Raw genomic sequence first — 144,179 nt, 5'->3', positions numbered from 1 at the left:
AAAACACCTCTTTTTAAAAAGGTGAGAGCAGGCACCCAGAACTGCCTTCCACCACTGCAATACCGATACCCTACATTTGTAAGACACGGTTTTGTTTGCGAAGCTATTGCATTAAACCTCCTCAGTCGCCCTGGGGGAGAAAGCATAACACTGCATAGTTCAATACTGTAGTCAGCCACATAAAACTATTTTAATTAAAATTAATTACAATTAAGTATTATGTTTCTCAGTCACACCAGCCACATTTCAAGGGCTTAATAGGCACATGTGGCCAATGGCTTCCTCATTGGACAGTGCGGATATATATTTCCTTCATGAAGAAAGTTCTTTTGGACAGTGCTGCGTTTTAATAATTGCCTTGCAGAGAATGAAACTGAGGTTCATAGAGGGCACATGACTAGCTAATGCTCTGTCTCCCATAGCAATGAGCAAAAGAGGAAGGGGATTTTTTTGTTTGCTTGATTTAATGGGAAAATGCCCCCCCTCTGCTGCCCTTTTGAGATGTAATGAAAGAGAAAGGAGTTTCAAAAAGAAAAAAAAAATTCCCCATCCTACCTAAGTCCAAAATAATCATCGTTAACGTTTTGGTCTCATTCTTTCCAGATGGGTAGGTTTAAATATATAGCTATAGATACAGACATAGATAGATAGATAGATAGATAGATAGATAGATAGATAGATAGATAGATAGAGATAGAGCAATATACACACATATGCACGCACACACACACACACAATGCCAAAAACATGTATACACATTTTAAGAAAGGAAAAAACTGTTAAAATTGTAATACTCAATATGTAGTCACATTTGACTTCTGCAATTGCAAAAGGTGCTCAAAGTGGTTACCATCAGCGTCCAGACACTTCTGATTATGGTGAACCACTACATAGATAACAGCTCTTAAAATGTGTGTACATTTTTTTGGTACCCTCTATATGTATATCTACATATATGTTATAATTTATGTTTTATATGATTTATATATCTATATTAATACACTTGTTTCAATATACTGAAATTTGAACATACTATTCAAGTTTTATTTTCTGGCTTCCCCAACCCTCACTGCTGGTTTTTGGACTCTATAAATGAGAAGGCCTTGGCCAGGAGAAGGTGGTAGGGAATCCCACTTGGCAAGGGACAGTGGGGAATTATCTGGGTGTCAGAACTTGTGGGAAACTGTTCTCCTAAATGACCCCAGAGTTTTCTTTTTCAAACTGTACAGATTTGGTCAAGGAGCTGGGGCCAGGCTGGGTTTGGTCTCTGGCTGTTGGAGGAGAGACCTCTGGTGGTCAAAAGGGCGCCTCACTCCTACAGGAAGCACCCTTGGTGCTCAGCCAGTCCAATGCCTTCATTTCACTGATGCTGGGGACACTGAGGCCCAGAGCGGAAGGCACATGCCGAGGTCACCTGGTTGTTCCCCCAATTGCAGTGAAGTCTTCAGGGCTCTGGCTTCAGCCAGCCTGGATTCAAATTCTGGCTCTACCACTTTTTAGCAGTGGGACTGGAGGTAACATAACCTCTCTGAACCTCAATTTCTTCATCAATAAAATGGGTTACTAATAACACCCACCTGGTAGGGCTGTGGGAATAAAATTAAGTAATCTATATAAAGCGCTGAGCACAGAGTAAGTGCTTTCTAGCTAGTGTGAGGCTTCTCGATGATAATAAGCACTGCAGATTATAGAGGCCATGTCATGTGGCAGGTACAGGCTGCTGCTCTACTTGAGCTGCTTTAATAGAATCCTCCCGATGACCTTCGAAGAAGGTACTGCAATGGCCCATTTTGCAGTTAAAAACAACAAGGTTCAGAGAGGTGATGTGACTTGGCAAATGTGATAATTGGCATTCTCATGGCCTTGACCTTCACAAAGGGCCCTCCCCCTTATGGTCACAACAAACTAGTGATGAGGGAAGGGGGGCATTTGAAATTGCTGTTTGGTAGATGAGAAAATCAGTTTACTCACCCAAGATCTAAACCCAGTCCCAATATTGGCTGCAGCCTTCACCAACGCCTAGATCCCTGGCCTTAGGGACGGGCTCCCACCCACCACCACCGGGAGTGTCTGCATGGCAGGCCGACAGCCAGAGTCACAATACCAAGGTGTTGGTCTTGCCCCTCACATGTCCCTCATTTGGGCCAAGTTTTCCACTTCATCTGTGCCCTCTCCTGTGATGAGTCCATCCCTGCCTACCATATGAGTCAAGGGCCCAACTCCAAACAAGGCCCTGTCCCAGCGATTGGCAGACCGCTGCCTCTAACCAAAACCAACAGGAGAAGGAGTGGGCTGCCCTCAGCCTCCTGAGAGAAATGATTTAAAAGAAGGTGGGCGGCAGGCGTGAGACCTGAAGGAGCACTCCAAGCCCAGGTGCTCTGGGCGCGAGGGACCTGGGGCCACACTCTCAGCTTCTTCACCCTGCCCCCTCCCCAGAGCCTGGATCAGAGGAGGTAACTGGCTCTGAGGTTGCTTCCATCTGTGACACCCGCAGATCCTGCAGGATGGACCACTCACACGTGTGAAGCACGTACAACAGCCCTGTGCTGTGCGGGCTCTGGGAACACAGACCTGGAAGGTGTGGTTCCTGCCCTGGAGCTCACAGGGCAGTGGGGAGGCAGGAAATTAGTGCAGTAAGGTTCCCCTAAGGGTGAACCTGGAGAGCACTGGAGACAAATTAGGGGCCCCAGCCCAGTCAGGATTGGGAAGGCTTCCTGGAGGAGGTGACACCTGAGCTAAGACCTGTTAGTCTAAGAAGGGTGGATGAGCACAACAGGATCAATCTCAGTTTCCGGGGGTGGGGGTGGGGGGGCGTACTCTGCACCACCAAAGCCTGCCCTCCCTCCCCTGCCCCTGGAGTGAATCAGCCTCAGTGGAGGAACCTGGGGGCTGTGGCTAGGGCCTTGGGGCCCCAGGAACTAGCATGGGCCTTGACCAGTGCCTCCTGGACCCCGGCAGGTGCAGCTGGTCCAGGACCCAGCGACTGGAGGGACCTTCGTGGTGAAGGCAGGTGCTGCCCAGCCCCCTAACCTGTATTCCCCTGGGGAACCCCTTGCCCAGAACCTACATCTGAAGCCCATGCTCTCTCCAAATCCAAAAGCCCCTTGTCCTGCCCCTGAGCATGTTCCCTGCATCCCCCCACACATACATACTGCCTCCTCCTTGGCCTGGAGGGTGGAGGACCTGGATTCTATGGTAGAGATGGGGGGAGGGCCAGGTCAGAAACTGGGGAGAGGCAGCTGCTCCTTAGCGACTCCCACCCCTCATCCCATTGCCCCTGAATCTGGGCTGTGACGTCCCCTGGCAGAGCAGCTTCAGGCCTGTCTCCAGCTGACCTACCTGCCCTGCCCCCCTCCCCAGAGCCTGTCCAGGTGCCACGTGGCAAGCCGGGAGCGGCTGACCATCATCCCGCATGGCGTCCCCTATATGACCAAGCTGCTGCGGTACTTCATGAGCGAGGACTCCATCTTCCTGCACCTGGAGCACGTGCAAGGTGAGGGGAACTGCAGGGCACCTGTCAGCTTGTAGGGCCTTTGAGATTTTGTCCTCTTTCATCCCCTTAAAATGCCAAGCTCTGGGGAGCGGGGTGACTTGCACTATATGTGCAGCATAGACCAGGGGACCCTGGTCTGGAGGATGATGGCAGAATCTGGCTGTTGTGAGCCTCTGTGTGGTGCCAGGGGAGCTGGTGACATCCTGGGAGGACGGTCCCATCCTGGGCTGGTGAAAGGGCATTTATGCACATGTCTCCTTTATCACTATCTCCTGCTGTCTTGGCTCTTTTCATTTTTCTAGTCTGTGCCCACCCCTTAGAGTGGCCAGATGGGATGGTGGTACTGAAGCTGCAAAGACAGGACCTGGGTCATGTAACAGATATTTATTGATCACCTATTATAGTGATAAGTGTTTTTAATGAGGTACACATCTTTTGTCATGACATAGTTATCACAGGTCCATGTCTAGCCGCCTTTTATTTTACTTATTTAAATTTTATCATACTATTCTCCCTAAAAATATTTTTAAAATATATATGTATAAGGGGGGGGCAGTTAGCTCAGTTGGTTAGAGCGTGGTGCTAAATAACACCAAGGTTGCCGGTTCGATCCCCGCATGGGTCAGCGAGCTGCACCCTCCTTATAATAAATAAATACATTATATATATATATATATATGTAAAACACTGGTGAAACCACCACCCAAGCCAAGGACATTAACAATAATTTAATTTCCTTAGGGGTTAAGCATCTTTTTGGGCCAGTTTGGGAGGCTGGGTCCTCTTTAGGTGAGTGAGAGGAGAGGCTAAGGGAGAGAGGAACAGAGGTGAGAGTCTGGAAGGCATAGGGTCCATGCCCAAGGCAGAGGGGAGGCAGGAGGGAGACAGGGACATGTTGTTCACACTCTTCTCCCCTGCCCCAATGCTCGCTGCTCCCTCTGCGTGGCCCAGGAGGCACTCTCTGGTCCCACCTGCTCTCCCAGGCCCACCCCCAACAGTCTGGGCTCAGGTCTGGCTCCAGCCTGGAAAGGATCAAGGCTCAGCTCAACTCCCGCCTCAGCCTCCGGACCCCAACCCGGCGGCTCCCAGGCCACAACTACCTGCAGGACAGAGTCCCCCTGGAGCCTCTGCAGACTTGTCGGAGCCTCCTTCTAGCCAGGGAGGCCCCATCTGTCAGACCCCAGAGAGAGGCTGAAGGTGAACCCTCAACCAGGACCAGCACCTGCTCCTCGGACCTCCCAAAGGCCCCTGGCGGCCTCCTGCACCTCCAATCCAGGCGAAGACCTGGCCAGAACTTGGACACAGGGTCCCCTTCGGGGCTCCCTTGGGTTCGCGAGGGGGCCAGTCGGGTGCTGGGGGGCTGTGGCTGTGGTAGAGGACGGAGCCGCACCTCAGTGGATGAGGACAGCCTGGGGTCTTCCTGGAATGTGAGGGAAGAGCAGGTGAAGCAGTGGGCGGCTGAGACACTGGTGGCACTGGAGGCGCTGCACGAGCAGGGAGTGCTGTGTCGGGACCTCAATCCCCGGAACCTGCTCCTGGACCAGTCAGGTAGGTGCCTGGGCCGGGGGGTGGGAGCGGTGGGGGGGGAGTAGGCTGCCCTCCCCAACACACCCCTGAAGTAGGGACCCCCAAAGCCTCAAGACAGCCAAGTAGAGTTCCCTGAAGTCAAGGGGACGGCAGAGGTTATCTGCTTCCCCTGCCTCTCCCCAGCCTTTTCATGCAGGGCTCTGCTGAGTCACCAAAGTTGAGCCTGGGAAACAAACCCCTTTCCCGCCATGAGTCCAGGGCAGCAAGTCCTATGAATACCCGGTTGTCTCTGGGCCTCAGGGGGCCATGCCCTTAGGGAGGCCATGTCTAGTGAGGCCATGTCTAGTGAGGCCACTTGCTCCTGCTTTGTGATTGTTGGGGGAAGCCCTGGAGTCCCCTCCCCCATGCCAGCTGCTCCATAATGACTAACTGCAATTTTCGTCTCCCCCTTAACTACCCCCCTGCACACACTGGACGAGAAGGTCACATCCGGCTCACGTATTTTGGCCAGTGGTCAGAGGTGGAACCCCAGTGCTGCATGGAGGCTTTGGACAATCTCTACAGTGCCCCAGGCAAGAAGGGAGGGAGCGCTGGGGGCCTAGAGCTTGGATGGCTTTGTGTGGCTGGAGCTGGGAGCTGAGGATGACAGCGGGGATGGGCCATGTCTGGGTAAGATGAGTACAGGGGACGCCCGCCCTCTTGGGTAAGGTTGGGACATGTGTGTTCTTGCTCCCACAGAGGTGGGTGGGATTTCTGAGCTGACCGAAGCCTGTGACTGGTGGAGCTTTGGGTCTCTACTGTATGAATTGCTGACTGGAACGGTGAGTAGCTGGGCAGGGTGTGAGCCCTGGTAGGTGTCACTAGTGCAGGATGGGCTGGGTTTAGTCCAACCAGCCAATGTCGGGGTGGAGGCTTCCCAGTTCTCCAAACCCTGGACATTGGGCCTGGTGCCTTACCAGCACAGCTGCTCCCTCCCTAGCTGACCGCCACAGGCCATGAGACATAGGAAGCCACACCTACCCAGGACATGGACACACTTAGTATCCGCACTACAACTGTGGCTATAACTAGTGAGACTGTCAACATATATGCACGCGAGTGGAGTTGGGATGGTCAGGGAAGGTTTGTGGAAGAGCACGCCTGGGCTTAGGTCTGGAGTGGGATTTGACAGAGCCCGTCTTCCCTGAAAGGCACCTGGGTCATCCCCTGAGCCTCCTCTCCCCACTGCTCACTCCACCCCACCCCCACATGCTTTCCTGTAACCCCAGACTTTCCCAGGAGGTAGGTGAGAGGGTTCCCTTGACCCAGGCCAGCAGCTGTCCTGTCTGGCCTGGGTCAGCCAAGAGCTCAAAATCCCCACTGCAAACACCCTGACTCAGGACGGCAGCCTCTGCCGTCGTCCTCCCCTGATGAGCTCAGCATTGCATCTGGGGCTGGTTAGGTCAGATATCAAGGGAAAGAAAGGCCAAGCTCCATTTGACCAGGAAATGGCCAGAGTGGATGCAGTGTGACTTGAAGTCCACATCTGAGCAGTTCTCCCAGGCTTCCTCCTGCTTTTGTCCCACAGCCCAGGGCCTCTGAGCACCCTGGCCACAAATATCCTCAGAGCAGTTCTTTCCTCTCAGTCTCCCACCACCTCTCTAGCCCAGGGCTCCTGGTTTTCCTCCTGGTCACTTCTGGCAGCTCATACTGACCTCCAGACAGACCTTGCTGCTCTCCAAAACTGCCCCCTTCTGGAATGCCAAAAGGTCCTGCCTTTTCCCCTGCCACAGCCCTGCCTCGGGCCTGACAGTAGCATGCCATGGCCTATTGCCAACTGAGTGGACCATGGAGATACTTTTTCTGTAACGAGACAAGTTCCAATGTTGTTTCTGAAGTGCCTGCCCTGATTGCAATCCAAGATCAATGCTTCTAGCAAGCTTGGAGTCAGAGGGAACTGGGTTCAAACTCTGAACTCAGCCTAAGTCCCTTTACCTCTCTCAGCTTGCTTCTTGTCTTTAAAATGCAGAGACTAACTTTGAGGGTTGTTTGGAAAGTATGGATCATGGCTTTCAGATATCTAGCAGTCTGACATACAGTGGATCCAAAGCAGAAAGCAACGATTAACATTATCGTCATCCCGTGGGATGTGACACAGGGAAGAATAAAATCCTGGCTGCTGCTTGAGTGTGCAGGCTTTCCTGGGGTTGCCTCAAGGGCCTCTGCCTGTGTCTTCCCAGGCCCTGTCTCAGAGCCACCCCTCAGGAATCCAGCCCCACACCCAGCTCCAGCTGCCTGAGTGGCTCAGTCGCCCAGCAGCCTCCCTGCTGACTGAGGTGAGGTACAGCCGGCCTAGAGGAGGTGCTCCGTGGCCTGAGGGTGGGCGCTGGGAGGGCAGAACCCTGTGTGTGAACAAACGCTGCTACTAGATGTTTGATGTGGGTGCAGAAAGTTACAAATTCCTATATGTTGGTGGCCAAACAACTCCAGTGTCCCCCGGGGTAAAACTGGGGTTTCTGTGGGCTGGGCTGGCAGGAACTGAACCCCCCAGGGCCATAGTGACTACAGTCCCTGGAGGTCAGCCCATGCCTCAGCAGAGGGGCTGGGAAGGCCTGCCTGGTGCTGACTGGGCCTTTCTTCACAGCTGCTGCAGTTTGATCCTACCCGGCGCCTGGGCGCTGGAGGAGGTGGAGCCAATAGACTCAAGTCTCACCCCTTTTTCAGTACTATCCAGTGGAGCAAACTGGTGGGCTAAGAGGGGGTGGAGTGGGCCATGGAAGCAGCTGGACTGCTCTGGATCTCTTCTCTTCGCCTGTCACCCAGAGCTGGCCCCTCTAATCAGTGGCCCTCCGCAAAGAATGCAGGGCAGCTGCCTTTCCTGCTCAGCCCTCTCTCGGGCCTCAGAAGTCATCACCACCACTGCCCTGGGGGTGCCCAGACTCCCCCAGCCAGCTCTTAGTGAAACCCTTTCTGGTCACTGCTGAGGGGGCAGATCTCACCCTGCTAGGCACCTTGGACCCCTCCACCCATCAGTCAACAGATACCTGTTGAGTGCACACCCTATACCTTGAAAGCAGACCTACACGTTAAAGGGTGCCTTCTGTCACATTAGCTCTGAACTACTGACCACCTGCTGAGCTGACTACGAGGTTTTGTGACTCGATACCTGCCACGCTGTGCCCCACTTGTGACATCTCTGGAGACTTATCTCAGGATACTGGTCCACTGGCTCAGTGGACTAAAACCAAGGCTGCCCTGGCCGGTCATCTTAGCCACGCAGCTAGTGGGCTTCTTCCACAGGGGCTACTCCTGCAGGGGGTGGGGGAGGCTGGGGAAGCAGGGAAGTCTGCGGTGGGCGTGGAGTGAGGGGGGGTCAGGGTGATCCAAACCCCCCTCCTGACCATGCCTCCTATCTTGTGATTTCAGACTTTGGAGCGCAAAATGAAGGGAGAGCAGAAAGTAAGGATAAGGAGGAATGGGGAGAGGGAGGAATGCACACCTTTGCCACATAGAGCCATTTTGGAATAAAAAGGTCCATTCCCCATCTAGCCTACCGGTGTGGAGAGAATGGGGAGCCTGCCCCATGAATCTGAGAGGAGACCACAATTCAGCCTCCAGGCTGAAGCTGCTAAGACAAGTTGTACCCATTAGGATTCCCTTCTCAGGCATTCGTCCTATTTACCATTTTGCATTTTAGTCTTGAGGGCCCCCTCAATTCACTGCCCACTGTGACTTCATCCCCTTTTGAAATGAGAACTCAAAAGACACACGGAATGATTGCCCAAGCTTTTAGTCAGAAGCAAGACGTTTGTGGGGTAAGTAGTTACCCCAAGGACAATCCCCTCCCCAGGTTTGGGGGCCCTCTCATTTCTCTCAGGACTCACCCTGTCACTGGGGTGTGACACTTGATAGAAACTTCCACAAGATCTCTGCCCCGTGTTTCTGACACCACCAAGTGGCACTTCTGACACATCCCTCTGTGAAGGCCCAGGCCCAACTCCGGGGGTGGGGACATGTGCTGTGGAGGCCAGAATGACTGGGGCAGAGGGGACTTAGGGACACAGCTGAGTATAGTCCTGGTTCCCTGGGGCTTGCCTGTATCCCCCCAATAAAGATGTTGCCTATGGTGTCTTTGCCTCATTAATGCTGGGAGTGGGGGACCAGAAGTATCCCCCAGAGAAGCTCAGGGATAGTCAAGAGAGAGCTTGGAGTTTGCTAGGAAGTAGGAAGCAGGGCTGGTGGACCGGCATACCAGCCTGTGCCCTGCAGAGCAGCTCTGAGCCCCAGGGGAAGTGCAGGCATGCAGTGGGCACTGGGCTCTGTGGTAAATGTCTTGGAAGAGGGTCACTGTGCCTAGGGGGTTTACTAGTTTAGTCCTCACGGTGACCCCTTGAGACAATGCTGGCTCCTGTTCAGCAGTTAATGACAGGCCCTGGTCACAGCCGAGTGGAGTCTGTTCACAACTGTTCCTTTTGCTACACTTCCTAAGCCCGGCTGGACCACCTCCAACTGCTGCTGCATGGAGTTGCTTCTGGAACTTCTGGGCCTCATCCGTGCAATAAACACTGTACATCTGGCACTTTGCTAGGCCTGGAATTTTGAATACTCTGGTCCCAGCCCTCATGGGGCTGACAGTCCACCTCCTTTTGATAAAATGGGGCTAATACCCCCTCTGTAGGTTTACTAGAAAAATCAAAGCTTTTAGCACCACGCCCTGGACCTGGTAATTCTAAAATTCCTTTCATTGAGCCCAATTTTTTTTTCTGCCTGCTAACTTGAGTGCTACCCTCTGGGAGCCTTTGTTCCTGTGAGACCTTTATACAGAGATGGCGCCGTGGTGCCAAGCAAGATCAGCGGGCAGGGACCGTGGCAAGACCAAGCCGTGTTTAAGCCTGGACACCATCATGCCTGTCGCCCAGACTCAGTCTAGCTTAGCTCCTACCTGTCCCCTCACCCTCACAGACCACTGCTCCCAGGAGGTCATCTACCCTCTGTTCTTACTGACCTTAGGCATCTTGGTACACATGTGGCCATCACGTCCAAAACGTGACATTTTAAGAGTAACCTCTCCCCAATCCACCCCAGAAATAATGCAAGCCCCACAAAAATGCAAGTGTGCTAGTGTTCGAAGGGGCTTCACTAAGCTGGGAACCTGGACGGGCTCATTGGAAGCTGGAGCAGCTTCCTGGCTGGCAAGAAAGCCATGATTCCATCTCCTGTCAAATTAGTGTTAACTTACTTCAAAAGTCCAGGATGTCACAGGGTAGCTGATGGGACAGAATGTGGCTTTCAATGCTAACAAGCAGTGCAGGAGACCTGTACAACCTCAGAAGCCAACAGGAACACAGAAGCAGGAACCCTGTTTGAGAACATTTGCCCTTTAATTTGCATTTAAAATCAGTTTCTTTAAATATTTCAGTGACAAGCTCTGAATAGTGACGACAGTAGATGCTGCAGGCACTCAGTGTTGGCTCCCACCCATCCCTTCCCCCACCCCACCCCCAGGCCTTGCTTCTTCCCTCAAGATACAAATGGGCACTCTGCACTAAATAAACGGCTCCTGCGTCAAGTATCAGCAGCCTCAGGCCTGGATGCAGTTGGATTGAAAGCGATGAAGCCCGGCAGCTTTCATGACAAGACCCGTGCACTTAACCATGCTCCACGAATTCCAATGATTGTGCCCAGACCCAAGGGCCAGTAGCTCAGAGGTGCCATCGGTCATTTCCCCGTGTACGAGCACCTTGGGGCTGGTTTCCACCACAGCCCGTCCTCCCCCAGACCTGTCTTCTGCAGAGGAAGTGCAAAGGGCCCGCTCCCCAAGGGCCATGATGCAGGAAGGAACAGACTGTCTCTTCAGCCACTTGCTTTCACCAGTGGAATTGAAAAGCTCAAATCAATCTGAGCCGATCCACAGGAAACCTCCCTCTCCTCAATCTCTACCAGGCTGAGTCCTGGGTTGTGACCACCCCCACTGCCGTGAAATGATAGAATCTGCTCTAAATGAGAACAATGACTAGAATGGTTCCTAGCAACCTGGAAAGGGTGGCACAGCCACAGCTGTGTGTGACTACCCGAATGAGTCTTCCTGGCACGAGGCTATGACGAAGAGTGTGAGGGCAGGCCTGGGTTCTGCTCCCTCCTAGTTTACAACGCATGACCTCAGGGGGAATCTGCCCTCTCCCTGCTCAACACTGCCGACACCCCTCCCAGCCAGATCCCCTGGCTTGTGCTTCCTGGCAGAGGTAGAAGAGGCATCTTGAAGTCAATGATAGCTGAGAATGAAGGTGAGTTTAAGCAAAGCAGCACCTCTTGGCCTGTGGTCAAAACCTCCACGTAGGTGGAATCAAGTGAGAAGGTGCACAGCCAGGACAGAGGATGCCCTAGCTTGGGAGGCATGGCGCCCTCCCAGGCGTCTCTGGAGAATACACTTCAAAAGATTGAAACTTAATCACATGGTCCCCAGTGGTTTTCCTATAGTATTCTGTCTGGCACAGGGAAGAAGCAAAACCATCCTTGCAGAGAGCTTATGGAAAAAAGGCAGGGATATTAATGAGCATCCGTTGAGGCTCTCTCTCTCTCTCTTTCTCCCTCAAGCCTAAGGAAGTAAGATACTTGAGTGTAAGAGAAGCATGTAGAGAGAAAGAGCCTGCTAGGACCAAGAAGAGACCTGGGACTGCTGGTTACATAGTGCCCTGCCTTCCTTGCTGAGGCCAACAGCATGTGCCTGTCCGTCACCAGGCTAACCCAGGACCCACGTGGGGGCAGGGAGAAGACTGGTTTTCAGTTCCTGCATGGTCGATATGTAGGGCATTTGGCTTCCTCCTAAAGGTCCAGTAGGAGAACTCTGGGATCCTCTACCGCTGCCTTGATTTTGCGGAGAAAAGTCACGGCCTCTCTGCCGTCGATCAGCCGGTGGTCATAGGTCAGTGCCACGAACATCATGGGCCTCACCTCCACCTACGGAGGAGAGATGCACAGGTTTGTCTGCAGTCGCGCAGAGAAAGCCCCGCTGATGGGGGGAGGGAGAGGAGAAAGCACAGCCCACAGGACAGTTCCCAGTTCCAGAGCCTTTCCTAGTGATGTTGCTTCTGGATACTCAGAATATTTTCAAAGACCAAGCCTTACCCTTAGCGCAACGCTCCCCCACCTCCCACCCAGAAATGAAGCTTAACCAAGAAAACAGAAGTCTCACAACTTCCTTTTTAAACACGCTCTGCCCTACAGGAAAAGTTTTCTCTTCAGTTCTCGTTGCTGTAGTTTCTTGTTTAGGGTTATAATTGACAAAATTTTTTTTAACCTTGGGTCCACAAATTCTCTGAAATTGTGTGCAAAACTGGGTGTGCAAGCATATTCAGGGGAGAAGATCTGTGATTTTCAGATTCACAAAGGAATTAGTGACCCAAAAAGGTTCTAAACACAGGAGTCCCAGAAAATGTTTTCCTACTGACATGTCTTCCAGGGCCAGCTCCACACCCTCTGACTTCATTCCCTGAACTCCCAGAGAACCTCTAAGTCTTATCCCACACCTGGCAGCTCGCAGACTGCTCTGCATTGTTGTCCTATTTCCCACAGGCAAGGGCCTGGTCTCCAAATGTCTCCCCACTCCCTACACCACCTAGAGAATACAGCCTGTGACTGTCCCAGATGAAGGAACAAGCCTTCCTAGCTCAAGGGTCCTCAAACTTGAATGTGTATCAGAATCATCTGTAGTTTCTGCTTAAACTGGTCCAGGAAGGGGGTCCAAAACTGGCATTTCTAGTGAGTTCCCAGATAATGCTGATCCACACACCACAATTTGAGATTCAGTGCCCTAGCTATTAATTAGGAGCTAGGAGATGGAACTTATGCCTGAAATTATAGTGCATCTTTTCTGATTAGCACTTGGTCAGATTTCCCTCTCACTGCCTAGCCCCTAGGACGTTAGCAGTGACGGTTCTTACCTTGCCTCCAATAGCCACTGGCCTATCAAAGATGGCGTGCATGCCTAGGATGGCAGACTGAGGGGGGTTGATAATGGGTGTTCCAAAGAGGGAGCCGAAAACACCTCCGTTGCTAATGGTGAAAGTACCACCATCCATATCTTCAATGGCGAGTTCATTCTTTCGGGCCTAAAAACAGATTTCACAATTGAAACATAAAGTCAACTCAGCTTTCTTCACCTCAAGGAAGTCCAGAAGGCTCATATCTGAGATCAACAGTCCAAATTCTAGCTTCAGCATGAAAGCTGTTCAGCTGAGACGCCTGTGCAAGCGCTCCACCAGAGGACAGAGGAAAAGAAAGGTTCGGTCCTTTCCTTTTCCCAGCAGGTTTCACTTGAGATCGTCAGACATGAGCATGCTAAGCTCTGCCAGGTACCTGCACTTCGGCTCTTGTGGGTGACTGCCATTCTCAGGGGCTCGGCACTCCTTACAGAACAAGGGGAGGCTCCCGCTCCCTGAGCACTGCTCACAGGTGAGCTCAGCCTTCCTCGGGCGCTCTTCCCTGACCTGCCCAGCCATTGATGCACGTGCTGCTTTCTAGTTTACCTTCTCTCCCAGTTCACTGATGGTTTGCTCAATGTCTGCATAATTCATGGTCTCCACATTCCTGATGACGGGAACCACCAAACCCTGATGAAAGTGAAAAGCTGTTTACAGTTGCAAATTCCATGTAGTATCCTTCAGTTATAATTCCCTTGATTCAAGCCAGTGGTCTGTTCTTCCCAGAATATCTTAATTACTTAATGTGATTAATAGAATCTAAAGTATTTAGGCTTGACATTAAAAGAATACGGTATGGTCAAAAATAGGTTCCTCTTTTACTAATTCCCTTCTAAAAAGATAGAATTACAGAAATGATCTGGCTGAGAGGTCTGCTTCTTCACACGAGCAAGGTGAGAGTCTCAGACCAGAGTGCCCCACCTCCTGCCCCAACATACCCGTGGGGTGGCCACTGCAACACTGATGTCAATATAATCCCTATACACCACCTCTTTGGTTGCGTCGTCAATCACTATGAGAGAGAGAACACATGTTACATTGAACTCCCCAGCCTAGGCTGATGATGTAATATTTGATTAACACACAGTAAAAATCCAGTGTTTGGTACAGTGTGGGCTGACCAACCAGCATGAAAAGCACACCACTGCAAGTGGCAAACCCCTCCTACTCCCATGCCAACCAATCGCAGCAGCTCCCAGGTGCCCTGGCAAGCCTGAGCATAGGGGCAGCCATCGCCTTGCAGCCCTCAGACGGGCTCAGCACACTGGCTCTCATATGAATGGCACGCACTAAGTTCTTGTTAAGATGCCCTCCCTTAGCTGAGGACGGCTAGGTTTAAACAATTCTCCAAAAAAGGCAAATTAGCAAAGGAGGTGGGGGAGGCGCTGCCCCTTCTGCTGCCCACTTTCATCAAAGGGGACAAGGTGGGAAGGAAGGCTCTTTCTAGGACGCTCAGGAGGAAGCAGGGTGGGCTGGCTTTAATACTGTAGCCTGACAGAGCAAACAGCAGCTGAAAATTTAGGTCTAGTGCTCATGAGAAAATACAGGCTTGGGCATCTTTTCCACACAAAGTGTATGTTGTATTGTTAGGTGGGAGACCCAGGAAAAGCATGTAAAGTGAGAAAGGCCAAGAGAACTCAGAAATACGTAGCTGTACGGGCAGGCAGAAGGGATGGAGAAAGCCAATAATCAGGAAGCATGAGGAGAATGGAAGAAACGAAGAGGTACACATATGGGCAAAACAATGGCAGCCTTTCTGCCTACCTAGAGCATATCTAGGGCTTCTATTTCTAGATCTTTAGAGACCCTGGCACTGCTGAGGGTTGCAAAAGTGTCAATGTCCCCTCTCCAATCTTCCAGGGAACAGAGAATTGTCTCAATAGGAAAGAGAACTGCTTGTTAGGTCAACATTTCAATGATGTACGTAAGTAAAACGGAAGGAAAATGAGCACTAAGTCCATGAGAGGGGCCAAGCCCAAGGCCTCCTAGTGAGGCCCATCCACCAGAAATCAAAGGTCACCCTGGAGCCTGTGCCAGGGGTGGAAGTCAGGCCCCAAAATAACAGAGCCCTCTGGAAGGCGGATGCCAAACAGAACAGGAGCTTCCACCCTGACATGAGGAGACTGGGGAGCTGCGCTGGCTGAGAACTTTGAAGGTACGCACTGGGAAGAGAAACCATTCTGTCCATCTAGTGGGGACAAGGTAATTGTAATACCATTTCAGGAAGGTGCATCAAACAATCTCCGGGGAAGACAATCATGTTTTCACAGGTATGAAATAAAAAGTCTTGGTCTGTTGACCCCCATCTTTGTGCCTGTGTAATGTGGGAGCAGGTGTGTTCACACCACCCCCCCCCCACGACCTCTGCAATGCTGGCCACCACAAACTCACCTGCATTTACAATAGGCTGCTCCTGCAAGGCAAAGGCTGAGGCTTTCACAAACGCCGACATGAAGCCTAGTTTGAGGTTATGTTTCTTCAGGAAAGCATCTTTGTGCCGGGCCCTCATCTCCTGGATGTTACTGCAAAAACCGATTACAAAACAAACTGATCACAAATGAAGCCTTCATCTGACTTTCATACTAGTTTCTAACTCTGTGTACACAATTGGGTAAGCCTTTTTCCCTCACTCTGTATCGTAAGTTCAAGTTTTGAAATAGTCTGCTAGAGGTCAACACAATAACCTTGTTCCATTACAAAATCTGGATACAAAGGAATCATGTCCAATCTGTCTTTAAGGTAGGCTGAGCCCTTTATAGGGCTTTGTCACATTCTGGAAGTCACAGATTTCAGTGGCAGAGAATATGAAGGAGAGATCACACAACACATCAACATCCTTGCCCTGGATGAGAAAGTGATTTTTAGCTATACTAAATTCATGAGCTATCTACCCAGAAAAAGAATTTTTTTAAGCATAAACAAAGTCCACAAAATAAGTAATGTTCTTTCTTTTTATTAGAATTATTTCTAAAACAACCACCAAACCTGATGACTTCCTTGTGACATTCCTATCTCCTAATTAGTGAAGACAACCCCTCTCCCCGCAAACTCCACAGGTGTATGGGCTTCATATGAGCAAAAGCAGTTACAATAATACACGGAAGGGATAACCCAGTGTTCTTTTAGGTTCATGGGAAAGCCAGCCATTCATTCTTCATCTCTTCAGAGTTAGCAGTTCCTTCTGCGTGTTCCTTCAAACAGCTGCTAGCACCTACCACGTGAGGTCAATGCTGAGCACCAAGATACAAAGAGAATAAAGACACAGCTCATGCCCTTACATTAGTCTAATGGATGTGGTTTCCTTGGTATTTAGAAAAGGGACCATGTGTGGACCTAAGCTTTTAAAGCACGGGCGACAGGGCCTTCTGAGAATCCTCTGCAATGTGAAAAGACTTTGTTCCTTCAGGACTCGCTTTTTCTATATACACACCACATACGTACTGCAGTTAGTGGGAAGTGGCTTTCCTCTCATTTTGCTGCAGAAACCTCAGTATTTATCGGAATACAGTTCCGTGATGGAAATCGAATTTAACTTTATCTCAAGCCCAAAAGCTTAGTTGTCCCATTCTCCCTATAATGGCCTAATTCGACATTAACATGAAAGATAAGATGGTATAACTTGAACTCCCCCCTTCAGATCTTTTGTTTTTGAAAAAGGAAGTGTTCCTAGGGGGACTGATTGGGTTTAAATGTTTGTTTTCCTGAGTCTAACCTTATTTAGTGCTAGGATTACCACCCTAAAGACATTACTGGTTCCCAAGACACAAGAGCTGCAGAAGAGGGAAAGCGAAGTGATAAACATCTCTGCTCTCAAACCAGCCCAAATGCTATTGTCTGGTCATTAAGTAGTTTCCATTTCAGAGCTCTGCCCTTGGAGACAGAGGCTGGGACAAGAGGGGAGAGGAGAAGGGCTCAGAAAGGCTCCTTATGGATTCACTCATCAGCGCAAGACCCAAAGGGCACTCAATGGAAACCAGATTACTGACTGTAGCAAGACCCCAGGCCATGTTAAGTAACTCCTAAAGTGGCTGCTGAAAGGAGATCAAACTATTTCTCCTACCTTCCAATCAAAGCTGTTGGACCAACTGCATCTTTCAAGGCCACAAATATTTACATGCTGTGTCTTAAGAAATTGGGTAGAATTTCAAAGTCCAATCCAATTTGTGCACAATTTAGCCCTAATGCATTGAAACCTAAGCTGCAGTCTTTGTGATTCATTAGTCAAGCCCTTCCCTACATTCTATGGACAGGAGAAAAATCTTTGGCTTGAATGACATCCAGTCTTTGTAGGAAGTTTCACAACAGAATGGATGACATCTAGTAAAACAGGCTGCAGAGCCCTGCTCTGTGAACAATGCCATAGCACAATGTCAATAAACCATCCCCTTCTCTATACTTTTTAGATCCCTTCTGAAGAAAAACAAATTTTCCTAATCAAAAGCAGATTAACATACTAAACATGCAGGACAAGCAGCACAGAAATGACCTGAATACTTGATGCCTCACCCCCTGAATTAAATGATCAACTCTTATCCCCGTTACTTAAAACATCCTGAAAAATGGACCCACCCTCACAGCGGACCGTTCTCACACGTTTTGTACTTTCCTGTCTGTGTCAAGTCCACATTGTGAACATCGGCAGGAATGGCCTTTCTCCACAGTGTCACCCAGGTCAAAATCCTAGTTGTCCTAGAAGGTCTATTAAAAACCTTTCCTCCCGGAAACCTTTCCTGACCCTACCCTCCGTAGCTCTGCCCCCACCTCAAAAACAAATGATCTCATTCTCTTCTCCACTTCACACTCTTTGGACCCTTCTGATACTTATTTTTTAGATTTTACTTTGTGATTATCCATACCAGACAGTAAGCTCTAGCAGGGGAGGGGCTCTTTTCACTCATCTTTGTATTCCCCTCAAATAGAGTACGGTATCTTATACACAGTCAGCACGCAAGATGTTTGTTAAATTTAATTGCAGGGCAGCCGGATGGCTCAGCTGGTTAGAGTGTGAGCTCTCAACAAGGGTGCCGGATCAATTCCCACATGGGATGGTGGGCTGTGCCCCCTGCAACTAAAGACTGAAACCGGCAACTGGACTTGGAGCTGAGCTGCACCCTCACAACTAGACTGAAGGACAACGAGTTGGAGCTGATGGGCCCTGGAGAAACACACTGTTCCCCAATATTCCTCAATAAAAATTAAAAAAAAATTTCACTACTCTATTCTCTTCCCTATAGTGCTGATACTTGTAAACATCAAAATCTTGAAGAAGGGCCGGCCCAGTGGCTCAGTTAGTTGGAGCGCTGTGCTCCTAACACCGAGGTCGCCGGTTCAATTCCCACATGGGCCAGTGAGCTGCGCCCTCTATAGCTAAGGTCGTGTACAATGGCTCTCCCTGGAGCTGTGCTGCTGTGAGCTGTCGGTGTGGGCTGCTGTGGGTGACCGTGTGCTGCCATGAGTGGCGGGCAGTTGCCGTGAACCGCTGTGAGCGGCCGACAGATGACTGGTGACCTATAATACCAGAGTGGGCCAGGGAGCTGTGCCCTACACAGCTAGATGGAGAAACAACGGCTTGAACTGGAGTGAGGGGGGTGGGGTGCGGAGGCGGAGGGTGGCAAAAAAAAATCTTGAATAGGTGAGTCAACAATTAGTTCGCTACAGAAAATGGGTACACAGTTAAGTCCTCATTTAACATCATTTGATATGTTCTGTGACTTTAAGCAAAATGATATATAAAGAAAAATTTTACCACAGGCTAACAAGAGTTATAAACAAGACTTACGTTCCTATGGCATTTCATTAACGTTGTAACAAAATGATGTTGAATGTAACATTATTCGAGGACCCTCTGTACTGAACTAGCTCCTTGGCTGAAATTCTGAGGTTTTTCTTTAAAAACATAACTTATTTTCCATTTCATTATCAAAGGGGGGAAAGGTGAAAGATACGACAAGCCTATGCCTTTTCATGCACCCAATTCTGAGTTGCTTAAGGAGCATAAGGAGCCGTCCCTGTGTGGTGCCCTGGCTCTGGGCCTTTTATCAAGTGGTTCTTCATCCCAAGGGCTAGGCCTTGCGGCGTAAGTCTTATTGGCATGGCTGCCTTGTCTCTACTTGGCAATTCAACACTAGTCATCAGAGCTGAAGACTATTACCAGCCTCGTTTATTAGAAAACACAAGATTCAGGTATAAAATCAAAAAGGCTAAGCTTTTTAAGTCAGGAAGCAGGCACAGAATTAGCAGTCAACGAGAGAATGAAACCAGTGGGTCACTGCTGAAGTCAGCAAGCAATACAAAGCAGTACCTCTTCCCTGTTAAGTTAGTTTTGTTTTGGAATCAGCACTAGGTGGGGACTGGGGAGAGTTCAAGTACTGTACAAAAAAGGGCACGGAAATAAGAAGGACCGAGCTCTCACCTCATGTCAACCTCATTGAAAGTCGTCAGCATTGCACATGTGTTCTGGGCCTCCTTCAGACGCTGAGCAATGCGCTGTCGCATCCTGTTCATTTTCTCCTGAAAGAGAAAGTGGGACAGGTACTGACAATCGGGTCTCGGATCGAGCAGTCCCCATTTAGTCTGAGGGAGCACCCGCTCGTCAGGAGTGCCTGGTCAAGGACCACTGATACCTAAGGACAACGAGAGCCCCGGGCTTCCTCTTTCCCGTGGCCTTGCTCTTTTGAGCAAGCACAGGAAACATACTGTGTTTCCCCGAAAATAAGACCGGGTCTTATATTAATTTTTGCTCCAAAACCCTATTAGGGCTTATGTTCATGGGATGTCCTCCTGAAAAATCATGCTAGGGCTTCTTTTCCGGTTAGGTCTTATTTTCGGGGAAACACGGTAGACCAAAACTACGCCTAAAGTTTGACCAAGAATGAAGGCCCAGGAAATGGTTTGATTTAAAAAACAAAACCAACTTATAAAGAGTGTGGTGTAGGGTTAGCCAGCCCAGAAATCATTACTGAATGGGCAAATTCTGGTGATCAAGGCTTGCATGAGAATAGCTACTTGTGGAATGGAAACTCACAAGCAATAAACTTTTGAGGCTATAGTATTTTTAGGAGGTATTCTCAGACAGAGAAACCCACACTCTTGACCATACTTCCTTGAGGTTTTATGTCTGCCCCTGACAGCTACTGCTACTGTGAGCCCTCAGCTAAGCATTCCGGAAATATAGGCATAGAGCTCACTAACCCAACCTCTCTGAAGTGTTATCGTGGTAGGGAGGGGGTGTGTTACTAAGCTACCATCCCTGCAAATATTTTACTCACCCAAGACATTTCAGTGGTGGCATAACATAGTGGGAAAAACCACTGGACGAGTGTTCACTCAGGTTCTAGTCCTATCATTTGACAGTTTGTGACTATGAATACGTCATTTCCCAAACTCAGTTTTCCTGTCAAGGCCAAGAGAATGAGCAGCCAGCCATTCAAAGGTAGGGACCACCATACCCCCACTTCACTAATCTCAACACTGCCCCTCTGTCTCTTTCCTGGAAGTGGTCCTCAGACACTTACCCGATGTTCTGAACGTAGACCTTTGCCAACTCCTGGCTCAGCTGATGGACGAGCAGCAGTGGGTTTTACGGCAGACACTGAAAACGAAGAGAGGGGGGTACAGCTGCATCAGAAAATGAGAGAAACATTTACTGAGTATGTGCCAGCGCTTTCACACTGTACTGTCACTTAATCGTCAAGATACTGAGGTATATTAGTACAATTCCCACTTCACGAATGCACAATCTGCTCATAGGAATTAAGTAACTAGCCAAAAGTCACATAGCTATAAACAGAAAGCTGGGATGCAAACCCAGGCATTCTGATACAAAGTCTAGAGTCCTTTCCACAAAGCAGAGCACAGAGCGTGTTCAGAGCCATGATCAGTCTCAGACTTTGCCCTGTGAGGGAACATGACATTACATGAGATATTCTTCTCCCACATAAAGAAATCTGGGAGGTGGAGACTTACCTGGTTTGCTAACAGGAGGTTGTGAGGGCGAGGGCACTGGTGGCATCTGAGTGGGTATAGATGCTGCAGGGGGAGGAGGAACTGCTGTAGGTTCTGCTTTTGGGGCTGCGGCAGCAGGGGCTTCGGCTGGTTTGGCCTTTGCAGGAGCAGCTGGAAAACAAGAAAGATAGATGCCATTGGCACTGTCTGGAACGGAACGCAACCATATCACAGCTATTAAGCAGAATTCAGCAGCAAAAGCTCTGTCTCCAATCAATTAACAAGTGCTATAGATGCAAGGCACCATGAGACACACACAGTGATAAAGGCACTATTATTCTAGTTCCCAGGGCTCCCAGATGTTTTACATCAGATAACTTCCTGTTTCACAAATATCTACTGATCATCAAATTCAGCAAGTACTTTCAAAGTACCTACTAAGCTCATGGGAATATAAACTTCCAAGCAAAGAAACTCAGGCAATTTAAGATGTTCAAGTACATACGTAGAAATAACACGTTTCTAGTTATGTTAATACTGATAAGTCTCATCTTCTATTTTAACATCTTATGTGGAAGAGTAGTCTTAACTATTAAAAATAAATAAAAGTTTAAATAATCAAGGGCTCATTTAGACTTAAGAGTTCAAAACATTTCATCTAGGGTAACTCTCATAAACCAATGAGGTGGTCAAATAATAAACTCACAACTTTAAATCAGATGTTTGATTTTACCCATCTGGACATTATATCTGGTTTTATATTTAAATTTGAAGAACATTTTTTTAAGGAATAAATGATCAGAAGATGGACTTCTTCAACTGAAGAATCAATCTTATTCCCTAGCCTACTGCACATTCTTTCCATACTAGGCTTCCATGTTGCCTTGACCAATCACAATAATGCAATCTACCATTGCTCTAATATCTCGTTTTCCCAAAAATAAGACCTAGCTGGACCATCAGCTCTAATGCATCTTTTGGAGCAAAAATTAATATACGACCCACTATTATATTATACTATACAATATATTTATTGCATTGTAAGAGCTGGTCTTACGTTATATTAAAATAAGACCGGGTCTTACATTAATTTTTGCTCCAAAAGACGCATTAGAGCTGATGGTCCGGCTAGGTCTTATTTTCGGGGAAACACAGTACACATTTTAACAATGAGAAAGAAATCAACTTCAGACTGACTCTGGGTGGTGAACACACAACGTGATTTATAGATGTAACACAGAATTGTACACCTGAAATCTATGTAACTTTACTAACAATTGTCACCCCAATAAACTTTAATTAAAATAAATTAAATAAAATGAAAAATAAAGAAATCAACTTTAGTAGTTACAATAGCATTTAACTAAGAATCAAAAAAAGTTATTTTCTTTTCTAATCTCTAAAATTGACTGTAAGGCCCAGGACAAAGTCACTTCCTTATTTCTTCCCAAGAGAAATGCTACCCCCCCACCCCAAAATGTTATGAGAGAACAGATATGAAAAAACTACACCAAATTCTCCATAACAGACACCATGAAATATTGCTGCTTCTCACTTTAGAACAGTGGCTCTCAGCCCTGGCTGTGTATCAAAATCACTTGCAGAGCATTAAAAAGAAAGAAAGACTATGATAGATAACCTGTATCGAGTATCAGAATAACACTGTATCCAGTATAACCTATATCAGAAGCCCTGGGCCATGGAGTCTAAGCATTTGTAGTACTTTGAAAGCCCCCATGTGATTCTAATGCTACGGTTGGAGAGAAGAAGAAAAAAAATCACCCTTTAGAATCTTTTTCATTTCTGTATCTTTAAGAAAAGGTCCAGCATAAGAGCTTTATTTTAACACTTTTTTCTAGAGTTTGACATTTAAAGTTCACACTATTTAACTATCAACCCTCTTATTCTTTCAACTCAGGGCAGCTGGAATGCCAAACTGTCTTTGAGGTACCAAGGAATGAGTACATCAGCCCCAATCCCAAGGGGGAACACTGAAGACCTTGACAATCAGGAGAACTTCTTTACCGCCAGTTTTCCTGAGTGTGAAAAGAGGAGTGCCTCCTTCTACTTTTCCGCCATCGGGTACCAAAAGAGCTTCAATCACGCCATTTGCTGGTGATGGAACCTGCACAGATGTCTGGAAAAGGAAAACAGATGGAGAAAGAGTCCAAATTTTTACTCAGCATTATAAAATTAATCGTATAGAATCTCAAATATGAGTTACAAGAGCTGCAACATAGACATAAAAGACAGGGTAAGAGTAATGACAAGTCAGTGCTATTGTGAAGATTCACCATTTCTGTCCTTTCTCAGAAACATTCAAGTAATATTCAGTTAATGTGTTTCTAGGTGATTCATGAAAAACTAGAAACAGCTCATGCACGCGCGCGCACACACATAAACACACACACACAGCTACAAAACTACTACTAAAGACATAGTACATACACCTAGAACAATCTAAAATCAAACATTTAAAGCTTTTTTTCTTTTTAATGAGCTATTCCAACATTTTTATAACTGAAGTTAGAGACCCGTTAAAAATTATCTTTAAACAACAGTTAAGTCCCTGCTTCTTTCATTAGGTTAATAAACCAAGGGGACACCACGTAAAATTGGCCCTAATATAGGACAAGCCTACCTTATCGGTTTCAATCTCACAAACCACTTCATCTTCTGCAACTGTATCTCCAACAGCTGAAAAGACAGTCAAAGGCTACCTATTAGGGGGGCCTCCAGTAGCCACAAAATTCCTTTCGGCAGGTGTTATAAGACCCCTTTCCTACAGGGCCAGGAGAAAGTAACACTGCATGTAAAGAAAAGGGTGGAGCCACAGATTCCACCGATTATCATGGAAGTGGTAGCAGTAGATGGGACTTTTAGAAAGTATTTAAGTGAAAGGGCACTAAACCTTACCTTTCTCCCACCTGACATCCCCCTCTGTGACAGATTCTGCAAATGCTGGGGTTTTGACTGTAATCACATCATTCTCTAGGAAAAGAGCAAAAAAGAAAATCACACCTAGTCCATATTTTTCCTTTAATTAAACTCAGTCAATTGTTGATCTTCCCACTGAAACTCCACTCCCAAGAATGCCGGGAGCTGAAGGTAGGTACTTACTACACACAGCCGTAGTTCTGAAGAAGCGAACGTTGAAGACACTACTGTTGTTAATGCTACAAAAGAAACATAAAAGCAAACTCCATTAGCAGGTGAACCACTCACATTTTAGTCTAGATAAGGCACCATGGATAACCTTCCCTTTACATCAGTGATTCTTAACCAGGGGTGCCCACCAGTGTCACCTGGGGGGACTTTGCCAAAGCACACATATGCAGACCACACCCCCAGAGATTCTGAGTCAGCAGGTCTAAAGCAGAGCATGGATGACTTGGGTGCCCTAAGTAGTGAGCTCCTTGTAAGTCCAGGACCCAATTCTGCAGTGGCATGCCAGCTCTCACCAAACAGACTTCCCTTTGGTTCTTTAAAGAAAAAGATAAGCATCTTGGTTCTTTGCACACTTACCAAAATAACTCAGTTCCTGAATAGCTTTAACTAAATCCAAGTAAGATAAATGGCATACCCATAGGGTACATGCCATTGTGCCACACACAATGAAATTTCTGTCTGTAGGATTACAGATTTAGATCAGGTAAGGCAACAAGATTAAACAGTTAACTAGGAAGTTAAAAGGGTTATATGCCAAAAGAAAAAACCCATCAAAAAACTCATGGTGGGCAGGCCCAGTGGCTCAGGTGGTTGGAGAGGAGGGCTCCTAATGCTGAGGTCACCGGTTCAATTCCCACATGGGCCAGTGAGCTGCACGCTCTACAGTTAAGACTGTGAACAACGGCTCTCCCTGGAGCTGGGCTGCCATGAACAGCCGGAGCTCAGCCGGAGCTCGGTGTGAGCTGCTGTGGGTTGCCGCAGGCTGCTGTGCTACTGCAGGTTGCTGAGTGCTGCAGCGGGCTACCATGCACCGCCATGAGTGGCCCGCGGCCAGCGTGAGTGGCCTGCGGCCAGCGTGAGCAGCTGGCAGCCAGTTAGGGCTGCCGTGAGCTGCTATGACCGGCCGACCAGCAACTGATTGCCTCCCTTGGGGGGAGCGCAAGGCTCATAATACCAGCATGGGCCAGGGAGCTGTGTCCTACACAACTAGACTGAGAAACAATGGCTTGAACTGGACTGTAGGAGGGAGGAAGAAAGAAGGGGGAAAAAATTTAAAAAACACACACAAAAAAACTCATGGTATCTCCTAGTCTATTCTCTTGCGAGGAGGCAGCACATTAATCCATTACAGACTCATTCAAGAGGAACCTCAAAAGATGAAGGTATTTTCTGATATGGCACTAACTTTAATGTAACCTGGAATGTTATCACCTATGCAGGAAACCAACAACAGTGACCACCTCTGAAGAGTGGAGACGTAGATATATATGGTATCTATGGTTACCTGTTACATACAGACACATGTTGGGAGAGTGACTGGACTGAAGGGGACTTTCCCTTTCCACACTTCAGGACTGTATGAATATTCTACACCAAGCACCTTTATAATAGGAAAGTAAAACAGATTTAAATTGCCTTTTGATATTTTTACTTTAGACTATAGTTTAAAAATAACTATAAGGTCTATGTAAAATCAAGGAAAAAATGTATGTGATAAAAAAATACAGAACACGAAGTTTTCTGTGTAAGGTTCTAACTACGTACATAAGTACATGCTTAAGGGAAAGAACCAACAGGTAATGTGCACACGCAGAGACTGCTCTGCAAGGACAGCCAAGAACCTGGCGCCCTGGCTATCTCTGGGAAGAGGAACCTGGCACTGGAGGACAAGGATAAAATCTTCTGAACCATGTAAATGCATAACCTATTAAAGAAAAACATAACACCAAAAAGTTTTACAGTAAAAGATTTTTTAAAATAGAGTGGGTACATTATTCACAGAAAAAAAGACCACACACAATGCAAAAAGTTTATTAGATTAGGGTGCTAGCCTAACCTACTGTGTAATCTCACTCCTCAAAGTTTAGGGGTTTTAAAAAATAATTTACTTTCAAATAGTTATTTGTTTGCAAATAACTATTTATTGCAATCTCTATTTATTGCATAGAGATTTGTGGTTGCTCCAATTTTCATTGAAATTGTAGATAAATAGCATATTTTAAATCTCTAATTTTTTCAATTACAAAAGTACTAGATGTTCACTGTGGAATATTTGGAAATAGCAAAAAGAACATTTATAATGGGATTATACCAGACAGTAGAAAATGGAATCATTTTATAACCTGCTTTTTCTCACTTATAGTGTGAACATGTTAACATGGCATAGCTTAACCAATCCCTGTTGTCTGGCCATTTTGAGAGAAATTTGGGTTTACCAGGACTTCTGCAGTATGGATTCCTAGAAATGGAATTGCTAGATCAAAAGGTACACACAGTTCAAAGAGTTATGAATGCCAAATTGTCCTCCAAAAATAACATAAGAATTCATACTTCTGGAACTAAGTGCATCATTTTCTTAAAAAAAAAATAAAAAAAATAAAAAAATCCCATTGTGATGCACAGTAAAAAAAGAGCTAATCTGCTGACCTTTCATTTTGAAGATTTTCCCTGCAGAGAAAGAAGCTTGATAGATGTTTAATAGGTAACTAGTGAACATCCTCTTACCACCACCTTGAAAATACTTGGAAGGCAAAGTACCATTAAGCAACATTCATAAGCAAAAGTTAATCTGAAACACACATGGGTGGCCTTTCTCCAAACTGTGCATTATGCAATAATAGCATTCCCTCCAAACTAGTCAAAGTTCCAGGATTCAACTGACTAGTCTTTTGCTCTCACTGTTTCTAAAAAGAATAACTATGTTACACCAAGAGGATGCTCTCAATCTCCACCATAAATGTAACCTCCAGCCCTTCAGCTGCACTTGTATCCAACCAGAATATTTAGGAGTCCCCTGCTATATCTATTTCCACAAAAAGAGGGTTCCAACTTCACTTTCTGGATAATCTAAACACCTGAGGACAGGCACATTCCTGGTTAAGCTCTGGACCTGAAGCTCAAGGTACATCACATGTCATAAATTAACATCAAGGTTAGGTCTAGGGACCCAACATAACCACCTAGATTTCTAGACTTGGAAGCCAGTAAAGAAAATGTGCACATTTAGAACTGGTATCTTAAATAACCCACGGCCACGCAGCTGTACTCCCCAGTGATACTTACACAATCTTCCTGCTGTCAGGGTAACCTTGTCCCTGACATAAGGAGACCCCTGCAAGAAACAAAACAACTCTTAACCAACAACTCTTATATCTTATACAGGATACCTGCTGGGAATGGAAAAGATGTCTATTCACCTCCTAACTCTGAGACAGAGCAGGTCAACTATAAGCAACAATATAATCTTTATCACACACACAGTCCTGCTTCTCAAACTTTTCTACCAAAGTAACTGTAATGGCAGAGAGCAACAGCTATGTGGGGTTGAGAGTATGTGCTTGAGGAGGAAAGGGAAGAATTGTAAGGGCATAGCCCGAAGTAGTTTTATAATCTTATTCAGCTTGAAATTCATAAACTTTCATTATCCCTATATGTTTTCATAACAAAATGTCTCTACTCCCCAAGTCTTCAAATACAATTGAAGCTTGAGAAAGATAGGTGACTTATCCTGTAACTACACAGAGCATAATCTGAGAAGCAGTAGGAATGTTTGGTCTGGGTTTTTGTTTCCCTGGTTACTTAAAATGCATTAAGCTGGAAGTCTTATTGCCTGAACCCTAGTAGCAAAAACTGGGCTACTTAAGGCCCAGGGTCTCCAGCCTATCCTAGGACTGAGCAAATCATTATAACTCCTTTCAGTTTAATGAGGTCTTCTAAGCTGGTCACACTCAACAGGTGGGAGCCCCTTTCTGCTCCACCATCCTTATCACTGATAACTGCACTTCCCCAACTGACAACTAATTACTACAGCTGCCTCACTTGAATATATTCTTCCATATACCTTATATTTTTCATATCTATTAACAACTTTCTGAACCATGGGCTCAAGAGACACCACATGCGAGGCAGCCCTCTCTTATGCCCGCCTCCCCACAAACATCCCCAGGGTTTCAGAGTCAAGCAAGTCACCTCTATGTCCAGCAGCCAATGACTGCAGTACAAATCCCTAGTATAGCATGTCTTTGAGCTAAAACAACCAGCAGCCCATGCTGATTTTTAGAACTCTGAGTCCAATTCAGAGTTCATCCTACAGCAAGTTTCATTTGTACAGTCCTTTAGGATTTATAAAAAGCTTAATGACCTCATTTTGATTTTCACGTCTCACCACTGCCTGAAGAGGAACGACCATCTGCCATTATTCCCATTTCATGTATAAGTAGGGTTTCTGGGGGTTAAGTTACTAGCCCAAGGTGAAGCCCTGAGCCTCAATGCAAACCCCAAATACAAGGCTCTTTCCATTGTCCTGACAATCTATAAAATGGAGAAAATGTTTACTGACATTTTTTGGTTAAAAACTTATTTACGGGGCGGCCAGTTAGCTCAGTTGGTTACAGCGCGGTGCCCTTAACAACAAGGTTGCCGGTTCGATCCCCACATGGGCCACTGTGAGCTGCGCCCTCCACAACTAGATTGAAACAACTACTTGACTGGGAGCTGATAGGTCCTGGAAAAACACACTTAAAATAAATAAAAGTTTTAAAATAAAATGTATTTACTATTGAGTCCACTGTTAGCTACGGTACACCACCACCTATGTGCTAGGTGCCTATGTTCTCATGACTCTCAGGATAAAGTCCAAAAACTTGACACAGTCCTGTACTGTCCATGCTTCCCTATCTGTCCATCCAGACAGGCTTCCTTTCCATTTCTATGACCAGTGAAGTACCTTCCTGCCTGAAAACCTTTGCATCAGCAATTCATTTTGCCTGGAATATCCTTCTCTTGGCCAACTCCTCTGTATTCTTCAAGAGTTGGCTTAAATGTCAATTCTCTGGGGAAGCCTTTACTGACATTCCCACCTTACTCTTTCCCCTCCCAAGCTGGGCTACATCATCCCACCCTCTCTTTACAGTCTTTCATAGTAAGTACAATGTAATTATGTCTTTATATGTGCATAAGTGTATATTTGCTATCGCTCCAGCTAGCACATAAGATCCTGGAGGGTAGAGACCATCTGTATTTCTGTCGCCTAGCACAGTGCCTGGCATGTAGTAAGAACTCAAACGATCTGTTGAGTACACGAGTAAATGATAACATGGTGGGTTATGAGCTCAGACTGTGGAGTTAGGTAGTCCTGGCTTGACCAATAGTTGGCTGAGTGACCTTGGTCAAGGCACTCGTAGCTTTGGGTTCTGCATTTGTAAAATAGAGAGAATACTTCTTGTACTGTTTCTTGATGATTAACTGAAAAATGCACAGAAAGCACTCAGCACACTGCCTGGCACACAGAGAGCCCACAATAAGATGGACTCATTCAACAAATATTTATTCCAGGCATGGAAAAAAATTAAATTGGGATAAAATCTCAATTCCTTCCAGTAGTCTCTACACCACCTTCTGGTCTCATGACACTCTCAACCAAAATGCTTTGGCCAAATCCCCTTTTTTTTCCAGTTCCAAAACACTGCCAAGGTCTTTCCTTCCTTGGCAACTTTGTACATGCTATTCCCTTTCCTTCTCCTGCTCTTCAATGGGCTGGCTTCTGTCACATCTTCCGGGTCACTGCTTTAATGTCACCTACTAAAGAGAACTCTTCTGTCCACCTTCATCTGTTTCCTTCTCAGCATTTAACAAAAATTGGTGATGGTTCATGTGCTGAGCTGTTTACACTCTGTCTTTCCCACTAGTCTGTAAGGCCCAGGAAGGCAAGAATCGTATCCCCCCCGAGTGCCTAGCCCAGGGCTCTCACACACAGTAGAAACTTAGTAACTATGTGCTAAATGACTAAATGATAGCTGTTATTACTGAATAGCTCTTCTGTTTCACTACTATCTATCTGAACATTACAGGAAGAAACACAGGCACCCAAATTTCCTTACATATTGCTCTGCCCAGGAGGAGAGCATTTTAGGTAACAGCGAGGGCAGAACTTACCAGGCAGGGAACGTCTCCCTAGAGGGCAGTTCCCCTGTTGAGAAAGAAGACATTATCGACGTCACCCAAGATGAAAGGAGGGAAGAAACAGACTTTTCTCTTAAGTACAGACTCAAAGCTGTCCAGGTGCTAGGGACAGGTGAATCGCAAGACTCCGAAAGATAAATGAACCAGCCGGGGCTCTCGGTCTCAGTCAGCACACTGGGCCTGCCACACATCTCTACTTCCCAACGGGACTGATACCCACTGACTTGAACAGAAGGGAAGGGACAGGCCCTCGTATTCCGTCGGGGGACTCCGCGACGCCTCCTCCCAAACTCAGAGTCTCGCGTCGGGGCGGGCACGGCTGTGGGCGGCTCCTCAGACTCGGCGCGGAGGGTGGGGTACAGCAGTGGACGGGGCGCCGGCTGCCTCGGGAAGCCGAGGGGCCCCCGGGCTCCGCAAGACTAACCTCAGGGCAACAGCGGCCGTGGGCCACCCAGCCCGCGGCCTCCGCGTCCCGGTGCCCTTGGTGCCCGGCCTGGCGGGCGCGCCGCGCCCCTGCCCCCAGGCTCCCCGTCTGCCCCCCGGCGGGTTTCTCACCCGCCCCGACCAGGGCCCGGCCGAACCGTACCTTCTGAAAGGCGGAGAGCGAGCGGCTGAATGCCCGGGACACGCAACGCGACCGGGACAGCATCGCGGCAGCGGCGGCGACGGCGGAGCTGAGGGCGGGCGGACACCGGATATAGGGCCCGGCAACAACCGGAAGTGGGGCGGGCCGCGGCACCCGCCGCACGGGGAGGGGTGTTCGGAGCGAACCACTGGCAGGTGGGGGAAGACGACGGGCAGCGCGGAGCAGCCTCTGCCTCAGCCCAGCGTTCCGCGCGTGTGAACGCACAGCTGCTGGGTGATCTCAGAGCCCGCGGCCCTGCCTGCCGGCCTGGGTCGGTCCTCCCGCAGTTGCTTACGACTGTCGGGCGACTAGGTTTCCCCCCTCCTCCTCGGGTTCCCGCCCTCTCCGACTTTTCCGCGGAGCTGGCGCTGAGCTGGGTGCCCTTCTCTCCTGGGATCTCAGGGCACCGAGCCATTCCTCCTCTGCACTACAGGAAAAGAGCGGAAAGCGGGAACGGACTTCGAACTCGGACCTTGGCAGACAGGCCTGCCTGATCTTACACTTGTGTGGCCTTGGGCAGGTGACATTGCCTCCCTGAGACTCAGGTTCCTCAAATGTAAAAAAAGGCAGTAGTCACTTCCCTGCCTTCCTAACTCCGAACACAGGACAAAACCCTCAAGTAACCTCTAAAGGGCTCTCATTGCCCTTTACCCAGAAGATCTTCAAGTAGCCTTAATTCTGCAAGACACCTCCTAATTTCCCTAGTCCCTACTCAAACTCTCTCCCGCTAGGCTAATTGTTCTCTACACATCCTGTCCATTTGGGAAGCTATTCGTTTGTCCCTCTATCCCTAGAATATAAAGTCTATGAGATTAGGGACCTTGTCTGTTTTGTTGACTGATGCATCCCCAGCACTTAAAACAGAGACTGGCATAGGTTAGGTGGGCAAAGAATATTTGTGGACCGAATTTGGGTCTCTCAACTTTGGGCGGACCATTCTGCCGTTATCTTCAAAGTGAAATCACATAGCACCCCCTTCACCTCTTTAGTTTCCGGTCCCCTTAAGCCCCCAGGCCCCTGAGTATTCACCTTTATAGTTTACCTTCCTAAGGGAAAAGGTTTTCTATTAGCTTCTAGCTGCATTAAGAATGAATGCATGAATGAATGAACGGGCGAGATACTTGGTTCCTGCTGGTTTCTTGGTTTCCTTAGGTGAGTCATCCTGCCTGGTGCTCAGGACCTTTACTTACAGTGCCTTCCCTCAGCCAAACTCTGAAAGCACTTCCACTGGAATTCTGGAAGGATGGGCAGAAGCGCTAACTAGAAATAGAAGCTCCTTGCCCTGCTGCTGCCCCAATCAAGTCCTCAGCATCCTTTACCTGGATTATTTTAAATTTCCTAATCCACCCTGAGCCTCCACTCACTTTCTCTAACGGATTCTCCACACCTGTGTCAAAGATCCTTCTCAAATGCAAATCTAATCAGCCACTCCTCTGCTTCAAATCAACTGCCCCTCCCTTGTTGGTAGGATAAAGTCTAAACTCCTAAGTTTGACCTGGCACCTGATCCCCTGGCATCTGGCTACGTTGTGATCCTCCCCCTCTCCCCCATTCTCACGGGTGCTGACCTTTAGTCCTACCACACTACAGGCCATGGCCCCGATGTGCTTCTCACGTCTTCCGATCTTTGTGTGAGTTGGTCCCAACTCTTATTTACCTAAGGGCTCCTAAGCATCCTCCAAGACTCTTTTGAATCCCTTCTTAATCCCCTCGGGCAGAGTTAACAGAACTTTTGGGTGCTTCCAAAGCACTGTGTCTGTATCTCTACATTGTATTGTAATGTCCTGTTTATGTGTCTGTCTCTTCTACTGGGCAGAGCAGCAGGGAGAAAGATGACTCCCTATAGGCATATCTTGTTTTATTGCACTTCACTTTACTGCGGTTTACAGACGTTGCGTTTTTGACAAATTGAAGGCAAGAACCTCTACCAGCAAAAAGATTATAACTAGCTTAATTGCAATACTCGTTTTTTTTTTTTTGGTAGTGGTCTGGAACCAAACCCGCAATATCTCCAAGGTATTCCTATATTTTCCTGGATCCTCTGCACAGAACACATTGCCTGGTATTATGCAGATACTCAATAAATACAAGTGGAGTGACTAAATACTGCCATGTTTGTAATACTGCAGGACGCAGAGTTCAAGAACAGTAATCAGGAGTTAAGACAATCCCTTGCAGGGGCTGCTGTTAATGTCTCTTAGCTACTTAATTTTTTCAGTTTTATATAATTAATTTTTGAGATTCTTATCCAAGGTTTAGAAGCTGAAGCCTCTAAATGATGTGGCAAAGCATTTTTACTGGAGTTTCAGTGATCATCCAAGTTAATCTTACAGTCTTAGACACCCCCACCCCCGCTACCACCACCACCACCACCACTACCACACACACATGCGTGCACAGTGGCATGAAAAGTCCCTCTCAAAGGACACAGGTTGAATTGATTTCCTTGAGATTCGCATGTGAGCTTCCATGGAGTCCAAGGTACAACCCAATAAGCTTGCACCCTCTTCTGTATTTAGAGCCTCCCAGGACATAGCGTTATTTATTGGGACAGGAGTTTATGAATATACATTGTGGCAGGGTTCAAAGGAGAATGTAAAAATTTTATTGTAAAATATATATTCACAAGCATATACACATATGTGTAAAGAAAAAATAATAAAAGGCATACCCACCACTCAGCTTAAGGGATGGAAAAGCCCTCCGTGGCTTCCTTGCTGATCTTCCCAAAGTTAACCACTGCTCTGCTGAATTATATATTAATCATCCCCTCACTTTCATTGTAGCTTCAGTACACATGTGTCCTAAACTATACTCGGTTTGGCCTATTTTTTAAATTGAGGAAAAGACGTATTTATTTTCAAAGTATATAAGAAAAAGTTTTGTTTCTAGAAAGGATAAATGGCTCAGTTAGCGAAAAACACCAGAGTGGGCAGCTCACCTTAGATAAGACACACAGCATCTTTTCCCTCACCTGAAATTCCCCAATATTCGTATGTGTGGTCTAAACTAGAACCTCCTTGCCCTGCTGCTGCCCCTAATCAAGTCCTCTGCGTCCTTCACCTGGATTATTTTAAGTTTCCTAATCCACCCTGAGCCTCCTCTTTCTCTAACCAATCCTCCAAACCTGTGTCAAAAATCCCTCACATTCTTTCTTATCTATTTTTGTAGATTATTAACAGATGGTAGATAGGGCTGTAGCCTATTCTTCCATCCCTGGGCTCCTTAAAATAGAGACTATACCCTATATTCACTTTGTATTATTACTCATCATACATACTCATAGATTCCATGTATTAACATCTGTCTATCTCTCCATTCAGTTGTAATTAAAAATAATGGGTGGGTGGGGTGGCCGGTTAGCTCAGTTGGTTAGAGCGTGGTACTAATAACACCAAGGTTGCCTGTTCGATCACCACATGGGCCACTGTGAGCTGCGCCCTCCTTAAAAAATATAAAAATAAAACAGTAATAATAATAACGGGTGGGTGAATGTTCAATGAAAATCTAGACATTGTTTGCCTATTGTTAAACATAATATAAGAGGAATCACAGTGTTGGTATCATTTTGTGACCTTCTTCTTTCATTCAATAGCATGTTTTGAGGATTTATCCATGTTGAGTTAAGCTGTAGTTCATTGATTTTCATTACTGTATTTCACAATATTCACTCTACTTCCCAAACTAAAGGAGGAAAAGATGGCAAAATTCAAGTGATGTTTGGGGGTAGATGATGTGGCCAGTGAGTTCTCCCCAGCTCTGCCAGATATGGGGGCTTTTGGTCTAGCAAACAGTCCCCCACCCCCAACAGTGTTTAGACCCCCGCTGGAGGGAGAAGCCACATAGCCTCTCCTTCCTGCAGAGCTGAGACGCCATATTTTGGTGCTAAGATGGTTTCAGTATCCTCAGGAGGATATAGGGAGAAAGATGTTCACTTTGGAGCAGACTCGCTGGGGAATTTGGAAGCAGAGGTCAGAAGCTCCCTGCTTGAGGCCAGTGCAATGGGAGAAGCTGGGTAATTCAGTCCTAAAATTTTCAAGGGGCTCTGTAGGTCTTTAGGCAAGGACAGAAGAGATGTCATTTTAGGAAGGTCCTCTCTGAGCTGGCTTTCTGGGCCTCCGAGTTGGGGAGGGGGTGGGACATGGCAGGGGGGCAGCCAACCAGCTCCAGTCTCTATCTGCATATTCATAAGCCCCCCACTCCGGTTGGCTGTGCTAGGCAGCCCTCACTGTCCCCAGTGCCAGTGTCTGCAGCAGGGCTGGTCTGTCAGATGGTGCCTTGTACTTAGAAGGGGCAGGAGGCTTCCCTTACCCAGAGGCAGGCACCAGGCTGCCTGGGGAGGAAGCAGGAAAACCAAAATCACTTCCTGATCATGGCTCTGTGTGCCCAAGGCTGGTGAAGAGTGGACTGCTACATCTCCTAGGGTGGTGGGCCCACCTGACCTCAGAGCTGGGACCTCTCTGAGGGCATCTTCTCTGTGAGTAACACCATCCCTTTCTTTTTTTTTACCTTGCCAGAGCACTTTTTTAAAATGATGAAATGTTTATCCTGAAGATGTTCAAGTAGGCAGAAAAGTGGAGAGACTAGCAGTGTCTATATACCCATTGCCTGGATTTAACAGTTGTTAGTATGTTGCCCTGTTGGCTTCATCTGTGTTTGTTGGCCGAAGTACTTTCACGTAAATTACAGCCATGGAGACATTTCACTCTTAAATACCTTGTATGCATTTCTGGAGCACTTTTGAAGCTCTTCTCTCATTAGGTTCTCACACCAGTCTTGGGGGTGGGGGTGATTATCATCCCTATTTTAGAAAAGTGAAAAAGGCAGAAAGTGTGGCTCGAGGGCAAATGGCTGGGAGTAGAGCTCAGATTTCCTAACTCCCGCCCAAGACCCCTGTCTCAGACACACGAAAGGACCTCTTATGCTCGGGGGTGTTTTCCCAGGTAGCAATGAGACATCGGCAGCCATTATGTGACCCTGGCCATGTCACTTCACCTCTCTGGGCTTTGGTTGCCTCATCCCTAAAGTACAGACATGGCATGAAGATCTGAGCTTCCCTAACAATGGTCTGGGATGTTTTCAGAAAAGACAATGTATAGAGATTTTACAAAGCTAAAGTTATTTGGATATTATGCCCTTCTTCCTTTTTCTTTTTTAAAAACAGGATGCTTAAGATTCTTTTCTTTTAGGAAGTAAAAACGATACTAGATTGTAGTCTTTTGTATGCTTATTTTTTGTGCCCTTACCTGCCCATAAAATGTTAGCAACTCTCAAGATGGTCCGATTTTTTATTTTAATTTTTAATGTTTTTAATTGTATTTTAAATAGTTGAAATCGAAAAGTCTAGAAACCACCTATTATACCAGGTGATTGCTAAGCCCCTTCCAGCACTAATGTTCCATGGCTGTGGGACCTCCCAGACCAGCTGTAAGGAGAAAGGGAACTGTAATTCAAGGAGTGCCTATTAACGATGCTGGAGAGTGCCGCACTGGACATAAGTTGTCACTTGTTCCTCACCACAACTCTAGGAGATGGCACTGTTATCAACCCCGTTTCACAGAGGAGGAAACTGAGGGGGGAAAGTAGCAAAGTTAACTTGTGTAGGGTCACATATGAGCTAGCGAGTCCCACCCAGGTCTAACACCCGGTAGACAGTTCAGTAGTTGGCGGGCACCAGGGACGCAGGTTGTACCTTTGTCTGTCGATGGACAGGGCTGTGTGGACTAAGCCATGAGTCTAACCTCCTCTCCTCATGTCCACCATCAGTCAGTGCCGTGGGGAGAGCTGCTCAGGGATGGGTCAGAGATGGAGGATCCATGTGGGGAGTGGTGCAGGGGGCCCCCAGTTGCCTCATCTTAGAGAATGAAACAGAGTGAGGGTGTATATGAAACCACCATAGTAAAGCATAAAAATACAATCCGACCTTGAGAGGTGCCACCCTGAGCACGTCTTACATTGGCAGCTAAAGTTTGCTGAGCCTGGTAAGTACTTGATGGGAGGCTGTTCAGGAATTCTGCACGTGGATCAGACAAAAATGTATCCGGATATAAATGTGTGATTAAACGATCACTATTATAAACCACCAATGGTGGACCCTTAGATCCTGTGCCATCGGCATAGGAGAGTCTGTTTCAGTATAAGGCATTTTCCTTCATATTTCTCCAACCATATTGTGGGTAGTTATCTATTAGGCACAAAGCTGATCCAATTGGAATCCAACTGAGTCTAAGAAACGAATGAACAAAATCCTGCATTGAGAAACACTACATTTTCCCAACAAAACCTGGCAGGAACTTTATCGAGGAAATAACAATAGACCATCTCGTATAAATCTGGATTGAGCATCAATGACAGTGATGAGATAGAGTTGGCATCTCATGAGCTTCACTGGGTGCCATTTATCTAAAGACTCCCCATAGCCCACCTTGCTTTATTCATTGATTCCCTGGGGGTCCTGCTGGAGTGTTAGAGGTATTTGCTGTTGCCTAAATGGGAACACACCATAGAACGGGAGCTGCAGGTCTCACCTCAGGTAGCCCTTCCCCTTGGGCAGAGCTCTGGGAGATCCAGAGGGAGATCCTATGGAAAAGACCGGCAGGAAGAAGGACTCCCGTGTTAGGGGATGTGCTGTGCAGTTGATAATGCCACAGACGCTGGCTGTCTTTTCAGCTTGTGCCCACGGCTTCTAACACTTCGGCTGAAAGGAGAGGACACACAGCTTCTTTCTTATGTCTATTACTTGAAATTTAACCTCACCCTCATGTTACACTTACTAGCTATAACACCCTATATAATTCTGCATTTATATCTCACGAGCCCTGTGTTCTGTACTCATATTTGTAGCTAAGTTTGCTTCTTCAGTGAGGTTTTTTATGTCTGCTGCCCAGGAATGTATTTTTGGCAAAGACTGAATGAGAGAACACGCAAGTTTTATTTGTTTGTTTGGTTGTTTGGTTGGTTCAATAGGCTTTATTTTTTAGAGTAGTTTCACAGAAAAATTGAGTAGAATGTACGGCTTTCCATATATATCTCTTGCATAGCCTCCCATAAATGCAAGGTTTTAACTACCAAAGATAACGGTTGCCTTTTCTAAGCAAAAATATACCCATTGAAAATATGGAAAATGCAAAAAAGTAAAAAGAAGAAATGGAGAAAAAAGTTATCCATGGTTCCATCATTCACAAAGAACTATTGCTTATGTTTTCATGTATTTCTCATCTTTTTTCTTTGTATTTTTAATACGTAATTTTCTCTCCCCCGACTTATTAGAAAATATTCTATAAACTCTTCTTAAACATGATTTTTAAAAAATGGCTGCATAATAATAGCATCACATAGATGATACCATGCTTTATAATTTATTTCACCAATCTTGACCCTTATAAATAATATTAGGATGATCATTTTTGACATAAATCTGTTGGTATAGCATATTTTCTTGATTTTACTTCTTAGATATAGAACCATTAACTCAAATGGAATAAACATGCTTAAGTTTTATAATATAAACCACATAAGTATTTCTCCAAAAATATGTGAAAAATGAGCAAGGTTCCTGAGAATCAAAGAAATACACATAATGAGATAACATTGTCACCCATCATATTGGCAAAGATTTAAAAGACTGACAATGCCCAATGTTGACAAAGATGCGGGGATGTGTGTTCTTTTATAAATACATTAATAAGAGAGCAAATGGGCTATTTAAAAATATGTATACACATAATGCATAAATATGTTCTTATAAAAATTAATACAGAAACATACAGAGGAAACATTGTAAGTTCTCCATCAGTCCCTCATCTCTATTCCCAATCAGTTGGTACATTTCTGGAGGGCAGTTGGGCAATAAGTATAAAGGTTTAACATGCCTCATCTTTGACCCAGATTTTCCACTTCTAGAAATGTATCCTAAGGAAATAACAGGATAAGTTCCCACAGATATAGACAGGAGTGTTCGTCCCAATAATTACTCATAATAAGCTAACATTTAGCAGCAATTTACTATGTGCCAGGAACTCTTCTAAAAAAATAACATATGTTAACTCATTGGATCCTCACAAAAGCCCTATGATAACAGTAGATATTATGGTTATTCCCATTCTATCGATGAGAAAGCTGAGGTACACAGAGGTCACAAGGCCAATAAATGTCTCTAGAGAGTCAAAGCTGCGCAGTCTAACTCAGAGGTCCACACTCTCAACCTTCATACTATGTTGTCTCTACTGCTATGATAATGAAAACATAGGAATAAATCTGTCTATCAAAAGGGAATTTATTAAACATTATTATGTTTACATCATGTTACAAATTATGGTACATCCATGCAATGGAATATCATCAGTTTTCAGAATGTTGTTGTAGACTGATTTTCATTGACGTGAAAGAGAAAAAAAGGGAAGCTATAAAACTATGTATCTATAATTCCATTTTTGTTTTTCAAAAATGTATATAATTATGGGAAATTATGTAAATTTTTCTGTATACAGAGAAAAAAATTTGGAAAAAATGACAAGCGCCACTGATTTTTTTCTGGAAGGTAGCATTATAGGTGTCTTTCTTTTCCTCTTAATACATTTCTATACTTGGGGAGTAAAATGATCCTGTATTATTTTCATAATCTAAGAAAAGCAGTAAAGCTATTTTTAAAGGGCTGTGACAATTGTTACGTCTATCAGTAAGTGAGAGTGTTGCTAGTTAATTTTCAAACAGAAAGCACTGCTGCTTCATGCCACACCCAGATAAAGGGTTCTGGGCCACACTGGCCCCAGCACAGAGGTTTCCTGTTTCTCAGGGGCAGAGTTTCCATGATTGTCCTACAGAGATAGGCATAGATGTCTCTGGGCATCCCACCACAGTGGAGTCTGGCTGGATTTCAAGAATCTGGCCTCAAGACATTCCGGCTATTTGTTGCTTCATTAAATACACTGAGCCCCATTGATTACCTAGTAGTTATGCCTTCTGGAGAACACAGACTACATGGAACCTCAGAAACCATACCTTAAATACCCACAAGGGAGATTCGGCAAAGTTTGTGGTTCTGTGCTCTCTCTTGCACACTCTCTCTCTTTCTGTCCCCCTCCCTCTCGCTCTCTCTTTCTGTGTTGACTTTGTTCCATGTAGGTGCTAGAGGAATCTGAAATAAAGTACCTCTAATGAGGAAACAAAAATCAGTCTAAATGAAGTGCATACAAACAATTTATTCAACTGAGTCAGCAAACGTCTATTTGGTGACAGTTGATAGTCAGGCACTACTTGGAGACACAGGAGGAGCTAGTCACAGCCTAAAGGGGAAGACACATAGATCCCTTCAGAAAGGTGGTGACATTTCAGTTGGATTTTAGGAGAGGAGTCGGGGTTTGTCAGGTGGAAACGTGGGAGAGACGCCTTCCAGGCAGAGGGAACAGTAAGTGCAAAGACATGAGGTGTGAAGGAGTTTGGCATGTTCAGGAAACACAAAGCCCAGGACAACTCAACATAGGTGAGTGTTGATGGTCCCCAGATGGGAAGGAGGTTGGGGAGATGGGTGAGAAAAGTGAAAGGGGTTAAGTAGTATAAATTGACAGTTATAAAAACAGTCACTGGGATGTAAAATACAGCATGGGGAATATAGTCACTAATATTGTAATAACTACGTGTGGTGTCAGGTGGGTCCTAGACTTATCAGAGTAATCACTTTATAAGTTATATAAATGTCTAATCACTACGTTGCACACCTGAAACTAATATAATATTGTATGCCAACTGTAATTGAAAAATAAAGTTAAAAAAATTAAAAAAACAAGCATAGGTGAGTTGAGGGTAGTGGCTGCAGGGACATTAGTTGAAGACCAGATTTACAAGGATCTGAGACATCTGAGCCTCATAGTCAACAGGAAGCTGGCAAAGACCTTGATTCCATGGAGGTGCATAAACAGACACACATCATAGAAAATAAATGCCAATGCCAATGGCACTGGGAAAACTGTATCAAAAGGGTACTTCCACCGACTCCCATCACTGCATCTATGCCCCCGCCAGCACCTGACCACATACACTGCCTTCCTTCCGGCTACCACGGATGAACTGAGGGTTCTCTCTAAGTCAATGCCTCCACATGCGCACTACATCTTGTACCCTCCTTCCTATCCAAGGGCAAGGCTCTAGAAATTCTCCCTCTCTTGCCTGCATTAATTTTATCTTCCTACAGCATCACGGCTCTCAGCCAACAAATATAGGTCTGACAATTAAGTTCGCAAACTCATCCTAGAAAAAGTGCTACATATCTCACTGCTGAGTATCACTACGGCCACCTTTGAAGTGTTCCCCTTGGGAAGCTATGCACTGACGCCAGTGCCTAGTACACTTTTCAAAGCAATTTTAGAACTCTTTTTCTGGAATGGCCATCAGAACTCTCGTCATATTACCCTTGATGTCCTGAATGGAAGAAATATCTTCCTTTCAATATTTCCTTTACCTTCTGATAAAGTAAGAAGTCATTGGGGGCCAGATCAGGTGAATAGGGAGGGTGTTCCAATACAGTTATTTATTTATTTATTTATTTTTAAAAAATTTTTATTGGGGAATATTGGGAAACAGTGTGTTTCTCCACGGCCCATCAGCTCCAAGTCATTGTCCTTCAATCTAGTTGTGGAGGGCGCAGCTCAGCTCCAAGTCCAGTTACCATTTTCAATCTTAGTTGCAGGGGGCGCAGCCCACCATCCCATGAAGGAATTTAACCAGCAACCTTGTTGAGAGCTCGCGCTCTAACCAACTGAGCCATCCAGCCGCCCCCAGTTATTTGTTTATTGGCTAAAAACTCCCTCACAGACAGTGCCGTGTGAGCTGGTGCATTGTCGTGATGCAAGAGCCATGAATTGTTGGCTAAAAGTTCAGGTCATCTAACTTTTTCAATCAACCTTTTCAGCACTTCCAAATAGTAAACTTGGTTAACTGTTTGTCCAGTTGATACAAATTTGTAACGAATAATCCCTCTGATATCAAAAAAGGTTAGCAACATCTTTGCAACAAGTTCCCGAGCTTAATTGTCAGATTCATAAACTGTTATCCCCCCCACCTTGAGAAACCCTCTCGACTCCATTTCTGCTTTTCGCCACTGTCCCATTTCTCTCCTCCTCACAAAATTCCTTGAAAGAGTTGTCTAGTGAATGTCACCAATTCCTCTTCTTGTCCTCTTCCTACCTCCCCGCTTGCTCCTTCTGTTCTTGATTGATTCCCTTCTTGCCCCAGACTCTTTGTGTTGTTATGTCCCAGGCCTTGGACCTCGGCCCCCTTCTCCTCTGTCTACATTCATTCCTTTGTGAGTTTGTCCATCCATATACTGATAACCCTCAATTTTATATTTCTAGCACAGATCTTCCCACTGAACCCCAGGCTTATTTATCCAATTGCTTTCTCAACCTCTCCATTTAGATGTCTAATAATTACCTCAAATTTAACATGTCCCAAACTGAGCTCCCCATATCCCCCCACAAACCTGCTCCTTCTGCAGTCCCCCCATCTCAGTTTGTGAAATTCCATCCTTCCATTAGCTCAGGCCTAATACAGTCCCCATCTGTGATACTTCTCTTTCTCTTGTGCCTCACATCCAATCTGTTAGCAAATCCATTGGCTCCAGCTTCCACATATATCCAGGATCTGACATAACTTCCCACTTGCATTGCTACCTTCCTGGTCAAAGTCATCTCCTCTAGATTATCATCATCCAGATTATTATCGTCTAGATTATTGCAAGAGTCTCCTAAGCAGTCTCCCTATTTCAAGCCTTGCTCCCCGTACCCCCCAATCTAGAATGATCATTTTAAAATGAAATCAGGTCTTATTGCTCATAACCTTCCACTGGGTCCTCATTTACTTCAGAACAAAGGCCAGCATTTTCACAATGGCCAACAAGGCCCTACATAACAGCCTTCCATTATCACTTAGTAAGTATTACATTCGTCTCCCTTTGCATGAATATTAGCTCGACATGGGCAAGGGATTTTTATCTGTTGTTAGCAATCCAGTCCATGTTTGTTGAGCGAATGAATGTAGAACAAGGACCAGAGTCCCAAAGGACAGGGCACCAGTCAGGAGGTATTGGGATTGTCCAGGTGAAAAGTTATGAGCCCCTGAATCAGGCAAGTAAAATGGGAAAGGACATGGTGGAAAGTAGTTCAGAGCCATTTTTGCCAAAAATTTACCATGACAAAATCGATGTTGACAATGAGGAGTTGGGCAGGAGTCAAAGAGACTCCCCAGCTTCCAGCTTGAACAAGACATAGGTAATACACATCTGGGGAGAGGGGAGTAAGAGGGGCAGTTACGGAGTTTGGGTTTGCAAATGTTGCGTTTAAGCAGGAAATGTTCACTAAGCAGCTAGAATAACCATAACCAAGCCCCTCTTCTTTTTGGAAGTCACTTAACTAAAATATGGTTTGTACTATTGCTGTACCATCTTTCTTGGTTAAAATATCAGTTCTGCCAGTTTAGTGATAATTATTAGAAAGCACCTAATGTATGCTTAATAATCTAGTTATGGTTATCAGATAAGATTTGATTTTAAAGTAATTTTTAAATGTTATACATTTTTTGTATTGTATTATATTAATATTATGTAATTATGAGAATTAAATTAGGTAATGGATGTAAAGTTCTTTTCATAATGCCAGTTATGCAGTTATATATTATACAAATAATACATATTCATCGTCAAATGATCACAGGAAGTTATGAAATGTTTCTCTCTCCGAGAGGTGGTAAACCATCCAAACTGTTGGTATAAACTTGGCAATAACAAAATTTTTAAGTCATATTAATTTGGCAAATCATCTGTATTTATTTTAGTAATTTACAAATGTCTTCCTCAAAACAAGGGCCTTCTACTTATTCTAACCCAAGAACCTAGCCTTTTTTCCGTGGCATTTTCCCCATGATGGCATTGCAGCTGTCGCCCTGGTGCTTGGAGTGACATTGCTCATGGGAACTTTTTTGGGGTGTCTCTGCTAGTCACCAGGAAGCTCCAGGCAGACGCTGGGGCCACGTCTGCAGACGAGGAACCACTGGCTACAGAAGAGCTGAGATTTGCCTGAGGTAGAGAATTCCAAGTAAGCTTCAGGGTGAAAGTGGGAAGAAGAAAGCAAACTCTCTCTTGCCAGCAGTGCAAGAGAAGTAAAGGAGAGTGGAAATTTGAAAACAAACAAACAAAAATTAATTCACCTCTTCTAGGAAAGGAAGAATGTGCTTAATAGACAGCTAAGTTGGTCTCTTATGCTGGTCTTTTGATCTTCAAGGAGGTAGCTGAAGGTAGTGTGGTTGCATCGAAAGATTTGGAATCCTAGAACTGAGAGCCACTCTTGGCCTCACTGAGCCTTGGTTTCTTTGTCTGTGAAATGGGAGAATTACACTGACTCTCAAGGTTAGTGTGAGTTGTAATGAGGTGACATGTACGAATGTTTTGTAAACTGGAAATGCCTTATACCTGCTATCAGAAGCCTCCTGGTTAAAGCATGGTGTATTTTGGTACTTGGTGAAAATAAAACAGCTTTAGGCTTTCCTAAAATACCTCCATTTTTCTTCCCATACCTTCATCCCAATTTCCAAACCCTATTGTCCTTTTTCTTCACGACAGGTATCGGCAAATATACTTGTTCATTCTCTCTTCTCCTGCTAGACAGCCAGCTCTATGACAGCAGGACTCTACTGGTCTTATTCACCACTGTCTCTTTAAGAGCTCAGAACAAGGTCTGATGCATAGTAGGTGCTTAACAGATAGTTGTTAAATATTGAATGATGAATGCAGACAAATGTATAATCTGATTCTTCCAGGAGCAGGACAGCTGGTTCTCAAATTTTGGTTTGCTTGTTTCAGATGCAGGTTTCCTGGCCCAGCACAGAGGGATTCTGATTTAGCAGGACTGGCGGGACTTACTACTGACTTTGCTATTTTTATCAAGTGTCAGGTGAGCCTGTTGCAGGTAGGCACTAACAAAGTTACTCTGAATCTGACAAATCTTAAAACAAGACTTCAGCCTGACACTTACTGGCTTTATAACTTCAGGAGGTATATTCTTAACTTCTCTGAGCCTGTTTCCTTTTCTGTAAAATAAGAATGACAACATCCTCATGGAGTTGTAATGAGAATTATAGGTAATGGACGTCAAGTTCTTGTCATAATGCCAGTTATGCAGTTAGCTGCCATTGTTATGTGTATTGTTGTTTTTATGTTATTGTGATGCTCTGGCAGGAGAACGTCCTCCCTGGAGGATTGCTCTTGGGAATCTCCTCAAAGTGTGGGCCCAACCACCATCACCGCACCACCTGGGAGCTGGTGAGAAATGCAGTCTCTGCCCCATCCCAGACCTGCCTAGTCAAACTCTGCATTTTAGCAAGGTCCCTAGGTGATGTATTTGTACAATTAAGTTTGAAAAGCATGGTTCAGCGTCACAGGTACCATGTTCTTGCTGTCTCTAATTTCAGAGTTGGCCCAGGAGGTTCGTAAGCATTGGCATCTCAGAAGCTGAACCCCAGCTCACTTCAGTTGGCTGCACCTTTAGCTGAGGACGTTAGCAGAAGGGGGTCCCTCACGGAGCCCTGACTAACCTCACAACCTCCGAGCAAGTGACTGTGGAGCTAGCGGATGGATCCAAACTCCAGCTTGCTGTCTCCTCCATCCCGGGCCTGCTCTCACCCAGCAGAACCCTGTATGGAAGGTGGGAGAAGCCCATCCCTCTGTGAGCAGGGCAGAAACTCCTCCTTTCCCTGGAGCCGGGTCCCCAACTCCAGCCTCGCTGACCCTGACTGGTTTTGGGATGAGCACATCCAGGCAAAGAGGGCCAGAGTGGAGACCATTGTCCAAGGCATGTGCCTCTCCCCTAACCCTCTGATGCCAGGCAACGCCCGAGCCCGGGACAGCCCGTGCTGCCCGGAGAAGTCCCGGGAAAGGAAGAGGAAACAGAGCCTTCCCATGCAGCAAAACCCCCCAAAGCCAGGCCCTGCTGGGAGCCATGGCAGCAGGAAGGGGGGCCCTCGTGTGAGGGAACAGCTTCATCTACTGAAGCAACAGCTAAGACATCTGCAAGAGCACATCCTGCAGGCTGCTGGGCCCAGGGACACAGCTCAGGGCCCAGGAGACCCTGAGAAGGGGAGGGGCCCTCAGGGTGTAAAGCAGAGGAATGGCTATGGGTCCAGACCGTGGGCTGTAGACAGTGACCACCACCAGGGTCCCAGCAGGGACCTCTTTGGGGTGGAAAAACACAGAGTGTCTGAGGTCGAATACCAGCCTGAGGAACCCAGGTTCCTTCCTTCTGGAACACGGGCTTTGCTGGAGATTCTGAGGAAAGAATTGACTGGGGCAGTGTCCCAGGCTGTGGACTCAGTATTACAAAAGGTACTACTAGATCCACAAGGCTACTTGACTCAGTTGGGCAGAACTTTCCAGGAGCTGGTGCCAGAGGGTAGAAGCGAGACTTCACCTGAGGGAGGGGCCTGTAGAGACCCAACTTCTCTGGCTGCCTTACCCAGGAGGGCGCAGGCACAGGCTGGGGTCCCACGGGGAACCTATTCACTGGCCAACCCTCTAGATCCTCCTATGTACCCTGTCTCTCCAAGAATGATCCCCAAGCCCTATCAAGGTCCCCCAGCAAACTGTGCTTTCACTGTGTCTTCCCACATGCAAGAAAATCAGATTCTTAGCCAGCTACTGGGTCAGGGGCCCAATGGTCACTGGAGCAGCAGTCTTCTCCAGGACTCATCTTCCCAAAGTCACTCCTCCTCAGAGCCTGCCCTGCGACCTTGGGGAGCTGTCAAACTGCGACCATCGGTTTTGAACCAGCAGCAGCATGCTTCGCCCTTCTCTTCCACCCTTTTGGAAAGGCTGTCCCTTCTTCCCTCGGTGAAGATGGAGCAGGGTGACCTGCAGGCTGTCACTGATGCACTTCCTTTTTCTTCAGTCCACATATCCTTTACTAGTAATTGAAGTTATTGTCACAGCCCAGAGAAACAGGAAATCTGGAAGATGAGGGGGACGGAGAAAAATAAGTACATGGCATAGGGCATAGCTTTGCTTTCTTGATGGTCTTAACGTTGCTTCTGGACCTTCCTTCCCTGTGGCTTACACTTACTAGGTTCCTGAGAAAACGGTGACCACATTCTGGGATTTAAAGATGCTGGGGAGAAAGGTTCATTTACCTTCTCTGTGACACAGCAGCTTCCACTACTACTGACTTATTCCTTTGGGTCTGAAAGGGTTTTGTTTTTAAACTCAAATGGGCTTCCAAAGTACAATAAATACTCTACGGAAGGAAGAACCCCATAATTTGGTTGTCAGCTGCCCATGTACCTCGATAGCAGGGGTCAAAGGAATGACTTCATCTGAGGCATGGCTCCCCAGCCCCTTGGCTCCACAGGCAAAAGCCTGGCACTGACTAGATAATTCATGCGGAAGATATGAGGGACGAGAAACTTCTGAGGCAGATGGGGAAGGGGAAGTTTTCCTCAGGGACTAGGCAGGGGCAGCTGGAAGGGGTAAGAAGCCTTCACTTTAAGGCCCAGCTTCTAAGCTGCTGCTGAGAGGAGTAGAGCCTGGGGTTGGGTAGTGGAGGGAGAGACCCCTATGGGGAAGGCTGGAGGGCCAGGGTTGGTCTGTAGGGGTCTGGATCTTATTGCATCATCTTTGCCACCCTTAGGCAGACCCCAGTCTCTTAAATAGTATTTCCCAGAGTAATGTCCCCTCAAGATATTAATAAGTGTTGAACTAGAAAAAAAAGCAGCTTGGATAAATATTGGGTTAATTTCTTTGCTGCAGGGCTTCTCAGAACCTTTAACATGCTCAAGTCCAAGGTGAAGCTCTAAGAGGAGAATGTGTGTGCAGCCCCAAACGCGCATGACCAAAGAACCCTCTTCCAACAAGCGTCTTGTAGGACTTAAAGTTCCTGGCAACATATTTTGGATGTTGCTTTTTTAGCGAGCTGAGCTCATGCTGCTGCTTCTCATGGGAAACCTTGAATCGAGTCTCCAGGGGTCGATGCGTGTGTGAGACGAACAGTCGTGCTCTCTGTCTGGCAAGCTGTAGTAAGGACAGAGGGATCAGGTGGGACCAGCTCACTGCCACGCGAGCCGGCTCGTGTCCTAACTGCTATGAGCGCCCCCTGCTGGTCACAGGTGTTGGAAACACCCCGAAAGCTGGGGTGCCGCTGGGTGTTTTCTGGGCAGGTAGTAAGCACCTATAAAACCAATGCTAGCAACACCTCACCTGCCTCTTCAGGCAGCAGGAAATCTTTTTTGAGGTATAGAGAGGGCAGCATAGATAGATTTTCTTCTCAGGAGATCACCATGTGTGCAAAAAGCTCCCTATCTGGCCTTTGATAAGAGGCCACTAGTTAAGATTCCCTGTCAAAGTCAGGCAGTGGTGGAAGAACCTCAAGAACACAGTCCCCAGAGATGCTCTGCTCCCCTTGGGAGGGGCATGCTGATCTTCCTCAGGCACCTACTGTGTGTCAGGCCCTACCCTGTGAAATAAGGGCTGGGCTCAGAGAGCTTCAGGAGGTTTCAGGGCCCATTCGCCGGGCCTGGCTGCACAAGTGAGGTGCTTTGCTATCTTTGCAATGATTTGGATCCCCTGGGGAGCATCCTAGCCCCCCAGGTATTTCCTCATTCCTGCTGCCTACATTCCAGCATTAGAGATTTATTCCTGTGGGCCATGAAAGCCACCTAAGAGCAAGATACTCTGAAGTGTAAAAGAACTCTCAGGTTCACATGACAGCCCTATGAAGCAGGTGTGATGACGAGATGTGCACTTCCTCTGTGGCAGCACTGCTACCAGCATTTCACATGTACATGTCCACCTTCACTTAGCCGCATTCTGAAACTCAAAAAGCTCTGAAAAACCCCTGATTTCTTTCCCCTAAGGCTGGTGGGAGCTTTCTTTGGTGGTAAAACCTGCCCTGCCCTGATTGGAGGCTATTTATAACCTAACCAACTTATTGTAAATAGTCACCCGTTTTTCTGTGGAAACATTAATGTTTTGGATTACAGACGCTGCCACAGCCTCTGCTGCCGGTGTTAACTAACATACGGTACATGCACCATATTATCTTTTATAAAATAACAGAAATTCTGAAACCTGAACCCCATTTGGCCCAGTGTTTCAGGTAAGAGGTTGTAGGCCTGTATTATCTCATGATCCTCATGCGTCCACTCCAGGTCAGGTATTTGAGAGGCAGGCACAGAGAAGTGAACTAACCTGCCCAAAGTCACAAGATAGACACATGCAGAGCTGGGATTCAAACCCATGATCTGACTGCCAAGCACAAGCTTTAACAACACATTCTACATTTAGAAATGGCCCAGAGAAGGTAAGGGGCTTGCCCAAAGTCACACAGCTAATAGGTGGCAAAATCATTATCTGAAACAGGGTCTTTGGACTGCTAAATCCAGGATTCTTTCCACAGCATTTATGAACGTATAAGAAGGATAAGAAATAGAACCAATAGACAGGGGGCAGGGTCTTCTAGGTAGCTGCCTGTGTGCCAGGGCTAGCTGTAACTGTAATCAGTTTATTTCCTTTGGTAAACTGATATATCCTACTGAGAAGTCTTAATTGTCCTAAAGCTACAGCCCTCAGACCTGAGCGACAAGGTTCCTCGCCTGCGTAAAGCTTCTCAGCCAGCCCCAGGACCCCGTCAATACTAAGTGTTCTTGTGTAAGAATATTTGCCTCCCATCCTGGTGCTAGGCAGTCATACCACAGCTCCCTGCTCTTGTTAAAGGGAAAGGATCTGTTCCCAGACTGAGGTATGGGTTGGAATACGATTTCCATATTTGCAAATGGATTAAGGTTGACCATTCATTTAATCATTCACACATACCTTTATCTAACAAATGTTTATTGAGCACCTACTATGTTTCTAGCACTGGGCTAGGCACGTGGAATACAAAGATGAAAAGATAAGGTCCTTGCCCTGGAGGTGCTCACAGCCTAAATGGGGAGACAAACATGCAGTAAAAATTCCAATAAGGTCATTGTACAAAGAGCCTTGGTAGCCCAGGGTGAGGAAGGCATAATTCGGCAAGGAAAGATTTTACAGAGGAGGGAGCGTCTGAGCTGAGATGGGAAGGGTGAGAGAAAGTTCTGCCAGGCAAACAGAGAGCAGGTACAGAGAGCAGCAGTTCAAGTTTCTTGAGCCAAAGCAAATTGTGATCTGGTACCTAGTCTGGTTAAATGCTTGTTGGCTTAAATAAACACTGCAAAGGCAATTTTGAGAGCCAGAATGGGGCTCATCAATCAAGTTCACTCCTCTTATATTACAGATGAGGAAACTGAGACAGAGAGGGGCAGAAAATCCTTACTTGGGTTTCAAAATGGTTTATCTGGTAAAGGGCCGCCATCTCTTCTCATCCTATTCTGAAAGCACAAAGTACAACAAACTGTATTTGATATATATGCCATAGAACTTTTACACATCAAAATGGTTCTAAAATTCTGCAGCTGTACTGTACATAACTCATATGGTACTCAGCACCCAGAAAGAAAAAGCTTATCTGATCAGATTTGCTAGAGACAAAAACGGAGCAAATACACTATGCAACCAGAATTCAATAAAATAAAAACCATCAGGAACAGGACAATTCACTGTTTGGATAATTTGATACAATTATTTGATAAACTGGTGTTAATTTTCCTTGACATTGGGATAAATCCAGGAGGGTCTAAATCCTGGTCACTTGAAGAAGGCCAAACTAATGTTTTTCTTCACACGCTACCCCAGCTCCCACCTCCTGAAGGCTTATTTCCCTGACGTACAGGTAAAGTCATCCCATTGAGCTTCCGCCTCTGCAAAACTGCAGTGTCCAGTTCTGGGTCAAGACGCTGTCTGAATAAGCACGAATTACTTTGGGTTAGGAAGTGTGGGTATTTGAATTTTTAAGCCTCTGAACTGTAGAAATACCCAGAAACACATGTGGAGGGAAAAGTGGGGGGAGAGAGAAACATTAGTAAAGGGCATCTTTGACCTGGTGTTCTGTCTTTGCTGGGGACACCATGAAAAAGAAAGATTGTATGTAAAGAGTCGGACACTGTCAAATTGACATTCAAATTGCTGTGTTTCAAATGGAGTGAAGGTACATACAGAACAAGGAAAATCAAGCTCTGATGGTTGGAACCAGGCCTTGCCTGTTTCCGTAGTTTCTGAGGGTCTCCTTTACCGTGGGTGTTGGGTAAGGGCTGTTAATACTTAGTATCTACATCATTCCTTTGCATTTCCCAAGTTTTAGCCTCATATTCAGTTGCTTGGTTGACCCCTGAACCAAGCTGATTTCAATTCATCCTGCAGCTCCAAGATGCTGATAAACTGCTCTCTGGTCTATACCCACGCCCCTTCCCTTGGCCCTTACCAGGCAGAAGACTCAGGGGCTGCCGTGAAACCTGCAGCAGTAGCTGGTACCACATGGGCCTCGACCCTGGGCCCTCCCAAAGTCATACCTAGACCATGGCAAGCTTTTCATGGGTGAAAAACCTTCATACATCTAGCATATTGAAAAACAGTTCTTTTCTAATGGGCACTACATAGCCAATTCCGATTTTTCTGTGTACAGCTGAATAGGCTTAGGACATAGCCATGGCTTCTTTTTCAAAGGAAGTCCTTTTTAAAAAGGTTGACGCCATTCTTGTTCATCTCCATGTTGAACTGGAAGCTGACAGTTCTAACTCTGAGCACCTTACAGCACACAGCTCACTTGATGGGCTTCATTGTTTGCACAGTTCAACCGCTGCATCACCTCCCAGATGATCAAGTGGTTCAGCAACTTTCGCGAGTTCTATTACATCCAAATGGAGAAATTTGCCCGGCAAGCGATTTCCGATGGAGTCACAAATCCCAAAATGCTGGTGGTTCTCCGTAACTCGGAACTTTTTCGAGCTCTCAATATGCATTATAACAAGGGAAATGACTTTGAGGTAAGACATGTACTTGGGTCCCATGAGGTCTGATGAGTGCGGTCCATTTGTGATTGGAGTTTTAGAAAAGATCCCCCTCTGGGTCTGTCCTTGTCACTGAGCACCAAGGTGGCCTGGGGCCGATCTCTGTACCATCCACAAAGATTACAGCCTCAATGTCTTCTTTTAGGCAACAGGTGGATGCCACCAACTGAATAGACAGCCAGTCTTATTGAAACTGGAGCAGAGGTCTGCCAGGTGTTATGCCATTTTAGACTTAATACTCTGTAATTATCAAGTTGCATAACTTGTTGACCTTTTCAACTCAGTGCCTGGAAACCCAGGACTAAACACTGGGCTCGGTTGCAGTACCTAGTCTTGGCCTAAGTTTTCTTTACAACAATTTCTGTTCATCATTTGGTTCTTATCTTTATTCTCACTTGAACAGTTTTATTTGTGGGCCTTCCATGGCAAGTCATCTCACTCAAATCCTCTCAGGAAATAATGAATAAACAATATTCAAGCTTCTCTGTCCTTTGGGGATCTCTCTGAAGGCACACTGGTGGCATCTTAGAGGTAAAGCATCAGTAAAGGGTGAGCACGTGATCTGTGTGTCACTGGAGAAAACTCCTAATGCAGACGTGTGTTTCCTTGTGTGCAGCCTACAGCTGTTAGCCTGGCATCTTGTTCTGCAGATAGCAGGTGTATCTGGTCACCGATTACACTTCCCTCTTCTTGACTTTTTCACTTGTGATCACAGTGAGCAGTTGATTGATACCTCCAAGAAAGGAAAGAACTGCTGGCATCCACCGGTTGGATGCTCCATCAGAATGTTTGGAGACCTAAATCCACCCGTGGGGAAAATGGGCCATGCCTCCTTTCTGAGGCTTGTGGTGTTGGGAAGTGTGGCAGGGGCAGTGCTGCCTCACCTTTCCGTGTGGGAGTGGTCATTTGACATGCAGCGGTGGTAAGCCCCGGGCCAGGCTGGATGGAGGACCTGTGGATGCCCCATCGATTATGGTGCCAGTCTGGGTGAGGTCCTGGAACATATTCTTTAGCCTCCCTCAACCTCCTGGTTGGCTTTAGAAGCAGGAATGATTCCAAGTCCTTTAGATCCAGCCTCAAAAGTTGATGGGATGAGGTATGACAGTCATAAACTTGGGGGCACGCTTTTCCACATTAGGCACTAAGAAAAGGATGCTGAAAACCTCTTCTGAACCACAGATTTAATTTCAGAGTCAGAGTTTCCCACTTACTTACTAAAAATGTGCCTCATTGGTGGAATGAGCTCCTGCTACAAAGCTAGTGTCCCTAATGTGCTTTCTCCCAGGTCTGTCTCATTGGTACCATCATTTTAAGATTTGTTTTTGATGAGGGAGCAGGGGATTCCTAGGGCTGCAAAACCTGGAGGCCAGTAGAGCAGGATGCTCTTATCAGCCCACTATCCTAGGAACAGGCAGCATCAGGCAGTGAGGTCTGTACCAGTAGTGTGTCACAGCCTCACGTCTTTTCTTTCTGGTGGGTCTCTTTGGGAATACAGGTTCCAGACTGCTTCTTGGAAATCGCCAGCTTGACATTACAGGAGTTCTTCAGGGCTGTCTCCGCAGGGAAAGACTCAGATCCTTCCTGGAAGAAACCCATTTATAAAATTATTTCGAAACTGGACAGTGACATCCCAGAGATATTCAAATCTTCCAGCTATACCCAGGAGCAGTTTCAGAATTAAAATCCCACAGTGAGGAGCTACTAGCCAGGGTTTCCTGGCTTTGTCTTACTTATATGGCAGTCAGCACATATGACCACAGCCGTGCTCATATAAAAAGTTATAAGGATAAACCCCCCAATAGGTACTATTAGCATTTCTGATCATTTATTTCCTTTTCCACAATCATCAGAAGTTTAACATTAACTATAAAATATATCAACCAAGAGTAATGGTGTGTTGGTAGCGTACTGTAAAAGGAACACAATAGTATTTTGGAATCAGAAGACTTAATTCTTCACTCCACTGTTTCCAAGTGTTGTGACCCTGGGAACTTGCAGGTATTCTCTGCATCTATAAAATGAGGCTGTTAAGGATTAAAATATAATGTCCTAAAGTACTGTGAAATGTTACCCACTACACAAGTGTTAGTTTCTCCCCCGCCCTTGGCTTTCAGATAAGGTTATCTCTTTGTATGTGTGTGTGTGTCTGTGTGAACAAATTGCTGGTTGTAGTTACCTATTTATCAAGTTCCACCTATTTGCTAGACACTTTCAAATATATTACCCTTCAGTTTTTTTACCGTGAAAAGTAGGTATCATCTTCATTTAAAAAATAACCACCGGAAGTTTTAGAACAGTGAGGTAACTCGCCCAAGTACAAGGCTAGGGCATTTGGGTTGGTAAGGATAGTCAGGAGTGTGGAGGAACCCAAGACCTTCTGATTGCTAGACTGTATCCTACTCCTACCTCATGCTACTCATCATGATCTTGAACAGGCCACCATCCCCAGTAAGCCTCCAGCACTGATGGGGCACTACCATCTGACAACCCCTGCTTGGCTGCTTCATCACCCAGGGTTTCCACTGACCATTCCAGCAAACGGAACACAAACTCCACAGGACTTGAGTGTTGCTGTCCATTCGTCTGCTGGAAACGCTTTTCAGCTGGACAACCCAAACAGTCTCCAGCTGACCAATGCAGTTAATGCCCTAACCTCCTACGTGCAGAAGAAGCTGAACTTCAGGATGTGAGCGCTACCAAGGGCCTTACGAGGTCATCTGGCCTGCTTCAATTAGGAAGAAGGAAACTGAGGCCCAGAAAGGAGACTTGCGCAGGCTGAGCGCAGCCTCACAGATGATGAATGGCGTACCTGGGACAAATACAGTGCCACACACAGAAATGGAAGCTGTCCCACTCCATAAGGAAATCACAATCCATGGTCAATCTTTCACAGACAAAGGAATTCATGAAATCAACATCTGCCCCACAGCCCCCTTTGGCCCAACACAAGTTGTGACCCACTCCGATGATTAGACAACACATTTGCCACGCCGAGCAACTGCGTCTGTCTTCTAAAGAGTCAGAATCAAGTCTTGAGAAGCACTGTCAGAGGTGTGTGGGCACACAGCTCGGGCTCTGTCGTTCTGAGTAAGGGTGTCTGTGACTTCATTAGCTTCTTTCCCATCTACGTAGAACAAGTTTCCATATTCAACTACCCCACTTCCTTGACTTTTTGGGTGGGCTGGATGAGATAAAACCCCTATTACTACATGTAGCAACATGAAAAAGTATGAAAGATGACTTTCTTTTGAATTTTCTCTTTCTTCAGATGGCTGAGAGGAAAAACAAAACAAACATCAGCCCAAACCAGCCGTCTCAGTTTAAGGTTGCTTTGAAGTGCCCTTCAGTCCATCCAACTGTACTCAGAAGATCTATGCCCTATTTTCTCCCACAATGCCCCCTTGACAAAAATGAAGGCACCTGCCAAATCTAAGTTTTAAAAGTAGGCAAGCACTGAGTACTCTAAGCAAGGGCAACAGTTATCTGTGTTTGGAGACAGCAGAAGAACCCACTATCCAGAATGCTAGTACATAGCTATTTAAGACATTCATGGGAAACATTTCCAAGTTCACGATTGTCTGATATGGAGCAGCCGTTTTCTGTCCCAAACCTGAAATTCATTAGTGTGTGTTTTAAAGACTGAGCCAAGACACCTCCAGGGTAGTGAACCTTGTCCCAGGGACCAATTAGATGAAATGTACAAGCTCAAATTGAAAACATTTGTGTCCTGAGTCTTTCCAGGAACTGTTCTCTAACCACTGAGCTAAATACAAAAGAATGTATAAATATATATGCTCTGCCAACAGAAGAAGTCTATTTTATTGTATTTTTCTGTTTCTACCCAGTAGATCTCTTTTTCTGTTGGGAACACATTCTGAGTGTAAGCTGAACTGGTTCTTGTTCTTCTAGCTGCCGTAACATTGCCAAGGTCTGGTCATTCTTTCCATTAAGGTATATGTGGGCACTATTCTCTCCCACATTTGACACATTCAGAGCCTGGTCGAATACTGCGTAATAGTCTAATACATCAGTGGTGGACAGTATGGCCTGGCCTGTGGTTCATGATGATGGCACTACTGAGATTGCCCAATTAGCAATTAAAAGTCGGCAGTTGATTGGCACTCCATGCAGGGAAAGGTTTATTAGGAACCTTATTTCAAACATGGTTTCACATAATATACACAGTTCCAAACCCGATTCATACAGTGAAGAGGCCAAAGGCATCTCCTGGGCCTCTCCATCAGGGAAAGGGCAAAGCATTAAGTGGCCGAGATATCACAGTCCTCATTCGTAAACATGGCCCCACCATTATGCAGAGGCGCAGGCCCACTTTTAAAAATTGTCTTTAATGACAAAATATAGACTCCTTAGAAAAAGTAATTTAAAATGACTTCTGTAATTTTACATGTGCCTTTAGCAAATATTTCTTTTAAAAAAGTCCTTCTAAAATTAGCTAAAATTTTGGTAACAAGTTTCCTGGGTGAGGGCCTACATAGTCTAAATTTTCATAATCTTTGATTCTATCTTTTCTCTGTAGTTTTGATCCTTTGCTCTGTAAGCAGATCAAATAGATTAATGATGTATGCATTCAAAAGAAAATAGAAATTTTAAAAATCCTTTGATGTTTTTACACAAACTACTAGGTATTTGCACAGATTTCATACAAGATCATTTTCTCAGGACTGAGAAATTCAGAAAAGATAATGAAATTGAGCGATGGCTAGGAAAGAGATAAAGAACACACACATTGGCTAATATAGGTTATAGTTCTATTAGGCTGATGATTAAATTATGTTTATTTGAATTTGAAAAATGCTCTATAATTCTTAATAATTGCTTCAGGGCTTGATGCTTTGGGAGGATAAGCTTGTAACAATATGGCAAATGTAGTTATGAGAGTATAAAAATATTCTTGGTGAGACTTAAGTATATACAACACACACTGGGAAGAATGAACTGATTACCTACCTGACAGCATTAACAAAGCATGCTGTATCTCTGAGGTAGATCGTGGTACCTACACTGTGTGTGTTAAGTGCTCACCTGTGGAAAAAGCTACTTCATGAAAAGAGTATTTTTAGGGGTAGACAATTCCTATAGACCAAGAAAAAGCTCTTTCAGACAACATAAACCGAAATAGTGTAACCAAGTGCCCAGAAGTTGAATGCTCCGTCCTATTCTGCCCCCCGCCCCCCCCCCCCCCATTAGCCTCTAGAGGAGGAAGGGAATGTCTGAGGACGGGAACAGACCATGAAAACAGGAGAGGAACACCAGTCCCAAGCCCCACTAGTTTTCCATGTCCATTTACTCGCTGAGGAGTCTGTCTTCTCTTTCACCAAGTGTCTTTTGAGGTTATTTCGTTTCTTACAATTTCACCCCTTCACGCTCACACTCTTGTTTTGCCATCTCCAAATTCTTCAGTCACCCTTCAAACAAACATGTCCTAGTCTTTCCTTAGAAAAATCCCTCTCTCACCCTATTTACTGATTTTTATAGCTCAGACTCTCTTTCTCCTTGAAAAGTGCTTCTGGCCTGGAAATTAGCCTTAGGCAATATTGTTTCTACCCTCACCTTTTCTCCACTTTATCCTCAGTGATCTGATCTGCTGCCCCCCTACCTCCACTTTCCCCTTCAACCAATACCTTTCCTGATCCAGAACCATATAAATCTCTGCAAGTCATTCACTCTCTTGGCCTCAGCTTTCCCATCTGTAAAACAGAGAAGATAATAAAATTGTACCTACCTCATAATACTGTTCTAAGGTTTAGATAAAATAATACCTGTGAAATTCTCAGCACACTCGGCAGTACACAGTAGGTGCTCAGTAATTGTTAGTTACACCGTTTCCCTGAAAATAAGATCTAGCCGGACAGTCAGCTCTAATGCATCTTTTGGAGCAAAAATTAATATAACAGCGGGTCTTATATTATAGTAAAATAAGACTGGGTATTATATTATATTATATTATATTATATTATATTATATTATTAGACCAGGTTTTATATTACATAAGACTGGGTCTTATATTGTAGTAAAATGAGACAGAGTCTTACATTAATTTTTGCTCCAAAAGACGCATTAGAGCTGACTATCCGGCTAGGTCTTATTTTTTGGGAAACATGGTATTTATTACTCAGCAGTCATAAACTGTTAGCAAAGTCATGAATTTATACTGCTTTACAGTAAAAAAAACAATTTATCAGCTTAAGAATGGCACTGATGTGTAACATTACTGATATAAAACATATTCTGAATTTCATTGCTACTATAACCATGAAATAACATGCTCTAATACCTGGGATGACAGTATAGAAGTTAGCTTTAAACTTTGTAAATGTTTTCTGAGAGGTTAATACCCAGCTAAAAAAAAGTTTGTGCTATAAACTTCACATGCATTCCTTCATTTACTCTTTGTAATCATTCTATGTTGTCGTCTTTACTTAACACGTGACATAGCTATTATTGCTATTTGTTAGCTGGTTGCTAAAACATTGACCTGCTTTTGTCAAAACATCTTTGTAGTGAATGTTCCACTTGTTAAAAGAGGCTGGTTCATTGCTTTCTTGATTGGGTTTTGTGTGTGTCTGGGGGGGGGGGGGGCGCATATACTGATACAACCCTAACATTTAAAAACTTCTCCTAACACTTAAAAACTATGTTCAGGATTACAATTCTATAAAAATAAAGCTTATTTTTTAACTGAAAATAATCTGGCCTCTTTTCTCATTCTTTTCATTTTATAATCATTAATGTTGATTATCTTCCTCTGCTCTTTCATGAGTGGGTTGGTGATTACCTTTTTCAGAATATCTAAGACTCTAAATGTTTTTTGGCTAGTCTTGTTTCTAAGTAAATACTTTTTCAAATCAGGCTTTATGAGACAATGGGATTATCAATTAGATGCTTTGCCGAATTTTCACTATATTAAATCCCTAACACAAAAAAAATCACACAAATACATCTGGCAGAATGTATTCTTTATAAATACCCAAAAGCTGCTTTTGCTCAAGATTACTACCTTGTTGTTTAGACACTCTCATCACATATCCCATGATTTCATCAGGGCTGAGCTTATTGACTCCGGACAAACCAGAACGACTCCAGAACTCTTCTCTTCTATAGAACTCATGCCAAAAATAGAGTCAGAAATAAAAGTTTCTAAGGAAGATAGTGGGGTGCAGGTAGTATAACAGAGCACACATGCAGTTTTGCTAGATTATAGATTTAGCAGCAAATCCTGGGAACAGAAAGCTAAATAATACTGGACTTACATTCCCTAAGCACCTTAGTTTTTATATACTATGTGCAATAATTAAAATCCTCATGCTATGTGGATGGTAGGTATGATTATATATCCTTAAGCTCTGGAGACAGTAATTACTTAAACAAGTGAAGTAGAGTTTAATGTTGACAACGCTTAGAATATGCTATTAAGAAACTGTTTCCATTTATTATAGAATCATGCCTACTCACTTCAAATGTATCAGGGCATTTCTCTGCGAGGTTGACAGTCTTCTCATTGTTTCAGAAACTAGATAGATGCACTAATTATTGAGCAAGTCTCAAATGTTCTAAAACTTGGCAGACAAAGAACTTCCTAGCGTTTAGTCCATTGCTGTTGTGCCAGAATTGGTGGATTTGCACCCAAAATGAAGATCAGTAACAGCATATATACTTATCATTTCCCTTTTTTCAAATAGTGACCACAATTTACTTCCTCAAAACATGGTCACTGAGAAATGCACCTTTAATGATGATCCCAGGAAAAAAGACTAAAAAGCCACTCACGTTTGAAAAGCTGTGCTACCTACCCCCATCAGAGCAGCAGTCCCCAACAATACAATCCTGAACTCAAGCTGGTGATGAGACTACAAGCAAAACGACTCCTTCCACCTCCCTTAACAGTGCTTCAAAATCCCACGAGGAATACTGTATCTTGATTGCAGTGGTGGTTACATATGATAAAATTGCACAAAACCACACACACATACTCGAGGGCTTGTAAAACCAGTGAAATATAAATAAGCCCGAGAACACAAATGTCAATTTCTTGGTTTTGATACATAACTCTAAGATGTTACCACAGGGGAGGCTGGGTGAAGGATGCATGAGGACTTCTCTGTACATTTTTTCCAACTTCCTATGAATCTACAGTTATGTCAAAAGAAATAGTTAAAAAAAAAAAAAAAAAACCGTGTCGAATCAGAATCTTTGAGAAAGAGTTCTATTGAAGGAGTGATGGCCCCTAAGGAAGAAGCAAATAAAAGTCCACACCACCATAGATTAGAATGCTTCTATAAGGACATTTTAAACCACAAGTATCTAATTACCTTAAATACCAAAGCAGATTAATTTAATAAGGTACATTCTAGTTTCTTGATTAAATAGCAGTTTTCATTTTGTTCGAGTTTCGTTCTGTTCTGAGTAGACAGATAATCAGGACGATCAGCCAGTTTTGTTCCTGGGCAGCAGAAAGGAGAAATCACAGAAAAATAATCTGTCCTGCCTGCCCTCTGCACTTCTCTTCTCCCATCTACAGCCTCCACCACAAATCAAATTTCTCCTCTAAACTTTTAAGTTTATACAATATTGTATCACAACTCATTTCTATCTATTGTTAGGAACCTTTACCACAATTGCAAAGGTTTGGGCTTGTTTTCAGGCCCAGGGGCACATATATGTTTTCGATTAAGAGATATTTTAAATCTTGGCTTCATTTGCTCCCAATAAGCCAGATTCTCCCTGTGCCTAAACTGTTCCTTGGCTATCCAGCACCTTTGGAAACGGCATTAACTCTTTCAGGCGGGGTGAATTTTATTTTGGAGTTAAGGAGTTTGTTATTAACAATTATCCCTCCAATACCTCCAACACATTCCACACCTGCAGTTATCAACAGACGAGGGCCTTTGGGAACTGTGATTAATAAACCTATTTTCAAATTGAGACAACATAAAATTTAAAATCTCTGGCCTACCGGTTCTCAAACTTGTCTTTATATTGAACTACTTGGTGGGCTTTAAAAATTACCGATGCCCGAGTCCCACCTTTAGATTCTGATTTAATTGTTATGAGGTGTAGCCTGAGCTTTGGGAGTTTTAATAGGATATGAGGTAATTCTTTTATGCAAAGTTTGACGATGACTGCTTCAGCACACAACTCTTCACATGGAGCACTTTTCAAATTTCATCATTCTTCCAAAAATGCATACAGAAAGAAAATAGTAATCATATGTTTGAGTACTTATGGTATCTAAGCATTGATTCAACTACAGCCTTACCAATTTGGGGATTAGGGCCTCCATTGCCAATACCCTTCCCTGACAATAAACTTTGGGAATGCATTTCAGATCTAGTAGAGGCCCTAACCACATTCAGATTCTTATCTCGTGCAAGCGGTGGGCTCATAGGAAAAACATCCTTACAGTACATTTTTTTTTTTTAAATGGACTTTATTTTTTAGAGTCATTTTGAGTTCACAGCAAAACTGAGTGGAGGATACACAGATTGCCCATACATTCACTATCTCTACATAAGCACAGCCTCTCCCATTATTAACACCCCCACCAGAGTGGCACATTTGTTTCAACTGATGAACCTACATTAATACATCATCACCCAAATCCATAATCTTCATTAGGGTTCACTTTTGGTGTCGTACATTTTATGGGTTTGGACAAGAGTATAATGACATGTATCCACAATTATAGTACCATACAGAATAGTTTGTGCCCTAAAAATCCCTCCCTTTCCACTAACCCTAGCAACCACTAATCTCTACTGTTTCATAGTTTTACCTTTTCCAGAATGTCATATAGTGGGAATCATACAATGTGTAGCATCTTCAGACTGACTTCTTCCATTTAGTAATATAGAATAGTTTCCTCCATGCATTTTTATGGCTCATTTCTTTTTGCTGAATGACATTCTATTGTATAGATGTACCAGTTTATTTATCCATTCACCTTTTGAGGCACATCTTGGTTGCTTCTAATTTTTGGCAATCATGAACAGAGCTGCTATAAATATCCATGTGCACAATTCCATGGCCATAGTTTTCATCTCCTTTGGGTAAATACCAAGGAGTGTGATTTCTGGATTGTATGGTAAGAGTATGTTTACTTTTGCAAGAAACTGCCAAACTGTATTCTCAAGCGGCTGTACCATTTTGCATTCCCACCAGCGATGCATGAGAATTCCTATTGCTCCATATCCTTGCCAGCGTTTGGTATTGACAGTGTTCTAGGTTTTGGCCCTTCTAATAGGTGTATAGTGGCATCTTCTTTTCATTTGCATTTCCCAAAGGCATGTAATGTGAAGCATCTTTTACACTTGTATGCTTATGGTAATATGTAATCTTTGGTAAGGTCTTGGGCCCATTTTTTTATTTTTATTTCATTGGGGAAGAGGAACAGGACTTTATTGGGGAACAGTATGTACTTCTAGAACTTTCTTCCAAGTCAAGTTGTTGTCCTTTCAATCTTAGTTGTGGAGGGTGCCATTCAGCTTCAAGTTGTCCTTTCAGTCTTAGCTGTGAAGGGCGCAGCTCAGCTCCAGGTCCAGTTGCCGTTTCTAGTTGCAGGGGGCGCAACCCACCATCTCCTGTGGGAGTTGAACTGGCAACCTTGTGGTTGAGAGGACAAGCTCCAACCAACTGAGCCATCCGGGAGCTCAGCAGCAGCTCAGCTCAAGGTGCGGTGTTCAATCTTAGTTGCAGGGGGCACTGCCCACCATTCCTTGCGGGACTCGAGGAATGGAACTGCAACCTTGTGGTTGAGAGCCTGCGCTCCAACCAACTAAGCCATCCGGGAGGCAGCTAAGCTCAAGGTGCTGTGTTCAATCTTAGTTGCAGGGGGCGCCACCCACCATTCCTTGTGGGACTCGAGGAGTTGAACTGGCAACCTTGTGGTTGAGAGCCCACTGGCCCATGTGGGTATCGAACCGGCAGCCTTCGGAGTTAGGAGCATGGAACTCCAACTGCCTGAGCCACCGGGCCGACCCCTTGGGCCCATTTTTAAATTTGGTTGTTTTCTTATTGTTGAGTATTAAGAGTTCTTTGTATATTTTGGATAATACTCCTTTATCAGATATGTTTTGCAAATATTTTCTTCCAGTGTGCAGCTTGTCTTTTTATTCTCTTGACAGTATCTTTTGAGGAGCAGAATTTTTAATTTGAGTGAAGTCCAACTAATCAATTCTTTCTTCCATGGTTTGTGCCTTCAATAATCTAAAAAATCATTGCCAAACCCAAAGTCATCTAGATTTCCTCCTAAGTTATCTTCTAGAAGCTTTAGTTTTGTTTTACATTTAAAACTATGATCCATTTTGAGTTAATTTTTTTGTGAAGGGTGTTACATCTGTGTCTAGTTTCACTTCTTTGTATGTCAATGTCCAGTTGTTCCAGCACTATTTGCTGAAAACATTATCTTTGCTCCATTGTATTGCCTTTGCTCCTTTGCCAAAAATCAGTTGATTATGTTTATGTGGGACTATTTTGGGCTCTCAATTCTGATTCATTTATTTATTTGTCTATTCTTTTTATCAATACCACACTGTCTTGATTACTTACTGTAGCTCTATATTAAGTCTTGAAGTCAAGTAGTGTCAGTCTGTCATTTTTGTTTTTCAATGCTGTGTTGGTTATTCTGTGTCTTTTGCCTCTACATATAAACTTTAGAACCAGTTTGTCAAAATCCCCCCCCCCAAAAAAAAAAACAATATCCCTTGCTGGGATTTTTATTGGGATTGCATTGAATCTACAGATCAATTTGGAAATAACTGATGTCTTGACAATATTGAGCCTTCTTATCCATGAACATGGGCTATCTTTGCATTTATTTAGTTCTTTGATTCCTTTTATCAGTTTTGTAGTTTTCCTCATATAGGTCTTGTATATATCTTGTTAGTTGTATACCTAAGTACAGTAGTCCCCCTTACCCATGGTTTTGCTTTGTGCAGTTTCAGTTACTAGCAGTCAACCACAGTCCAAAAACATTAAATGGAAAATTCCAGAAATAAACAATTCATAAATTTTAAATTGTGTATCATTCACTTCATCTCATCAGGTAGGCATTGTATCATCTCACATCATTACAAGATTAAGTACAATATTTTGAGAGACCACATTCACATAACTTTTGTTACAGTTCCACTTGTTTACTGCTGGTACATAGGAAAGTGATTGACACATATTAACCTTGTATCCTGCAACCTTGCTATAATTGCTTATTACTTTCAGGAGTTTGTTGCTTCTTTCAGATTTTCTACACAGACAACCTTGTTTTCTGCGAACAAAGACAGTTTTATTTCTTCCTTCCCAACATGTATCTTTTGCTTCCTTTACTTGTCATACTGCATTAGCTAAGACTTCCAATATGATGTTGAAAAGCAGTGGTGAAAGGGAACATCCTTGCCTTGTTCCTGATCTTAGTGGGAAAGCTTCAAGTTTTTCACTTAAGTATGACGAAAATATGTTAGTTGTAGGGTTTTTTGTAGATATTTTTTGAGAAAGTTCCTCTCTGTTCCTAGTTTACTGAGGGATTTCATCACCAATGAGTGTTGGATTTCGTCAAATGCTTCTTCTATCTTTATGCTCAGGTGATTTTCCTTCTTTAGCCTGATGTGATGGATTACATTGATTTTTGAATGTTGACCTAGCCGTGCATATCTGGGATAAATCTCACTAAGTGGGATACACCCACTTAGTTAGGTGTATAATTGCTTTTATACATTATTGGATTCAATTTGCTAATATTTTGTTGAGAATTTCTGCATTTATGTTCATAAGAGATCTGTAGTCTGTAGTTTTCTTGTAATGTCTTTGGCTTTGATATTAGGATAACGCTGGCCTCATAGTATGAGTCAGGAACTATTCCTTCGGCTTTTATCTTCTGGAAGAGATCATAGAGTACCAGTATAATTTCTTCTTTAAATGTTTGGTAGAATTCCCAGTGAACAAAACTGGGACTAGTCTAGTACTCTCTTTTTTGAAAGGTGAATAATTATTGATACAATTTCTTTAATAGATATAGGCCTACTCAAATTGTCTATTTTTTCTTGTGTGAGTTTTAGCAGATTGTGTGTTTCAAGTAATTGGTCAATTTCATCTAGGTTATCACATTTGTGGGCAGAGAGATATTCATAGTACTCCTGTGTTATCTTTTTAATATCCATAGGATCTGTACTGATGTCCCCTCTTTCATTTCTGATATTAGTAACTTGTGTAAAGAATATTCTTTTAATAAAAGTTTTAATATGTGCTCGCTTCGGCAGCACATATAATAATAAAAGTTTTAATACTTAAATGAACTAGATCCTCTCAAGAAAACTGGGTATTACAGATTTCATTTTTTTAAAGCAATGGTACAGTATCAAAACCTGTATTTTCCACAATTATTAAAACTAGTATTAAAGAAGATGTGAGAAAATATTTTCATAGTACCTGTGGATCACTGTCATAATTCCAAAGGGAGCAGAGAAAGATGTGAAAAAAAGAACTTCATGATTAAGGGTGATTACAAATTGGCAATTTAATTTCCACACCATTGAATAACAGCACCTAGTCCCAAGCTTATTAGTTTTGAACAAGGGCTACTACTCAGAACCTATTTTGCTTATCCATCCAATTCCAAACTGATTTAAAGGGAAGAATTCAAATGAGAGCAGCATATAAAACTCGAATTTTAAAATACAAGAAAAAAATTCTTGATGCCTTGGACATTAAGTCAGGACTCTCTAAAACACAGATAATTATTAGGAGGGCATAAAGAGAAGTTGTTTCCCTATGGCCCAGTAATTCAATTCTTCTGTATTTTCCCTGGAAAATTTGAAAGTATGTCCCAAAGGGATATTTACAAAGATGTTCAATGCAACATTGCTACGACAGGGGAAAACTGTTACAAATAAGGGAAAATAATGTTATATACATATCATGAAATATATACATACTCATATATACATATGTACATATACACGTGTGTATATATACACACAGTGGGTCTGCAGAACACATGTAAATATCACTCTTGTAAAAAATGATAAAACTATATCTTTATAGGCCCATTTATGTTTATAAATGCACAGAAAAAGGTTTGGAAAGCTACATTCCAAAATAACAGTAATTACCTCTAGAATGTTTTGTTGCTCAATGGGGGGTTTTAATATCATCTGTAACATTTTAATTTTTGAAATAGTGAGAATGAATTAATATTCTATCATTGAATTTGGAAAATACCCAAAAACATGCTTTAAGAAATCAAACATAGCAAAAGTATACCTACCTTGACACTGGCAGGCGCCAACAAAGAAGCTTAAATGACATATATCCTCTTTCCCCAGTGGAAATGAGCAGAAAGCAATGGAGAGTTAGGAGCAGAATATTCTGGTCAAATATGCATCTGGGGTGGCTGCTCCTTAACCAAAGGGAATTCTTGCTGTCTTCTTTCTCTGGGATAGGTGTGTTACCACTATTTAATTGAGCACACACACACAGGTGTTTACCTGCATCTTGATAAATGGAGGCACTGGAAGGATGTCACCCAAGGAGGGGGATAATATATATGCTTCCATGTGACAGCAGAGGATAAAAATAAACCCACTGATAATTCAACATCAGTATATGTTTTACCATCTTGTTGATGAAAACAGAATTGCTAATTTCAAAATATCAGTTAAAAGATGCTAGTCAAAATATTTATATACAATCTATATAATCTGATGTTTCCACTCCTACAGATATGTTCTTTACAATAATCATCTTTCACAATTGTTATCATCTTTTATGGTATATGCCTGAGTCCCAAGATGATAGCCTGTAGGTAGTATGTGGCCTCCAGATGTAATTTGTTTTGCCTCTGTTGTATTGTCCCCATAGTATTTTGAAAAGACTATTTCACATAAAAATCCAGACTTCTACTTATCTTCATCTAGTAACTGGGCTTTGCTGCATGGCAACCACTGGCTGAAGAATTGTCTCGTAGAGATAGGGCAAGCACTTTCCATCATCCCGGTCTCCATCATATTCTCTATTGCTCCCCAACCCTGAGGCTGGGAGTCAGTTGCCATTATCATTCTGCTTCTGCTGTTGTTTTTCTCACAGTAAAGAAGAAAATTAATACTTGTACTTACATCTCTACCAAAAGCGGGAAAACTAAAGATACACAGATGGTCAAATGTTTCAAGGGAAATGAGAAAGAGGGAATTTTTCCATGAGAATGAAGAACATTCCCACATGTCTAATTTGCGAGCAAAGTATGCTTCTGATGAACGAATATAACTTAACAAGCCATTATGAAACTATTGGCCAAGTCTCTCAATTATTATCTTCCCGTTCATAGCAGGCATTTGAATTTGCAATGCCTGGCTTACGTAACACTTATGGATATGCCACGAACAAGAAGATACAGAGGCAGTAAAAAAGCAAACACAAGAATTGGAGTTTTGTGAATTACACATATATTGACCTACGTGAAATTAAAATTTACCACATGATCAATTCTAAATATGCTTATTGAGCACCAACTACATATAGTAGATATTGCATATTGTGTTACAAAGACGGAAGGAAGTAAAACAAACTCATAGTTCTTACCAGCTAAGAGCTTGCATTTGAGAGTAGGAAGGGGTGAGGAAGAAAAGCATAGATAAGTATAAGTTACTCTACTAGGAAGGCAAATTAAGATCATAGGACAAATAGAAACAAAGCCCTGTGAGAAGTGGGAAGAGGGAGCAAGACAGGCAGATCAGGAACAGCTTCAGGGAGAAGGTAGCATGTGAGCTGGGTCTTCACAATTTCTGAAGGATGAGATGACAAGGTGGCAGTAAAACAGGCAATTGTAGGGAGTGTTGAGGAAACAGTAATTCCTGCAGGGCGCCTGCAGAGCAGTGCACGTGTGGTAAGAAGAGTGGGAGAGGAAGCTGGACAAGTAGTTGGGATCATGTTACTGACAGACTTCACTGCCACGCTGATGAGTCTGTCCTTAATAAGGTGGGTAATGGGGAACATCTCAGTGAAGTAGGTAAGGTGCTTGTCATTGGAGCTAAAGCAAATAGGCTATTACGTTAGACGTAAAATTACAAATGACAGAAAACAAAACTATTTCCATCAGCTATCTGAATAGCAATACGTGAATGATTTTCTCTACCCTAAGGTCTCTCCAATCTCTGCTCCAAATATCAAGAGTTTCAAATTGGCAGCCATCAAGTCTGAAATGGCAGGCAGGCTCTATGGGCCAAATCACTTACAAAACCCCAGCAAACCAAACAAAAAAACATCAAAAGAAGTTCCGGTGCTGAAACACTGACGAGCTCACATAAAAATCCAGATTCCTCACTTTTCTTGAAAACCCAGAAGATCTGGCAACACAACACCCACATTCCTACATGGCCACAGTCTGCTATGCCTGAGCAGGTGCCACCTTCCATTTCATCAGACCTACCTTGTTCTCCAGTTTGCCAGTTATCGCCCTGTGGCTCCCCTGTTACCTGTCCGACTCTGAATGTGTGGCCATTGCCACACACAGAGGAGACATGCCCTCTATTTATTCACTCTACAGATATATGAGCCATGCACTGAGCTACTACATACTGTAAAACAAAAATAATCATTAGACATACCTAGTCAAGAAATAGGAACTGACTGTCAGAAATAACAGATCTGAGATTGGGATTTCAAGTCATGGTGGAAGAGATTATTTCAATTCTTCAAATATCATAGGAGAGGCATCTGTAATCCAGATCAATATTGTCAAAAACAAGAATGTGAGTATTTAGTAGAAAGTTCAAGCTTTTTAAGTAGAAGACTCAAAGTCAAGTCTTTCTCTACATAGTAAACCACTCAATCTACAAGCTCTTCATAGGATCACTGATGCAAGATCCAGTTACTGGCAGGCAGAGGGCTGTTCCCACAACTGCAAAAGCTCAGCCCCAGACAGGAGGATGCTTCTTGACTCTGGTCTAACGTGAGAGCAATGGAGCCTGAGAACTGAGGTCAGATCAGTTGTGGAGGTGCAGGTGCATAAATATCCTGGTACAGAGGCCAGAGGCCTCCGATCATAACTCTCAGCCACATGTGGTCCAGGGAACCATGAGTCTCTGGCCGCTCTGGCACTCTAAGACACGCCATGCTTCTTTGCTTTGTCAGAATCCCGTCATGCAGAATTTACCAGGAAAGATCTGCCTCTGTTATTTGATTACTGTCAACTCTTTTGATAGTTCACCTCTATGCTGTGCTGGTTCTTAAGGGCCTGTCACTATCTAAGCATGTCTATTTAAAGGATGCCATTGGTAGTGTTCCTTCATTGCTAGAAATTAGGCAAGTATAGGAAGTGGCAGAGGGATGAGATACAGGAGATTTACAATTTATAAGAGTAAAAGATAGCATTGAATACCTATCATGAGAGACCTGGTAAATTAAATTATGGTGAAGACATAAAATAACATATTCTGCAGCTCTAAAAGAGAAAGGGATGGAATGCTACTGAGCAATAAAAAGGAACCATTGATACACATAACAACTTGAACGACTGTCAAGGGAATTACGCCATGTGAAAAAAGCCAAAAAGCCAAAAAGCCAATCCCATAAAGTCACATACTATATGATTTCATTTATATAACATTGTTTAAATTATAAAATTACAGAAATGGAGAACAGATTACTGGTTGCCAAGGATGGATACTCAAACCTGCACAAGTGATAATAAAATTGTATAGAAATACATCCGCACAATTTATATTCCATGCAATAGAATGGAAATATAGATGAAGCAATTTCTAAAATTGTTCGGTAAAACTCCTTACCATAAGAAGGTACCTTTGGAAAAATTAGAGAAAGGAAAGGGGGAGAGGGAAAATGAGAATGATAATGTTCTATGCATGATTTGAATGACCTCTTTAGACACACTATTAAAAAGAAAAAACAAAGTAGTGTGTGTAGCACGCTACCATTTGGGTAAACCGAAACAAAAATGTTAATAATACTCAGTGCTTACCCTCAGAATTTTTCCTAAAGCACACAAAACAGGCAACACTGGTTGCCTCTATAGATCAGGTAGTGGGAGGCTGAGGGTTGGGATGGAAGGGAGACTTTTAATATATATACTTTTGAACCTTCTGAATTTTATACCATGTGAATGTATTATTTATTCATAAAATTACTATTTTCTTCCAGAATATGTGAAGATCAAGGCAAATCAAAGCTTCAGTGCCTTCACCTTTATTCACGCCTGTGGTCTGGCAACTGCCTTCTGTTGCTACTCATTCCCCCCTGGGTACTTATTAGTCGACCTTTGCACCTAGGCCTCTTATGCCTCCATACTGATTCTGAAGATCAGTTTCTAGCCACCTGAAAACGCTTCTGAATTATTACCCACAAACTGCACTATTTCATAAGACATAGCTCAGTCTACAGTAGCTGGCTATATAAGGTGACAATTATCGTCAAGCAAAAACTTTGAACTTCAAAAGCGCATGAAATTTGTCAAAAAGTAATGACGATGATGATGATAGCTACCAATCTTTGAGCTTTTACCATGTGTTTGGTACTGTGTCAAGCAGCTTACAAGCATTATCTCAATTTACTACTCATAGCAACCTTTAATAGAAGGTAAGTTTTGTTATTTTGCTTTACAGAGGAGGAAAATGAAGCTCAGATATGTTAAATGATTTGCTTAAGGTCACATAGCTCCTAAGAGAGAAGCCTGAACTTACATGCGGGTCTGTCAATACTAAAAAGAAGGAATCATACTTCTATGGCTCAGTAAAATTCATCTGTTTTGGTAGCTCTAAACTCTAAAATCTAGCTGAAACAGCTGTACGGTCTCTTTGTAGCTGACAATCTGTTTCTTCTATAGTCCTAGCAGTAAGCCAGGCTCTAGATACCTATTATTACCAAAATATCTGCAAATTGAATAGTGAGCAGGATAAAATACTTAACAAAAAGCTGAGGGGCCTCCAAAGTAAGAAAACCTAGGCGCAAATTTTCAGTCAGTCCAATTCAGAATTTCATACTTGGTCTCCAGATGAGATGGCACTTACTTTGGTTTGCCCAATCAACAATCAAGAGTTCTTTCACTAGGGAAATGAATCCATCCAGAACATTTAAGATTTTATCTTTATCAATAAACCTCTGAATTAATCATTGGTATGTGAATCAAATTCAAATTTCTAGAAAAGTATGTGAATTATATAAGGGTCAACAGATAGACTACTGCGTATTACTGACGGCTTCTGATCTCTGTAATGAGTCACAACATATTTTGACTATGACAACTTAACCCTAAATAAATGACTCCCAAACAGAAAAATTTCTGCATGTCATCTACCAAGTTATTTGCACAAGGAGTTTACAAGTAGAGTTGAATCATTAAAGTGAGAGGTTTTACATGTAGCTTAAAAGATCTGAAATATTAAAGATATCAGAAACTTTCCCACAAATCATTCTATTTTCTTTTAAGACATGAGACACCACAAAAGATTTTAAATAAACTTATTATGATTAAAATAAAAATTTTAGAACACGTACCAAGCAGCTTTCTGAGATAAGGAAAACAATGTTAATAAAATAACAGTAAAATGCTAGCAAATAAATGGAACCCAAGTTCGGTCCTCTGTATTTCAAGGACATCTCTTAAGAAAGTTTAGATATATATGCTATGAAAGCATTTTCTATCCACACCAAATTTCTCTAAGATGTCCTTGGACTTTCTAGTGTATTCTTCTTCTGATGATAATGTAAATTCAAGAATTTCTTAACAGTCTCATTAGCGGACTACTAAAGTTAAATATCAACTGACAGTCTCTATTTTGTTCTTTTGGCGCCTAATCCTGGTTCTCGTTAATTTCCTTTCATTGAGGTTATCTGCTATGCCAGTTTCTTAAGGTAGGCAACGTTCTATTTCATCCCCTAAGCCCATGCTAATCGGTATCTTCCAAAAATCGGTAGAGGCCATTCCTGACTCTGTGAACTCTTCCCAGCCCTGCTTGACATCATACCACAGACACAAAGCCATGGTTGCAAGGCAAAAACATGACAGATTTTAAGCAATTAATGGGGTGATTACCACTTCGCATTTCACTGGCATTCTGAACACTACCAGTCAGAATATAAAAAGGTTATGAAGACTGAAGTAAAACCATCCTCTATAAGAACATACATGCCTCCATTTTCTTCCGAACTAGTGAACACACTCTGGAAATTTTGTTTTTGATAAGAATAGACAGTCAGTAGATTCAGTAACTAGTAAGTGAGTCTTTTTACATACAATAATTCTACTGGCTATCTTGTGATGTACTTTCACTCAACACAACAAAGGCGGTTGAGAAAGATCGGTATATAGAAATGAACTGCCGGCCAATAAGCAACCAAAGTAGCTTGTTAAATACTACAAACAGTGGAAATTATTTGGCAAATTGTACATTCAATATTGACTTGTTAGTGAACTGAAAGCCTCTTATGTGTAAACATTTAGAATTTCAGGGAAGATAAAAGCATAGAAAGTAGTCAGGATTTCCCATTAAATTAATCTTCAGTTCCAGAATTTCAAGTTTTTGAACACAAAGTGGTACTATTCAAATGCTAATAAACGTTATCTCTATATACACAGTATTTAATGTAGGTCATAAAACTACAAGGTTTTTGTCTGTAGCCCGAAAGTGGACATTTCAAAATATCCCAGCCTTTTGTGAACCAATTTACAACTTGCTGAGTTGGATTCCAAAGTACAAGTGACGTCTGAAGGAAGAAGGCTCGTCTCTGTCTTCTCTTGCTAGAAAATAACATTGTTTTCTTTGCAGAATGAAAAAGGGAAAAGAGCTCCTTTTCTGTTTTTAAATAGGAATGATATTTGGGCTTTAGCTCTGTATGTTTCTGGGTTCTACCTGGAACTATCCACAAGAAAGGAAATACTTTGCAGAAGGCCATGCTTTCCAATAACGAGCAATCTGGCAAGAACCTGAGAACCTGAACGGCTTAAAGGCTGCCTGCCAGAGCGCTCTGCATCTCTATACGCCTTCTCTGCAACCTGGATTAAAAAATCAACAGTTCAAGTTCAGTACTAAGGCAACAAGCTCCTTAGTTCCATGGAGTACATTAGCTCTGTCCATCATGGAGTCAAAGTGAGAGCAGGGGAAAATCAAAACGTAACAGCACAAAGGGAGAACGTAAAAAAAGGAAGGAAAGAAGAGAGGAACAGAGAGATCAAAAAAATAAAACATCATGTTACAGAATAGATGTGCTCCAGGGAACTGATGAGTATTTGCAATTGTCTCTACTAGTCTTCTTTAAGATACAAAGATAGAGAAGAAATCAGCAATAAAACAAAGATGAGTGTTTTGAACATCACTGAGACCTGTGTTACAACATGCGCTATGGAATCACTGAGCTATATAATGATCAATGAGAAAGAAGTTTTGGGATGTTCAGCTAGCATGCGATTACAACACACCATATAAAAAAAACAATAAAAATGAAATTAAGAAAACAAGAGCAAGGGGCCCATGCTGTATAGCCCATGAATCTCATCGGCTTTATCATGATGTTTATTGTTTTTAATCCTAGTACAATCAGCTACCAGTTACATACAGTAAAAAACAAGAACAGCCACAAAGCAATGATGATAGAGATAGTCCGTGACATTGTACAGTGGAGAAAATGTTTTCTGTTGGAATCCGTCAGCAGATCCCCACCTGGCTTCAGCAGTTAAGCTATCACTCCCTCCCTCCCCAAAATAGTTTTTTAAAAAAATTGTGTCTTGCTTGGGTACAGCAAGATTCTAATACCTCTTGGGGACACTGGAGAACTTTAAAAAACTAAAGCAGTAGAAACAAAACAAAAACTGAAACGTGGAAGCAAGGTGACACACAATGAAGCTCCATGAGGTCTTGGCTTCAGATCACCTCAAACCGAACCACCTGGAAAGAAAAGAAAAGGCTGTCACGCCAGGAAAGAACGGGCAGACAATTCAGTAGACCTTAATATCTCATGACTCCATTCCTTCGCAAATCTACAGAATCCATCCTTTCCTCAAGTCTTGTATTTTTATAAGTGAGCCAGGTTTGTAGAAAATTGCTTCCTTTCCCAATATCAACTGTATTATAAGTATTGGCAACTAGCACACACTTATTCGTTTAGAACCAGAAAATAATATAGAAAACGAAGCATTTTTAACAAAGCATACTGCCTTCTTTATCTCAAACCCTTCCAAACAACCACACAGTAGGTTACTAATGTGACTATGGACCCTTACCTTAGAGGAACAATTGACTCCGTTCAAAAACTAAGTCATATATATTTGGTTCGATTGAGGGCTTTTTCAGCCAGGTGACCACTTTCATCTGTGATCTTCTCCCAATCAGTCTGTCCGACCACAAAACCTATGGCCCTTTTCCTATCTGCATCCTTCTTTTCCTCCAGGTCTGCCCATCTCACCTAAAAAGAACACAGCATTAGGCTGGGCTTTAGAAAAAATAAGTATGCATAGGGCCTCTTCCTTCTATGGATAGTCTTAAGAGGTAGGATAACTAATATGAAACCAGGAGTTGAAAAATTAGAAATTAACTGGGAGAATTAGAGAAAGGCATATATCTTAAGTTACAGAAAGAAAACTCTCAAGTCCACCACCAAGCCTTCGCCATTCCAGCTCCCGCAGCTCTCAGCTCAGTCCTGTCCCCTCCATGTCCTCTGTCACTCCTTTTTAGTTCAATGACCTCATTTTTTACCTGAAGTAAAGCACTAACCTCTACCTAGTCTTCCTATCTGAATTCTCACTTCGTCCAATTCATTCTGCCAGAATGCTCTCCTTAAAATACAGTAGTGACTCTCATCTGTTTTAAATCCTTCCCTTACCTACAGAATAAAATCCAAACACACAGGGCCCTCTGAATGTGGCCCTGTCTACTCTCCTGCGGCATTTCTGGGCAGTGCCTACCGAACAACTTTCAGCTAGAAATGGCTTCTTAAATGTCAGTGTACCCTGCTAATCTACATATAGGTACTCTTATTGAGATTTACACTTTTTTTTTTTTGCCATTTATCTTAAACCGTAAAGAAAAATGTTATAGTACAGCAAAATCTTGACTGAAAGGTTTGAGATATATTTCACCTATTGTCACTAAAAATATTTCTAAAATGAATATTTCTAAAACAAAACAAGGGAAATGTTCACCTTCCAGTCATTACAGAAACACAAATTATAAGTATACCTGAGCTACAATTTTATACCCAACAAAGCAAGTGAAACTTTAAAAAAATAAATTATATTTTAAAACCTAACCATTCTGGTAAAATTCTAGTATGACCAACTCTACAGAATGACCTTTTTTTATGGTGGAAGTTAATCTCAGGAACCCACATGATATTTGTAAAAAGCTGAGTTATAGAAATCCAGAGCACCCAGGAAAGGAAAGGGTAATGAATTCCGCATTCCTTGCCACCTGTAGCTTCTCCTGGTGCTCTGATGTTGATTTTGGTGAGTGGTTTGAGGGTTAAAACTATGTGAAATGAGGGTGTGCGGCAGGGAGGAGAGTTAGAGTGGAGCCACTTTAAAGAACTAGGACATGCTCACCCATTTTACAGAGTAAATTACATGGGATCACACATTCCTTACTGAAGAGGATGACAGTTGAGTAAAAAAAAAAAAAAAAAAAAATCTAGGGCAAAATATTTCTCATTTGAGATTATTCGTCGTCACCAGAACTACACCAAAATATTATTCCCAAGGAAGAGCTATTTTTACTTCTGTTGAACCAACCTTAAAACTGGAATGAGAGGTATCAATAAAAGTCATCCCTGGGTGGAGCTGGGCACCTAAAGGTTGCTAATCAGATCTCCCTTCCCCATCTCCTCCGGCTACACAAAGGTGGGCCTAGGGACTGTCAAGTATGTGAAAGAGCTTTGAAACCTGGAGTTCTCTGATGGTATCCACTGTAATGACGTTTTACTGGCTTTTGTATTTTCTTATAGTAAGTGTTCTTTTACTAATAAAGTACTGAGGAAATTCATAAAAAAGCAATGGTGCATAAAGATAATGATACATAACCTCATTCTTAATTAAAGAAATGTAAAATGAGATCTTTTTTTCACCTCTCAGATTGTCAAAAGTTTTTGATAACAGCACTGTGGGGGCAAGTGCAGAAAAATAGGCATTTACTTACATGTGGGTGTATAAATAGATGTAACCTTTCTGGAAAGCAATCTCACAATATCTGTCAGGAATGATAAATCATATTCTATGAGCTTGCAGCTTTAGTGCTAAAAATCCACCCCAGGGATTATAGATCGCTTTCAAAAAGATGCCAAGACATACACCATAATTTTCACCATAGTATTTATATTAGTAATAAAATGGAAACAGCATAGTTATCCACCAATAAGAGACTGGATAAATAACTGATTGTACACCAAACAACGGCACACTAGGAAGCCACTTAAGTAGGTCTGTATATACTTATAAAGATCAAGACAGATTAGCTGAAAAAGCTTATGCAGATCATATATAATACGATCCCTTTTGTTTTGTTAAGTTTGTTTTAAAGGATATACACAAATACCATTTTTGCTGAATTTGACATCTATGTGGAAGACCTATCCAACTTCATTTCTCTGCTTCCTTTCATAGCAAAGCTTCTTCAAAAAGTTGTCTATATGTGAAGCCTGTATTTATTCATTTCCTATTCCTTCCTCAGTCTGCTCCAAACTGGCGTCTGTCCTTCAACTCTCTAAGAAAACTTGACTGATTGTTGATCAATCAGCAATGATTGCCACGTGGCCAAATTCAATGGTTATTTCTCTGCTTCCAATTTACTTGTTTACTCTATATCATTTAAGACTATCCTTTACTTCCTGAAACATTTACCTATGTAAACTTCTAAATTTTGGAATCCTGAGTCCTATTACCATTTCTAACTTAATTGGTTCCTCATTGAACTTCTAATTTTTCACTCTCAAACTTATGGCTCCCTCCGTCTTCTCTAACTCAGTAAATGGCACCAAACACATGGAACATTTACATTCACTCCTGGACCCTCCACATCTCATCCATTAAGAAGTCCCACAGATTCTCTTTAACACTCTACTCTGTACCTGGCTCTTTTGCTCCATGACAATATGGCACAAGTGGCCACTCCAAACTCCTTTAAGGTTGACAACATGCTAGCCATGTGAGGTTCAGTTCTCCATTTTTAAGTTATTTGTATATTTTGATCACACAATTTGTGGGGTCTGACTCACTTTTCTGATATGTAGTATGATATAGTATAAACTTAAATCACTCTAAAAAGAACATTTATATGCTTATCTGTCTATAACTTTTTTTTTAATTAAAGTTTATTGGGGTGACAATTGTTAGTAAAGTTACATAGATTTCAGGCATACAATTCTGTAATACATTATATATCTCACATTGTGTGTTCACCACCCAGAGTCAGTTCTCTTCCCATCACCATATATTATGTCTATACCTTTCTAAAACCAGATGCCTGAACAGGCCCTTCATCCATTGGCAGTTATTGACAAAGTCTCTTACCCTCTTCTTCCCAGGCTCAGAAGCGCGAGTATCATAATCATCAGGGAGCTGAAGATAATCCTCCATTCTGCTGGCAATTGCCTCCCAGTCACGTTTCCTTTTAGTACCAGTTCTCAAGCCATCCAACTTGTCTGAGGGACAAACACAGAGCCGCAGCATTAAGGAAGAGTGTGAGTTTGCACACAACACACAAACAAGGGAAAAGAAGGCTGGAACACGGTCAGAGGGCACATCCACAGTTTTGAGAGCAGCATCACTTGCAGATCCAAACTCTCTTCTCAGCTGAGATAATATCAAGTTCTGTATGATTTCCAGTGCTTATTTGGTGTTCATATTGGCAGCCACTACGTTACGATGTTGGTTTAAGTTACAAATACGGGCAGAGCAAGAAAAGGCACTTGTCTCCTGGCCTCCTTGCCCTCCACCCCTCAAACCACACATCAGCTCTCATGGTTTGAAGGAAAACGCAGAGTTGGGTTTTTCTAAAAACAGTTTCTTCCATTCTTTTTCTGTAACACAATATTAACAGCACCCGTCTGATCTGCAATCATGTGTGACACGCACGGTGTCATATGAAAAGCTGGTAGTACCAAGAACTTAATGAGCCAAGTTAATGTTTTAAAAGGTTTTTAGATGAACAGTTTCTTGGGATTTTGACCTCTGTGGGAAGATTCACCATGAGTTAATGTTTATGAGTAAGTTGACTGTACAAATCACCACTTTCTTTGGTTATACTGTGAAGTGATGTTGACCATTCTAAGGCTAAGGGCTAGTCAGCCAAAGTGACCAGGTCTGAATTTTCTTTTTGAATCCTCAATCTGAGGGGACTAGGCTTTCCAAGAGCCTAAAACTGTAATCAACTAAATGAACAGGGATTGTCAGTTCAGAAATTATGAGATACGAGTTTAGGGGTCTTTAAGAAGAACACGTGATAAAAATGGGTCTTTTTTATTGATTGTTAATACTGATTTGAATTCTACAGGTGAAATGTTATGAGTTACAGATATTTTTAGTTACATTGAAGCACTAAACTTTTGAATCATCTATAGCTATATAAACACACTATTAAGCAGGTCAATAAAGGAAAACCTAAAAACTTCAGAAACAATTAACTACACTTCATTGAACTCCATAAAGGGTGCAGAGTATATATAATAGAAATCTTTGAGGCACCAAGTTGGAGAGAACTTGATACGAAAAGTACAACGGAAGCAGAACTTGATACAAAAAGCACAACGGAGAGAGGGTGAATTTGTTTTAAATGTAAAAGTTGCACACACAACTAACTGTACCATACCATACAGGCTACAAAAACCGATAAGATTTTGCATAATTAGCAAAGCTTTTATTTCCTAAAACCCTCCCCCACACTATAGTACTTTACAAAACTCAAGAAATTTTTATCGTATCACTTTGGAAAAATTTTGACATGGATGCATGCGTTCAACAGAAACAGTCTCCTAATCTCCTCTGTAAATCACATGCTATACCAAATGGTTCTATCTACATGCGTATGACAGGCCATATTATAAAGGATCTTAAAGAAGTAACCCTTTGATTACACAGGGGCACAGGATATGGCAGTAGAAATGGAGTCCCACAAACAATAAAACTGTTCTCAGCTCAAGAGTGAACAGTATTATCGAAGAGTAGGAAGCTCCAATGCACTTATTAAATAAACTTTAAAAGATTTCCCAACTAACAACATCAACTTTGACATTAACATACTTCAAAGGAAAACATCATATTTCAATTCCAAGAATAGAGCATGGCCAGGCAACAATGCAGAAGGGCAGTGTGGAAAATGCAGTAACTTTTCCTCAGACACGGGGTATATGACAAGAGTTACAGACCAGGAGTCCCATATTTGCAACAGAAATTTAGCAGAGCATGTATTCCTAGTCTGAACACCCTTGTTTGTAACGTATAATCTGACATTTCATTGTGCACAACATGTTTAGTTTTCCTTTTTGGGGCTGAAGAAAGGTTCATACCTCTTCCACATGGCATCCTGGAAACCCAAACACACAGAGATGTATGGCGTAAGGTGAAGGAAGAGGAACCTGGGGTGTTAGTTACAGAAGACGACTGGTGTCCAACACACTCATACTCATGATTTTTAGAGGCTTAAGTTTCAAAACATGAAGTTTTAAGATGAAGATGAAGGTTTAAATACCCAACTTGGCCGGTCCCAGAATTTTACCGTATTTTCAAAACAGTATATATTACTAACGCATAGCAGAAACATTTTTTTTAGATACATTAATGTATTTGCTAAACATAAATTGTATTTCTGAAAATGTGTCCATCGTGAACATACAAGGGTATGTGCTATACAAATAATAACTGTGTTCCAACTGGGAAGAGATGAAACTCCCTGAGATGTAGAAGGTCAATACACAATAACTCATAAGCAGAGACAAACGACAGAGATGAGAAAAGCAAAAGGACTTGATATGGAGAAACCTAAAGCATGTGATTGGATTTAAGTAGCTTCAATGCTGAATCCCAGTATCCGATGTGGCATATAACACCCACCCTTGCATTAGGGTGCTTGGGTCCCAGCTGGGAAGGGTTAGTCAGGTGCGACTGAAGGGGGGCCACACACAGTCTACAACAACTCCATGACACCCATGCCAGATGTAGCTCAGGCCAGTTCTGAAAATTACAGCACTTCTAATTTAACACTCAAACATAGGCTGAATGAACTGTATATTGTACTTAACAAAATGAACACAGATCAAGAATCTGCAATGAGATTTAACCCACTCTTTGAAAGATTATAGGTAAGTGAGTATTTTCTCATTGGCAGACTCATTTGTGAATCAAAGTTCCTCCGTTACCGACTCAGCCCTTCTGGCGCAATGTGTGGCATTGCTAAAGCTTACTATGTTTCCATCCAGCACAATCATGTCAGCAAAAGTAACTTAAGAATGTCAGTAAAGTACTCAGAAAAATAAATTGGACCTGGTAATCAAATCTACTGAATTTGTTATGATAAGGAAGGCAACATAAATAGGCTACTTCTCATATGATGATCCTATTTTAGAGAAGAATCGTCTCAGTTGGCTGCATGAACCAACCTCAAAGAAGCAAGTACTTTCAAGAATGCTCACATTCAATTTGCCTGTCTCCAGAGGAGGATTAGCTCTCACGAACACAGTGGTGCCAGATGCAAGTCATTATACGAAACATCAGTGTCACTCTTATTAAAAATAAATAAAAACCCAACTGCAAACACGTTAGAATTTATTTTCTAGATTCATTATTAGATCTTCAGTGCCTTTCACTGAAATGGTTTACTTAACAAATCCATTTCTGGAATTCATTGTGCAACATTCTGTTTTTAAAATGTACTGAATTTGTACAAAATGCATTTCCTGAGAAGCAAATGGTAGATAGGCCAGATTTTTTTTTTCCCCCCGAAATCAATACCAAGATTAACGGCATCTTTTCTTGAGTAATCACAACTAAATTCCATTTTCCTTTCTCTTTAAAAATTAGGAAGGAAAACAGAAAACAGGCTCAAGTTTAAAAAAGCATTACCCTAGATCATATATTACGTAAGGCCTCTGGTTATATGTGCAGCTACATTATTTGTCACTTTTGCAACCCCTTTGTCTCTTTATGATCTCTCTTTGCCCCAAAAGATAATCACTATTTAGAGAACCAGAAAAGAGGGACATGATCTTTCAGGTTATCCTAAAAGTACAGAACTTCAAACATTCTTAATCTAATGTCAAAATAAGCAGATCTAAAGCATTATCATTAAAAGTGAGTTGATATTATTTTACTACATATTTAATTGCATTTAAACACTTATAAATGCTTTAAAAGTTTAGGAGATAGTTGGTCATGAAGATTTCCCACAGAGGGAAGACTAGTAGAAAAATATGTCAGTAACCATATATAATTTTTCCAGGAGACACACTAGAAAAACATTCTAGACTTTACAACAAAGCACCTATCCCAATAATATAATAATACTACAGTTTACAGAACTATATTTTAACATAGGACCTGGTCAGTATCAATTGCCAACATGATCAATTGGGCAAAATAAAGGCATAGCCTATTTGACTATGTATAAAATGCACATCTAGGACATCAGGAACACAGATAATGGGTGCCGAACAGTAAAGCAGCTGAGTGACTGAAATCTGTTCTCTGAATTTAAGATATTTAGATGGATACTTCAGTTCTGGAATAACTGCATGGTACCAGGAAGAGAAACGCAGGGACCAACAGCCACATTTCATATATATATATGTAAGGTCAATCTTCTCAAAAAGTCCTTGTCACATTTTCTTAAATTATTTATTAATATATCTAAATCCACATGTTAAATGGTTTTAAGTGAGGTAAAAACAAAAACAAAAAAACTGAAAAAATGTTTTGCAGTATTACCATGAAATATTGGGAAAAAATCCATTGGACATGTATGATTTTCTGCTTGACAGATAACCTCATAGTAAGCAACTCCAATTTTTGATTTAGACAATCACATTAACCAGTTTACCTTGTAATCTGGCACTAAAGACAAGTTGAAGGAAAATATAAATGGAATCTTATAAGCAGCCTCCTCAGAAACCTGAATTATGTATCTATCACCCTCTACCCAGAAACTCTTAATTTATTTTACAAGGAAAATAACTGCCTTTTAATTGAATTTTAAGCTTCAATATTTATTATTAGTGGTACTACTACTACCCAAAGTATTCATATTCCGGTTCAACTTTGGACTGCAGTTAAATATTCTTTTAGAAAAGCAGAAATCTCATTGGCACCGACATTTCTAATTAATATAAAAGAAAGGATTTTAGAAGTGACGGTATTTTATTACTAAATTTACCACATATTTCTGCTTACTCTAAAAACTTTAAGTGGTATTGAAGGTAGTTCTTTTAAAATACCCTTCTTTCACTTTGTCACAAGATATGACTAGTTAACTTGAAAGCTAACAAAATAGACCAAGGATGTAAGGTAGGCCAAAAATCTTAATTTAAGCAGAAATTTTGGGAAATTTGTTCTTACAGCAGAAAGATCTATGACCATTACCATCAGGTATCACATATAAAAACAGGAAAAAGGAAATACCCACCTAGCTTTGCCTCAGATGTGTCCATCTCCCATTTGCTTTTCGGAATGTAACCCTAAATCGTACACAGAAAGAAGCTCGAAGGGTTAGAAAGAGACACATACATGCATATCACTTTTGAACTGGAAAAGCATTAAAACTGGGAATGGATTCAGTTTCCACTCACTAGTTATAAATATATCCCTAGGGAAAACAAAGTCTCATTATCTTTGAAGAAACTGAATTATCAAATTCACCAAACTTCACAGCCCAGATTTCAGAGTAGTCACTTCAGAATAGTATGAAGGCGCTTGGAGGCAGCTACAGTTCAAGACACACAATTGTAGTCTGAACAACAGCTGTATAGTAAATATGGTAAGAATGTACGGTAGTTACTGTGCTAACATTAATATCATTCAGAGTAGCAGAGGATTTATAATACTAGCTAGGTTCTTTTCTAATTCAACTGCTATTCTCAAGTGATAGTAGTAGCCATGAGGTCCAAAGAGTATTTTTCAAGACAGTTACTTTATAGTCTAGCATAATTGCAAATACTCAAAAGAAAGGAGAAAGCTTGGTATCACTGAACAAGTCTGAAGTTCAACTTCATTTTAAAGTGACTCAATCCATTTACTAGTTAGATCTTACAAAGGCTAATTTAACTGAATCTGTTTCAGAGCATTTCTTTTTCATTAGTTGGAAACTGTTTATTATTTCTGATGTCTTTTAAAATTATATTTTCCTATTACATGAAAAACCAGACATCGCCACAGGCAATTTGCATCTTATTTAATAAAATAACTGGGTAATTCATTTCAAATGAAGTCCCAAAAGATTTTCAAATTTCCCAATGTACCTATTTAACTATGTAGTAATCCTTTCAGTTTATTCACCTGGCAAGTGTATGCTTTTTCCATGTAACTTACTATGATTCCCCTTTTCTTTTATTTGGACTCTATTAGACCCTAACATACAGAACTTCAAGACTAGGATTTATTATGTAGAACAGATTCATCACAGGTGTCAGGATCTCCTTTTAAGAATCACTGTGTCTCTACTATTGGCAATGTTCAAGGTCATAGAACAGACTGACACACAGGTAAGTTGGAAAGTATGTTGAACATTTCACAACAATAGCTTCTGTACAAGAGTTTAGTAGAGCATTATCATTCTTCCAGGAAACCTATAGGTCTTATACATTTCTAGTATTTCAGCCAGACTAATAATTCAATTTCAACTCATTAGGTAGTATTTCAGGTTATAAATTAATACCATCTTTTTCAAATACATTTTGAGAACAAACCAAGACAAAGCTATGCTGAAGTGATGGTGCTGAAAGTTAAGTATTGATGAAATTTGTACAAGTTATACTTCAAAAATCATCTGAAAACCTTAAGCATCCCTAGAATAATTATAAATTTTGAGTCATATCTACCAGGTTCACTGAAGCACCAATGAAGGCAAACTATCAAACCAATGTTTCCCAAAACGAGTCTCTTAACCAAGAAAAGCTTGGCTTTCACCCAGCTGTAGTAATCAGTACAGAGTAGAAAATGCAAAGTTTACTGAGAATTGCATTAAATGGTCTGAATGACATGAGACTTGCTCTTAACCCTGTGGTTAAAATTCTCCAAGAATCTTTTACTCTTGGAATAGAACCCAATAGTAGAAGATCTGGATTCCGCATTTTGACTGGGTTAAGAGCAGTTTTATAACAAAGATGAGCGAAACGAGCATGTTAATCTACCCCTGCTGGAACTACCCTGTTCTTACTTAAAACGACATCACCTTCTCGCCGCTTAAAATGGAAAGCCACTTGGAAAGAAAAGAGATAGTCCAGCAGGGTAGAGTTCTAAGGCTTCCTTGCCATGTTTCTGATATAAAAATATAGTATTACAGTGTGTTTTATTTTTTAAAATAAAAATGCACTCAATAGAAAGTTCTAAGTTTTGACCTATACCTAAGTAAGTCATATTATGAATCAAATCCTGAACTGAAATATCCACAAAAGGAAGACAGAGCTTCAGAAAGCTAACTATATATATATATATACACACACACACACATATATATATATATATATATATATATATAGACTTCTCACATGATCACTTTCCAGAACACACGCTGCAAGCAGCTAAAGAGGTCATTAGCTATGTTCCAGAACAGCGTGGACCTTTTAGTGAATTTCCTGCTTACATTTTAGGTCATAGATGTCAAAATACAACTTAATTAAGAAAAATACCTTGTTCAAAGAAAGAAGAAAACATACTGAGATTCAAATGACATTAACTTTAAAGCTTATTTTTTAATCCATATAAGAAATCTAGGAATGTAGAGGTTGACACCATCTCTATATAAACACACAGTTGCTATCCATAGTCCTCTCATACATGGGTTTAATGGGACCACTTCTTAAAGACTCTGTATTCTCTAGGGGAGTAGGAATCAGGGTTCTCACTTTGTACATTTTCAGAATAATATGAGAAGCAGCTGTAGCAAAGGCTGAAATAGTAAACAAACCGAATAATATTCTGAATTATAAAAGCAACAGTATTTCATGGCATTGCTAATCTTTGTACCTCATTTGGCAAACACTGAAAAGTAATATAATTCTATAGGTCGCATATTCATGAATGACAGGGTAAGGCAAACATATCTAGGAGGTGTGATCAAAAGCATTTACAGTAGGTACACGGGAACTTGGAACTCACACTACGCAAGCCTCTAATCAGCCTAGGCAGAATGCATTGATTGCCTACACATCAAATTATTTTCCTAAAACGCAGAAGAACAAATCCAGCAGTCTGTGGCAACCCTCTGCCTCCTCATTCAATAAGTTCTTCTGCCTCAGTTGACAGAAACTCAATTGTGAGATCTTGTAGCAAAGAGACAATTATGCATATGTTGGGTAGGCTATACCACATATCTGCTGGAATGTAAGAACACCCTTTCAAATGTAATTGATTTTCTTAAAAAGTATACTTCCCTAAAGCCACCCACAAATAGATGAGCGAGTACAAGGGTAAGATTCTTAACATTATTAAAATTTTCACGTAACAACGCAGTAGAGGGTTCTTTTGGTCAGGGGAAAAATAAAAAGTATCCAAAAGTCTCCTTGAAGATGATTATGGAAACTTTTACCATTAAGGTTTATAGCGACAGAATAATCTGACCATAGATCTGAATTTAAACCCCTAAGAATTTTAATAAAGAGACATTTTGTTCAAAGTGGTTGGTCTGTCTCCTACCAGTTCGTTTTCCTCTTCCTCTGCATCTTTCTTTTCTTCCTTCTGTTCTTCGATATTTGCATCAAAATCTTCCATCTCTACCTACACCACCCCAATAATCATAATAATAATAAAAAAAGATGGAGTTAACATTTAGGAAAATGTTGAGTCCCTCATTGAGATATGAAATGAGCACAGTTGCCCAGAGCAAGACAGCACTGTTACATACTAAGTAATTTTTAACTACCTAAACTTTGAAACAGAACAGATAAAACGCAGAATGATATTTCTGCCTTTCCTTTTCCTGGGATATCTATGTTTACAGATTCCTATGAAGTTAAGTATAATGATCTATCCTAAGTTGATGGTTATGTTTTGAATGCCTATGAATTACTAGGATTTCTTTTTAAAACCTTTAGCTAGTATTCCAATTAAGTAAAACATATATATGATTCAAATTTCAAAATGTAAGAAAGGGTACAATGAAAAGTGAGACGACAGAAGCTTGGTCCAGGATGGCAGCAATGCAAATAGAGAGTAGATGGATTAGAGAGGTATTTATAAGGTCAAAGTGAAAACACTTGTAGACTGATGACTTGGTGGAGGGATAGGGTCAAGTGTTGGTATAACTGACAATAAAGAGTCAAGGATAATGTAAAGTAAAAAGTCAAGATTTCAGCACCAAAGTGATTGGTGGGTCTAATTAGTAATATAGAGAATACTAACTAAAAAAGGAACAGGTTTAGATGAATTACATACTGGATAGGTTGAATTTGAGGTGTACTAAGGTAATATATGTTTTTTGGTAGAAAATTGGGAAAATAATGGTAGAATGATAAAAATCATCTCCACTCAGATATAATTAAAATACTAATAAAATGGATTCTGGTCTTTACAACTTACTATTAAGGGCACATAAGTGGCAATCCAAACTACCAGTAGAACGTGCAAAGTAAAAATAGAGCCTAGGATAGATACAGCCCTATAGAACACCAACATTTAAGGGTTGGATAGCAAGAGAAGCCAGCAAAGAAGACCAAAAAGGAATGGGCCAGAGAGACCAGAGGAAAACCAGGAGAAGGTGGAATCATAGAAGTCAAGAGAAAAATGTTTTCAAGAAGGTGAACAGGGTCAATTATGTCATATCTGGCTGCAAAATTAAGCAGCAGGAGAAGTGAGAATTGTCCACTGTCATGAAAATCTTTGGTGAGAGAGTCTCTGGAGAATGGCTGGGGCAGAAGCCAGAAGGAAATGGGTTGAGGAATGGCATGGAGGTAAAATCACATAGAAATATAATGACAACATTGAGTATAGATAACGCTCATTCATAGCAGGAGGTCGAACAAAACAGAAGTACACAACTGATTATAAGAGAAAAATCTTTCCTTTTCCATGATAAAGATTTACTTCCACCAAATTAATAATTAATTTAGGCAAGAATTATCAATGGATAAAAATTTGTTGGGGGAACAGAATATTAACAATTTCAAAGTATCTCCCTACAGATTATTTATTACAAAGAAAAACAGACAGGTAGAAAAATTTGATGGATTCCACGTGAACCAAGTGATCGACATTTAAATCACCAATAATGAAAAAAATTGACACCATCTGGCTCCTGATATGATGCACGGAGACACACATCACTTATATAGTATTCTTGCTAATGTTTGACCTAAAACTAATAATGTGAAAACAATCAGACAAACCCAAATTGAGGGGCAGACTACAAAACTGGCCTATAACCTTCAAAAATTCTTTGCCTTTCGTAACAATGATGTGGCTGAGAAACTACTTTTTATATTAAAGGACTGGATCCTGGATTTTAAAAAATTGCTATAAAGCAATTATGGGAATAACTGGTAAAATCTGAATATGGACTGTATGAGATAATTCAGGAAATTTATACTACTCAGTATAGCATTTTATCAATGTTAAATTTCCTGAATTTGGTCATCGAGACTTCTAGTTTTTGAAGAGAATGCCCCTGTTCCTGGGATACCCATTGAAATATTTAGGGGTGATAGGCTATGAGGTCTGCAACTTAACTCTCAAAGGTTCCACAAAAATAGTGATAACAATAGTAATAATAAGAAGAAGGAGGAGAAAAAAGAGGAAGGGGGGGATTTTATCTATATAGAGAATAATATTACAAAGTATTAATTGGTGAATCTCAATGAAAGTTATACAGGTATTCTTAAGACTATTCATGCAACTTTTCTTAGTTTAAACACTTTTCAAAGTAAAAGAAAGTTAAAAAAAAAAAAAAGGTCATTTATGCACTGCCCTTGAGCCAAAGGACACTCACCTCTTCAATAGCAGCATCTTGCAGCAAAGAACGAATGTCCAGACGCATCATATGACGAGGTGCAGTTTCCCAGTGATCAGCCATCTATAGAGAGATTCAGGTCAACTTATCTCTACTCAAACAAAGACCAAGTGAGCATCCAATACAAGTTAATTAATTCTGTAAAGTCTAACAGGCTAGTTCCAGGCAAAGCTAGGCCACCTCTTTTACTTAGATACAAAGGATAAGAAACATTTACTAAAGTAGATAGAAAAGATATTTTGAAAGTAAAGGGGATAAAAAGAACTTTCAGACAACAGTGATAATACAGCCTAAATGAAATTTAGAATGCAACACCTACTATGTTTCCAAAAATCACCTTATTTATTTCTTTAAGCTTTCTTCCATGAATATTTCTCTTGCCACAAGTCTGGTTATCTACACTCATTTCAGCCAAATACACCTAAGAAAGAATGAATAATGATTACGCAAACAAATGCAGCACTTACATGATAACACAATGTACTCTAAACATTTTTAAGTCTATACCTCAAATCCCTTGGTTTTTGCTGCACTCCAAAACTGGTCAAAATGTCGAACTTGGTCATTGATGGCATCCAGGATGATGAAGGGGAAAAAGCCATCATCCAGAGTCTTTTTGAAAGTTTTGAACATGCTGGTGCGATAGGTCTCCTCCATCTCAGCTTCATATTCATATTCCATTACCTACGATCCCCCCAGAGAGATATGGAGTTAGCAAAAGCGAAGCATCATCCTAAACCTCTTCCCTGTTAGCATCTGGAGAGAGATGACTTTGTAGTCATACTACACCTGAGTACTAAACTTCGTTTTTTAAAAAACGAGAATTCTTTGTCCTCAAAAAAAGCCCTATGTCTTTCTGAACACATTTTTCTTTCACTGTTGTTGACGAATGAGGATATAATCTGAGAGAAATATACCACACCTTCTTTTTCACTTTCTTCCCAGAATCTGGATCTTTTTCTTCTTTTTCCACTTCAGTGATGAAATAATCATCCAGGCTTAGAACTCTGGGTGCAGGTCCTCCAAATTCTACCTCTTTATCCTAAGAATCATATCATCAAGAAAGCAGAAGAGAAGTTATAGAATAAATTAATGAATGTTCACACTAAAGTTCTTTCTCTTGGCTAAATAATAATGCAATCTTCTGGTGGTTTCAAATTAAGCAGAAGCAAAAATGTTTGTCTAAGCAGATCAAAATTTATATGAGACAGCATCTACCACATGGACCAACTAGAATGGATCAAATGGGAAATATCTGTATTTTGCTGCTTGCTAAGAATAAAAAGGCTAGGGGCTAACAACAGTAACTGATTCGTTGGCTTTCCCATACTCACTCGAATAAGTTTTGCAACATGTGTCTTTCCACTGCCAGGCAATCCTCTCATTATAACAACAATCTGAAACACAATGAAAAAATAATTAGAAGATTTTTTTTACAATGAAATCTTACTGTTAACAATGATCTATCATTCTCCAGGAACAGACCACATGATATATATCATGAAGCCAACCTTAATAAATTTGAAAGGATAGGAATAATACAAACTATGCCTCTGACCATAATGGAATAAAATCAGAAATTAATAGAAAAAATTTGGGAAATTCACAAGTATTCGGAAATTAAACACCATATTCCTAAATAACCAATGGGTCAAGGAAGAAATCAAAAGAAAAATCAGAAAATACTTTGAAATATAAAAAAATGAAGACACAACATATCAAAATTTATGGGATGCAGCTAAAGCAGTGCTTATAAGGAAATTATAGTTATAAATGTCTAATTTAAGGAAATTATAGTTATAAAATTATAAAGATCTCAAAACAATAACCTTCAACCTTAAGATAGAAAAAGATGAACAAATTAAACCTAAAGCAATGAAAACGAAGGCAATACCAAATATTAGAAGAGACGTTAATAAAATAGAGAACAGAAAAATAAAGAAAATCAATGGAACCAAAAGCTGGTTCATTGAAAAGATGAACAAAATTGACAAACCTTTAGCTAGACTGACTAAGAAAAAAAAAGAGAGAAGACTCAAATTATTAGAATCATAAATGAGAGGACATGACTACCAACCTTACAGAAATAAAGGGTTATAAAGGAATACTATGAACAAATGTATGCCAACAAATTAGATAACTTAGACAAAATGGACAAATCCCTAGAAAGATACAGACTACTGAAACTAACTCAAGAAGAAATAGACAATTTGAATGGACCCATGACAAGTGAAGAGATTGAATTAGTAATCAAAAAATAAAAGCTAAAAGCCCAGGCTCAGACGGCTATATCACAGAATTCTAACAAATATTTAAAGAAGAATTAATACCAACTCTTCACAAACTCTTCCAAAAAACAGAAGAGGAAGGAATAATTCCTAACTCATTTTAGGAGGCCAGCATTTCAAATCAAGCAGATACCCCGATACCAAAACCAGACAAAGATATCACAAGAAAACTACAGATCTCTCTTATGACTATGAATGCAAAAATCCTCAACAAAATATTAACAAACTGAATTCAGCAACATATAAAAAGAATTACACACCACGACCAAGTAGATTTCAACCAGGGATTTAAATTAACATCTGAAAAGCAATTAATGTAATACATCATATCAACAGAATAAAAAACAAAAATCATATACAACAGAATAAAATCACATACAATAAAAAACAAAAATCTCATTCAACAACAACAAAAAACATTCAATAAAATACAACATCCTTTCATGATAAAAACATTCAACAAAGTAGGAATGGTAGGCAACCTTCTCAACCTGATAAAGGGCATCTATTGAAAACCCACAGCTAACATCATACTTAATGGTGAAAGACAAAGTTTTCTGTCTAAGATCAGGAATAAAACAAGGATGCCTATTCTCATTACATCTATTTAACACTGTACTGGAGATTCTATCCAGGGCAAATAGGCAAGAAAAAGAAATAAAAGGCATTCAGATTGAAAATGAAGAAGTAAAACCACTTCTATCTGCAGATGACATGATCTTGTATACAGAAAATCCTAAGGAATCCACTAAAAATCTATTAGAACTAATAAATGAGTTCAACAATGTTGCAGGATATAAGATCAATATGCAATAATAAACTGAGTTTCTATTCAATTGAACAATCCAAAAATGGAACTAAGCGAACTATATCAATAACATTAAATGTGAATGAATTAAATAATCCAGTTAAAAGGCAGAAATTGTCAGACTGCATAAAAAAACATGATCCAACATATGTTGTCTATAGGAGACATACTTTAGATTCAAAGACACAAACAGATCAAGAGTAAAAGGTAAAAGGATGGAAAAAGATTTATCATGCAAACAGAAACCATAGAAACGCTAGAGTAGCTATACTAATAATAGATGAAACAGATTTTAAAACGACTTATATACATACATATATGGAGTCAAAATATCTGATGGAAATCTCCACTATGAGTTTACTGAAATGGAATCTAATTATTCTGCAACATAAGTTTAACAATTTATACATCTGGAGGTCAGTAGGAAAATAAGCCTAAGCTAATCAAGTCTCCTAATTCTCCCTCTTTTTGTTTCACATAAGACCAAATCTACTTTTACTCTCTCAAAAATGCAATTAATTGAGCTCTTATAAATTATTCTCTAAAGTTTCAACATCTTCTTTTCCAAGCAATTAAGCTCTAACCTTTTTAGATTCTATAGGGTAGGAAATTTATGAGGTTATATGATGATTTGGAGATGGCAAGATGCTTTGAATCTGTATGTCACAGAAATGTAGAGAAATTCTGTTCAGGATATTAAAAAGACCTCTTATCAGCTTCTGATGCGCAAGAAAACTAATCAACTACATAGGACTCACTCTCTCAGGTCTACTCTCTCTGCCAGGTGGTTTCAAAATATCGTCCACATTCTTAGATTCAGGCTTCTTCTCAACCCGTGGAGCTGGAGGTGGCTGGTGGCTTAGTGAAGGAGCTGGCAGGGGCATTCGCTCCTCTGGGTAAGTTCTTCTTTCTCCTAGGATTCCAGCAGTTGAACAAAATTACTATTTATATAATAATAATTTAAAATTTTAACTCTCTTCATTCATCCTAACGTAATATAATTCATAATGATTTGGGGTCCACTTTTAACCTTAATTAGAGAAAGTGTAAGTAACGTAAATCTATTGAAATCAAGAAAATGAAAAGACTTAGGTATGATTTCAGGCAAACAGAAATGTTTTGAAAAATATTAAATTCATCCTTGTTTGTATTAAATTTAGGAAAAAGTTAAGCAATAGGACACAGAAAAATAACATATACTTTGCTGGATAGCCCCAAGTATGACTTACAGTCTGTAACTTTTGCTTTACAGTTTTAAGAACAAGAGTCACCAGCTTAGGAAAGCTTATTCTTATAAATAGGTTATGAGTTTCTAGTGTAATTTATAGTAGTGAAAAACTAAAAGCAACTTAAATATCCAACAATAAGTCTTATATTTTATCCACTCAATAAAATATCGTAGAGCATTAATAGGTTTCGATATGGAAAAACATATACGGTACAATATCAATGGGAACAAGAATGATAAAGAAACTGTATTTATACTTTGATTGCAACTTCATTAATAGGTATGTGAAGAGGGAATGAAAGGAAATATATAAAATTATAATAGCTATGATTTGGTGGGTGGTGGGATTATAAGTGATTTTGTCTCTATTTTCCAAAATTTCTTTAATAATATAAAAAAGCAATTTGTTTTATTTCATTAATTACATTGCTATTTTTGATAATGTTGCCATCTCTGAGAAATCTGTGAGTGCATTTTACTCTGAAAGTTTAAATCCGTATCTAATAGCTACAACAGAAAACATTTCCTGTTATTTACATTCTCAACACTCTTACAGTTAATAAAGCATTGCTCTACCTCCAAACATGGATGGTCCTTCATAGGCTGGTCGGTCAGACTTTCGGTCATAGGATGGCCTATCAAACCCCCCTCTTCTGGATGAGGAATGGTCTTTTTTGTCTCGATATGACTGAGTCCTAGAAGGTGTTAACAAGAAATGGTTTGGTAAATAAAAAATAACTGGAGGTCTCTATCTTATAATACAACACCATTTTACGCTTAATTTTCCCTGAGTAGTTACTTATAATCAATATTTGTATTTTTATTTTGCTTTTCCATTTAGATCTACCTTGCATACACACATATAAAGAGCTCACAAATTGCAAAAACAAATTGTCTACTAATTAAGTAATGGCTGCACCTTTATTGACAATTCTATTTCCTTTCCTTTCTGGCTATCTCCTTCTCCCGTTTAATTCTCTGGAATTCAAGCTGGCAAAACTCAAGTACTGTTTCCTGAAAATTGGTCCAGAACTGCTCTTCCTTCTCCAAATTATACACGAGAATATGAGGTCTGACAATTAAGTTTGCGAACTCATCCTAGCAAAAGTGCTACATACCTCATTGCTGAATATCACTACAGTCACCTTTGAAGTACTCCCCTTGGGAAGCTATGCACTGATGCCAGCGCCTAGTCCACCTTCAAAGCAATTTTGGAACTCTTTTTCTGGAATGGCCATCAGAGCTGTCATTGTATTACCCTTGATGTCCTGAATGTCATCAAAATGTCTTCCTTTCAATATTTCCTTTATCTCCGGGTAAAGAAAGAAGTCACTGGGGGCCAGATCAGGTGAGTAGGGAGCGTGTTCCAATACAGTTGTTTATTGGCTCAAAACTCCCTCACAGACAGTGCTGTGTGAGCTGGTGCATTGTTGTGATACAAGAGCCATGAACTGTTGATGAAACGTTCAGGTTGTCTAACTTTTACACGCAGCCTTTTCAGCACTTCCAAATAGTAAACTTGGTTAACTGTTTGTCCAGTTGATACAAATTCATAATGGATAATCACTCTGATATTAAAAAAGGTTAGCAACATGGTTTTGACTCTTGACTTGGACTGATGGAACTTTTTTGGTCGTGGAGAATTGGCTGACTTCCATTGTGCACTTTGACACTTTGTTTCAGGGTCATATTGGTCCACCCATGTTTCATCACCAGTGATAACAAGGCCCAAAACATTGTCTTGCCTCTCCCAAAGGTCTTGGTAAACTTTGACTCTCTTTTGCTTTTGTTCATTGGTGAGCTCCTTCTGGACCATTTTTACACACACCTTTCTCATTTAAGATTTTCAGTTAAGATTTTCCTAACAGTTTCTCTATCGATGTTTACTTGGTCTGCTATGCTTCTCACAATCAGCTGACAATTTTGACGCACAATTCGACGAATTTTTGCAATGTTTTTGTCAGTTCTGCTCGTTACTGGAAGCCCTGACTGCTCTTCATCAGTGACGCGTTCTCTCCCCTCATAAAAAAGTTTAATCCATTTGTACACTGCCATTTTCTTCATGGCATTATCCCCATAAACTTGGACTAACATGACCCTGATTTTACTTCCACACTTGCCAAGTTTAACAAGACATTTAATGTTTGTTCGTTGCTCTAATTCAAGCTCAGACATTCCCCTGACGGCACACAAAAACATGCAACAACAATAATGAACGCCACTCAGCAAGACACCCCCACACACTGACACGAACACAGCTGTGAGACACTGATATACCAAGGCTATGAAACCTTACCGAGCTGTTTGTACAGTGCTGCCAATGTAAGTGCATGGTGGCAAGTTCACGAACTTAATTGCCACACCTCATATGTCATTTAGTAAATTTTCTTTAGATACACTGACTTTTGCTGAACTTAAGTATATGGTGATTTGCACCCCTAGCAAAGGTATTTTTCAGAGCATACCTATCATCTCGAGGTCGGCGTTCTCTGTCAAATCGATCCCGGTCATAGTCAATGACACCACGATCCCGGTCTCGGTCTCTATGTGTCTCCCGATCCCGTTTGAAATCTCGATGATCTGCCATGACATTACTTTGACGATCAAAATAAGGTTCACGGTCTCTGTCTCTGTCATAACGATCGCGTTGGCCTGCATGCTCTACAAAAACAATTAGTACAAAATAAGAACTACATTCCTTTTTCTGAAATAAAAGCAAAAAAGTACAAATCTAACTTTAGAACTAGTACAAATTGTTGCCCTAATTTCAATTTATGAATCTTTTAACTATACTAAAAGGAGGCCCAGATAATCTTACCAAAGGGAAAATCATATGATAATTTAGTCTTAAAAGATTTAAAAATACTGATCTCTCTGGGACTCCTACCTGTCTCAAAAGTTGATCTTTCAGGTAGTGGATCTGGGCGCAGAGTTATTCTTTCTCCATAGGGTATCTGTTCAACTTTATTAGTGGCTATGTCTAGTAAACAAAATCAGGGATAAAGCACTGTAAGGGTGAAGCTTCAGAAAGGCGAAGCTGAAGCTAACAATTCCTTTAGAATCCCAAACACAAATATGCCACCGTTCCTTACCTCGGCCATGGCCATAATCAACAGTCTGCTGCACTGGTGGTGGCTTGGACATTGGTGGCATACCCATAGGCATTGGGCCAGGAGGGGGAATGGAAGGGTGAACAGGTGGGGGTGGTAACACTGGAGCAGATGGGATTGTTGCAGTGTCTGATTTAAACTCCGAATTCAGTCCTTGTTCATCATTTGTATCCCAGAGGCCATAGAAAGAGTCTTCATCCCAGCGCTCCTGTTCCACACCTGAAGTTTGTGGCTTTATCACTGGAGGAGGTGGGGGTGGAGGAGGAGGAGGAGGTGGGGGTGGTATTGGGATAGGCGGCCTGGTTACAGGAACAGATGATCTTGCTGGTGGAGCAGAGGGTCTCACAATTGAACCTGGTGGTTTACCCATAGGAGGGGGTGGTCTATAGGACCCTGGAGGCTGGAGAACAGAGTAAACAGCTTAGTGGATAAGGATACCACCATGTTTTTGTACATAAATGAAAATGAGTATCTGGTTCTCAATCCATAAAAGAAATGGACTCATTCAAAATTCAAAACTTCTTGTGCTTTAGGGAGAAAATATAGTTGGCCCTTGAGCAACACAGGTGTGAACTGTGTGGGTCCACTTACATATGAATTTTTTTTCAATAAATACTTGTACTGTTTTTGATCCGCAGTTGGGAGTCCACAGATGTGTGTGTGTGTGTGTGTGTGTGTGTGTGTGTGTGTTCGTGTGTGTGGGTTGGGGGGTAGTACAGGGAAGTGACTATATACACTGATCTATATTATTTTACACAGGGGACTTGAGTATCTGCCGAGTTTGGTATCCACAGGGGACCCTGGAACCAATCACCCCCAAGCCCCCATAGATACTGAGGGACAACTTAAGTTTTGGGGAGTTAAAAGTTACGTGCAGATTTTCAACTGCGTGAGGGAGTGGTGTCCCTAACCCCCATGTTGTTCAAGGGTCAACTGCATATGCAAATCACATATCTGACAAAGGATTTGTACTCAGAATATAAAAACTTCATAAGACAAATAATTTTAAAAATGGGAAAAGATTTGAACAGGTAGTTCTCCAAAGAAGATATATAAATGGCCTATAAGCACATGAAAAGATGTTCAACATCATTAGTCATTAGGGAAATGCAAATTTAATCCACAACGAGATACAGTTTCACACCTAGTAGAATGGCTATAATTAATAACACAGATAATAACACGATAGCAAATATGTAGAGAAACTACAGCCCTCTTACGTAAATTGCTAATGGAACTGTAATATGGTACAGCCACTTTGGAAAATGGTTTCTCAAAAAGTTAAACATAAGTATACCATAAACTGAGCAATTCCATTCCTAGGTTTTATCCAAGAAAAACATGTCCATCCAAAGACTTGCACACAAATATTCATAGCAGGATTATTCAATAACCCAAATGTCCCATAAACTGGTGAATGGATAAACACAACGTGGTAGATCTATACAACAGATTATTACTCTACAATAAAAAGAAATGAAGTACTGATTCATGCTACAACATGGATGAACTTTGAAAACATTAGCTAAGTGAAGGAAGCACGACACCAAAGACCACATATTTTATGATTTCATTTAAGTGAAATGCCCACAAAGGTACATCTGTAGAGATTGAAAGTGGATTAGCTGCTGCCTGAGACTTGGGGTAGGAAGGAAGATTAACTGCAAATTGGCACAAGGGATTTTACTGAGGTGATGAAAATGTTCTAAAACTAGATTATGGTGATGGTTGTACAACTCAGTAAATTTGCTAAAAATCATTGAATTACATACTTAACATGGGCAAATTATATACGTATGTAAATTATACCTCAATTAGTGGTTAAAAAAATATTTTTTAAAAATTGCCTTCAACACTATTGCCCCCTCCCCAAAGTACAACCCTCTTTCTTCTTCTTCCAGAAAAATGAGGATGCTAGCACTTAGATACAAATGTCCCAGGCCCACCCCAAACCTACTGAATTTTTGTGGGTGAGGTTCTGACATTAGTTTAAAAGAAAAACAAAACAAAACACTCCATGAGTAATTCTGACATTTACCACTTAGTTAAGAACCTCTGCTATAAACTATCTTCCCACTCTGGTGACCTATCTCCTCCAGAAAGTAGTGAATTTCCAGTGAGAGAAACAAACCCTAGCTAGCTTCCTCACTTCTATTCAGTTGTCTGGTTGACAATAGCGGTTTGTGGTAAGGCTGGTACCAACATACAAAATGAGCACCAGGAAACAATAAAACAAAGAAACCAAGTGGGACATTTAGTAATCTCTCCAAGAAGGAGTGCTACTGTTGTGTGCAATGTTTAAATTCTTTTCCCAAAGCAATCACCGAATGTCAACAGAAATGTATATTAAGAAGATAGGGGAAACTCTTGGCAAATAAGTCCTATCTACTCAGTACTGAAACCCAATTGTCAAAATTTATTTTAATTTTTGCAAGTCTGATTCAAACACTCATTACCCATTTCTCTGAGTTCATTGTTTCCGGTTTGTTTGTTCTTTATTAAGAGCTATTTTGGAGCTTGGAAAGCGAACGTACAGATAACTTATGTATTTACGCATATATCGGTTGTGCTTTAAAAACAAACTTTTTGATTAACAGAATGGATTTGGCTAATATGTAAAAAACACTATTTAACTAGAGGCCAATACAAGCTAGAGTTAAAGACAAATGGCTATTTCCTAAAGGTTAGGTAATAACACTTTAAACTGTTAAGAAAACACTTATATAGAACAAAGCCATTGCGTCTGGACTACAGCTATCCAGACGTGTTTTAAGTATCTTAAGAACTCTTAGGACTATGTCTACAAATAAAGCAAAAGTGTTTTCTTCATCCTACACAGTGAAAGCAACAGATACATTTTAAAAAACAAAACATAATACCCTACAGTACTTATATGAGAAAGGATTAATGATATTACATTAAGGACAATATAAATTGGTAAGAAAAACCTTAAGAGCCAAATAGATAAATTGGTAAAGAACCAAAATAGAATTTTTACAAGAAATATAATGAACAAATAAGGAAAAACATTCATGTTCACTAATTATCAAAAATCCATATTATTTTATTGAAACTATTAAATTTACCAAAAAAACTAAATAGTTGATGCTTGCAAGGCTATAATATAAATGTCACACAACTATTTTAGAGAGCCATTGGCTATATTACAGGAATCATTAAAAATGTCCTTATTCTTCAACGGAAGCACTCCACTTTGGGAGTTTAAAATTACTTTTAGGAAGTTACCTAAAATAAGAACCTGATACAAAGACATTCATTCAAGTTGTATTATTTAAAAAAGTGGAAGATTAGAAATAAATGTCCAATAGAAATTTAATAAATTATGCATCAAAAGTAACAAAGCATATAGCAACATGGAAAAATGTTTATGATTGTTAAGTGAATAAAACAAAAATGTGGATCTATAATCTAGAGTTTCTACAATTTGCTAAGAGATACAAAGATAAAAGACATAGTTCCTACTCTTATGAGCTTTAGAGTTTAGAAGGACAAACAGACAATCAAAATACAATATGACCGTGGCTATGACAGAGGCCTGTACAAGATGTTACAGGGGTACACGTAAGGGCAATTGTCTTACACAAGAGGAAGAGAAGATAGAGTTGAGTTCTAAAAGATGAACAAGAATGAACTAGTTGGAAGAGGAAATAGGAAGAGAAAGGAAAGAAACTCTGGGTTTGGAGAACCACATGCTCGTGGAGAGCCTGGTCCACGCACAGAATTCTAAGCTCCCTGTGGAGGGAAAGTGGAGTGTAAGAGAGTGGAGTAGCAATTAATGGTAAGCAGATCAGGCCAACTCAGGGAGAACATAAAGGCCATGCGAAAGAATCTAGATTTTATCCTGAAAGCAACAGGGGAATATTGAAAAAATTTAAAGCCAGGGTGCGACATATAGAGATTTGTTTTAAAATGTCCATTGTGGCCAGAAGTCACATCAGTGCTGCCTGAAGTGGAGTACGGGGGTATGAGAGAACTTTTTAGGGTGCTAGAAATTTTTTTATCTTTTGGTATACATTTGACAAAACTCAAACTGTAGGCTTAAAATGGGTGGGCTTAAAATGAGTCTGTTATTGTATATAAAATTATACCTCAAATTTTGATTAAAAAATGAAATAATCACTTTGGCAGCAGAATGGAGAATGGATCAGAGGGGAATGTGATGGAGAGCGATGCATTAGGATGCTTCTGCAATAATCTAGGCAAGAACTGATGAAGGCTAGAACTGAGGTTGTGAGGAAGTGGAGAACAGACTATTTGAACAATGTTAAAAAGATAGTGAAATCAATCAACAGAATGGCTGAATCTGGAGGGGTAGAACAGAGGAAAGATGCAGGCTTTCAGGTTTTAAGTTTGGGTGACTAGGGACGGTGAGAACAAGTGTGATAGAAGATGATAATGAGCTCCATTTCAAATTTGACAGGAGACACGCCCACAGAGAGAAACTCTGTAGGCAGACGGGATGCATACATAGGTCAGGAGATCCGATCTGGGAGTCAACATCACGGTGGTTGGTGATGGCAACAATTGTATGAGTGCTATGTGTTAGACCAGGACGAAGGAACAATGAGAAATGAAAAGTGTTAATTTGATGAAATGATTCATGTGGTTTTTTCCCTCTTATTGCGTTGTTATAGTTATTTGCATGAGAACATTTTAAAAGCCCATCATGGGCTAAAGGTAAAACAACAACAAAACGAAAGCAAAACAAATGGAGAACTTAAACAAGGAAGTGTTTAACATAAACACCCCCTTTACTGCCTGAACTGGGGCATGTTTGATCCCTTCCCTAGTTGAAGGACTTAGTAGTAGTTTGAAGAGATGGGGAGCCTGTGCACTGCCCAGATGGAAACAAAAAAGTACTAGAAGAATTCTACAATTTAGTGAATGTGAAGCCATATAGAGCAGGTGTGCTTGGTGTACTTATCAAAACCTGGGGAAAAAGGCATTGTCACACTTTTGACCATATGTATAAGACTTTCGAAAGTCAATTACCATTAGCTTTTTACTTTTCCAAAATTTACCTTTTTTTATGGAGGTAATTTATACTTATTGTAATATAACAGACAAACATACAAAGTAGGAACCATTTCATTTTCTGAGCACATATTTTTCCATACCGGATACATTCCAGGCCTTGAAGCTGTATTTTGCAATCTCGAATCTGGGGGCGGTAGGTGGTCAGGCATCTGTGGCTCAGACCCAAAATCTTTCATCTTTTGAAGCTGTTCTTTCTGTTCCCTGCAAACAAATAAAATTGCCATTGTACATAAGGCATGTCTACTCCATTCCTAGATGACTACAATTAATACAGTAGAACAAAAAAGAAACAAAACTCTTGTTCTAAAACCCGCTACAGTGCTCATAGAATACCTCCAGACAAATCTGAGGATACTTCCAGGTAAACCATTCTTAGCTTCAACCAATTAAGATATATAGGTAACTCTCTCTTGCCTTTATGTAGCTAACTGACCTGTCATCTACGACCTATAAATAATTATAAATTATTGAGGATCTTCAAGGACAGATTTTATAACCTGCCTCATTAGTCTATTCTAACATCTCATCTACTTGTCATGTTTTTCTTTCATCCAACCAAAAACTCTTGCAATTTTTTTTGTTCCATACTTGTTAGACCTGGTTGCAAAATGGGGGCCAATGGGCCAAATATGGACTAGAAGTTTTTTTCAAATTTGGCTTTCACATCAGTTTTCAAAATCTGAATCAGCTGCCATTATTTAAAAAGCAAAATACTTCATATAGAAATACTTTAAAGAGATGTGGCAACACTGGGCCTGCATTCCCACATGCCAACAGTCAGGTGAGTGGAGTAGTGGCTGTTCACTTTAGGTGAACCCGTTTGCCACAGTCCTCATTCAGCAGTTAAACTGGCCCACTTTCACTCATTCCTGGTACCTGTCTGCTTCTCATGGGCATTTTAGTTCATGGCCTCTGTTGTCTGTTGTATACGGTGAGAACAATTGCCAGTCTACACCATTAAAGACAACACTTCATATTCCTCAAGAGTCATTCTGTAACTTTGCTTCAAGTTTTTCTTTGAATCTCAGGTCAAATTCCTTTTCCTTTTCCTTACAATGCCCACCTTAAACACACGTAACCTTCAGACCTTTTATGATTTTCTCCCTACATTTTGTAAAGTATAGTGATCCAAATGGACACAAAATAAGGGTCAAGAAGTATATAAAAATATTATTTTCTCCCTTGTGTAAATCATGACTTTATACCAACACAACACGCTTACTTGTATTCAACTATGACCACTCTTATCCATCACTTCATATGTTTTGTTTAACTAAGTTTATATTGCCTAGAAAGAACTTAAAAAAAAGAATGATAAAGAAGCACCTTTTATCCAGCATTTCTATGCAAAGTGATAATAGATGGAAAGGGAATTTTAAAAAGAAGGAAAGAAATCTTGGCAGCTTAGCAGCACCAATCAGTTCGGTGTTCTCTAATAACAAAATAGACTTTTAGAGTTGGACAGACTAGGTTCGAATTCTGGATTTGCCACTTATTAGCCAAGTGGACTTAACATCTTTGAGCCCTGGTGTCATTTGTGAAGTGGGGATACTGTAATACTATTTATCTTTACAGGCCTTTGAGATATAAGGATTTGAGATAGGAGGATTGAGATAATAGATGCTAAATTATTAGCACACAGGAGTGTTAAATTAAAGGTATCTATAACTTAAATGTGAATTGTATAGCAGCTAAATGTTCTAGGGCATGTTGTCCACACCTTCTGCATTAATAATCTGAAAAAGTCAAACTTCACAGAGCGTATCTTCTACCGACCACAGAAATCTGTTTTGCTGCCTGAGGCACCTGATCTTTCACCTTTTCCTACAAGTATTTTTCCTCATCATACCTTTCTAGTAGTAAAGCTTTCATTATAATTTCAATTGGTATAATCCACAAACATAGACCAGAATTGAATAATGAAAGAAACACAATACATTGGAATATATAAAAACTTAACCATTCATTATTTTCTCAAAACATTGCTAATCCCTAAGAAATTGCTCAAAAAGCTTGCAATCTGCCAATGACTCCTAAATTCTTACCTCAGGATATAGTTGGTTTAAGGTAAAACAAATTAATTCACACAAAGCCTTAGTACAGTTCCTGGCACTTAGTAAGCATGCAATAAATGTTAGCTTTTGTTTTCATTGCTACTACATGGGAAGCATTATGTAGACACCTATACATAGTAAGTTGATTGTAAATCAGGAAATCCAAATTCTATTCTCCATCTCACAAAGAAAATACCTGATTATGTAGAAACAAGTAACATCCTCAAGTAGAGATACATGCGTCTAGTTACAATGAAAGATAAAACATCTCCAAAAGAAAGTATCAGTGGTTAGACAAATCTGAAGATGCTTCCAGGTAAATCATTCTTAGCTTCAACAGAGAAAAATATAAGTCCTTATGGCACTTTCCAAAGTTACATCAAAGATTAGTGAACATGAAGTCTATCAGATCTAATACCAAAGAACAAACTGCCTCCTGGGGAATACAAGGATGTTACTTATGAGATCTGAAATCCAGAGCACTAAATTTGAGGGCTGAAGTTTGACAATTGAAACATGCACAGGCATGGCATGTTGGCAACACATCTATAAAGGCCAAGAATGGCTATCAAATTTTCACATTTCAGGACATAAGTTTATAATTAACAACAGTTCCTAAATACCCATCCTAACCCAGAAACAGCACTGAATGATCAGAAATACAAATTAAAATTATGTGATAAGAATTTGAAGTAAAATTATTCCATTCAAATATATCACATCACTTTAAAAAGAGCAGTCTGAATGTGGTTTTGACTAAAAAAAAAAATGATCTTAAGTAGTCAACTTACCGAAGCATTTTCAGTTCTTGTGCAGCTTTCAAAATGATTTCGTGCTGCCTCTGACTGAGAACCATTACCCCTCCAAGGCCTTGGTCAGAGTCTAAATTTGCATCCGACCCCATCATTTCAGAAGAATGATGTGAGGAGGGCATATGTTCCGCAATGGGGGAATGTCTATCCACATCAGATGGGTACCATCTGTCTGACAACCGTTCTCTTTCCCAGTCCATTCTGTCAGGAATATAATCTCGCTTTTCCCGCCATGTATCTCCTCTTTCTGGATACTCTCGGATCCTCAACTCACCCCTATCACGGAAATCTCGATCAAACCCATGGTCTCGATTTCTTTCTTCTCTCCATCTATCATCCCGATATCTATCCAAAGGTGGAAGAGGTGGGAGGGGTGGTAAAGGTGGAAGAGATGGAATATCCCGTTCACGGAACTGTGATTCTTGTTCATCCAGTTGTCTCCCATAATCTCTGTCCCACTCATTATCCAAATTTCTATCATACACATCCATGGGTCTTCCAATCCGCTCCACATCCCTGTCCATTTCCCTGTCCATTTCCCTGGTGTAGTCCTCATCCATCTCCTGATCTCTCTCCCAATCATCCCACCAAGGGCCTCGTCTATCTCCATCATGAGCTCGAGATGGTGGCGCTGAGAACCTGTCCTCTCTGTTATATGGATCTAGTGTATCATCTTGATAGTCACACTCTCTCCAGTATCTCTCTCTATCCCAATCATCAAGTCTTTCTCGTTCCATTGGAGCATTTCTACCATCTAATGGGAACTTTTCATGCCCTCTCTCTTCTCCATGGTTCCATGGAGCCCTAGGAGGCTCATCTCGGTGATATGGGTACATCTTTTCCCCACCATCTCCTGGTTCTGGTCTAAATGGACCTCTGTCATGACCAAAATCTGGTCTTCCCAGTCCCCGTTCCCGACTGCCAGGCCCTCGAGGTGGTCCCCTCTCCCTGCTCCCAGCTCTTCGGGGTGGTACCCTCTCCCTACTCCCAACCCTCCGAGATGGACCCCTTTCTCGGCTACCAGTTCTACCCCTGTCCGGGCTGCCCTGCAGACCACCTGGCACTTTCTCCCGACTGCTTCCTGGCCTCACCAACCCTCTATCCCGACTACCTTCTCCTCTGCTCATCTTCTCTCGACTATCTTCTCTTCTGCCCATCATCTTATCACGAAAGTCTTCTGGCTTGACCAACCCTGGGCCACGGCTGAATGCCTGGCCTCGACCTCTATTTACTAGTCCTTTATCCCGTGTGTCTTCCATTCTACTTTGCCCAGGACCTCTATAAGATGAGCTGCTGCCTCGACTGCCTTCTAACCTATTATCTCTATTCTCTAGCCGGGGCAGCCCTTTATCTTGGTTGTCACCCGAATGGGGCAGACCAATACCTAAAAGTTTAAAATCATTATCTGCAATTAATGATGATGATGTTACTATTGCTCCTCCCTCTATCCCCCCCGTTTTTGATGGAAAAGTAGTTTGAGTAGGTACAGGTTTATTTGCAAGGGATACAGGCTGAGTAACAGCGTGGGCTTTGTCCATTTGAGTCTCCACACTTTGAGAATTCTGGTCCCAATGAGAAGGCTCTATGGGCCCTTCCGAGACTTCGCTCTTAGGTGGCTCTTGCTGAGAGTCGCTTAGATTCTCATTTGACTGAGCCGCCTTGGCTTCCTTTATATCTGCACCAATGGATAATGCAGCTGATTGCATTTTAAAATTCTTCTGCTGGTTACTATTGGTGTCTGCTAATGGTTCTTTGTTTCCTGAAAGAGGTTCTGCTTGTGACTTAGGTTGCTGCTGATGTTGCTGTCCCAAAGCTGGTTTGGGGCCTTTCCACTGTGGTCCACTCTGCCGAGGACTTAGGGATGTATTGGGGGTAATATAAAACTGAGATGCTGGCCCCCGGGGAATCATTCCCCATTTGCTTTTAGTGCCCTCTGCTGGGTGACCTTCATATCTGGGTCTTGGCCCATCGGGGCGATTTCCTTCAAAACGAGGCCCTTTGGGTCTCGGTCCTTCACACCTTGAACCTAAATCCTCAAATCTTCGAGGACCATCAAATCTACAAGTAAAACAAAAGATATTACTCAAGACAGTAAAGCAGAAAAAAAAAATTCTCCATGTAAGAATATTTAAGGCAATTTTGCCTTAGAATCTGTTTACAACAATGACTCTTTTAGTCATTAAACAAATCCTGAGGTATCTATATCTTAGAACCAGTATGTTAAGGTGGCAGTACTCTGAAGGTCTTAGGACAGGCTTTGGAAATCATGTCAGTTTTATCTAATTCACTTTTGACACATCTCCTGCAGCAAGTCACTGATATACTGAATTGTTAAAAAACAAAGATAAATATTGTGCCTTGGTAGATGGAAAAGTCCACTCATTTTAATGGGAAAAAAAATAAATTCCATAGCTAACTCTGAGAGTACTTTTAGAATTAAAATTTAACTAAAAACTAATCAATTAACAAGCTAATACAGGATGATTATAAATTTGTTAGACATAGCATTATCATCTTAGCTAATTGACAAAAGTTTAAAAAACCAGCAGCCAGTCATATCTTAAGCGTGTGCCCTGACATTTTAAAGTCTGGACAGCGATGTTTTTGCTATGGACCCACTCATTCATTCAATAAATATTTAGCACATATCCCGTCAGGTACTACACTACATCTAAGGGATACACAAATAAAATGTAATCTGCGTCCCCAAAGGGTATACAGTCGAGGAGAAAGAGAATCTAAGTGTAAAATGTGCCATAAAGTGCAATGACTAAAGTCTGCCTGCCTGTACTAAGGGTAACAGAAGAAAGAATGGTCAATTCTACCAGGGTGAGGGGGTGCTCTTCCATGAAGGCTTTATACAACAGAAGATGCTTAAATTAATTTTGAAAGGCAAATTCTCTCAGATCAGACTAATGGTGTTTGTTAGAGGTGAGGGGAGTGGGTAGCAAGTGCATCTCAGGCTCAGGAGGCATTATGAGGAAAGGCAGAGAAAACACACACCAACATAGCATGTTTAGAAGTGCAAAGTGAGGCATGGCTGAAGCAAAGAGGAGACGGAATTGGGGAAAACTGGGGAAGGAGGAGTAGAAAATCAACACACTAAGAGACAAGGTAGAGGAAGGCCAGGGTCAATGTCCAGAAGAGCGTGTGCCTGTGTGGCAGACACTACTGGTGCTCCCCCAATATGCTCCCCCTTCCTACAGTGATGGAGCCTCTCCGCTTTAGCTGGGCAAGGCGTGCCAGACTACAGACTCTCCCCCAAACTGTCTTGCAGCAGCAAGAACTTATAGTCAAGTTCTGGCTAGTGGGTTGAGAGCGAACATGATTTACACATCCTTCTGGGTTGTACCCTTAACGGGAAGGGCACAGCCTCCTCGTCACCAAATCCTTTTTCATGCTGGCTCTGACAAGGTGGTGAAGTTATCCTGGACATGTAGATGAGGCAACATATTAAGGGATGGTGAAGAAACAAATCCGAAGGAACCTGGATTCCTGACACAGCAAAGCCATCACGTAAGTCCTCAGAGAGAATACACTTCTAACTTGTTAAAACCATGTGACTTTAGATTTCTGTTACAACAGATGAATTAACTCAGCTGAGGAAGGAACTGGGAATTACCTTATAAGCACTTGGAGCCACTAAAATGGTTTGATTTTTAAAAGATTGCTTTAGTAGAAAGTAGCAAATGAATAGGTGGGAAAAGCTTGTAGATTGTTTCTACAATTTGGGTAAGTGCAAGTGAAGCCTGTCCTAAGGCAGTGACTGACATACGGATGTAGAGGAGGGAATAAAATAGAGATGTGAAGGAAGCTAAAGCAGATAGGACTTTCTAACAGGTGAGATCTCAATAACGGGAAGGGAAGCATTTCCAAGATTTCTGGCTTAGGTGACTGAGCAGACGGTGATGTCTTTCATGCCTTTAATGAGAAGTACAAGGGTTTTTCTCTCATTTATTTGGAAAATCAATGAATAGTAATAAATTCCGTTTCAGCAAAATATTTACTTCCTATCCCTGTGCTATTGGACTTTGCTGGTCTAGAAGTCTTAGTTTCAAAGGGAGGAATGCTTCCATCGGGGACACAACAATGATTCCACTAAACTCAAACTGAGACTGCCACCTGGCCACTTTGGGTTCTGAGTCATCAGGCAGAGAAGGAAGTTACTGAACTGGCTGGGGGTAACTGGTCAGGACCACGCAATGAGGACAAGCAGGAGGATGTCTGGATGGAGGAGATCCTCTAGGACAACTCTTACACTTCCTGGGATTCAAGTCAATGGAAAACTACAATTGCGCAATTCAGGCAGGAATGCGTGAACAGCCCAGACCTTTCAAGAAGGAAGGATTGGGTCACCCACCAGGCAAAGAACCAGGACCAGCTGAGGTGCTTGCTGAGAGCAAAGGAATATGGAATGGGGTAGTGAGAGAAGGTAGTTATAAATACCAACTATGATTACGTGACCGGTTGCAGAAATAAGGACTGGGACAGTTATGACTATTTCTTCCTTAATTTGATATCACATGCTTAAATATATACAAATATATTAGTCAAAATTTGTCGGCTGATTTTTCTTATCATCCAACATAAGATGTATTAATAATAGTTAACTTCATATCTCAGAATGTGTTACAGAGTATCAAAGAGGGAGTATGAACCAGCTAGAAGAATGAAGATATCCCCAAAGACAAAAAAGGGATTTTTATATCCTCTTCTGGGAAAAGGGTTAGAATGTTTTTGGTTGTCCAGGGATGTTTCATGTTAGTTACAAAAATCCCCCTTGTGATCCACCCTAATCAGAAACATGTAAGAAAGGGAACTCTGGGAAACATACTGCAGCCTAGGCAAGTTGACACTTTATAAGAGTCATCACAAGTAATTTAAAAATACATAAACCCACTAAAAACAGAGAAAGGAGGCCAACAGCAGATGAGAATATTGTTTTTAAATTTTGAAAGACAAACAAAAGTGGTAACATTTGGGGCAGGAAGAAGCTGCAGTTTAAAGTGCTGATCCTGGAAGGTGATATAATGTGGAAGGTGATACAGTCACTACTGGCTGGCTTGCCCACAGAAACCCAGAGAGGGTTAGGATTCTTAGATACCAGGGATGCTGGGCAAGGACAAGAGTAAGATTTGGGGCTAAAAATGTGTAAATTAAAATCTATTTCAGAACCATCAACCAGACTTTCCCTAGGCTGAATGTCTCTAAATTCTTGAATTGGAGGGTCCCCTAGCATTAGCCATTTTCAGCCCCATCACCTAAAGCAAAGCCTAAAGCTCCCAATCAGCTTGTCAGTGTCTGCCAATCTTAAATATAAATGGATAACCAAGCACCATGAGCATTTGAACAATGTTTCCAAAATGAAAAAGAGACCAAAGCTAAACAGGACACAAATCTGGAGAAAACAGATAACGTAAAACAAAGAAAGAAAAAAGAAAAACCCCACAAATTAGTATTTTCAGAGAGTCTCATCAAGATACTATACCTACACATGAAGAACAATTTGCTATATACACACACACACACACACACGTACAATATACATATATATATAAAAGATCAGAACCGTAAGAACTGCAAAACATTTATTTCTCAAAATAAAAAATGCAACAAAATGATTTAAAAGTATTTCAGAAAGTACAACAGAATAAGAGAGAAAAGAGATAAATATAATCAAATCCAGCAGGTCCAAAATCCTACTACTGAGGAGTTCCAGAAAGAGAAGAACAGAAAACGAGAAAAAAAATAAAAGAAAAAATAGCACAAAGAAATTTCCCAGAGTTAAGAGACTAATCTCAAACAGAAAGGGCCCAGATCACTCAGTATCCAGTACAATAAAACTAAACAAACAAACAAATAAACAAAAACCACTGTGAAATTTTAGAATATCAGGAATAAAAAATGGTTTTTGGCAACAGGGAAAAATCATCTAAAAAGGAAAAGAATCAGAACAGCACAACGGCTGCATTAGGTGACAGAAGAAAATAGAACAATGACCTAAAACCTTGAGGAATAATTATGTTCAACTTCAAATTCTCTATCCAAATTATTAATCAAGTGTGAGGTTAAAATAAAGACATCTGGAGACATGCAAGGACTCAGAAAATTTCCTTGCAACTTGAGCATGCACTCTGGGAAAAAGAGAAACTAAACCACAAACAGGAAGCCATAAGGTTCAATAAATAGTGTATCCAAGTCCAGGAAGACAATCAAGGAAAATGTGGAAGCCACAGCCATATGGCCATCTTGAGAGCAACCAACCAGCCAACCAGTTCAGGAAAAAGCAAAAGAATGAATACATTTGGGCGAGGGATCTCAGGAGAAAAAGAGATGGTGCTTTTGGGACTGGGTTTGAAGGGTTAAAGATTTGACAAGAAGAAAGACAACTGGAAATTCTGTAAAAAGTTATTACACTAAAGAAAATGTGATGACTGCTTATCTCTACAGTGAACAACACTGTTTACTGATTTATAAAAATATAGTGATGAAAATATATTGGGCAGATGGGGTTACAGAGCAGTGTAAGAACTAAACGTTTACCAGAACAGGAAGTAAATATATAGCATCTAAAAAGTACAAGTCAAGAAAGTAGCAGCATATTCTTTAGTGATAGGAAGGTAACTACCAAAAGAAACAGCTAAAGAATTAAAAGGAAGTATCATTAGGAAACACATCTAGGGTGGCTTGGGGCAGTGGATGGCTGTTTTTCCTTTTTTTTTTTTTTTAAACTATGTGTATGTAGCACTTTGATAAAAATGTAAAATTTCTTTTAGGGACACACAGAGAGAATTAGCCCCAATTCGGAAAAGCCCTAACTAGGAGAAAGGCTTCCACAAGAAGTAAGATGAGGATGATAAGGTAAAAGCAAGGGAGAGGAATGAGTTTTACTGGGACCGAAAGCTTTGATTTTTTTTTCTGTAGGCAGGAATCTAAATTAAAGCTATAAAGCGAAATAAAATGTTTGCTGAGACAGATAAAGTAGCACTAAGGTAGATGGTCCATGCTAAACAGGGCTTGACAAGCTATTGTTGAGCAAAGGGAAAAGGAGCTGACCAGACTTGTCAAAGGATCCAGGGCAATGCTAAAGATGGAGACCACACATTTACAAAGAGCAAAACGTATGCTGTTTCAGAGCTCGTGATGATGGTTTGGCTCCTTTTCTTGAAGTTACACGTATTAATTCAAAGTGCGTGTAATAACATCTTAGATCATGAAAACTCTGTATTCAATTCAGCATCATCAGTGAGAAGACCATCCTCCACAATGTGCACGTCAGTGAAGAGACCTTGTCAACACGTTGTCCAGTGTTATCATCCAATTCTGAATATGAATGGACTGCTTTCCTAATTAAATTATGAATGCCTTGAGAATTTTAGCCATAACTGAGACGTTTGGGCACAAGCAACATTTACTTACTGAACACCTACTAATTGGTAGGTACTGTGTCAGTGCTGGAAATAAACTGTTACCTAACCTCAGGGAGTTCACAGTCTGTGGAAGAATGAAACAAATAAATCAACAAGTAGAACAAAATGTAATAAATATGGGAATGTTGGTCTTGTTCACCGAGGTATCCCCAATGTCTGCCTCACTGAAGGATCTCAAAATAATAATTATTGAAGTGCCACCCCATGGCAGGAAAAATAAGAATTAGTAAAGCAAAAACTGACAGGCAAGGGATTCCAGACAAAGAGAAGAGCATGGTAAAGGCCAGAGGAAAGCACAGAGGAAGCAGGAGCACTACAATGGGTGTAAGTAAGAAGGGAGAGGACGGGGCAGAAAGGTTCTGCAAGCCTCACGCCTGCACATGTGACGTGCAGTTCCCATGAAAGGGTAGGGTGCTTTGCTTTCAGATTAAATTGCTAACCAACAGCCAAGGGTCATCATTTTATTTTTATTTTGCGGATAAAAATGTTAGACCAACTGAAATATACCTTCAACACTACATATAAATGGCAATTATCAATACTGCACTTTCAAATTTTCAAAGTTCAAGGATGTTACGAAATCTTAAGGCTATCGAAACCTTTGATTTATAAAAGCAAAGAGTTTTTAGGTCTTAGGAATAAATACATTAAGAGATACTCATGTTAAAAATATGTACAAAATTAAGCCATCTATACAATGAAATACTATGACATTTTTAACATACAAAAAAAAAGCATGTATTTGAAATAAACAGTATATATTCACCAAATACCGTCATATAAAAAGACATGCATTGCACACTGGTCAGATGAAAGAAAAGTAAATACTTGGTGTTTAAATATTTAAAACATTGTTGTACAGTATTTCATAAACCCATGAAAACTTTAAAACTAGGTATGAAACCATTAGAACTAAGTATAAAAACTTCAACATTGGCATAAAAAATACTCCAAGTTGAGTATAAAAACTTAAGAAATATGCAGAAATACAAATACCCTTAAACAAAGTATTATCTGATTATCATCATATCTACATAAACATACTCAAATCAGCAGACCATGGAAATTACAAAACACTAAATTCTGGAATCAAATTCCTTCCCTTTTAGTTTTCATGTGAAATAATGCCTATTTTCTAATAAGTATAACCAAAATCCTAAAATCCAAATTCCCAAAGAGAAGTGAACACTACAAACAGGAACAACCACGACAAATGGAAGCATAAAGAAAAACTATAGTGTTCACAGTCCCTTGCTAATCCTAGTAAGACAGCTACAGAATGGAAGAGGGTCACAATTCCAACCCTAAAACCAATCAAAAAGTAAATGGGATCGATCAGAAGCCTTGATATTATAAAGATGTCAATTCTTCCTCAAAATGGTCAGTAGATTCGATGCAATGTTCATTGAAATTCCAGCAGGTTTTTGAAAACTGACGAGCTGATTTTAAGCATCATATGGGAAATACAAAGAACCAAGAATAGTCAAGACGGTCTAGATCTGGGGTTAAACTATGGCCCATGGTCCAAATCCAGTTAAAAATGACTTTTTTTACACTTTTAAAAGTTAAAAAAATAAGAAGTAGAAAAGGAAGAAAGAAAACATTTGACAGAGACCAAACATGGTCTGCAAAACCTAAAAATATATACCAGTGTCCTTCACAGGAAAAGTCCTCCAACCTTTGATCTAGAAACAGAATTAGAGGGCTAACACAAGAGAAATTAAGATTTAGTATAAAGATACAATAATTAAAGAAGTGTGACGTCAATGCACAGATACAAATAAACCAAAGGAATAGAGTTCAGAAACAAATCCACAAATATAGTTACTTGACTTATGATGGAGGAGACACTGCAAAGTAGTAAAGAAAGGACGACTTTTTAAATAAAATGGTACTGGGGTCAACTGGATAGCCGTATATGGAAAATAATGAACTGTGACCCCTACCTCATACCATACATTAACAACAACAACAAATCAATTCTATATGGATTATTGGTTTAAAAATAACAAAACAATAAAAGGTAGAAGGTAAAATAGGATAATGTATTTATGACTTTGGAGTAAACAAAGACTTCTTAAACAGGACACAAAAGAGGACACATAAAGGAAAAGATCAATAAATTGGACTACTAAATTAAAATCAAGAACTTGCATTAATCAAAAGATACCATTACCTAGCCCTTGGGGTTCATCAGGGTTCACTGGATCCAGTTATAGTTTTTGAGTTGTTTTGTTTTAAACAGTTCTATTTGTAAGGATTGATATTTTGTGACTTTTTTCGTACAGGCCTTCCCAAGAACCAAAAAAAAATAATTTACTTTTAAAAAAATAAAACAAAACTTGCATTATCTTGCAATTATCATATGGATCCATTGGATCCTTTTGCAAATCTAAGATACATTAAAAGATCTTAAGTGATTTTTTTTTTCTGTATCTTGAAACATTTTACAATTTCCTTATCCTAGAATTTATTATTACTCATCATTACTTATCAATTATCCCCAACTATGGCAAAGATTAAAATACAAAGACAAGGAAAGAATGATAGAATTGTTGAGTGGGATGAAGCAAAGGTGAAATAAACTGTCATGCACCCTTGCACTGCCCAAAATATTGCAGCCTGCTTTTAGACTTCATTCAGCACAATTGAGAATTCAGAAATTTTCATTTCCTGACTATAATGACAAAGAAAAGTGACAGAGAAAGTTGTACCAAAATCATCAGATGAATCAAAAGATAAATGCAGAGACAGTAGCACTCTAGGCTCTAATAAAGATGAAAAATTTATCACATAAGTGAAATCTCCAATTATGAATTCTCAGATGACAATACCCTAGATGAATACTCTCAAACTCAAGATTCGATGAGTGAACAATATATTTCTACTAACAGAAAGAAAATGTGGTATTGTCATCCACTTAGTTTTAAGAAGGAAGGACTTCACATAATTTTTTTGTGGCAAGAACTGGGATCATTCCGCTTTACTAAAAGAATGTGACAGAATTATTTCATCTTTTATGATGTTTGTGTGCTAAATTTACTTGATACAAAGAGTTTTTAAAAATCTTTATTAGAATTTTAGTAAGTTGTTTTTCACTATTCCTTTATTCTTCTGTAAATTTTTTGTAAAATTACTTTGAAATTTAAAAAAAATAAAAAGGGTCCATTGGACTTAGATGGTAAATAGGGAAGACCACTTTTCAGATATACTGAAGAAAGTAAAAAGTGTTGTACAGTGAAATATAGTCCAGACAATCTAGACATATACTGGACAAAAAACTGGTATCTAGAATATATAAAGAACTACAAATCAATAAGAAAAAAACATAACCTAATAGAAAAAAATAGAGAAAAAGCATTTCATAAAAGAGAAAAATCCAACTGAACAATAATCAAATGGAAAGAAACCAACCTCATTCATCATCAGGTAAATACAAACCAAAGCCATATTACAATACCACTAAACATCCACCAAAGTGGCTAAAATTTAAAAGTTTAACAATACTAAGTATTGATGAGGATGCAAAAAAACTAGAATACAGACACGCTGCTGGGCTGGTGACAGTGTAAATTAAAACCACGTTGGAAAACTGTTGGACAAGATATGTCAAAGCAGAACATATACGGACCCATGATCAAGCAATTCCAATCCTTGGTATATATCTGAACAAAATTAAATATCCATACATATACACACACACATATCTGTATGCATCTAAAGGGACACATATAGCACTAAAAGATACATACCAGTATTTTTCATAATGACCAAAAAAATTAAATGACCATCAATATTAGAATGGATAAACACACTGTGGTATATTCATACAATAAAACACTGTACAGGAATGGGAATGAACAAACTACAGCTACACACAACATGGATGAATCTCACAATAATATGTCAAGTGAAAGATGCCAGACTCAAAAGAGTACATACAATATGATTCCACGTATATAAAGTTCAAAATTAGGCAAAACTAATCTATGGTGTAAAAAGTCAGTATAATGCTTTTCTTTGGGATGAAGGGAAAATGGGAAGGGACATGAGGGGGGCTTCTCGGACACTAGTAATTTCTATTTCTTGATCAGAATAGTGATAACATGGATGTGTTTACTTTGTACAAATTCACTAAGCTGTACACTTACAATTGTGCACATCTCTGTATGTTACCCTTTAATAAATAAGTTTTATTATTTAAAAAAAAAAGGTTCTGGGAAACCAACGTCCACTGATATGACAGTTTTTTTGAGCAGTGGCAGTCTTCTAGAAGACTTGATTAATCCAATGATATACATACATACACATACACAGTTTCAAAATAATGCTCAACAATGTGGTATGCTATTTACACACGATGCAGTTGTGTACTTGACTTTTTGGAAACGACTTTTTGGAAACCTTCAGTTTTTAGAAAGCAGCCTAAATCTGGGTTTTGCAAAAACTCAAAGTACTTTCTTTATTTTAATAGTGTTATTGGTAAATCAATTACCTGTGTTCTCAATTCTTGTTTTTCTACCCAGCTGTTTAAAACAAGAGTGGCTCATATCAGTTAGTTGTTTACAGCAAACTCTGAACTCAATTAATAAAGGAAATTCACAAATTTCTTTAATAGTGTGGATTAGTCTTAACTCAGTGAGTTAAGTAACCAGACTTAGTGAGTTTCTTGCCCTCACTAACCAGATTTCCACTGATCTTTTTTTCCCCAGCTACACATGAGGAAAAAAAAGAACTATGTCTAGTCCATAGTCACAAACTATACTTTATATGGGCTAAATGAGCAAAAGAAGTAGAAGGGTAATAGAAATGGCAATGACATAAGCTAGATGGGGGAAAGTCTTTTAAAACAAAGTAGATAATGAGAGCAGGATCCATTTCAATGACAAAGATTTTTAAAATGCCATCCTTAATCAAAGTTACAGGTGAAAAAGCTGAGGACGGATATCTCAAACCTAAAAACAACATAATCAACATTCACCAAGATTTCAGTAGACTAAAATGTTGGCCCAAACCTAACTAGATGAAATGTAAAGATAAAGTCTTAGACAAAGAAAAAGAACCTAAAACAAAAAGCAACTGCACAAGTTCAGGATGAGAGACACTTGGCCTAATAACAGCTAATGTAAAAATGACCTGGGAAGCTAAATTGATGTTAAGCTTAACAAGAGTCAATACTGAGAAAGTGCTGACCAAAAAAAGGCAATTTATTCAATTATATATTATTTATAATGAAGTTGGTCTATGGTCTTCTACACCTGAAATAAGTGTTCACTCTGGAGACTGACAAACTAAAGGCCCTGTAGAGGAGACTAGAACAAATGTCAGTGTGAAAAGAAAAGAATTTGAGTTTATGTGATGGCAGAGCAGACTGGGTAAGGCAGGATAGGGGAGATGAGAGGGTGATCTTGAAATAACAGCAGGAACACACTGTAGAAGAGTGACAGGGTAACTCATTATGTGTTGCACCATAGAGGCAGATCTAGAATCGACAGGTGGTTACAGTAACATATTTGGGGTCAATGTAAGAAACAAACTTTCTAGAAAACTCAGTGTTCAAGCAGAGTCCATCAACTGCTTGTCACAGGAAACACAACTAATTTGTAAGGGGATCAGAAGGCCTTGCATTCAAATCGCATCTCAACCATTTACTAGCTACGTCATCTGGGAGAATTTATTTATAACCTCTCCAAAGCTCAGCCTCTCTTATCTACTTACATCATGAGATCACTGAGAGAAATAAATAAGGTAATATGTGCAAGATTACAAACTAAAATGCTACACAAATGTGAGTTGCTGTAGAGGGGTCTGCACCAGATAATTGCTAAGATCCTACTAGCACTGAAGTTATTAACTGTACCTTGAGGCAAGAAAAAAAGATAGATTCTAAATTTACAGTCAAGACTTGGTAGGCAAAAGACAGAAACATTAATATGACAGAAAAAAAGGGAGCAGGAAATCTGTTTCATGAGGTGTTAAAAATGTACTTCTCTGATAGCAAATTAGTCACCAGATCTAAAAGGCATCGCTCAATCCAGGAGATAAGTAGGAATTCAAATCAAGAAGATAAACAGATAAATGAAGGCTACAACTGTATTTGTAATCACTTGACAGTATGAATATTATTGAATCATGACATTAAATACAGTACTTAACTATGCTTTTGCTCTGAGGACCCACTGGATATAGACTCAGGCTGTCTTCTTCCAGTGACATGATCCTGAGCAAGTTACCCAATCCTTTTAGTCCCAGTTTGTAAAGGGTAAATGTAGGGTATGAACCTGTCAAATTAACAGGTTGCTGAGAAGACTCCATGAGATAATGTATGTAAAGACTCTGGCAAGTCTTCTGGTACCCACAGGAATTCATGTTATTTGCCTCTAATTAGCTTTGATTTTGGAGTTTTGTGCCATACTGTTTTCAGAATTATAAACTTGGGGAACAAATAAAAGATATATTTTGTTCTCAAATGTTTAAATTAGGTTTAAATTTAAAATAATGATGTAGATTGACACTGAGATGGAAAACTAACCCATGTACTGACAGGTGGAAAAAGCAAGTTACAAGACAATATACTTAGCATGATCTCATTTTTATGACATACTTTAAAAATTCTTATCTCCAGATAATCATCTCCAGTGGAATTAGGTGCCTTTTACTTTTTTCAATACTTCTCTGTACTGTCTAGATTTTCTATAAGAAGTATGTTATTTCTATTACGATTTCCAATTGGAAAAAAATCTGATTGAAAATGTTTTTCTGTAGAAAAATTATCATTTAGGTCAACTTGGGGAGAAAAATATACTTTTATAAACTAAGAAAAATGAATTTAACACTTTTTAAAAGGTAAACAAAAAGCTTTAGAAACTACTAGTAAATTTTTGTGTGTACTTTTCTAAATAAAAATGTGGTTCAGACAAAAGAAAAACATCTCCCAAATAGAGAAACATATAAAGGATATAAGCTCCATTTGTCTGTTCTGTTATAATCACTGCAGTAAACACAGACCAGGAACTTAATAAATGTTTGCTGAACAAATGGATAAAACATAAGTCCTATTTACCCTTACAATAAATTTCATTGTCTTATTTCACTATAATGTTGGCTTATTCATCTTTATCTCCAATAGTTAGATTACCTAACAAAGTTATCAATTCAGTTATTTGTCAAATAAACAAAAAGCAAAAAAAGATAAATTTAATAAATATTACTTTTGAAGCTGAAAAGTCAGTAAGAAATTGATAAACATTACTTTAAAACATTACATTTTTCCTGCACTATTGTCTCTACATGTAGGATAAAAGCAGTGATATCAAAAAAATGGGGGCATGTTATCATTTCCAGATTTCATTATGTCCTGTCTAATAAGTGACTACTAGCATTACTTGTGAACCAGGAATGTATATAGATTAAAAGTATTACAAAGAGAATCTAAAAATTGTATAAATGAAGCTTTTTATACCATCAAGGCCTGCTCAGCCTGAAACAACAAAAAGGCCAAGCCAAATCAAACGAGATAAAAAAAAGCAGGGCAGACCTACCTTGGTCCTTTTTGACCTTCCATGTAACTGCTTCTAGGAGGATCTGGTAGCAGTCCACCTGGCCTTACTGGCATGTCCTTGACTGAAGTGATTGGCTGAGAGGGAGCAGCTGAAGACTCCCCAAGTCCTTGCTCGGAGAACGAACTGTATGGCAGAGTAGACTTGCTCAGAGGAGCTTTAGAATTCCCTTGTTCTGATGGGCCAAGAGCTGACTGCAATGGATGGTAAGTTGAGGGTGGGGCTGAACCAAAAGACACAGGAGTGGGAAGTAGTGCTGGTCTAGGTTTTTCCGGACCTTGTGAACTCTGAGAACCGGAGACTGGCGGACCTGGGGCTGCTGTTAACTGAGGAGGTAACCCTTGTGGAACCCCAGGGGGAGGCATTCCTGGAGGAGGTGTGGCTGAAGACAACGGTGGGAGGGGCAGGACAGGTGGAGGCGCTGCTGAAGAGAGAGATGGTGGGGGGAGAACAGGTGGCGGCCCTACAGAAGAGAGGGAAGGTGGGGGAAGAACCGGTGGTGGCCCTGCCGAAGACAGAGCTGGAGGCATCACAGGTGGGGGCACGGAGGTTGGTAGAGAAGGTGGCATCACAGGTGGGGGCATGCCAGGTGGTGGCACTGAAGTAGGCAGGGCAGGGGGCATCACTGGCGGTGGCAATGATGGAGGCAACACCGGAGGGGGCATTGTTGGCAGAGGCGGAGGCATCTGAGAATACGGACCAAAAGGAGGTGGCATTGACATGTTCCCCATGTACTGGTTTTTCATGTTCTGAAATGAATTGACTTTCTCCTGGAGATAGGTCTGAGTGGCTTTCATATGTCCCTGCCATGTTTTCCACTGCTTCTCATACTCCTGAAGCTGATCTTTATGAGGATAGGAATGGAGCTGTTCCTCCCACAGCTGAAACTCTCGCTCCCATTCTTGGTAGAGGTGTTGAAACTGTTGCTGCTGCATCTCATAATGCCGCAGTTGCATATCTACAGACATGGTCTAAAGTAAAGGGATAAAAATTATTTCAAGACATTCATATAAGAGAATTAATCACAACTTAAAATAATAATGAATCGAGGGCATTTGAAGTCTTAGGAAATTAAAACACTAAAGACTTCGGGAGCCTAAGGATCAGCTTGTTATATCCGTTCAGTGACGATCAGTCTTCTTTCTTCCTTTGATTTATTTATGTAACTTATCACAGAGATGGAAAAATCAAACAAACACTAAAGCAAATCTCTACCTCAGCAATAAGTATTTTTCACATTTTTAATATTACTATGGATCATGTTAAGAACTTTAAAAAATCTATTATTGTAAATATATACACATAAGTTTATACCTCAAGGATAAAAGACAAACAAGCATCTAAGTCATTTCATCTTTTAAGGTATATTTGCTTAGGTTTTCGTGGTGGGTGCTTTGATTTTTTTGGTGGATTTTTTGCTTGTCTGTTACCATAGTGGTTTGCAGGTGAAACACAGGTTACCTTGAATCTGCGTAAGAATCTCTGGTTCTTAAACCCCTTACCAACAGTACTCTAATATCTGCCTGGTTGACGTGATCAGAGACCCAATTATACCTGCCCCCCCCACCCCCCAAAAGCATTGTCATAACACCACCACACTTCCCAAGCCCCCAGGTAATGGGGCAAATAACTACATGGGCACCCCATGGGAAACATCTAACTGCCAATTATTTGATATTTTTCCTTCTTCACACTTAAATCTGTTTCAGGAAAAACAAATCCCTTACATGGCTTGGGGCAACCTGCCATGTGCCAGCCGAGGGAGCACTTGCCTGCATATGTGGAGGCTGCTGTATAATCTGCTGGTACTGCTGGAGGACCTGTTGTAACTGCGTGTGCTTCTGCATTATGCCCTGATACTGGAAGCCCACTCGGTGCTGCTGGTGCTGCTGCCAGTGTGCGGCTGCGGCCTGCAGCTGTTTTAACCGGGCGTCTTCTTCCGGGTCCTCGGACTGAAGGTAAAAGAGGGTACATTTTCTTGAAGTCATAAAACAGCAATCAAATTACTAAGAAAAGTGAATATTTTATAAAGTATCATATTGCATTATATTGTACTATAAAGTCCAGAATCCCTGTAAGTCTGGCTGATTAAGAAAAGCTATTCTAGCTTTAGAGAAAATACCAGATAATATCTATGCTGTTCCTGGATACCCATATAAAGGAGTTTATAAATTCCATAGTCTTTACTGAATAATCCCAGTTCCTAAATAGGACCACCAGTTCCCCAACAAAGTTAATTAATCTACAGTTACTGTCCTTTTCACTCTGTGAGAAATCTCTTTCCTTTTCACCTTAGTCACTTTTCACCAATGGACTGCGGTATCATTCAATCAAGTTTCCACATAAGGCTCTTGGGAGAACAATGACATTTGGACCAGTGTGAGAACTTTCAATGTGCCAGCGTATGTGGAGTGACAAGGATTATCACATTTAATGCTCTAACCCCTTTTGCAGATGAGGAATTTAAAGCACAGAATGGTTCACTAACTGGCTCAGAGTCACCACCAGTAAGTGGCAGTGCCTGGACTGAGCAGTTTGACAATAAAAATTGGAGCTGTTAACTATTGCCCGGTGCTGCCAACACTAAAGGCACCCCTTTAGTACTTAGAGACACAATTTACAAGTGTCTAATTCTTCACTCTCACTTCAACCATGAAAAAAATGCCTTTTCTAAACCTGATAAGGGTTCATCTGATTAGTCCATAAACGGAATTTTATATGTACTGAAAGAAACACATGAAAATACATATCCATTCATGACAAAGGTATATATAAATGAATCAGTAAAAAGCTGAACAATTGAATAAATATACCAAGTAATTAATTTTATGGTTACCTGGGATTCCTCAGGTGGGAGAGGGGGTGGTACCTCCTCATTAGGAGGTGGTAATGGGGGCTCCTCAGATGGAGGGGGTTCTGGTACTTGACTGGTGGCAGGTACTGTAACTTCTTTAACTGGCTTGGGCGCATCCTTTGCTATGACAGGACCCTTTTTGTGTCCTGGCAAATGTACTTTTGTCCTCTGCTGCAAACTAAGCAAGTGCTGTCGATACCAGTACTGCTGCTGTTCCTACAACAGAAACCATTCGTAAGAATTTACTTGACAATGCTGTATAGCTGCAAGGTGGTGGTTACCGAGAGCTACGTTTGTGTCTGCGCTCATGTGCTTATATGTAAGAAAAGGCAAAGATGGACTGAGAAAGGCAAATAAACAAGCAAGATTTTCAATTCCTCCCCTAAATTTATACCATGTTTCCCCGAAAATAAGACTGGGTCTTATATTAATTTTTGCTCCAAAAGATGCATTAGGGCTTATGCTCAGGGGATGTCCTCCTGAAAAATCAGGCTAGGGCTTCTTTTCCGGTTAGGGCTTCTTTTCGGGGAAACACAGTACATTTAAGTTAAACCATACCATTCATATTAATTCAACATACTTCTCTACTCTCTTAAAACACATGCTTTTGGAGGTGAGAGCAGTCTTTTTGATAAATTCACAGCTACTTGTTTTTAACCTATCTTTAGTTGGTTCAGATTTATCCACGGGGTCTCGCTGTTAATGCATATAACCAAGTAGTCTTACCTCTTCTCTTTGCCTTCTCTCTTTTAAACACCTGTTGTATCATTAGTCTAGCTATCCCCAGGTACATACAATAGTTTCCCCTTATCCACGGGAGATACCTTACAAAATCCCCAGTGGATGCATGTAACCGCCAGAGTACCGAACCCTATATATGCTATTTTTTCCTGTATATACATACCTATGATAGTTGAATTTTTAAATTTGGCACAGTAAGAGATTAACAACAACTAATAATAAAATAGAATTATAACAATACACTGTAATAAAAGTTATGTGAATGTGGTTCTCTCAAAATATCTTCTTGTACTGTACTCACCCTTCTTGTGATGATATGAGATGATGAAATGCCTATGTGATGAGATGAAGTGAGGTGAATGAGACATTATTAAGTAAAATAAGGGTTGCCTCAACACAAGCACTGCAATATCATGACAGGGGATCTGATAATCGAGATACTGGTAGCTACTAAGTGACAAATGGCATTGAGTAGGGTATACCCATGGATATGCTGGACAAAGGGGTGAATTACATCCGGGCAGGACGGAGCAGGAGGGTGTGGGACAGTGCAAGGTTTTTATCATGCTACTCAGAATAGCGTGTGATTTAAAACTTAAGAATTATTTCTGGAATTTTCCATTTAATATTTTCAGACTGTGGTTGATTGTAGGTAACTAAACTGCAGAAAGTGAAACTGCAGGTAAACGGGAACTACTGTATGCATAAACGAAAATATAACGTGTTTTTAAATGTTTTCTATTTATTTTAGAAGTCTTACTTTGCCTTCCAAATTATACTGTAATTTAATTTTCTGGAAGATTGTTTTGTTCGTCCACTTTGTAAGAGTCACAACAATAAGTTTAATGTGGAAAAAAATTAGAAACTACAGCCAATCCTCATTATTCATGGATTCTGTATTTGTGAATTTGCCTATTGGCTAAAATTTATTTCTAACTCCAAAATCAATATTCGGGAGCTCTGGCGTTAATTTCTGGACTCACGTATGGCGGTGAAAATTTTGAGTCACCTGACTTGCAACATTCCCAGCTAATGCAGAACTCATCCATGCTTGCATTTTTGTTTAGCTCTCATACTGTAAAAAAGTGTCCTTTTCAGTCTATTTAGGCCACTTTTTGCATTTCTGTGCTTTTGTTGGTGATTTTGCTGTTTAAAATGGCCTCCAAGCATAATACTGAAGTGCTGTGTAGTGTTCCTAAGTGCCAGAAGGCTGTGGAAAGCCTTACAGAGAAAATATGGGAGTTAGATACACTTCATTCAGGCATATATGGTATAGTGCTGTCGGCTATATGACACTGTTAATGAATCAACAATGTATATTAAATAAAGTGTCTTTAAACAGAAACACACATATAACAAGGTTATATATTGACTGGTCAATGAAAATGTGACCAAAAGCTCACATTTATACAGGAACCTAACCCTGTATTTCACTTAGGAGCAATGGTTCAGTATTCACCAATGTGGTATTCCTGGTGACTTTACAGAACACAAGTATCTCAAATAAAAAGAATCGACTGCATAAATAAGCAATAACTAATTAAATAAAATCAATAAAAGAATCTCACCACTCAGAAATAACTATAGACACTTCATTACCCCAGTATTCACTATATAATCCCCTTACAAGGTTGCATAAGGAAAAAAGGTTGTCATAACACTAAAATATTCATTAATGAACTGCCCTATATACTTCTATAATTAACAACAGCATATATTTCTACTACAATTATAAGGATGCAGGATTTTATGAAAGTGATATTGGAGAATTTCCTAACTCATTACTGACAGCTGAGGATCTAGCAGAAGTCCTACTGATTAACAACCGAAAAGACTTATGATAGGACCTGCAAAAGACGACGATATGAATACCAAAGGTTGAAAAACAGCCCCTGGGAAAATTGATAAAGCCCTCAAATATTTTTTTCAATATATTCAAAAATAAAAAATGATATATAATGTTGTCATATAATTTTGTCACCAAAATTATAGTACAGAAACATAATCTATACTTTATTCTTTGTTCATTCTAAGACTCAGCTATTCCTTGATTTTTCAGCTTTGTTTTTTCAAGATTATGTCCCAAATCAAATTTTTTACTTTTTACAATAAACTCTTAGTGGCTACGTTAAGTGGATTCATTTTACTTGCATTCACTGCGATTCATTATCTTTGGGTAACCAGGATTTCTTATATTGCTAATATTTTCCTGTACACGTCTCTAATTTTCCACATGAAAAGAGATGCGTAAAATATATATAATGTATACTCTTTTCTCACTTAACATACTATTTTGTTAGCCATTTTTTCACTCATAGAATGTAATTTTCTTGGGAGAGAGATGCTCTCATGCTTTTTTATGTCAAAGTAGGATATCAATAAATGGTTGCTGACCAACTGAAGACTTCCCTTCTAAGCCACTCATTACTATGACCTGAAACTTGCTCCAATCCACTGACAAGAATAAATTTCATCTCGTTAACTCCATCTTGAAGTGTGAGTCATGATTGGGTTTTTTTGTTTTAAGTTATCATACACATAATCATCGGCTCCCAGGATTAATTACTTTTACTATTTAACATTAAAAAAAGCACACTGACCATGACAGTCAACATTAATGCAGTATTAAATCATTTGCAACTTTCTTCTATTATTTTATGAAAATAGCAACAGGTTTATCTTTCAGCTTAAAAAAGTTAATAAACCCAGTCTCTTTCAAATAGATGTTAAAAGTTTCTTTTTTTTTGAGTTGCTTTGAAACCATCACCAAAAGATACAAAGATGCAAACTATCTGTCACAAACTAGAAGCCAACGGCTACAGATATGAAAACTGTACAGATCTTAGATTCTTTATCAGTTTGCACCATACTTATTCTCCTGCTTCCCATCTTTGTCTTAGACCTGCTCTAGGGTTAAGAACCATGTTCGGCGTGCAAGCACTTGCTGGTTCACCCATAGTATGCACTGTAGATCAATTTCAATGACCCCAAAAAGCAGAAACCAGATCTATTAGATTAGTGCAAAAGTAATTGCAGTTTTTGCCTTTATTTTTAAGCTTTTAAACCGCAATTACTTTAGCACCAACCTAATAATTCATTCCTAGGATTAGGCTTCAGCACATTTTTCAAGCTCTACAAATGAATAATGATGACATCATTCAAAAATGTCCTCAGTGACCACAAGAAGGGTGATTTATCTTTATTTCACAAAGAATAAAAATCTGCTTGGACTTGCTAATGAGGCTGAACTGCCTACGTAGTATTACTCAGTTCTTCGGAGCATCCCATCGTATCGGACAACTCCATCTCATACGGGATGTTAGTTCACAGACTGAGGAAAATCAGAGCATGTGTCACATTTAAAGAGACTGAATGAAGGGAGTTAAAAAGTAAGAACGTAAGAACTATTTGTCACAAATATTACTAAAAAATGTGCTAATTTACTCACCAAGCACTTACTGACCACTTCCTATTGGTATACTAGCTATGAACTAGGTGCTAAATAATTCTCCAAGTAGGGAAATATAAAGGAGAGTGAAAGACAGAAAGAGAGGTAAGGGAGAGGAAGACAGAGGGGCAAAGAGAGACTGACTTGTAAAGATTAATTTTGGAGGCCTTTCCTATGCAGGTTGATTATGATAAATGTCTGTGACACTAAAGGTACTATGTCTTATATCCTAAAGCAAAATGGGGTAGGAAGAGAACCTGATAAAATACTAACTAATGCATTGGATTTCCATTTAAAAAATTTATTTAAAATATATTTATTTTCAGTATTTTTGAGGTTCACATTCTACTCCCGGAAATTAAGGTCACCAGATAATCTGTCCATTTTAAAAATAACAACAAAAAATAAACTCTTTTACTTCACCTCTTCCTCCAGCTCCTGCCCTCATTCTCTCTCTCTCCTTCAGTTAAACTTCTGGAAAGAGTTGTCTATACTCACCATCCCCATTTCCTCACCTTCCATCACTCCTCAAATCAATGCAATATGGCTTCAGTCACTATGAAACTGCTCCTGCCAAGGTCAACAATAATCTACATGTCAGTATGTGCAAAAGGTAACTCACCGTCTTTATTTTGCTTGACCTCTCAGCAGTACGTGACACAGCTGACCACTCCCTCCTCCTAGAAACAGTCTTCTCTTCACCTGTGTGCCACTGCACTGTCCTGATTTCCATCTTCCTATTTGGCTTTCCTTCCACTGGTTCCCTTAGATACTGCGATTCTTACTCTGTACACTCCTTGGGAAACCTGTTCTATTTCTGTGCCTTCAAATACCATTGTTTTGCGGATGACTCACAAATCTATCGTATCTCCCGTATCTCGCTCCTCGATTCCACATCTATACCTAACTTTCCACTGGACATCTCTATTTGGACTCTTATATAAGTCTCAATAACTTGAAACTCAGCAGGTCTAAAATTTAACTCATCCCCCCCCCATCCCCAAACCTGTTCTTCTGCCTCCTCTAGGGTTTCCTATTTTATTTATAAACGGGACCACCATCCACCCAGCAGCCTATCCCAGAAACCCAGGAATCACCATTGATGCCTCCCTCTCCACTACTACTCAATCTCCAACTGGAGTCCAGCGCCTAAGCATTTCTCCAGCCTTTCCACTTCTCTCCATCCCCACAATCACCACCTAAATCCAAGCCATTATCATCTTTTACCTAAATTATTTATTAACTATTCTCTTTGAATCACTCTTGCGCCTTTTGATTCCACTCTCCACAATGCAAGCTGAGTGAGCTTTCACAAATGCCAATCTGTCACATTTGCCTGTACAAAATCTTTCACTGGCTTCCTCCTGCCCTTAAGATAGAGTCCTCACAGGTCCTTCCCCCTCTGGTTTGTGTCTACCATTGCCACCCTGAGCTTTCAGTAAGCCCTACTGAACTTAATTCTTTGAACTCGTATCTGGTTAATTCCTACCCATTCTTTAGGTTTCACTTAAATATCACTTACAAAGAGAGGGCTTTTCAATTAGGTTAGAATGTCCACTATACTCAAACATTTAAAAAATATTTGTTCTCCACCTATGTGCTAGACCCTAGGCAAGGCACTGTGAATAAATATAATGGTGAGCTAAAAAACTGCCCCTTTCTCCCATTCCTTAGGGAACAACCTAGTGATATTTTATATTTTATAATCCCCCAGAACCCTGTACTTCCCTTAGTTACTTAATAAATGTCTTTGTTCCCCTCCCCCCCATCAGAATAAATCAATGAGGGCAGGTACCATGTCTGTCTTATTCACCATTTCATCTCCAGTACTAAGCACAGTACTTGGCACACAGTTGCTATTCTGTAAATACTCGAACATTAAATAAATGACTAAAAACTCTAATCAAAGCCAACAGCTTTTCCTAAATAAGTTTTGAGAATAAAAGCATAAATAAAAATCACAATTCATGAACAAAGGTTAGTATGCACTTTACCTAGTCAGTCCATTAAACACACAGAAAATTTAATTCTTGGAAAAAAACACATTCTGCAGCCGGCGCGAGCTGCCGTGAGCTGCTGACCGTCGATTAACCGCCTCAGCCGGCGGGCAGCGCAAGGCTCATAATACCAACATGGGCCAGGGAGCTGTGTCCTACACAACTAGACTGAGAAACAACGGCTTGAACCAGAGTGGGAGGGAAGGCGGAAGAAAGGGGGAGGAAAAAAGAAAAAAGACATATTCCATTAAATCACCAACACTTTACTCTGAAAACTAGAAACTAAATGGGAGAATACCAAGCATGTATCCTGTCTTACCTATACCAACTATATTTCCAATTAAATAGTCCTAGTTCATGAGTGAATGTTTTTCTTTACAGAATTACATATAATAAATGTAGAAGAAATGGCAGGAAAAAAATCACCATGTTATAACCTCTAATAAAGACATGATCGCTTAGGCAAAGATAATCAATGGACGAACCACTAGAGGAAACATTAGATGTAAGACTGATGGACAGCTTTACAGTGGAGGGACCACACTGTCACCCCCTGATCAATCTTGGCACCACCATCAGTGGGACAACCAGGCACTGAGTGCATCCCAAATGGATGTGAACGAAGCACACAGCACCACCTAGATTATAAAGCACACCTACTTAAAGAAAGGTGAGCTTAACTCTGAGAAGGCTTCAGAGTTCACTTCTAGTTTACAAAAACCATGGAAGAGAGAGGAACAAGTTAAATGACACCACGAAGCAGCAGACAAATCCAGAATGTGGGACATTCTACAGGACAACGACACAGCTTTTTCATCAAGTTCAATGGCATGAGATAGAAAAAGAATCCGAGAAACTGATCTAAATCCGGAGTTCTCAACTAAGGGTGGTTTTGCCCACCTGGGAGATATTTGGCAATGTCTGGAAACATTTCTGGTTGTCACAACTCGGGGCTTCTACTGGCATTTAGTAGGTAGAGGCCAGAGATGCTGCTGAACATCCTAGAGGACAGCCCCATAACAAAGACTATCCTGTTCCAAAATGTCTATATTAGATCCTGATTTGAACAAATCAACAAAACATTATTAAATCCATTGGAGAAGTTCAGCATAGATATCAAGGAATTATTTTTAATTCCATTAGTATGAGAAACGGGAAATCTGAATGGATCAGATATTAGATGATACAAAGAAACTGTTAATTTTGTTAGGCATTAAAATGTATTTACCTTAGCACAGGTCCTTTTTTTTTAGGTGTCTAAGAATGTAGGGATGAAATAACATGAGATCTAAATTTGCTTTAAAACATTTCAGCAGGAACAATGAAAAGGGCATAGGTGAGGTAAATACGGCAAAATCTTGACAGCTGTTGAATGTGAAAGATGGGTTTATGGGGGTAATCATGCCATTTTCTCTATCTACTCTTGTTTACAGTAGTCCCCCTATCCACGGGAGATGCATTCCAAAACGCCCAGTGGATGCCTAAAACTGCAGATAGTACCGAACCCTATGTAGACCATGTTTTTTTCCTATGCATATATACTATAATAAACTTAATTTATAAACTAGGCACAGTTAAGAGATTAACAACAACTAATAATAGAGAACAATTACAATATACTGTTGTAATAAAAATTATGTGAATGTCATCTCTCTCAGCAAACTACCACGCATTCCTTTTTCCTTCCTCACAATTTCACAGATAGAAGGTTCATTCTTACCATAGATCTTAGCAACCTAAGCCTACAATTTTTTTCTTTCCTTATTAAGTCGAGAACTTTCACCTTTTAACTTGAAGGAAGCACTTTATGGCTTCACTTTGGCATAACCAGATTGCCAGCATCATTACTCTTGCATTTGGGGCAATTATTAACTAAAACAGGGTTACTTGAACACAAGCACTGCAATACTGCAAGTTGATCTGACAAATGAGAGCGTTACTAATGGACTGGCTGGTGGGTAGCTGGGATACAGGGTGGATATGCTGGACAAAGGGATGGTTCACATCCCAGATGGGATGTAACAGGATGGAGCAAAATACCTTCACAGGATGGAGTAAGATTTCATCACGCTACTCAGAACAGCATGCTACACTAAGCATTTCTGGAATTTTCCATTTAATATTTTTGGACAGCGGTTGACTGGCTAATTTAAACCGTGGAAAGAAAACTGCACATAAGAGGGGACGTCTGTATATTTAAAATCTTTCACCATAAAAATTTTAAGTGACATTTTCCAAAAATAAAATATGAACCGAAAGATAATAAATATGCAGAGGGGTTATTTGTCAGAGATTGGCACTGGCATGAAGAAAGTGTACGTCATCTGATAAACCAAAGTACCCTAAGTCTAGAACATGACAACTCTTGTATCTTATTCAACAAATCTTTGTGGAGAGCCTACAATTTTCAAGGCACTGTCCTAGGTCCTACAGGGGACAAAAAGATGAATGAAGTAGTCCCTGTCTGCAAGGGACTTACAATCCGAAAAACAGAAACCAGATGGCTTGGCTTCACAGAGACCTAGATATTTGAGATGTGCCTTGAAAGCAATACAACTATAAGGGGGAAAATAGGGTTGAGGAAGTGGGATGAATTCTAGACAGAGGTAAGAAAGCTGATACAGGTTTACAAGGCCATTCGTGATCTGGCCCATTCATACCTCTCAAGCCTCATCTTCTGACCACTTTCTTTCCTGCTTTCACCAAAGAACTGGAGGCACTGAATAGTCAGAGCACTAAAAGAAGTTCACTACAGAATAGGTACAAAGGTAGAAAAGCAAAAGCAGTGCTCATAGAATTTATATTAAGGACAGGTCTGATCCCCACCCAAAAAACCAATTCATTTGCCTCTCAAAGGCCAGAAAAAAGTCTAGTGGAGACGAAAATATAAATGTCATATTTCGGCTTGGACTAACTCTGAGAGTGACAACAAAAACACTGAAAATTTCAGAGTGGGGTGGGAAAGCAGACAAATTCTATCTCTATAATAGAGGAATCTGGGGGAAACAACCTGGTGGGATGGGGCTTTGGGGTAAGCCAACAGAATCCCTTATTCTACTGTTTTACCCCAGCATCTTAAGTGTTTTCTCCTGATGGTGTGCCAAGTACATCTTGCTTACTTAAAACAACTTGCTTCTATTCTTAATTTCTAAAGCCAAACCTCTGTCAAATTAGAATACTGCCTCCCTATCTTCTGGAAATCTTTTATATGTAAATTTAAGTGTAGATTAAAAGATTCTCTTTTCTCATAAGGCAACCTTAGGTAGATTGGTAATTGCTAAAAGTGTGCAAGAAATCCTAAGAAATGGTTTATCCTACTTTAGTTCTATCTTCCTTCTTAGGGAAGGAATTCATTTATTACTGCCATCCTATCAATCTTTGTCCGTTCTGTGGGAAACATCACTCCAAACAGAAGTTTAGATGAATGGTTCTTCCATGAGTGAAGGGGTATCACCAAAAATTTTTTTTTTTTTTTACCTTGGCAAAATTCCAAGGCTGTTACTCTGGAGGGAATGGTTAACAATGCAATGCAGCAAACTGGTCATGTCTTCAAATCTTTAAGTGATGTAAGAAAAGCATGAATGGGTCAATTTCTTAAATGACCAATAGACTCCTCAAAGGCTCAAACGTGTACTGTGAATGCACCTGGAAGCACAATTAGGATGCTCCTGATAAGAACAAGACTTCTATCCTTCAGTTGATTAGACTTCTTAATTCAAGAAGCTGACACTATCAGTGAACCCTAAAAAAATTTTTTAAAGAAGCTTACTGGCCCTAAAGTTTATATGCATTTCAAGTGTCACCCCTTTCAGAAGCTTCTTTTTTTATGCTGCCTCTTAAATGGAAGTTTTAGTTTAAAATACAATGTAGAAACAAAGCCCTTTGCAACACCAGCAAAATGTGGGAGGTTGGTCAAAGGAAACCAAGGAATGTATCTGAAAAGTAACTCTTGAGCCACCTCACTACTCTATGGTGTCTAGAAACACCTTCAAACACTGTTCTTTGAGTAATCTACATTTAACCAATTAAAAAGCTGGGCAGTCATACCTCGGACTCATGGGATCCTGTGGAGTGTAAATTAGCTAGTCATAGCGTGTTGGAATTAGGCTAAGCGCTGTGTTCAAGCCCCAGGCCTGCTCACTTAGGGCCCTCCAGGTGAAAAGATGCGGATCAGGTACACGCTTTTCTTACCTGTGGAGTCATCTTAGAAGGATCTGGCTCAGGGGCAGCTTGATGCTGTTCAGAATTCTTGTTCTTGGCTCCACTCTCCAAAGGTTCTTGCTGGACAGTTGTCTTATTCCCAGAAGGGGTGGACGGTGGTGGAGCTAGTAGCTGGGATTTAGAATGGCCCTGGGAGGGGCGGGAAGGAGATGCCTGAGAAGGGGGCAAGTAAGATTGGGAATGGCTCAAATAGGATTGCGAGGAGGAAGAGGAAGAATAAGAAGGGGTGGTCGCCAGGTAGGATTGGGAAGGTGGGGACTGAGAAGGGGACGGCTGAGCCGGAGGCAAGTAGGGCTGAGACGAGGCCGGGGGGTAATACGAGGGTGGCGGCTGGGGTGGGGGCATGTAAGATTGAGACGGGGGCATATAAGACCCCGGCGGTACTGGGGGTGACTCAGGGGGAGAGTCCAGCTCCATGGGAACCAAACCAGGAGGCCCGTCTCGTTGGTGGTGGAGCATCTGGTGTTTGTACTGCTGCGGCTTCTGATAGCTGAGGGCCGGCCCAGGTGGCGGGGGCATCGGTGGCGGCGGTGGCTGCCAGTCTCCATAGCCGCCCCCCGGCATCACCGGCGGGGGCGGCAGGGGGGGCGGAGGAAGGTGATGGGGCTGGAGCACGCACTGCATTTGCTTCTGGTGCATCTGCTGCAGCTGCTGGAGCTGCGCCAAGTGCTGCTCGCGGAAGCTCATGAAGCCCGAGGAGGAGGAGGGGGCCGCTGGAGTCGTCGAGCTCGAATACCCGGGCCCGGGCGAGGCCTCAGGAAGCGCCACCGGAGGTGGCGGCGGGACCGGCGGAGGCGGATAGTGGCTGCTCCCGCCATATCGGCCCCAATTCGGGTACATATCGGAGAAGAAAGCGCACAGCTCGTCCTGGCGCCGTTACTCGTCGCAACTGACCTCCAGGAGCTGCGGCGGCGGCGGCGACAGCCGGAACTCGCGGCGCCTACAGGCCCCGGAGCGTGTAAACGGAGCGCGCCAGTGCGCCGGCGCTACCGAGGAGGGCCCGCGACAGGGAAGGCGGGGTCGGTACTGGGTGACTACGCCTGCGCAGTAGCCACAGAGAGGAGAACAAAGGCGAGATAGAGCGACCCTTTGCTTGGAGACTCTCGGTTGCCATCTTCCTTCAGGTTCGAATACCGTAGGTGCGAGTAGAATGTTCTCATACAACCGAGGAACCATAGAGTCTCACAGCTGAAAGGGGTGGCAGAGATCCTATCGCTCCATGGGTTCATTTTTGAATGAAAAAAAAAAGGGTTCCATTCACAATAGCAACAACAGCAGCAAAAACAAACAAACCATGAAGCAAACAGAAGTAACTCCAATAAGAAATATGTACAATTTATACAAAGAAAACTACAGAACCGTACAAAATCATATCCGGGTGGGATAAAATTAGACTTGAAATAATGGAGAGGTTTACCATGGTCTGAATGAAAAGAGGAAAAATTGGAAAGATGTCAGTTCTTCTCAAATTAAATGAATAGACTCAATTCAATTATGACAAAAAAACTCAATTGGGAACAAATCTGTGAAGGGTGAAAATGTATTTTGTAGACAATGTAAGACTACACCAATCCCTGCAGGCATATGAAAGACATCTGCAGTTGTAAAAAGATATAAATGGAATTCTTTAGAATAACTCAATACATAAATACTCATGTTGAAGAATCTCAGCTAAAGCAAAGATAACCAAGAACAAATACAAAGATTGTCTAGCGAGGAGAATCTAGAAAATAATGCAATCTCTCAGTGTAATACTAAACACGAACTCCTTTGGCTTGAATGAATCACTGAAAAATAAAGCTAATACACACTGAATTCTGAAAACACTATCTAACTCTGAGAATATTAAATGTGTCAACACTTAAAGTTGTGCAACACTTAAAGATTTGACCTTGCTTCCATATTAGCAACCCAGATCCTCACCTCTGTTAAAAGGTGGATGTGAGTGCAAAGTGGGACATCTGAGTATCCTTTAGAAGAAAGAGCTTCTTATTCTTAAATAGGAATTTAGTTGTTTTTAAAACTTTATTTAAGTATAACATGTATACATAAAATTACACATCTTAAGTGTACAGCTTAGTGAATTTTCACAAACTAATCACAATTATGTAATGAGCACCCAGATAAAAAAACAGAACATTATTCAACTCAGAAATCCCAGTTACTTGTATTTTTAATAGTCAACTGAAATTGTTTTGAAAAATAAATACATGTATTTTACTATAGTAATAAACAAAAGGAAATAAACAAAAAATAAATTTCACTATAGTAATAAAAAAATAAATTTTACTATAGTAACAAAAGGAAAAAATAAATAAATTTCATCATCAAAAGTTTAGCAAACCAGAAATTAAAGGGAACTTCCTTAATCTTATAGAGTACCTACTATAAAAACTACAGCAAACATCATACTTGATGGTGAAAAGTTGAAAGTTTTACCACTGAGATCGAGAATAGGTGCCCACTACCATCACATACAGCTTGAATTGTGTTCCCCCCCCCCAAAAAAAGATATGTTTTAATTCCTAACCCCCAGTACTTCAGAATATGACCATATTTGGAAATAGGGTTGCTGCAGGTGCAATTAGTTAAGATGAGGTCATAACAGAGTAGGGTGGGCCCCAATCCAATGTGACTGGTACCCTTATGAGAAGATGGACACGTGAAACTTATAATGTCATGTAATGTGAAGACAGAGATTAGAGTTATGCAGCTGCAAGTCAAGGAGTGGAACAAATGGAATTCTCACACATTGCTGGTGGGAGTATAAATTGGGATGACCATTTTGAAATACTATTTGGCAGTATCTACTAAAGCTAAAGAGACCCATTGCCTATGACCCAGGAAATCCACTCCTAGGCATATAACCAACAGAAATACATACATGTGTTCACCAGAAGACATGTACAAGAATGTTCATAGCAGCAGCATTTCTAATGGCTGAAACTGGAAATCAACCCAAATGTCTACCTACATTAGAATGGATAATCAAATTGTGGTATATTTATACAATGGAATAAAAACCAGGAATGAGAATGAAGGAATTGTAACTACATGCAACAACTCAAGTGAATTTCACAAACAGGCATAAGCACCCTCAAGGGAACACATAATCTTGTCAACTAGATTACACAATCTTGTAATCCAATCATAGAGATTTCCCCACCTTACTTTCTCTCACCTTCATGTAATCTTACTAGTTCCCTCCTTAATTCCAAATGTATAAAAGAAACTGAAAAACTCATTCTCTGGAGCATTTGCAATCTTGCTTCCCAGCACGTTGTCATTTGGGTTGAAATAAACTCTTACAAAATTCTCTACAGGTTTGGATGTTCTTACGTCGAGTCATGTTCTCATTTTCTCTTAAAGAAACTCATAGGTGTTCATAAGTAATCTCAATTGCATGAGGTCAGTCCTTCCAACCACTGCCAATGGGTCTGTACAGATTAGGAGAGCCTGGAACTTGAAGATGGTTGTATCCATTATAATTCTTTGGAAGTTTTTCATAGTAATGCTAAAACTTGAAATGTATGGGAAAATATTGTGGAAGTCACAAAATAGACAAGAAAGGCATATTAACTAAGTCTAGGAGCAGGAAAAAGCCAAAGCAGGAGTTATTCTACCGTCAAAGCTCTGAATGCTGTAAGAAACAAAGTTCAACTCTTTTTTCCCCCCTTTAATCACTCAATGTCTTCTCAGCTATATGGATTGGTAAGAGAAAGGATCTGGAAGAAGGAGCCTCTAGTGTTCCCTTCAGCTTTTATAGTGAAAAGGCTGGGCACTCTGATCCAAATCCAAATATAACTGCACACAATTTGGGGAAATGTGACACTCCAAAAAAAAAAAGTCTGGGTACTATGAGGAAGACAGAGAAGATGTAGGCAAGCAAAAGTAATAAATATCCACTACCCTGGGGAAAAGCCACTATTTCCAGGCGAATGTCCTCTAAGACAAGGGGCATAAAAAGGAGTTTATCAACACAGATCAAATGCAAAAAGAACATCACCAAAATTATCTTGATAGAGAATAAACAGGCTTTCTGAGCAAGGGTACACTGGGAATGACTTTAAAATCAAAGAACAAATGTATTAATTAGGATGCAGTCTAAGTTGCTGTTACAATGAGACACTAAAGTACAGTGGCTTAAACAAAATAATAGTTCATTTTTCAGTCACAGAACAGTTCAGAAAAAAGAAGTCCAAAATTGTCATCTTCAACATAATAAAGCTTCCATCTCTGAGCTCTGGCTCCTGCCATCTAATCTGCATCTAGCCTTGGAGAGGAAGAATGGGTTAGAGTAGCACACCATTTAAGGAGCATGCCTTTTAAGGTCGTGATCTAGAAGAGATACAAATAACTTTAAGTTACATCCTGTTGGCTACAACTTGGTTGGCCATGCTTTACTGCAAGGAAGGTAGGGAAATACCTAGGAAAAGTAGCTGAAATGCATGAGAATTATCATTAAAGGAAGAGAGTGGATGCTGGACAATCCACTGACAATACCAAGTTCTAGTGAGACTACTGAGCAAGAGAAACTCTCATACACTGTTGATGGGCGTACAGATGTATACTTAGAGTAATTTGGTAATATCTGATATGGCTGAATGTATACGATGCCTTATGACACAATTTCACTTCTAAGTATCTATCTTGGACTAGAGATACTTTTGTACATATGTACAGGAGGCATGTAAAAGAATGCAGCCCTGTTTGTAATAGCAAAAATTAGAAACAACTTAAATGATCATCTATACGAGAATGGAAAACAAATTGTTTAATACTCATACAATGAAATATCACACAACAATTACAGTGAGAGAACTAAAGCTACACATATTAAAATGGATGAATCTCACAAACTTAGCTTTTTGCTCTTTTTGAGAAAGTTGCAAAAGACTATTTTTACTGGGTAAATACCCAAAAGAATTGAAAGCATGTACCCAAGTTCATAGCAGCATTATTCACAATAGCCAAAAGGTGGAAGCAACCCAAGTGTCCATTGCCAGAATAATGGATAAACAAAACATGGTATGTATGTACACTGGAATATTATTCAGCCTTAAAAGAAAGGAAATTCTGATACATGTTACAACATGGATGAATCTTGAACATTATGCTAAATGTAATAAGGCTGTCACAAAAAAAAAATACTGTATGATTCCACTTACATGAGGCACCTAGAGTTGTTAAATGTAAGGAGACAAAAAAACAGAATCATGATGCACAGCAGCTGGAGGAAGGGGGGAATCGGCAGTTATTGTTTAATGGGTTAACAGAGTTTCAGTTTGGGGAAAAAATTTTTTTGGAGTTGGATGGTGGTGATGGTTGCACAATATTGCAAATGTACTCAACGCCACTGAATTGTACACTCAAAAATGGTTAAAATGATAAATTTTGTTATGTACATTTTACCACAACAAAAAGACTATATACACAGCATGATTTCATTTATAGGCAGCTCAAAATACACACGTTACAAACATATTATTAAGGTATACAGGTAATGGGTAAAACTATAATGAAAATCAACAGGGTGACAGATATAAAAAGCAGGACAGCGGTAACCTCAGAGGTGGGGAGGAGTTGAGGGAAGGGACTGTATCAGAGAGGACTACTATAGACAGAAAGCTTCAAAGTTATAGGTAATATTCATTTTCTTAAATCACATTATGGATGCAAGGGTGCTCATTTTGGTAATATTCTTTATGCCTTAAATATATTCTATATATGCAATATTTTATATTATCTATTACACAATATTTCATACAAAGGTATACATTTTAAATACCATAATATATATTTAAATAGTATAAACGTATACCTTTGAATGTATGATTACATATTTCTACATTGGAAAATTATAGGAGAATGGAGGAATATTAAGGTGGGTGAGTTGAGGAAAACAGAAAAACTACTGTTCAAACACTCATCTTCCACTCTGAAACATAGCTCTACTGTGTATAGTTCCACCTCAAACATTCAGGCTTGAGTGTTTGAGAATGAGGTGTAGTGAACACTATTGTTTGCCTACAGAACATCGTTCCCTTCCTTCTTCCGTCTTGATAAACATACCAATTTTGTTCAGGTGTGCACATCTCCCCTTACCTATCTCACGTCACTCAGAAAAAGCAAACTGTCTCCAGCTCCAAGAGTACACCCTAATTAATTTAAGTCAATCATAGTAATATTACCCCCCTTGCCATTTATTGGTTCAGAGATTCTGGCTTAACCTAATGAGCACATGGCATTTCTTTGGCTATCCAAAAATGGGCATTTCTCCAACTTTGGCACAATCGCACTGAAGGGAAGGATTTTCATTAGATGGCCGGGGAAGAGGCCCTCTTTCTCTCCAATGATTGTGAACAAGAGGTATGTTGCTACAATTGCTCTTTACAGCCAAATGGGGTCTTTGGGGACCAAGCCGACAGAGGGAGGTCAGAACTGAGGGAGGTGGAGCTTCAGTTCCGACTGTGCTGTGCATAAAGGGGCACTATCTTTGAAATTCCTGTTACTTGAGATGCATTTCCTTCTTTAGGTAGACTGAGTTAGGATTTCTGTTACTTGCACTGGAAGCATCCTAACTGAAACCTGCAGATATATATATATATATATATATATATATATATATATATATATATTCTAAGGATACATGTGGAAACAGGAATCTCAGACACACAGTTGGGCCCCGTTGAAACTCAGGAACCCCATTTGGCATTGCAACAAGGGCTGTATGTATGGGCCTCCCAGACACTGGAATATAGTTCAGGAACTGGATGGCCCTTAAGATCCAACTGGCAACCTTGGTGTTATTAGCACCATGTTCTAACCAACTGAGCTAACCGGCCACCGCCTAATTTTTAATATATGTGTTCATCAACCTTCTTGAGCTTTCAGTCCTTTGACTGATTCCTTTCCCCCGAGGTTACCACAACTCTCAAGATTTCACTTTCCTATCAATTTTTTCCTATCAATTCCTGAACCTATGCATATGTTACGTCAATTCCATATCTTGCACACATTTTCAACTCATTGTTCTACTTTTGTATTTGCCCTGTAATTGCCCAACTGTAGCTCATTCGACCCATTCACTGTCTTTTGTTGAATGGTTCTGGAGAAACCACATAACACCCAATTGGTGCCCCTGCTAATTCAGGTTCTGCAATCTTGCTTGGGTTCTCCACATTACGTTGTCATTATTTTATATGTCACTGACCTCTCCCATTCACTACAGTCGCTATTTAAATTCTTCACCACTACCCCAAGCCTTGTCTCTCAATACATGGCCTTGCTTTCAACTTCACAGAGTTGAGATGAGTAGGCGCAAACTCCTCCAACTTCTGCTCACACACACACACACTAATCTTTACTGACAGCCATACCTGCCTCCTATCCTCTAGTTTGAGTGGCTCTTCTTTCCCAAGTTAATCCTGTCCTTTATGGTCTAGAGCTCAGCTCTTGACACGCTTGTGTCAGTTATCTTTTCTCTCTACTGTATCTTATTTTTTCACCAAATATTTTATTTTGAAAAATGCCAAGCCTACGGAAAAGTTGTAAGAATAGTAAATAAACACCCCTATACGCTTCATCTAGGCACAGCATTTGTTAATGTTTTGCTACATTCTCTCCCGCCTTCTCTCTTTCCCGCCTGTCAGTCTACCTTTTTTCCCAAACCGTTAAAACGTTACTTGAAGATAGTGTGACCCTTCACACCTAAGCATTCAGCATGTATTTCCTAAGGAGAGGGACCAAGATGGTGACACAGGAGGCTCCTAAATGTTCCTCCTCCCACAGACCCACAGAATGTACAGCTACGCACAGAGCAATTCCCTCTTGAGAGAAATCCAGAAATTAGTTGAGTGACTCCTACACATCGGGCAAAATGAGAAAATCCTTACCTCAAAATGGCTAGGAAAGGCTGAGACACATTCTCACCATGAACCTCACCCTCAGTATAGCGCCATACAATTGGAAGGGAACCCCCAACTCCCAGCCTCTCCCTGAGGAGCTGAGGCTTTGGACCACACATCTAGCACCCACATTCTTAAGGCTCCCAAACCAAGGATGGGTCCCCACAACACCTAGCTCTGAAAACCAACAGGCGTTGTGCCCACGAGTCCCACAGGGCTACAGCACACAAAGAAGCGGCTCTTAATGGTGTGTGACTTCCTTTTATAGTTACTCTTTCATTTCTCACCATGCATGCTTTGATCTCATATTTTTTTGTAGTAAAAAGCACATTAAATTTACCATTTTTATCATTTTTAAGTGTACAGTTCATAGTGTTAAGTATATTTACATTGTTGTGCAACAGAGCTCTAGAACTTTTTCATCTTGCAAAACTGAAACTCAGTATCTACTAAATACTAATTCCCCTTCCCTCCTCTCTTCTACACTTGGCAACTACCTTTCTACTTTATCACTATGATTTTAGCTACTTTAGATGAGTGGAATTACATAGTATTTGTCCTTTTGTGACTGGGTTACTCACTTAGCATAATGTCCTTGAAGTTTATCCATGTTGTAGCATGTGACAGAATTTCCTTCTTTTCAAAGTCTGTATACTATTCCACTGTATGTATATCCCATATTTATCCACTCAGCTGTCAATGGATATTTGGGATATTTGGATGGCTTCCACCTCTTGGTTATTGTGAATAAAGCTACCATGAACATGAGTGTGCAAATGTCTCTTTGAGATTCTGCTTTGAATTCAATTGGCTAGAAGTGGGATTGCCAGATTATGGTAATTCTATTTTTGACTTTTTTTTTTCTTTTTAAGATTTTATTGGGGAAGGGGAACAGGACTTTATTGGGGAAAAGTGTGTACTTCCAGGACTTTTTTCCAGGTCTAGTTGTTGTCCTTTCAATCTTAGTTGTGGACGGTGCCATTCAGCTTCAAGTTGTCCTTTCAGTCTTAGCTGTGGAGAGCGCAGCTCAGCTCCAGGTCCAGTTGCTGTTGCTAGTTGCAGGCGGCGCTGCCCACCATCCCTTGCGGGAGTCGAGCCGGCAACCTTGTGGTTGAGAGGATGCGCTCCAACCAGCTGAGCCATCCGGGAGGCAGCTCAGCTCAAGGTGCCATGTTCAATCTTAGTTGCAGGGGGCGCTGCCCACCATCCCTTGCGGGAGTCGAGGAATTGAACTGACAACCTTGTGGTTGAGAGCCCACTGGCCCATGTGGGAATTGAACCGGCAGCCTTCGGAGTTAGGAGCATGGAGCTCTAACCACCTGAACCACCAGGCTGGCCCCTATTTTTGACTTTTTGAGAACCACCACGCTGTTTTTCATACTGGCTGTACCATTTCACATTCCCACCAACAGCACACAAGTGTTCCAATTACTAGGATGTTGTCCACATCCTCTCCAACATGTTTTTTGTTCTTTTAATAGTGGCCATCCTAATGGGTGTGAGATGCTATCTCGTGCTTTTGATTTGCATTTCTCTTATGTTGAGCATCTTTACATGAGCTTGTCAGCTATTTGTATATCTTTTTCAGAAAATTGTCTATTCTTTTGCCCATTTTTAAATTGGGTTGTTTTATTGTTGTTGAGTTGTATAAGTTCCTTATAAATTCTGGATTTTAATACCTTATCAGATACATGATTTCCAAATATTTTCTCCCATTCCATAGGTTGTCTTTTCACTCGTTTCTTTTGATACAAAGAAGCTTTTAAGTATGACACAGTCCCATTTGACTATTTTTGCCTTTGTTGACTACACTTTTGGTGTCATATCAAAGAAACCATTGCCAAATCCAATATCCTGAAGTTTTTCCCCTATGGTTTCTTCCAGTTTTAGGGTTTTAAGTCTTAATGTTTAGGTCTTTAATCCATTTTGAGTTAACTTTTGTACATAGTGTAAATTAACAGTCTAACTTCACTCTTTTGCATGTGGATATCGTTTTCCCAAAACCATTTGTTGAAGACTGTCCTTTGACTATTGTGTAGTCTTGGCACCCTTGTTGAAAATAACTTGGCAATCTATGCAAGGGTTTATTTCTGGGCTCTTTATCCTGTTCCATTGGTCTATATGTCTTTATGTCAGAATAACACTGTCTTGATTACTATTCCTTCATAATATGTTTTGAAATCAGGAAGTGTGAGGCCTCCAACTTTATTCTTTTTCAAGATTATTTTGGCTATTTGGATCCCTTGTGAATCCATATAAATTTCAGCATTTCCCCCGCCCCCCCCCCCCATTTCTGCAAACAAATGTCATTGGGATTTTGAGAGATTGCATTGAATCTGTAGATAGCTTTGGGGAGCACAGACATTTTAACAGTATTGAGTCTTCCAATCTATAAGCACAGGATGTCTTTCCATTTCTTTGTTATCTTTGATTTCTTTCAGCAACGTTTTGGAATTTTCAGTGTACAAGTCTTTTGCCTCCTTATGTTTACTCCTAAGCATTTTATCCTTTTTGAGCTATAGTAAACTGGATTGTTTTTTCATCTCTTTTTTTTTGGATTGGTCAGTTAGTGTTTTGAAATGCAACTAATTTTTCCATGTTGATTTGGTATTCTAAAACTTTGCTGAATTTTGTTGTAACAGTTTTTTAAAAATTGATTTCTTTATGGGTTTCTACATGTAAGATCATGTCATCTGTGAACAGAAATAATTTCTTCTTTTCCAGTTTGGGTGCCTTTTATTTCTTTTTCTTGTCCAATTGTTCTAACCCAGACTTTTTAACATGTACTTTGTCAACTGGCATAGGCTGTTATGCTACAGTAATAAAAGCAAACAAACAAAAACACAACCCAAATCTCAGTGGCTTAAAACCACAAATGCTTATCATTCACCCTAATGTTCTATCATTAACCTAGAATGTTCTGTGGGATCCAGGCAAAGCAAGATTCCATCTCAATGTTTTCATGATTGTCAAAGCAAGACAAAGGAAACATTGCTAACCACACAATGACATTTAAAGCTTCTGCCTAGAAATGACATATGCCATCTTCACTCATATAGCCACATATAACTTCAAAGGTGGTGGGGAAGAGCAATCCTACCTGGGGGCCATAAAACAGAGAGCCAGAAATATTTGGTGAACAGCACCAACAACTGCTACATTCTACCCTCCTAGTTACCAAATGTTGACCTCACTTTCCCTATCACAGGCCAAGTATACACAATCTCCTCTTCTATATATATGTATATATATTCTCCAGTCCAGGTATGACATCATGCTCAAAGTCCAGGATATCTACCCTGTTTCCCTGGAAATAAGACCTAGCTGGACAATCAGCTCTGATGTGTCTTTTGGAGCAAAAATTAATTTAAGACCCGGTATTATATTTATTATACTATATTAATTATATTATACCCGGTCTTATAGTAAAATAAGACTGGGCCTTATATTAATTTTTGCTCCAAAAGATGCATTAAAGCTGACTGTCTGGCTAGGTGTTATTTTCGGGGAAACACGGTAGGTGAAGCATAGCAGTCTCTGCAGCAAAGGGTATATGTATCACTATCAGATGTGGCTTTTTACGATCTTGAGCCCTACGCACCAAGAAGGCAAATTATCTGTCCTCATAAACCAAATACACAATTGGTGGGATAGAAACAGGACAACCAACACTCCCATTCAGAAAAGGGGGGAAAAAAAAGACTCATAGATGTGAACAGTTTCCAGCAATTCTGTCTACAAGATAAAAAGATAAACCATGCATGGGCATCTTACTTTGGAAATAAGGAATTCAGAAAAGCTGAAAATATAAGGATGGCAAAGGTTTAGAAAGCAAATGTGTTATAAAAAAGAAAAAGAGGGGCGGTGCTCTTAACAACAAGGGCCACTGTGAGCTGCGCCCTCCACAACTAGATTGAAACAACTACTTGACTTGGAGCTGATGGGTCCTAGAAAAACACACCTAAAAAAAAAAAAAAGAAAAGAAAAGAAAGCAGAGGTCTTGTTCTTAGTATCAGAAAAGGCAGAATTCAGGCACAAAAGCATTAAATGAGGCAAAAGGATATATTATAATGCAAAAGGCTACAATTCACAAGAAATATATCAGTTATGAGTATCCACGGGGCAAAACAATACAGTACCAACTTTCATTAAGTGGAAACCCTAGGAACTGCAAGGAGAAATACACAAAATATACTAAAAAAATATTAAGAAACTAATGTACTTCTCTTAGTTTGAGACAGATTAGAGTCAAAAATAAAAATGTATATAGAAGACCTAAACAATCAGATCTCAGGGATAAATATCAAAACTTTTAACCTGATAATACTCAAATAACAGAGAATGTACTTCCTTTTCAAATATAAATGGAACTTTCATGAAATTGACCATGTGAGGCCACAAATAAAACCTCAGTATTTTCCACATTGCATATTCAAACAGCATATTCTTTTTGTATGCCTTTGCCTTGTCTAGCTTTTAATTCACTGAGATATAATTTACATACAACAAAATGCACCCATTTTGTATACATTTCAATGCATTTGGACAAATCAATATATCCGAGTAACCATCCCAACAATCAAAATACAGAACAACAGTTCTAATTTCTCCACATCCTTGTCAACACTCGTTATGTATTTATTCTTAACAGTAGCCATCTTAAATAGCTGTGAAGTGGCATTTCATTGTGGTTTTGATTTGCATTTCCCCAATGATTAGTGATATTGAGCATCTTTTCATGTGCTTGTTGGTCATTTGTATGTCTTCTTCAGAGAATTGTCTATCCAAGTCCTTTGCCAATTTTTAAATCTACCCCATTGTTTTTAAAAGCTCGTGACATTTCATAGTATAGACATAACAAAGACCTTTTTGACAAACTTTTACA

At 40.8% G+C, this 144,179-nt stretch overlaps 4 protein-coding genes across 8 annotated transcripts in view; 2 read left to right on the top strand and 2 right to left on the bottom strand.

The window, feature by feature from the left end:
* RPS6KL1 (ribosomal protein S6 kinase like 1) overlaps nt 1-9,126 on the top strand; it is a 15,925-nt gene extending 6,799 nt beyond the window's left edge. The window contains exons 5-12 of one of the 4 annotated variants that reach the window (XM_088797407.1): nt 2,495-2,578; nt 2,959-3,006; nt 3,361-3,493; nt 4,445-5,041; nt 5,503-5,592; nt 5,759-5,841; nt 7,240-7,335; nt 7,644-7,903. In XM_088797407.1, coding sequence (XP_088653533.1) covers nt 2,495-2,578; nt 2,959-3,006; nt 3,361-3,493; nt 4,445-5,041; nt 5,503-5,592; nt 5,759-5,841; nt 7,240-7,335; nt 7,644-7,754 — 1,242 coding nt within the window. In that variant the 3' untranslated portion in view covers nt 7,755-7,903. Of the gene's footprint in view, nt 1-2,494; nt 2,579-2,958; nt 3,007-3,360; nt 3,494-4,444; nt 5,042-5,502; nt 5,593-5,758; nt 5,842-7,239; nt 7,336-7,643 lie in introns of all 4 variants that reach the window. The other 3 variants (XM_019733419.3, XM_088797408.1, XM_019733423.3) reach the window with 3 other exon arrangements.
* A 1,235-nt stretch (nt 9,127-10,361) lies between these two features.
* On the bottom strand, nt 10,362-30,982 carry DLST (dihydrolipoamide S-succinyltransferase). The gene is made up of 15 exons (XM_019733424.3): nt 30,638-30,982; nt 30,025-30,058; nt 27,154-27,202; nt 24,043-24,098; nt 23,839-23,913; nt 23,564-23,619; nt 22,948-23,059; nt 20,944-21,093; nt 20,493-20,569; nt 19,391-19,488; nt 15,370-15,500; nt 13,917-13,990; nt 13,525-13,608; nt 12,940-13,107; nt 10,362-11,956 (listed from the first exon to the last, which is right to left on the bottom strand). Exons 1-15 carry the CDS (start codon nt 30,698-30,700, stop codon nt 11,822-11,824), a joined length of 1,362 nt encoding a protein of 453 aa, XP_019588983.2. The 5' UTR covers nt 30,701-30,982; the 3' UTR covers nt 10,362-11,821.
* Nucleotides 30,983-45,170: 14,188 nt separating this feature from the next.
* Nucleotides 45,171-53,432, top strand: PROX2 (prospero homeobox 2). The gene is made up of 4 exons (XM_088797406.1): nt 45,171-46,609; nt 50,349-50,456; nt 51,412-51,606; nt 53,126-53,432. The coding sequence occupies exons 1-4, from the start codon at nt 45,293-45,295 to the stop codon at nt 53,309-53,311; spliced, it is 1,806 nt and encodes a 601-aa protein (XP_088653532.1). The 5' UTR covers nt 45,171-45,292; the 3' UTR covers nt 53,312-53,432.
* Nucleotides 53,433-73,119: 19,687 nt separating this feature from the next.
* Nucleotides 73,120-132,394, bottom strand: YLPM1 (YLP motif containing 1). Of its 2 annotated transcripts, XM_019733491.3 has the most exons (21): nt 131,358-132,394; nt 120,963-121,196; nt 119,899-120,078; nt 118,109-119,097; nt 103,117-105,195; nt 100,352-100,472; nt 95,196-95,613; nt 94,991-95,083; nt 94,569-94,764; nt 92,680-92,798; nt 91,634-91,788; nt 89,114-89,176; nt 88,702-88,821; nt 88,287-88,463; nt 88,117-88,200; nt 87,759-87,842; nt 85,472-85,552; nt 82,245-82,296; nt 77,144-77,274; nt 73,868-74,049; nt 73,120-73,532 (listed from the first exon to the last, which is right to left on the bottom strand). In XM_019733491.3, exons 1-20 carry the CDS (start codon nt 132,225-132,227, stop codon nt 73,903-73,905), a joined length of 6,393 nt encoding a protein of 2,130 aa, XP_019589050.3. In that variant the 5' UTR covers nt 132,228-132,394; the 3' UTR covers nt 73,120-73,532; nt 73,868-73,902. The 2 variants fall into 2 exon arrangements, 1 of the variants encoding a protein (XP_019589050.3); XR_012494591.2 differs by lacking the exons at nt 73,120-73,532; nt 82,245-82,296 and having other exon boundaries at nt 73,912-74,049; nt 131,358-132,363.
* Nucleotides 132,395-144,179: the final 11,785 nt, after the last annotated feature.

The sequence above is a fragment of the Rhinolophus sinicus genome, chromosome 3 (genome assembly GCF_057876585.1).
Source record: "Rhinolophus sinicus isolate RSI-liver-muscle chromosome 3, RSI-T2T, whole genome shotgun sequence".
In the NCBI taxonomy this organism is placed as follows: Eukaryota; Metazoa; Chordata; class Mammalia; order Chiroptera; family Rhinolophidae; genus Rhinolophus; species Rhinolophus sinicus.
This window is presented reverse-complemented; position numbering and strand designations above follow the sequence as displayed.

Coding starts and splice junctions, on each gene's coding strand:
- DLST (XM_019733424.3), bottom strand. CDS start 30,700: ATGCTGTCCCGGTCGCGTTGCGTGTCCCGGGCATTCAGCCGCTCGCTC. Junction 24,099..27,153: donor CCTGACAGCAGGAAGATTGT/GTAAGTATCACT, acceptor TTTCTTTTGTAG/CATTAACAACAGTAGTGTCT. Junction 20,570..20,943: donor ACCTCCTGTTAGCAAACCAG/GTAAGTCTCCAC, acceptor CTTCGTTTTCAG/TGTCTGCCGTAAAACCCACT.
- PROX2 (XM_088797406.1), top strand. CDS start 45,293: ATGGATCCAAACTCCAGCTTGCTGTCTCCTCCATCCCGGGCCTGCTCT. Junction 50,457..51,411: donor CTTATTTCCCTGACGTACAG/GTAAAGTCATCC, acceptor TTGTTTGCACAG/TTCAACCGCTGCATCACCTC. Junction 51,607..53,125: donor ACAAGGGAAATGACTTTGAG/GTAAGACATGTA, acceptor TTGGGAATACAG/GTTCCAGACTGCTTCTTGGA.
- YLPM1 (XM_019733491.3), bottom strand. CDS start 132,227: ATGTACCCGAATTGGGGCCGATATGGCGGGAGCAGCCACTATCCGCCT. Junction 105,196..118,108: donor GAAGGTCAAAAAGGACCAAG/GTAGGTCTGCCC, acceptor TTTTACTTGTAG/ATTTGATGGTCCTCGAAGAT. Junction 100,473..103,116: donor CAAGAACTGAAAATGCTTCG/GTAAGTTGACTA, acceptor ATTTGTTTGCAG/GGAACAGAAAGAACAGCTTC.